Source organism: Solea solea, chromosome 1, assembly GCF_958295425.1.
Source record: "Solea solea chromosome 1, fSolSol10.1, whole genome shotgun sequence".
Lineage (NCBI taxonomy): Eukaryota > Metazoa > Chordata > Actinopteri > Pleuronectiformes > Soleidae > Solea > Solea solea.
The window spans coordinates 35008407-35130302 of record NC_081134.1 but is presented as its reverse complement, the minus strand read 5'-3'; the positions used below and the strand labels follow the sequence as shown (position 1 = coordinate 35130302).

General features: G+C 41.5%; 2 protein-coding genes across 2 annotated transcripts in view; both read right to left on the bottom strand.

Annotated features, from left to right (window-relative positions):
• Positions 1-806: 806 nt before the first annotated feature.
• plxdc2b (plexin domain containing 2b) lies at positions 807-84189 on the bottom strand. Its single transcript, XM_058638256.1, has 14 exons — positions 83731-84189; positions 47678-47907; positions 36096-36242; positions 33248-33317; positions 26439-26561; positions 21849-21967; positions 21641-21740; positions 17252-17347; positions 17042-17123; positions 12693-12753; positions 12456-12609; positions 7984-8022; positions 3718-3884; positions 807-1827 (listed from the first exon to the last, which is right to left on the bottom strand). Exons 1-14 carry the CDS (start codon positions 83822-83824, stop codon positions 1708-1710), a joined length of 1602 nt encoding a protein of 533 aa, XP_058494239.1. The 5' UTR covers positions 83825-84189; the 3' UTR covers positions 807-1707.
• An 8661-nt stretch (positions 84190-92850) lies between these two features.
• The window catches only part of malrd1 (MAM and LDL receptor class A domain containing 1), a 42127-nt gene continuing 13081 nt past the window's right edge, over positions 92851-121896 (bottom strand). Inside the window, exons 14-33 of the mRNA XM_058626715.1 lie at positions 120938-121094; positions 120717-120827; positions 118680-118893; positions 118336-118583; positions 117068-117356; positions 114202-114447; positions 112398-112555; positions 105780-105960; positions 104275-104403; positions 104016-104177; positions 102037-102194; positions 101140-101341; positions 100352-100630; positions 98588-98716; positions 97710-97776; positions 94784-94875; positions 94554-94650; positions 94406-94466; positions 93414-93515; positions 92851-93314 (exon numbers count right to left, since the gene is read on the bottom strand). Coding sequence (XP_058482698.1) covers positions 93216-93314; positions 93414-93515; positions 94406-94466; positions 94554-94650; positions 94784-94875; positions 97710-97776; positions 98588-98716; positions 100352-100630; positions 101140-101341; positions 102037-102194; positions 104016-104177; positions 104275-104403; positions 105780-105960; positions 112398-112555; positions 114202-114447; positions 117068-117356; positions 118336-118583; positions 118680-118893; positions 120717-120827; positions 120938-121094 — 3181 coding nt within the window. The 3' untranslated portion in view covers positions 92851-93215. The remainder of the gene's footprint in view (positions 93315-93413; positions 93516-94405; positions 94467-94553; positions 94651-94783; positions 94876-97709; positions 97777-98587; positions 98717-100351; positions 100631-101139; positions 101342-102036; positions 102195-104015; positions 104178-104274; positions 104404-105779; positions 105961-112397; positions 112556-114201; positions 114448-117067; positions 117357-118335; positions 118584-118679; positions 118894-120716; positions 120828-120937; positions 121095-121896) is intronic.

Genomic DNA, 121896 nt, shown 5'->3' with positions numbered 1-121896 from the left:
ACACACACACACACACACACACACAGATTCACACTCTCTAACATAAACCATTTACACTGTAGAAAATATATTCACACTCACAAGCGCCTGTCTTGCAATTTTGCATTAGTACCACATGTCAAATGAGAAAAGAAAAAGAATTGTGCATGGGGAGGGGGGGGGATGTGCAAACCCTAGTCAGGGAAAAAGAAATGGCACGGCAAATAATAACAACCAAAATGCTATAAATGACAAAATAAATCCACCGAACCACCAATATGAAAGGATAGTGTGCCCATCACCTACTCAAAAAACAACAAAAAACGATTATATTCAGGGTATCTGCAGGTATAAGGAAGCCAAAGTTAAGACGTTTTAAAGACCCTTTTCAAGGCCACTTTGATCAAATTTAAGACTTGACATTCACAAATGATGTGCGCCGGTTCTTAATAGCAGAACAATCAATACACATGCAGGGCGATTGATTTGTAGCGCCGTGTTTCTCGTTTAAAAATACACATTGAGAGTGAAGGGGATTTCCAGAATAGACTGAGACAGTGAAGTAATCTGTGCTTAATCAGAACTCACATACTCGTAATAACAGATTTATTCTCTTTATGGACTCATTTTCTGTTTTTACTCTCAATTCCTGTCTCTGTGCTTGTTTAACTTCTGTGTGTGTTCTTATAATTTAGACCGTTAATGCACATTACAAAAACTCATACATTTGCCTAATTCTTTGCAAAAAGAAAATGTACAGTAGAAATCCAGTTTACCATCTCCATGGCATTTTGAAGAGCTTTCAAAAACAAGATTTAAAAGATAATCAATGATAAGGCTTTTTAAGGACCTGCGGACACCCTGTCATATTCTCAGTGAACAAAAAATAACACCTCACACTTCATTTTCAGTAAAATTCAACCAGCCAAACATCAAAGTAATTCCACACAAAGCTCAGAGCTTTTACTCTGACGTGAGAGATCGCAGTGACAGGAGTTCAGCTCGTGTCGTATCACACGGACACTGCCGCGGCCGCCTCTGTGTGCAACAGCGAGCTGTGGGAAAAGTCAGCTAAGCCTGCTACCGTATCGAAAAGCAATACCGATGGTGTATTCAGACACACACGCGCCTAAAAACCCCGTCGAAACAACATAATGAAAGAAAAATTAAAGGAAAGACGTAAAAACCTGATGGATATACAAAGGCCTATACTGTTTAACCCCACCAACAATTAAGTGGAAATCTCTGTTCACATACTCTGTATTGTTTCTGAAAATATATATGTGGTGTAGTTCACCCTCCCTCCCTCCCTCCATCCCTCTCCTCCCCCTCCATCCCTCCTCCTCGCAGACACACCAGTAGCAGTCAAGGCAGTCAGGCTGTACAATCCCTCCATGGCAACACGACAGCTTGCTGTTCCCTCCCTCCGTCCACGGCAAGTCCTTCTTGAAAAGGTTGCCGGACAATGCGTTTGCATCAGCTTTCAGGGTTTTCTCAATTCCCCGTAACGGCGGCTGTTGTTTCCCCGATCTCATCTAGCGCTCAATGGGCTGGTACGAGAGTCTCAACGAGTCATTAGGAGTACACGGCGCTCCTGCAGATCCTGGAGGCTCCTGGAGAAAAAAAGTCCCCTGTGGAGCAGGAGAGAGGAGGTCTGGCACGGGTGGAGGAGGCAGAAGAGGAGGGTGGGGGGGGGGGCAGCAGGGATGCAGACGCTCCCCTCCTGCCTCAGCACTGCTCAGACTCGATGAAGCCCTCCTTCTCCTGGCCCACCGGCTCCACTTCAGCGTAGGCTGGGTGACCTGAGCCCCGGCGGAACTTCATGGCCGGCCACTTGCTCGGACGTCTCTGCAAAGGGAGGCAGGAGAGAACATGTGTTTGTGTGAGGATGAGGGTTATAATAAAGCTCATGGTGTCATCAAGGTTAGACGTGATGATTGAAGGTCACCTCTGTCTGTTACCTGCCACAATTAAAGTAGTAGTTCAGATTTTGAACACACCTTCAGTGCTGACTATGCCTTATGCAATGTTGCCAGAAACACACCTAATAACATCTAGATCTGCTTAAGTCAATGACATCTAAAGACTATGTTTACCTCTTTATCTCACTCTATCATCAACAGCCTTTTTTGGCTTGTAACTGAAGTTTTTAAACCTGCGCCAAAGTCCATAGAGAAAAATCAGCTTTTTTTTTTAGCTCGCAGGGACACAGGAGAGGCTGCTCTACTGCTGCTGCTGCAATGTTTGCTAAGTTTTTATCATTTAGAGAAATCAAAACAAAAGGACCTCAAAACACAGACGTTCCAAAATAAAATATTGTAACTTAGTGGTGGAGACAGCAGTGCATCAACAAGTGTTGTGTCCTGTGACGTAAAATTGAGTGAACCTTCATGTCAGAAGCTGGTTCCTGAACCTGAACTCCACTAAGGAGACAGGGTGAGACTGCAATAATGGGTTTTTACTTTTGTAATAATAAATTGGGTAAAACTCTGCAATGTTAGACACTTGAGTGTTTTCCCATGGTCATTATGTTTTCAGTGCTGTGAAAAGCAATGACAAAAAAATCTTAGTAAAGAGTGAACATTAAGCCTTTTTTCCGAAAATGGCCTTCAACAAATGCACAAATGACTCGTGTTTCAGTTGTTAACAAAAAACCAAAACACTGTTGATTTGTCCTTAAAAGCGACTAAATAAATAAAATAATCTAAATAAAAACACATAAAAACACACCCGTGAACTTTGCACAGCTTGAATTCATTGTCCGGGAGTTCACTTTAACCCCCATTAAGCCAAACGGAGTCCTGTGAAAATATTTCGGCACATTTATGATTCAGGATTTGTTGAATAAAATGCACTGAGCTGTGTCCAGACCAGAGACAACTCTCCATGTATCTGCAGTGTTTTTACACAGTCGGCCAGAGACTTCGGAGCAGACGTGTTTTCTTATTATTACACTGGAATGTCTGAACGCTGGAGAAATATGTCTCCTCGCAATTCAACAGAATTTCTGCATATTTCTGACCCTGACCATACTCTGGCAAATGAGGACTGTCTGCATTTTTAAGGAATTAGTTTTATCTTTTGAACGATTTGTATGGTCAGACTTAACAGTGAGTAACTTTTCCCCCCTCAACAAAACTGAGGATTTCATTCCCAAATGACCAAAAGCTCAAGTCTGCATTTTTTTATCATCATCATAAAGAGAATTCATCTTTTTTTTTAAACCACAAAACAGAATTCCTATCATGAATTGTTTTTCATATAGTTTTATCTGCCAAGAAACTTGTGTTTTCTTTCCACTCTGGAAATCATTAAACTGATGAAAGACATTTGGAGACAAAGACGAACATATTCGATTTCAGAGCAGATCTGATGAAGAAAGTGGACGTGACATCTATTCAAAGAAATCTGGTAGTATTACTACTTAATATTTTATTACATTTTTTCTATGTTTTGTATATAATCTATATCATTTTTAAATGTAATACTTTGGTTACATATTCTATTATTTCAATGTTATTTATTAATTCATTAATAGGATTACTTCATTTATCATTTGATTTGTTTGTGTTTAGCTATAACCATTTGAATTATATTGAATTGTTTGTACCTAATATAAGTGTTGATCTTCAAACCTCCATTATATTATATTATATTATTTCCCCCCCTCCCACAAGGTTAAGCATCCTGTGTTCATCATCATCATCATCATCATCATGTCATTTGTCAGTGTCACACCTCGATGAGGAAGAGGCTGGCAGCAGACGTGGGATGGTGGTAGATGTAGACGGTGACCAGCACACCAGCAACCATGACCAGAGTGACCAGCAGGATCCCGAGGATCAGACCGGTGTGTAGAGGGTGTGTACCAGGCTTCCTGCCCACAGCACTGTCGGCCGGCATCACTAAGACAAACAAACATAAAACGACTCGTTATAAAAAACTTTATACACAAAACACAGATGCCGTCATACAAAACTTTATGGCTGACGAGGTTAAAAGTATTGAGAAAGTATATAGAGTTTCAGTATTGACTAGAAGGAGGCACTCATTATTCATCAATTCCCTGCTGTCTCACATGAATTCCCCTTAAAAACACGACATGATTTTTAACGGAACTCAAAACATAAAGCTTTACATTTCTACAACTAATGTATGTTTGAGAGAAGTTAATTCTCATTAGAGTTGTTATATCTGAGATATAACATACGAGATGAGGCTGTATGTCGTGACTACATAATAAGCACGTCCTTCAAAAGTCAATACTTGCCTTTAAAGCATCAACTATATGCTTTGAGGGATGAAAAGAACATCATGCAAGCTGTTGGGAGTCTTTTATTTTCATCTATGGGGGCATAAAATCATGCAAAACAATGTTTTCACCTGCTTGTCAGCTAAAAAAAAACCCCCCCAAAGAAATAGCATTCATTGCACTGACACATCAATGAGGATTGGCAGGAAAGGAGTATCTTATTTCACATTGAATTATAGCAGGTTTCACACAGATCTAACGGCACACTCTCTGGCCCCCCAACAACCTCGTCGAAGCTCGTCAGCCAAGCAGCCACTCCCTTGGCTCCCTGCCTCATTGATTTCCAGCACAGACCATAACCGACTGGTAATAAAACCACGTCTGCTGAGTGTTTCTGTACGTCAGTGTAGCGTCGGCATGTGCCAAAAACGTAAAATGTTCAATATGGATGGGTGATTTATAATAATAATAGTATCAGTTGTGCACTAAAATATATATAATAGAGATACGGACTAAGTCAGTGTACATGGACATGCACTGAAAACAAGATTTTATCCACTTCTTACACAGCCTTTTCCAAAAGGAAGTGTTGCTTTGTAAACTGCTCACGTCCTTGAACCAAAGTCCATGGAGAAAATCAGGGATTTTACATCACAGCACAAAGGAGTTGTTGATTCACTTCTGCCTCCATTAGTGAATTCAGATGTGGTCATTTGTGATTTCAGTGTTTCAAATCCTTTGTTCAGTTGGACATGAGGGACACAGAGAAAAAATGCAGAAACTCTGCGTTTGTGCAGGTTAAAAATGCTGATTCTCTGTGGACTTTTGTAAGTCAATAAGATCAAAAAGATATGATAGACTTAAGCAAACATGTATTGAACCTGCTACATCCAGATGCTTTTCATCCGACTTAATTAAAAGCAATTTAGTTTTTAACAAAGCATTTTTATCACAGCAGCTTTCACCGGGTCAAGTCATGTTTGAAGCGAAACAACTTTTCCCCCCATTTCTAGTTCTGCTGGATGTGACATGCTGTTGTGACATGAACATGAAGAGACTCAATGAGAAGTCAACAGCCCAGCGGCCAAATAACCAGTGGGAAGAAAGTGGATCTCTGGAGCCGCTCAAGGAGTCAGTTTCATTTAAAGTCGACAGCGAGGCACACGGTGGGTTTGACGAAAGTCAACACAAATGAAAACGTGTCTTCGGCAAACTGCATTGGATCTGTTCTCTGCTGTTTCTGTTCTTTTTTTCGAGGACTGGGTAACTAACGGACATGCACACCTCATAGAAAATAAATATTTTAAATCTTTTATTTCTCAGCTCTGCTTTAGCGCTGCATCTATCGAATTGTTTTCTCACTGCAGTTTTAGGAAGTTAACGATAAGTGCAAAAATAAGTGTATTATAGACATGTAAATCCTCAACTGCACTAAAATCTTTGGGGTTCACTCATGCTTTAAGATTCATAATTTGTGATACTTGGAGAACTCATCACAGTATTGTGCACAATAAAATCAAATGGATTTACGTTGGTATTTATTCAGAAAATTACCAGAATATTCATCAGAATAATCAATTAGAGGGACTTTACCCCTTTATTCCACCAGCTCTGACCTTGGAAAAACTGCTGTTCTTCTACTGCAGCTGGCTCGTGGAACAGAATACAGCATATCCACATCTACTTTTCTTCCTCTGACATTTTTTTCTATGTTTTGCTTGAATTGCTCTTTTGTTTCTTTGTAGTTTTCACTTTATCACTGAAAATGAAGGTCAACCCTCAATGGTTTTCTCAAGTGTAAATACAGATTGCACACATGTATAAGTGGATATGATTAAAGCCTCTTTGTAAAAACATGCTAAAGAGTGGTGATGTTGAGTGGATGCTCTTGAGTAAAGTGGTTTGATCCTGTTGTTCTCTATCTCTGCTGCTGTAATCACAGGGCCCACAGGTGGGTAACAGCAGATTTTTTGAGGGGTGAACAAAAGTACATTTTTCCACCACTGAGCTCTGACAGGGAGAGACATGCCTCTCTCCACACCAAGTCTCAAAAGCACGCCACTTAAGCACGTATGGATGGCACTCTGGATCGTGTCAATCACAATGGCTGGCAACCCTGCAGCCATCAGACTCTTCCTCTCCTCTCAAATTTGGTTAATTTGATTCCCCCCACGACTGTCCTGCTCTGCCCTCGTGGTCCAACCCGTCATATTCCAACTCTGTGGCTTCCGACAGCATGGTGTTCCCACGAACGGGAAGAGTTCCCCAGTACCATCTTCAGGAATGTTAAACGTCATTCCAGGGTCCTCTTCCGGAGCCAGCGACAGTGTGCACAAGACTCAGGGTTAGTCTTTGGTTGGCAGCAGTGGCATACCAGTCAGCTGAACAGCTCAGCGCTTTTCTGGCTTGGACTCAGATGGTTGGAACCTGGAGGCGGACTGAAAGAGAGACCAGTGGCTGAGAATGTGAAATGAGCCTTAAAGTCCAGGAAAGCCTTGTCAACCAAGGGAGACTGGACCTTTGAGGATGTAAGGGCTGAAAGAGGTGTGGCCAAAGTGCTGCAACCCCTGAAGAATGTCTGGTAGAAGTTTGCAAAACCAAGTAACCTCTTCAGTCCCTTACGGGACTCAGGAAAAGGCCAGGACGGCTAGAAGTATCCTCCCTGTAGGTGATGCTTCTGAACTTCTGGCTGCAAAAACCCCAACATGGGTGACGTTGTGACCCTGGTCTTAAAAACGACATCTTCAACAGAAACTCATGCTTTGTGTTTTCTTCACATCTGATGGTCACAGTGCCTTTCCTTACCATTACTTTTCACCTTGAACATGATTTCCAGATACGTGTTTGATGCATGGAAAATAAAATGCATCTCATCACAGTGCCAGACACTGTTTGTGTAATGAAAGTCTAATAGAAATTGGTTTTCCAATTTCTCTCAAGCAGCGAATGAAATGATTGAGAGGCTATATTTACAAACGCTGATAGAACTGGAAATCATTTCAGTTTGAGGTGTTGTTTCCACTCCCCACATATTAGCAACTAAAACATATAACTGAAAATAGTGCAATTGGGAGGTTATTGGGCTGTAGTTTGTGGCCCTTTAAATGAAATGCCAAATAAGTTACTGTAAACATGAGATCATTGTCAGACAATACATGTTTCGCGTTTTAATTTTTGCAAGAGTGACCAGGATGAAAATTGCATGTACTTTCTCTGTAGATGTTTCACACTTTTTACCTTCCATTTCGCACTAAGCAGTTAAAGTTAAATCTTTTAACACCAAAACAACTGAAGTCTGCTACCTTCCCTAAAATTGTCTGCAGGGCCTTTATGAAAAGACAGGATACATCATTCTGGACATTTTCTGGTACTTTTCCTGCCAGCATCCGAATTGAATTTCTGTGAAATGCCAAAGTGAGATCGTTAAAATCTTTGGAAAGTTCACAGACGGGCGAGTGAGGAATGTTCCTGCTGTTGTGAATGAATCAGACCTGAATGATTACCTGAGATGCTCTTCACGTGTGAACGGTAAACTCCGGAAAACGTCTGGAATTTTCCACGCATTTTTCAAAGTTTATGTCATGAAACATTGTGGAGTGCTAGTTATTCCAGGGCTTACGATCTATGACACTGTCTGATGATTGAAGAGCAAAGCTCCAAAAAGCAAAGAGGGACGGGATTCACATGCACAAACGCACACATACACAACCATAGAAATAAGTCAGAGCAGTGAAAGACTGGTCCTTACTTACCCTGGTTGTCTCTGAGATGCAGCGCGATCTTTGTATCATCTGTGGGTGGACAAAGAAAGAAAGACATGAGACAACATTTCTTTGTATTTTTGTTTTTTGAAGCTTTGACAGAATAAATAATCCCCAAAATGAGACGACACATCTTCCTTTCAACATCAAATTAATTGTATTTAAGACTTGATAATAAAAAAAAATACTTTGAATATGATGGTTTGGCATGTATTATTCACCAAATGAACACGATTTGTTGAATAATGCGAAATATGGAAATGTAGAGTGACCCACTTGTCGGAGGACAGCAGACATTTACACCATAGGATTCATATTATGCAAATTCAGCACTTACACCACACCAGATATATTTCACTGAATGATTCATCTCAAAAGGAATTGTTTCTCTTTCTGCAGCCACATGTTTTGGGATCTAAATTAATCATTAAAGGAGATAACGGTATAGAGCAGCATTTATATCCGTTGGACCATGGTTCTTTCTATACCCGATTATTCTACATAAACACCCGTGTGCGGGTTTATGCTGCAGGTGAACATAATTAATCTAGCATGCTTAATCGTCTGTATTTAATTGCTTATATTGCCATTTAGACCAGTGTTTGAATAAATTAATGAATGAAACCTTTATTGCCCCTAAAGGCAAAAGACACATTGTTCACTGTCTGTGACTGCATGAAACAAACCATTAGAAATACAACTTTAAAACATAGCATGATGATTTCATTACAGTGCGTCAGTACAATAAAGTGTTCAAAGTGTGAGATCAGAGTCTGTTTAGCAGCTGAATGCAATGTAGGACAAATTATTATATTATATTATATATTATAGTTATTATATATACTATAAATTCTTCTTGTCTGTAGACCAGGTTCTAAAACTATAGGCCGGTACACGAGACATGATATGACGACAGGTTGATTAACATCATTTGCATCCGGTCAGTAAAGATGTTTAATACTTGTGATTTAAAATCCTTGACTTCGTAACTTTCCGGTCCAGCTGCAGGTTTGTCAGCATGAGCATGACCAGCCCAGTCTGCACTCTAACCTGACCTTTAACCCCTGCAGCGGAGGAAAGAAGTGAACGTGGAGAAGTTGAGAAAACTGATCCTCCATACGTGTGTTAACAGTCAGGAGTTTCTTTTTCCTGTGTTAGCTCCACAACAAGCATCACAGCACGACCCCTTGATCTCCTTAAAACTAAACACACTCAAAGACCAAAGCCATTTTATTCCTCCTGAAACGCCGGATTCACCGGCCAGAGCCTCCTTGTCGTGTTTTTGCCTCACAGCTGGACAGATTTCAATAAACTCACTGCATCCATCCTCATCAGCGCAAACCCAACTGCGATGGCGTGTCCTTTTATGCACAGCTCCCACAACAGAGGAGCTTTAGAGAAAAGGTCGGCTACTGCCGCACTTAGTGATGAAACTCAATTATCTTTGTGAGAATGAAGTAAAGGATAACTCGGACCTGAAGGTAGGCGGCTTTAAAAAGGCTTAATAAAAGGAAAATAATATCAACAAAATGGAAAAGTGTGGCGTAACACTGCCAATGCTGCACTCTTTGACACAAGAGTCTATTTTCTCAAGCCTTGGCATCTTAAAAAAAATAATTTTAAGACCATCCTTAAGGCTAAAGTTGTTTTGGAAAAAAAGGGGCCAGAAATTGTAAGTGAATTTAACAGTATTCATTTCATAAGAGTGGTTACAGTGCTTCACCTAAAGGCACTGGCATGAGGAAAAACACTCAGTGCACAAACTAAAAAATGAGGCACTAACCCAACAACATCATTTCTCTGCTTTGAATTCAGGAAAAGGCAAAATCTTAGGGTAAGAGTGAAATAGTTCTTAGGGAATAGGGAGCTTCAAGATGGAGTCTCACCTGAACACTGAACAAACTAGTCATGTAGTTGATCATGTTCTAGTGCACGTTTAGACCATTTATTTTAAGACATTTTAGATGAGATGCCTCCGAACTGTTATTATGCAAAACAGAGGTAGGGCTACATTGCGATAATCCAGCCAGGATGTGCAAGGCAGGCTATTTTTAGGGCACCTTTTCTAGCCCCTTCCCCAGGTGGGGTGGGCAGCGTGGATTCTGCTCAGTTGTGCTTCTGCCTCAATCCAAGAAACCAGCGACTGATCTTGCACCCACCGCCTGCTGTGCCTGTTCATGACTACGGGCTTCCAGATCTCACAATCCTGCCCCTGACGCCAGAGAACTTAATCCGGGATGTTACGGTGGATTCCCTTAAAGGAGGCCGCCTGTGCATGATTTGGTTTAACATGTGGAGGCTGATGCGCAGGCAGCCATCGGGATGGATCAGGATCCAGTGGCATGGAGTCCAAGAAAACGGGAGACTCATCCCTGCTTCAGCTTTTCATCCATCATCCTCCACCTGGTCCATCGTGGAGGTCTTCTTTGGATTGCACTTAGTCTGGAAGCTCCCCCTTAACCTTACCACCTTGGGTGACCCTGCTAGGAGCTAAAAGCGCCAGATGGCAACACTCATTGTTCATTGGGACATCCAAGAGTAAGTGCATCCAGGACGACACAAAAACTCACAACACTAATTGAGAAAAGACACTACATTTCATGCCCTTAAAGTCCTGGATCTACAAACACAAGTTGTATTATTTACTGTATGTTGGCGCACACGTACAGTACGCGTTGCTGTTAATTGAAATGCCAGGATTTAAGCGGGCGAATGATTCCCTCCTTTTCATTTTGATTCATCAGCACCCACATATGGAGCAGGTTAAGATAAACTGCCCATCATCTCTTTCCTCAAACGCCATAAAAAAGGAAAATGAGCTGAAGATGGGAACAATAAATTCAGCCAGCTTGTAACTTTCACATCTCTCCGAAGACCGAGCAAAAAACAGAAATGGAAGTAAACAAACTTTAGAGGACACCTTGGTCATTTTCCTATCCTCAGCAAAAGAATCCTGTCTGCTCTTTTTTCAAAGGGGATTTACATTAGATGATGCGGAGATTATGCGGCTGTGAGCTCTGGGTGAGTCTCCCGCTGAGGCTGCAGTGAATCATGTGCTCAATACTTTACACACTGCAATATCAAACCAACACAACTCACTTAACCTTTGCTGTGTAATGCTGTTATGAAGAGACACTCATCACTTAATGCAGGAGGGGGAGGCACACGACCTCTGACATATTAAATACTTTATCACTTCAGTAAATACTGTATCTACTGCTACAGTAACCTGTTTACAACTAATTTAAACCATGACCTTTGACGACTTTGCATTGAAAATATAACTTTCTCAACATGTCTTATTCTCATCTTGATGCTTTTGTACTTTTGAGAAAAAGGCAAACATGATCAACACACCAGTGGTGTAGAATTGAAGAGATGCCACAAAAGCATACCCACTGGTCCTTTAAATGGTACATTGATGTTATATTTATGGTAAAAACCAACCAAAACATTGTGTTCTGTAATTTTAATTTTTTTTTTATAATAAATTAATGTCACGTTTGCCTCGTATTATAATTTTCTTGAGGCAAGTTCTTCACAGCGTTTGTTTTAATGATAATAACCATGTCTCCCAGTATTTTCCATCTCTCTTTTCCTCATCCCAAAGTCCACTGATTTATTAAAACATGTCACAAATAAAATTCCATTGTTAAAAAGTATAAATAAATAAATAAAACTTTTATTAGCCTCTTATTCAGTTAGAAACATTGGTTTGGTCAAGGACTATTTTCAGCTGCAGAAAGGAACAAGTGGTTCAGTGTTTGTTTGTATTTTTAACAGCTACGACTTGACAGGGGCACACACTATAAACTTACTTTTTTTTTTTTTTAAATGGCTTCAGTATTAAGACCCAACTAAAGCTCTCAAATGGAAAAAGAAAAAAGACCTTGAGCGAGCTGGAGAGTGCAGGTAATAACACCAAACCACTTTTAGAGGACCTTAATATCTGGATTTGTCACAAGCCAGCACTTTATCTTCAAAAATGAAAATTGTCCTTCTCCTGATAGAAAAGAAAGAAAACGCTTTGTCATGTGAAAAGGAAAATCACTTTTCATGAAGCAAAGATTGATGACGAGCCAGCAGAGACAAAGATAGTGACATCACCACAGGTTTGTGTGGGCACATCGATTATGATCGATTTGTCCCAATTCAGCTGGCATTGTGTAACAGTTGGTGCATGCACGCACAGCTGCTGTGCTCTGCTCCACCGCCTGACACCTGGGATGATTTCCTTTCTTTTTTTAATCTAAAGTGGATAGCTACGGAGACGCGCTCTCCAAAAGTGTCTTGTTCAGGTTGTAAAAGAGGAAACGCGTCAATAACAATAAAGAACAGTTCCAAATGCACTTCATTTAACATCCTGCCAGCACAGAATTAGCTATTAGAGGTTAAAAGAAAGCTCTGGGCTCTGACACAATATGCACCATGGCCTTGTTCCAACTCTGTTTTTACTACTTTACCTTCAGTGGGGACACTGGTGGGAGTGTGAGAGGTGGACAGTCTGTCCCCTTCTGCAGTGGTGTCTTTGCTCCTGGATGTTGTTTTGGTGACAACAGCAGTGGTGAAGGGGTAGAGGTACGTCGTGTCAATGATGTCGCACGTATTGTCCTTGGTCTGAAACGGGACAAATGTCGTAAAGGCGGTGTAAAGTTTTTCATCATGGCTGGTCATCGTGTGTATTTGTCTTCGACGCTCACCTCATCTGGGCAACTGTTGTCCACCCAGTCTTGCCGATGGCGGTCAAAGCCACTGGAGCATCTGGGAACAGAGGTCAAAGGTGTTCAGTGTCACATTTTCATCGATTTGAGCCACTGGTAAGAGTCTGTCACCGTGTTGAGAGAGGAAATGAGGGGAGGCCAAGAAAAAGAGGCAGAGAAAGAAGACAACTGTGATACATGGAGAGCACAAAATGAAAATGTTTAAACCACAAAAGTCAGACACTCAAGAAAACCTGGAGTTGTTCTCAAATATCTGTGCCGAATGTCCTTACAGTTCACCTAATAGCTATTAATATAACTGATAAATGACTCATCGATTAAGTGCCTCTCACAATTTCTCAGAGCCCATGGTAACATTTTTAAATCACCGGCTCAAAGTTATATAATTACAACTTACAAATGTGCTGGAAAAAACTTTATTGATATTTAATTTTGTTACAATAATAGACCTTTTTCACAGCAGATATTTGTCCAAATGAAACAGTTGGACAAACACAGGTTTGAGAATGTGCACCACCTTTGCACTGTATGAAGATGTATAGGGGGTGTGTGTGTGTGTGCACGTGTAAGGAGGTCTTGAGGCCTTGGGATATGGGTGTTGTTGAGTCGACCGTGCATCATGGTCCGCCGCTTCTAACAACCTCAAAAAGGCAGAAGCTAATCAAAGCAGCAGCAGCCACTAATCCTCTGCGCTGAAAATGGATCAAAATTATAACTCACCTAATGGTGAACTCACATTTCATTCTCAGTCTGGGCCCTTTGCCAGAGAACAGTGTGCCCGTCTGGCAAGACGAGTCAGTATGCAAAGCAGTAAACACTCTCACGCTATTTTTCTGTCAAATAAAGTGCAGTTTAAAAGCTTTGGCAGTCTGTAAATGATTTCTCACTGTTGGTGGGAGACCGACGGGAAATAAAACCACCCGCGACCGAGTCCCAGTGCAGTGCAGAGGTTTAAACCCGGTGCTGCGGGGACAACATGAGACCAGCACAGACTTAGACACGCCGTGCAGACCACATTCTTCTAGTGAACATATGGTTATGCTAATGACGTCATGTGACGCAGTCCATTTTCATCTTCCTCCCGCTCTCATCATCCCATTCCTATTATTTCCTCACCAACAAATTCAGCCTCATCTGCTCAATCAGGCGAGACAGAGCTCTCCGCTTAATTCCCCATTTTCCCTGACTGGAGAGAGTGGAGGGAGAGCGAGAAAGAGACGATATTTCTGACAAGTCGGCTCCAACCTGTCGCTTTACAGGGAGATTGTAGTTTGTTTTTCTTCCTTCTTCTCAGAGGCATTCATCACTTCTACTGCACTGATTCACAGTGCTTTTAATTAGAACGCATTGAGGTGCTTCATTTGAATATAAATGAAGCCAAATCTGCCACCGAAACAGCAGAATAGATGGACCTCACGACTGGATTCCAAACCTGCTTCTTCAGTTGCCATCAATGTTTCAACGGCAACTGTCTTTCTTTGCACTTTTTGAAAGAAATCAGTGGCATATATTACTACCCCAGTACATTAGCAGATAAAAAAGAGCAGTGGGATGAAAGGCTGACAGAACGCACATCTCCAACTCCTCAGTTTGATAACTCGCGTCACAGGACACATGAAATCAGGTCACCGTTGTTAATTACATTTGATTGAAGTGAACTGCACACGCTGCTGCTACCAGTGACACGGGGGTTCCCCGCATCAAATTAACCAAATTGTGTTTTTTGTTGTTGTTTTTTTGGCTGAAATTATCTTTTAAGTTTTATTTTCTCATTTTCTTTTTTGCTTACAATGTAAATCAAATGATTCCATTGTTCTTTTTATATATACATTTTTATACAAGTTCATTTAAAGAGGCAACAGGCAACAGAGCACTGGCAAACATGAATGCTGGTCCCTAAATTGGTTTGCAGATGGAATAACGCAGTTCCTTTGTATTGTGTATCAAATAGAAAAACACAGTCGAAGAAATAAATCATTTTTAACATCATAATGACAAATTTAAGGCAAAGAATCCGACTTTAATTCAAATACTGGCTGGAAAATGATCACACAAAGAAATAACTCCCCCATGACTACATACAGGAAATAAACAGTTTACACACTGATGCTGCCATGATTATAATCCTCTAATATACTGTATATAACAGTATGAAACAGGGCAATGTAACTATCAGCTTTAAGGGGGTCAAAATATCGATTTGGTGATATCAATAATGGATATTTTAATTAATGAGAGATAAAATAAACAGTCCCTGCCATGGTTTCACTCACTACAGTCACTACTTCATGTCTCCTCACGGCGGCGCTGCTCAAATGAAATAGGGAAACTTGGGCAGAAGTTACCTGGCAGAAGAAGAGGGAGTTTATGGCGGGATAACGGCGGAGAAAGCTACGTAAGACTTTATGCACTTTGCACTTTGTTCTATTGTTGTGAATAAATAGAGAAATCCTGCACTTACTAACTTTTCACGGACCTTTTGTATTGTGATTCCCGCCCCTAATTATTTTCACAAATATTTTCAATACACAACAAAAGACAATTTAAGAAAATAAAGGATGTGGATATTTCTCCTCCGGCGGACTGATGTAACTGCGGAGCAAAAAAACGGCTCCAAAGATTTGTGAGACCATAATTATACGATTTGTCAACATAAATGATGCAGTAACAGTTTGCTGGAAGACTAAGACATATTAAAACTCAACACTCGTCTCCTTAACATCCATTAATATTCAACCAGCCACATTTGTGACGCTCGCCAGCTGTGGCTTTTTTTTTTTTTCCCCCTCCGGTAAACAAATCCCTGCCTTACATCCAAACACAGTAACGTTGGATTGAACTGGCACTTATGGCGCTGTGAAGTCTGCTGGGAAGTCTGTCATGCTTTATTAAACCTGCCTCAGCTGCACACATCAGCCCACGACAAACTCAGGGCTCTCACTTCGCTGCGATTATAATTCATTAAAGCCGATCTCTTACAATCAAGTCCGCACTTTATCATTAACCTCACAGTCAACGAGCCAGCACTGCACTTAATTAGCACATGTTTGGAGCATGTTTGCGTTTCTCCCAGAGCAAGTTGCTGAAGGACATAAAAGGCCAGGGTAACACTGAACAGTCACATATTAACACTATTAGAAAACTCATTAAAACACAAGCTTAATGAGATCACTGCTGCAGGCGTGAAGTATCTCACCACAGCGTGGCGACTGGCCCCGAGGAAAAACACTTCTTCATGTGTAGCCGCAGTGTAAATGAGTTTGTCTCCATAAAGGGAAAAACATATTTTTAGAAAAGTCCTAAATGAAGCTGCGTTAACACAAAAGATGTGAAATGTGACGTCACAAACACGCTGTAAACAAAACAAGTCACAGGACGAAGGAAATGAACGCGCTCACCCACGTCTTTTGTCGTGTGTGCACTGCAGAGTCACTTATCCCGGGAGTGAATGTTGATTAAACCCATTCCAGCTGATCAAAAACCTATTACAACTCGGGATTAAATGGGTTTTTTGACCTGTAGGAAACGGCTATCGGAGATCTCTCGAGCACATTTTCTGCAGTCGATTACATTATCCCCCGGAATAAATGACAGGTTGAAAATAAAGGAGAGGCAGCTTAATATTTGATGAATAACATGCTCATACAGAGGAAAATGAAGGCTGCTCAGTGTCACCCCTGACAAAGGAAGAAAAAATATCTACTTTTTTAAAAAAGACCAGGGATGACAGAAGAGGCGTGAATGGAGTGAAAGTTAGAATGAGCTGCTGCAGAGTCTAAATTAAGTTCACACATTAAAACCAATACATGATTATACAGAATTAATTTTCCATCCTCATACCGCATGCATGAGATGTTCTCAGACTGTCTGCACCTCTGCACGGTGTCGTTTTAATTAAAAGTGATAATAATAACCACAATAAACATTAATAAAGAGTATTTATGTTCAGTGCACAAAGTGCGTCAGGGACTTTATTCAACGTAATTAATGTAAAGTAAGTGCCAGTGTTGGAGCCCACTTTACCTCATCGTGGTTCATTACTCACACAAAACTAAACAATTCAGTTAGAGAACTGCATTTTTCATAAAACAAGTGTTTGGGGAAAATTATTAAATATCATGTTAATGTGGAGATTCATTTGATATTTTAATAAAATGACTTTCATTCACCGAACCAACGGGCGTGAGAATTAAACCATTTCATAAGTTTCTCCGAGCACATTTGTTTTCACTCCTTTTACGGCAGATTTAAAAATATACGTATATAAGTAAGGTGCAGCCCTAGTGAGGATTTGTGAGGACAAATTCAAAGTGTCCATATATCCAAACCTGCTGAGGCGGTGACACCAGCTACAGTTGAAGTTGATCTGGGAGGAGATGCAGGAGCTGCAGCTGGTGAACTGGAGACACGCTGGAGAGGGAGGAGATAAAAAAACAAAAGCAAAACAGGTCAAATTTCTGTTTGTCTCATTCATTGACTAAAATGTGAGTACTGGACAGTGTTATGGCAGCTGTTACGATAAAATAAAGTCTCCCTACTGGGCAAAGGCAGAATCTCCACAGCTGTGGAATTGGTGATCTTCGTCTTTGTCAGCTCCACGCGGTGGTACTCGTAGATCGTTCGCCTCCGCACGTCTGTATTTCGGAGAAAGGAGGAGACGGAGTGAGAGAGTGAACAGAGCATCACAAATCTTCCAGGCCCGAAGATGAAAACTAGGACAAGTGGCCCCTGAAGAGAAAGAGGAAGAGGAAGAAGAGCAGGAGGTAGAATCAGGTCATAAAGGATGCTGCCATTGCACTTTATTTCCCCCCACTCGTTGGTGCCCTGGTGTCAGCCAATGTCTTGGCAACGGACAGTAGCAATTTCCCCCGAGGGAGCCGATATCAATCGCACTCTGCTGAAAGGCTACCGTCCCAGTCATCTGTAGCAGCAAGTCATCAGCCGCGGCGAGATAAAGCGATTGATTAGATACATCACTGACTCTTATTGCATTCTGGCCCTCACGTGTGCCCGTGGAAAACCAGCTGCTTTCTTTTGCTGGCAGTGCATTTTCAGCATCCTCAGAGAAAGATTGTTAGGGTTAAGCAGGCTCAATTGTTGCATGGTATTTTAAACAGAAACTGCTCTGTGTAGAAGTACATTTGAATTCTAATGGGGTTTTTATGTGACTCTCTTATGCAGCACTTCCTGGAATAAATCAGTAAATCACTGACGTTTAACAGAACGTGCAACGTGACACTGCACCTCACATGACATTGCTAATGACACGGTCTGTTTAATCAATGACAGAGACAAGCGGAAGTCAATGCAACGCCTGTGTAACATGTACATGGACAGCACATGGTATTATACTGCTGTAACTCATATTTACAGGCTGTGACACTACACATATTAACTCTGAAGCCTGTCCAGGTGCATTCGAGTGCCGCAGGAGACGTTCACATGCTTTGCTGTGTTTCATGGGACAAGCACATGCAAATATTATGTCTTTTTTTTATTCATGACTGACTAGAATAAGCCCACGTTACTGTCCCAGTTGCTTTTGTTTTGTGTACTTAGCTGTGATGACTGGTGCTGCTAAAGTATTGCATATCGGAACCTTTACATTTTTAAAAAAATAGTTTGGGATTTGGGGACGTACAGTCACACGATAAGATAAATCACACACTCGCATCTTTCCAGTAAATACCAAGCTACAGCAGCGAGAGAGAGAGAGAGAGAGAGAGAGAAAAAGGATCAGTTTATCTTTGAATAAAGTCTGTAAACCCAGGAAATCAGCCAGGCTGGCTGTGAAGATAAAACCCGTCCACCTACAGCTCTCATACACAAATCATGGCCGGTATATTTATTCTGTATAAATGCCGAGGCGTTAAAATGACACATTGCTTTGTTACAGGAGGTCATTCTTGCTAAACTCAGACGTGGTATCGGTCACCATCGTTTCTGGGCAAGAAAGCAAATTAGAACGTGGATTAAAATGTGGAAATGACTCCTGTAAATCTACTGTAACGTTATGTTTTGTTTGCAGCTGCTGGCTGAACTGTGGTGCGTTCCCCCCCCCCCCCCCCCCCCCACATGATGGGATGCTGTTTCCTTGCAAACCTGCCCGGTTTGATTACACACTGGACAAGTGATCAAAGCAGGAGGTTTGAGCCAGTGTGGTCTATCCTCAGAATATGACCAGCCTTCCCTTCCCTCATCTCCTCCCCCTGGAGACTGACTTCCTCCTGCCTCGGGCGAAGGGATTATCAGGTGCCTAATGACACGGTGGGTGTCAGAGGAAGGTCAGTTTCTCAGCCCGAGGCTGTTGTTGTGTGAGCAGCCCCCTTACAGTGGCTGGTAGGTCGGTGGAAGGAAGCTTAAAATAAATGTGATCAATTCAAGTTCTCAGCCATAACATTAACAAAGACTAACAGGGATTTACTTACTTTACCCTGATAGAATCAAACACTAAACGATAAGTTTGAGTGTGCCACACAGGAGGGGGAGTTAATTCATATTTAAAATAAAGATCCAGTGACGCAATGTAAGCAACAAGCATGTTTTCTATGAAAAGACATGACCACACTAGCTTTTTATCTATAATGTATTCTCAGTATGCTCAGCTGTGAATAAGATGCATTTATTGAACTCTAAAACCAAAAAGAAAAGCACAGCATAACAACAACATACTCAAAACAATTAACATCTCCAGTTTGTAATCAAGATTATTAATCCAGGTACAGGCAAGGAGGCTTGCAAATGAACGAAGTGGTTTCGGTTTCAATTTAAAAATAACTGAGTGTGACTATTAATGTATAATCTAACCTTGGGAAAGTAAATAAATCTCGGGATCTTGACAAGCGATTCTATTTGACCTGTGAATTACACACCCTGGTCATGAGTCATCTCTCTAATCTCCGTGTACACTGGTCAGGTTGAGGACAGAAAGTTCCTAATGATCTTGATCTTTTAATCCAAGGCAATCCAAAAAAGTAAGGTTAAGAAAATCCAACATTTTGGCAGATGTGGTTGAGTTACAACGTTATATACTTAGATACTTTACACTTAATACTCTTCAAACATGTGAGATTAGATGGACTACTTATGAAGAACTAAGCAGCAACATCATCTTTCTTTTTGAATTAAAGTGCCTGATTCTTGTTCTTCTAAAGGTTAGTCCAGTGCTGTTCATACTTTCTCAATTAATCTGCTGGAGGCAGGATCACGAGTATAACAGTCAAGTTTTATCTCCGGCTTGTTAAACACTAATGTTTGGGATCCATTTATCGTACCTCAACTCTGCCAGAGTCTGCCAGGGATTTGATTTCGCTCTGTAGACACGTCTCTAAATATCTTGCCAAAAACATGTTGTGTACCACATCTTCATCAGGGCCCGTCTGTATTATTTGCATCACGACAATGACCAACACTTATTCATCTTATTTGTAAACATCCTTTGCTTTCTCCACAGCTTCTTGCTGAATTACTCATGGGGCTCATGAAGACCTTTGGACTGAGAAGTGCAGGGGGAAAATATTGCCCTTTGCCTCGACTTTGACATGAATCCGTGCACTTTCCAAACACGGCCTGCTGTCCGTGCAGTGAGAAAGTGGAGCCTCGTTTGTTTCAGCTCTTGCAAGAAGTTTACTTTTTTTTCTTCCTCCATACAGAGAAACCTAACCTAATAAAGAGTGTTCCTGATGAATCGAAACATTTGGACAATCCTCTCTCCCTCTCCCTCTTTCTGTATGTGATGTGTACTCTTTGGTCGAATCAGGGTTTGTTTTTTTTAAATCGATTATCAGAGCAAATTTTAAAAAAAGGTTCCGGAGGAGAACGCACGCTCCTCTGAAATGCTGTTCAAGTTCTAACATCCTCCACTGAAGGTTTCATCACTCCACATCAGAGCGGCAGCACACACTGGTTTCATCACGCTGTGTCAGAGGCTTCAAAGTGCAGCTTGCTTTATGAAGTCCAGGATGTCGATGCTAATAGGTTCAATACAAGAATCTGTTTGCCTTGTAGAAAAGAGACTGTAAAAAAGGCTTTTAGAGGAGATGGAAAACAATTATTTGCAGCTGCTGCACTAAATGATCTACAATAATTAACTCTTATAATTAAATGTTTTTACATTCAAACCAAACTCGCAAATAAATCATACATCGGCTAAAGATAAAGACGCCAAATGAAGGACAGGCTCAGGATATTAAATTTGACAAATAAATGCTACCCAGGTTCCAAGCATACACAGCCAAAGCAGTTTAAATTACTGCATAAATCACATCTGACGTCTCATTATTGCGGCAGGCTCAAAATCAGAGCCCATGAAAGACAAAGCGTCCGACTGTGGATACAAAGTTTTCAAGTGCTCCCTCTCTCTTCTCTTTCTACTTCACTCACATTTCCTTAAAAGAAAAATAATTGGCTCAAATTGCAGTCACTGGAAAGTAAAGTAGATCTGAAGCTGCGCGCACAGAGAGTGAAGTGGCGACAGCTGGGGCTAAAGCCAAAGAGACCAACTCATTTACATGGTGTCATCTTGATCTGTACACTCAGGTTCATTACTTTTTCCACCAAAGCGACTTTTTCTTCATTTTGATGATGGATGGATTTGGTGAAGCGTAACCGAGGAGAAAGATATTATGAATTCACTTCTACTGCCATCAGTTCTTCAACAACATTGCTACTGACAGGTCCCTTTATATACTTTTATTGTACAGATGATTCACTATTTATACTGTTCTGTGTGTTTATTTTAACTATTTATAGTGTGTCTTGTTCCTTGTGTTTTATTGCAAAAGTTACCAAACAAAAATGGCGTTACATGTCTGCATAATGACAATAAAGAACTCTTGAATCTTGAGTGCCAGTGACCGTTGGATTACTGTGATGAACTGATGTTGGACAGGGTGATAAAAGTTAGGACAGTGTGTTTGGGGACTCACTGGGTATCTGTTGGATCTTGTGGACCACCACAAAGGCATCAGACAGGCCCACCTTCACCGGGTGATTGACAGAGCTGATCTGCGCCACCTCAACCGGGATCTGAAATGGGAGGAAGGAAAATCAATCACTGCAACGATCTCTCTGAAAAACAAAACTGTGTCTTCAGTACACCAAATAAATATTGACATTTGATTAAATCCATTGTACCTCTTTGTATGCAAACACAATTCTTCCCGTGTTGTGCAGCGTGGCCTGGAAGGTGAAACTTCCCAGGTTGTAGTTGTCCTGTAGATGAACGTGGTCCCACTGCACCACCAGAGCAGTGCCTAGAACACATAACCACACGAGGGTCAACACATAAAAAACCACAGAGAGCCACCGTCTCCCTACAGCTCACACTTTTGATTTATTTTCTTACACCGACTCGGCTTTCGTCGTTACTGAACCACTATCACTGCTGCCTCAGCTCCAGCGTGAAATGAACCGCTGACTCGGCAAAGACGGATGTGATCGAGAGGACGTAAATGTAACAATCAAGTTTGTAAGGAAATATCTTTTTGAGGGATTATTTCCTGGTGAGGGCATCGCTGCTCCCTGTGAGCACCGATATAAAACCCATCTGCTGGGAGAAGAGGAGGAGGAGGAAATAAAAGTGAAACTTTTGACAAACGTGAATGGAGACGAGGTGGTTACTGTGAAAGATGATGACGCTGCAACAATTTACACGGCGCAGTTAAAGCCATGAAGGAACAGCGACTGCTTCTTATTGTACAGGGAAATAAGAATATTTCAATCCAAGTAACTTTAACTTACATTAAAGCAGGGCAACAACAACTCTCAGGATAATTTCACTTAAATAAAATAAGGACATATTAAAGATAGTAAAAATATAGATTATAGACTTAAGGGTGTAACAAATTTATTTGACCAAATAAACTGAATTTAAGCCCAACATTCAACCACTAAAACTAATCCTTCTGTCCAGGAAGTTTGACATATCAATCAAGAAATAATGTGCTTTACTACTTTTTTTGTCAAACATTAAATGTGAAAATTCATGATTAATAATAATACATATATTTTAACAATTAGCATTTTGGTTAAAGAGCTTTTACATACTGGTGTATTAACCATTACAGAAACATAATTAACACTGAGCAAATACACTTTGAGAAACAACACAACAGCCTCAGACATATGGAATGTTTGCGTCTCTTTTTACTACCTTTTCCTTTTCATTCTGTACATAAAGAATTTGAAAACCAAAATTTTTATCGTAACATTTTGGTCATTTGACCGAGGCTGACTGAACACTATATGAATAATGGACATAGTTTCCAGGTTAAACTGCTGCAGAAACCTTATCTCTAAATATATATATGAGTGGAAAACTCCACTGGTTGCAAGGTCAGTTTAGTCCGTAGCAAAATGATCCTGTATCTCACTTGATTTATAACATCAGTATACATTTTTGGATGATCTCAGTCGTTCAAGACGGGGTTATGTCCATTTTGTATAAATATGTCAAATAAACGATAAAGAAGGGTTTTAGTTTAGGGTTTGATTGACATGGATCTGCTGCCCCTGTCGCTCCTCACTTCTTCCCCAGCTCCACCCCCTGCTTTCAAAGATGGCGCCATGCATACTGCAAAACTCAAGGCTTACAAATGGCAGAACAGGAAGCTATGGATGATTTCACCACGGGTCTACCGATCCTCCTCATCCTTCCTTCCTTCTTGTTCCTTATTCCATTCTTCCGCATCTGAATAAAATGTAAGTGAACGGAGTTTCGAAGATGCATCTCCTTATCAGCCGAGTATTTAAAAGAGAATCGATAATGGAATGAACTTAGTCGAACACAATTTGTGGCCAAAATGCTGCTCGATTGCTCCACGTCTCGCGATCTTCAGGTGTTACTTTTAAATTTAGGGGATGTACTCAATTAGTTCCAGACTCCTGCAGCCTGCAGCTCTGCCCTCCAGACGGGCAGGGCCCCCATATTACTTTTAACATTACTTTGATTTAGTGTACAGAACCTATCAACGTGAAAGTCGACCCCCATCACCCCCCCCCCCCCCCCGCTTCAGAGTTGGACATACGGCAGCGCGCCAGGGCAATAAAGGTTTGTTAACACAACTAATCAATTTTTCCATCACATGGCCAGACCTCTGCCATCCAGAGTAAAGACGGGGATTTAGTTTGCTGCTGCCAATTTGCAGAGAACGGATGTCTGCCGTCATAAAAGGCCTGTGGTACTGGTTTCATACGGTAAAACAAGAGGTTTGACAATATATGGATATGCAGTATATGGAAGAGTTGCGGAGTAATGCGGCAAAGATTAGGGAATTTAGGAGAAAGGAGAAAGTGACAATCCAAGAGAGGATAGAGCACTAAAGTCAGGTTTCCTGACTAAAAATACAGAGTGGTCGAGGAGGCGTGGAGGGAGCACGGGCACTTCCACTTCCACTTCCGAGCTGAACACGGCATATTAACTCAAAATGAAACAAAACAAATCCTGCCCCGTTACGACGGCTCATCCCCAGAGTGCTGAATTTTAATTTGCATCGTATTCATTTTATGACTTCAGTCTGCGCTAAGAGTTATAAACATTCTTTCTACTTCTTTTTTCGAATTAATTTGCGGATTTTTGATGATTCCTGAATGAATGAAATAAAACCCTGTAGGTTTATTTCTGATGCAACAAGAGACATTTTCAGAGATATGTGAAGTGGAGGAAAGCAAAGAGGTTATATAATTTGAATAAAGCCCTTGATGTGCTAACATTTCAAGGGTGTATCCAGATAAAATCCACTTAAATTTACATTTTTGGACAGATTTGCTCACTTCCTTTGTTGCATGAAACTGTTTATACCACTTATTTTCCTACTGTGACATATTAAAACATAGTTTTCAACACAAACATCAGTATTGTAACACAGTGTAGAGAGAGAGAGACGACGTTTAAACCAAAGTAGCTGATGCTCGTGCTTCAAATGCAACCAGAGATAAAACACACAGTGAATAATGGATTAATAAATGTCTGAGTCTCTATAAAGTTAACTGCAGAGTTATGTAGTTTGTGTCAAACATATTTTACGGCCTGTAAGTGGTATTTATACCCCCGCGCTGTCACGACAACAACAGTCACATTCACAGCTCGTCAGGTGTTGAAACACTTTCACGACTCCCATCAAACTTCAGTGCAGTTTTAGGATCGCTCTATTCCAGGGCAAATCGCGTCATCTTAAATTTAGCAGACTTTAATTAACGAGAAACGAACGAGCTTCGCGCCGTCACTGTGAAGTTTCACATGTCTCCCGCCGTCTTGTTTGTGTAGTGCTGCCGCCTCATCAGACGCGGGAAGAAGGAGTGACTCTCCTTTAACAGAACAAACCGTGCAGCTCTTATTTTGTATTGGCAGGACATTAACTGACGAACAGTGTGTTGAGGAGCAGGCTGAGCCCGAGAATCGATCGGCTGCCAGTTTGGGTAAAGTCTGATGAGCTGCACAGCAGAGGGTTCACACAGTTGTGTCTGTCACTTGGAGGGATTTAGACGGGCCAGCACTAACTTGATGGATAACAACCGTCGCAGCAGCAAACAAAAAAAGCAGCAATTTAAGTTGAAATAAGGAACTTGAGTTTAGAATTCTCAGATAATTATTATGTGAAAAAGTTTGAACAATAAAACAACTGTGGATCAGTATATATATGTCGCTTCTCTCCCTCTCTGTCTCTCTCTCTGGTAAAGTTCCTCGTCTGTGCACTCGGGTTCACAAAGATAACCCGATGGATTTTCTCTACACGGTTCATCATCAGTTTCTTAGTCGGACATGTTTGAATTTAATTTCCCTCACTCTCTCGGACTAAAATAGCTGAAACACCGCGACTCATGACTTGTGCGGCTGCGCAACAGTTGCGACACACTGATCTACAGCGGGGTTATTGTTCAAACCTGTTAACATAACATATACATGCCCCGAAACGGGGCGAGATCTCTGAACCGGAGCCTTGTTAAATAACAGCTTTGTATCCACTCTATTCCCGTCATACAACCTAATGTTCAAAAACCCAAACTATCCCTTTAATATACGTAAGCAACAATCGCTATGTCGTACGATGACGTCACACAACCAAGGTAACACCTCCGACACGCCCCCTGGCAGGAAACAACGCAGTTTATCCAATACTCAACTCAAATTTATATATAGAGCACATTTAAGAAACAACCGAGGTTAACACCGAAGTGCTGCACAGAATGACGTCAGATAACAAAGTCAAATCAGTAAAAATAGAAAGTAGAAAAATAGAAAGTCAAAACACATACGAAGCAACAACAATGGGAGTCCGACTCAACCTGCGTTAAACGCCATGGAGTAATAATAGGTTTTTAAAGATGATTTAAAATGCACAAGAGTCTGGGTGCATCTCATGTGCCAGGGCAGGGCATTCCATAGACGTACTGTATATAGAAGACAACACAGAAATCAGGTAAGCTCATCTCAGTTTTCATCATACAAGATTGTAGATACTGTAGCTATTGTGCCAAAATACTAATACTATTGTGTACAGTATTAAAAACTTGTAAATACTACTTTGTTACTATGTTACTAACTGACTCCAGACGTGAAAGAAAGGCTTTTTTTAAGAAGTTGCTGTGGTGTAGCTCGACAGCCAGTTCTCTGTATTATTCAGTTTTGCTTCAGTTTTCTGTGGAGTTGAATTTTGACTTCCTGCTTGAACAGAAACAAAACGGCTGTCTGAATCCCAAAAGTGTCAGTGTGTCTTTTTTCTTTACCGTTGTCAAAGTAGATGACGGTGGAGTTTCTGGAGACGCTCGGGTCAAAGTTGGCCATGAGGGGGGCGATGTACTGCGTCGCCGTTAGCATCCGATGGACCACATCGCCCGTGTAGATGAAACCTGCAACAGAAGAAAAAGAAAATGATGCTCTGCTCTCTTTAATAGACGCTCTTGAACACCAGTACATGATTTGTGATGCATCACTTTTAGCGCTGCACACGTACGATGAGATGGATTTAGATATAAAAGCAAACATCCATATTTCTTTTACTGTTTTAATAGCTTTCCTCCCTCAATCTGATACAGTAGTCCTCCAGTCCGGCAAGGTTTAAAACTCATTAACCAACAAGGTTCACTTTTTTCTTCCTCTGAATCTGTAGGCAACAGGGATTAATTAGGATTATTATCTTCTATCAGAATCTGGAAGGTTTTAAATTACCTGATACTGACTTGAGCAGTTCAAAAATATAGGATATAATAAAGGAGTGATTTTTTTCTCTTTCTCATCTACTTGTGCACTCCTTTCCCTCATAAGTTTGTTTTTCCCCTCATCATCTTCAATCATGGATGTTAACAAGAAGCAATGACAATAAAAGCAGATTATGTTAACGCTTACAATGTATTCATCCCCTTCAACGAGGCACCAATGTACAGTATTCCTCCTCGGAGATGGACGTGCTCAGTAATCACAAACTAGAGCTGCATCATTAAGCACCCTGTTGAAGTGGCTATTAATGAAAGGAGGGGTGGGGGGTAAACGCCCACTATTCATCACCAGGCAACAGTGTCTGCATCAAGAATCTGTGCTGATGAGTTTTGCAGCTGCTCAAAGATAAACTTAGAATCATGTTTTACTCCAAACACATGCAAGGGGATGTCGGGTGTTTGATGTATGACTTTATGGAATTAGATTTGTGTCACTATTTTCAAACAACACATTTTAAAATATGGATTTAATCATTCAAAAATATTGTATTGTACCAAAATAAAGTTGGAAGCACACTGAGGAAGCTGCCTGCTGATTGGCTACTGAGTTTTGGAGCGACAACTCAATGGACCTCATTCCCCAAGTTTTCCCCGTTAACATCCGACTAATGTTAGAGACTTATAATTATAAGTTCCAGACGGACAATGACTTTTTATAGTCCTATTGTTAATATCTTTCTATATTGTACTTGGAGATGCATGTTTATTATTTATTATCTTTACTGTCTTTGCGGCTGTGACAAGGTAAACTAATAATCTTATCTTAAAGGGCACCAATTTAGTTTAAATTAGGGTTAAGACTTTAGAGTTAATGATCAAGAGTTGAAGCCGTGGGGTAAAAGATAAACATCAATCCTCCTACAGCAACTATCTGAAAGATTAAATAACACATTCTATGCCACAGATTGTTGCTTTTACACCTCATGATTATTCTAACATGAAATCTAGTGATTTTTTAGAGTTTTTTGGGGGGATTTAGATGAGTTTTCAGTGTAATTACATTACATTTAGATCGAGTAAGATGAGCTGTGCTTCTTATTTTCACCCTTTTTCACAAGTTTTCGCAAACTGGCTGCTGTCTCCAGCTTCATATTTATCTCCCCATACATGTTTCCAGGTAAAAATGTAAAACTATCCTTTTTAAATCACCATTCAAGTCCAAGACCATTCCTTCACCACGTACTGAATTTCACAATAAAATCATCAAAGTAAGAAATCATTCTTGTGAAAAAAAAAGCTGCTGAGAAAGAAAAGATGATTTTTGGAAAAAGTCTCATTGAGGCCAGGTTTATAAATCCCCCTATTTCATGTCACTGTTGCAGTATGTCTTTTCATACAGTGAGCAGGCTATAAAAACACATAAATCATTTTGGAAACTAGGCAGAGCATACCATGAAGAGAATCAATCTTCTCTCAAAGACCTCCTCGCTCAGAAATACCTCTATATAGAGCTCTGTCAGTACAAACACACACAGTCTGGTTTCCATGATTTCAGAGGACATTACATTGACTTATATTCATTTCCTGTAGACTTACTCCAACCTTAACCATAACTACTACTGGCCTAACACTTTATTTTTATTATTATTGTTCAAATTTAATAATTGTTGATGTTGTAGGGACTTGCTTTTGGTCCTCATAAGGAAGACCGGTCCCCATAATGTAAACTGTGTAAACACATTTAGCTCCTCAAAACATGAGTAATGCCTGGACACACACACACACACACACACACACACACACACACACGCACACACACACACACACACAGGAAGAGGACGAGAATCTGTGATTCTAGTTGTGTAAAAATGCTGACGACTGCTCTTCACCTGCGAGAGGAGTGAGTCTAATAAAAGATTCAGTGCTGTGAGGTTCATGTACATGGACTTCTCATGGTTGAAGTTACTTTTTTTTGTTCCTCAACACAAAATGGTTTACGTTTATTCAATTACCCGAGCTGATGCTTTAAAATCTTTATTCAGCACATTCATTTTTTATTTATTTACTTTAAACTAATCTAACACAGCACCCATCTGAGAAAAACATATCTATGTTTAGATATTCAGGTCACTTTCATACAGAAGAGTATAAGGGCCACATTTTGTGGAAGTAAAAAAAAAAAATGTAAAAAAACGCACAAATTCTGATATTAAAGTCAGAATTCTGAAATTAAAGTCGGAATTCTGAAATTAAAGTCGAAATTCTGAAGAAAGTCAGAATTCTGACGTTTATTTCCTTATCTCTCTTTTACACGTGGCCCTAATACTTTACCGTACTTTCAGAGTTGGAAGCACATGAAGAATTCATCAGTCATCGTGTTGTGTCACAGTAGGTGAATGTAAAGAGGACAGAACATAAAGACGGCAGAGTCGTTGAGTCTACTGTGGTGAACGAAGGTGCCATACACACAGTCGTGTGACGCTGTGACAACACTTTCACATCCTTTGTCTGAACACTCCATCTCATATTTCCCAAAACACTCGCCCAAGCACATTCTCTTTTTATCTCTTTGTTTTACCCACATTCGTTTTCCTCTTTTCATTTTCAAACCCGAAAAAGCTTAGAAATCCCACAACCACAAAACACACACACACACATTTGTCTGGACATGCTCACAATGGACTGTGTCAATGGCCTTTTTTTTTAAATGTCTGCTGCTGCCTCTGCTTTCCACCAGCAAATCTCCTGAACACACAATACGACACATTTGACAGTCTGAGGAAAATTAGACAACCTCTCAATACGCTAAAGAGGAAAGAGCCGTGGGGGCTTCTCATCCGAGAGGCTATTCATGCAGCATGGCGCTCAGTCCAGAGGTAATCCATTCACGGAGAGGAGGAAGGACAGGGAAGTAGAGCAATGTTTAGATTTGCTGCTTTACAACAGTGCTGGTCCGTGCATGTCCAAAAAAAACCGGCGTGGGCATTAATAGTCCTGCGAGACTAAAGCTTCACGTGATTGGACACCGTGTTTGGACAAAGTCTTTGGTCCTTCAAAGACTTTGAGCTGTGTTTAATTTACAGGATATTTTCTGTTTCTGTGTCACTGCTGCAAGTAACAACTCAAAGCTTCACAGTTGGTGGTTGTTGGGCAAAATATAATAATAAATGTATCTGAATAAATAAATGTTCTCCCCATCACATCTACGTCTCACAGGAACAGGACCTTGAATTGGGACCCAATGGCAACGTCTGTACTTAACTCTATTTGTAATTTTAAAAAAAGTTTTCAGTTAAACCAAAATAAAGAGTCTGGATGTCTGAGTCTTAATAATAATAATAAAAAAATCATATTTTATTTCTTTCACCCTGTGACTAAATCAGATTCTCCTTGAGACATTTTTTTTATATTTGATCTTCTTTGCATAATGTTTTAGTCAATCATATGTCATTTTACTGCCGTTAGATTCCTTTGTTCATTTTATTATTTTGATTTATTTTTATTCCTGCTGTGTTTGGACACTCATTGGTATTTTCAGACTCCTCACTTCAGTTTCTGTGACCATGCTTTGTATGAAAGGTGCCTGCATTTAAAGAGTAAGCAGCTTATTATAACTGCGTCACACTCGGGTCAAAGCAAACAAAGAATCTTGTCAGGTATTTAGGGTTTAACTGCAGCAACAAAAGCTGGGCATACATGGGCACCAATCAGATTTTGCATTCATCTGTATTTCAAACGCATCGTCACAACTCTGTCCCCCAAAAGTTATTTTAATGCACTACAAATTCCGCACTTTGTTGTGGAGCGGTGGTCAGTTTAACGGGGCAGCAGTTCGAACTCTAACGTGCGTCTGTGCTTTGGTTCATGCAAGAAAAACATTGGTTTCAAACAGACTGTGGGTTTAGTTACTTTTTTATAGCGAGAACAAAAGTCTCATCTTTATTGCACCGCTGACTTTTAAACATTTAACCAAGGACAGATCTGCCTCCACCTAATAAAGTCCAGTGAGTATTTTTGTCACGTAATAATTTTCTTCCAAAAACACATGTACTGTTAAATAATTAGTGGAGAAACCGAACACTTGAAAGCGTCACTCTTGTTAAATCGTGTTTAGAGGCTTAAAGAGGTGAAACTGTCCAATATTTCACCTTAAAATAGCAAAGATTGTGGAACGAAAACAGAGACTTTTCAAAGCAGACATCACTGCCTCGTGATTTATGTCCCAGCCCTTTAAGAAGTTCCTGATCCCCGGGCTGTAACCTATAGAATAAACCACAAGACGACCACAAGATGTCCTATGATGTTCTCCTTTACTGTTCTGTGTCAAACACATTGTCTTCAATATGCCCAAAAATGAGCTTATAACTAATAACTAATGATTTGATAAACATATTCAGGTGTTTTGTGATAATGTTTACACTGTGGGTGTGAAGTGTGACAGCAGGCTGTGGAAACAGCGTTCCACAGCTGGAGAGACGTCCGCACAGCTGCTGCACAGTGGTCAGATCACACATCGTCTCTCTCTCTCCGTCTCTTATGACCACAAACAACCAGTGAGTCGTGTTGACAGTCGCTGTTAACCCAGGAAATTTCACTCACTTTCTTGACATTATCCATTTATTCTCAGGAACATTTTAACGTAGTTGTCGTCTTTATTTATTGTTAGAGGCTTCTATTGCAGCTGAAGTTGAACTTTTGTGGGTAATGTTAAATAAAACAGCGACTGAAGGACTGACTGTTATGTTATACTATATCATAAGAGTATAATTGTTGTTTTAATGTATCTCACAGTTAGACAGACTTTGCGTCACGTTGTAAACCGCTCACTGCCCACATTTAAGTCCATAAAGAAAATGTAGAAATTCATAGGTTGACCTTTACATTCTGCATTTCTGCATTAAAATCTCTATTTCATCAATACATTTTGCCAGAATTGGGCAATAAAAATGTGTCGTCTTCAAAAAGCAAATGAGAAAGCGTTTCTACTTGAGTCTAATACACATGAAAACATAAGTCATTTTCAGAAATCTATCAAATTGACTTCCTACAACGAAGATTTGCAGATTTACACTATGTGAAAACAATGAATATAGAATATATATATTTGACCAGGCTGCATGCCAAAGATTGCTTAAGCATGCTTAAGATACACAAATGAATGGCTCTAACGCCACATGTCACACTCACACAGTCAAAACAGACTTGACGACAGCAACTTAAGAGGAGAAAGTGACGGTAACGTGGAGACGAGAGGAGGAGGACGAGCGACTCAGATGATCTATATTGTGCGATGGCGTATCCAAGACAAACCCCTAGAGGCCTGTGAGAAGCAGATAGCTGCTTCCTCCTCCTCAGTCTCGCGCCTCCATCTCAGTCTGAAGGAATGCAAATGTTGTGTTATCTCTCCTGCGCTGGCAGCATCTGCGTCCATCCATTCCTCGCCACCACCGTCCAGAACGATTCTAGGGCCAACTCCACTCAACGTTTGCCAGCGCTCGCTGACCAAGTAGGAAAATGAGACGGCGATGATAATAACTACAGGAGACTCTTTATTATTATTATCATTATTCCAGTGGCACTTAAACACAGCACAGAGCTTGGGGGGCGGGGGGGGGGGCAAGCTTTAGTCTTTGATGTGATAATAGCTGGTTGGGGGTGTTGTGGTTTTGCCATCAAGACTCAAGTGGAAAATTGTTCTGCACACGCTGGCAGACACGTCTGTCGAGTCACGTGTGGAACCCACACATACTGATCCCCCCCTCCACCTCCTTATCCGTATCTATCAGCACTTGGCAGTTTCCATTTCACAGCCGTTGCTCTGGTTTCTCTTCCAGTTACATGTCAAAGCTGCGGATTTTCTAGGAGTGGTTTGTTTGTTTTTTTTTTATCCACAACTCTAGCAGACTACCCCCGTGGAGGTGAGAGCGGTAAGCGATCTCGTATCGGGCTGAATGGTTGGCTGGCAGAGAGTCGCTGGTGGTTTTCTAGTGTGGTTTGTGCCAGACGAACGTTTCTCAACCCTGCGTATTCTGATTCAGTTTCCCAGGATCAACATGTGGAGAAACAAACCATTGTTTGGGTCCCTGTTCGGGGGGAATCTCTTTGTACAGTGGCCACATCACACTGACAGGTACACCACATACTGCACACACACACACACACACACACACACACACACTCACTGTTCGTCTCCTCCGTTTCATAAATGCCTCAGTACTCCAGACTCATTTCATAAATCTCACCACATTCTCCACCAAAACCCTGCAGCAATAAAAACAGCCTGTGCACGGTCTAATATGCCAGGGCACATACGGCGTATCCAATAATAACACTAATAACTACTATTCAGCGAGCCGAGTCAAAGAGCTGTGTTCACTTACCACCAGTTGCCACGGTGATTTCGCGCAGGAAATGTCCATAAAACGGGAAATCGAAGGACAGATTAACTCTCTGCGAGGGGGGGAAAAGACAGACAGATGACCTCAGTTAGAAAGACAGGAGGATCACGGATGAGACTGTTATCACTGTCAAAAAACAACAACGGCATGATTTAAGAAAGAAAACACAAGTATCAGTGTGATGTACTTCAGAGGGGAATCACTGGTCATTCGGCTCAGAAAAAAACAACTTTAGTTTTTATAATGAAGTTGGAAATTCACTTTGCAGCCGGCGGTCATTAACCCTTTAACACCGAGCGTATCACAGACGACGACGACACGTATGCTGAAGCGCACTTTGCATTACCGTAATTACCCAACAGTTTGTGCTATCGGAAAAAATTCCAGCGGTTTCTGAACGCTCAGAAGTTGCAGGGTAAATTCACCCGCGCTGCTGCAGGAAGCCGGCAAATCAGCGTCTTTGTCGCCAGAGAGGAAAGAGTTGGAAAGAAACGCCTGTGCATAGTTTCCATTTTTGACATGTTCTGGTGTCCATGTATAACTAGAATGTTTTTTTTTCTTCATTTTAAATTGTTAATACACTATTTGCAGTAAACTGTAAACAACTGCCTGATACTGAAAGTTACAAAAGCAACTTACTCACAGGACATTTTCTGGCCCTTTTATGGTTAAAATAAGCAAAAATCTACCAGACTGCCATTTTGAGGCTCAGATGTTAAAGGGTTAAAGATGCAGAACACTGGAATATGTGTGGAAAATAATACTCAACACGTCAGTTTGAAAATAAATCCAATAAATACCGGCGTCAGATATTTAAACTACGTCAGATTTTTATTACCTCCTAAAACGAGAGGACAGAAAAATGATATTGTCAACTAAAAAGTCAGGAGTTATGCATTTCTCCTACAGTTAAGACAAGATAGTTTAGGTACTTGATAGATTAGTCACCCTAAACCTTTCACTTCTATTTTGACAAATAAATTGCCCCCTTAATAAAATAGAAGGTTTGTAAACTATAATACGATGGTTTAAAAAACCCGGTGTGCAAGCGTGTTCATGCACATTACCACAAAACAGCATCTTATGTGTTCAGGATTTTGAATTTGCTCCGGTAACATTGTACCACTGTCAGAAAATGTTATGGAGATAGACAGTCCACAGTAAACACTGGGGTTTGTATACGTTATCCTAGATTATACCACGGGGAGTAATCCTGCGGGAGACCACAGTGAATCTCCCCCCGGCTGCCGAGCCAATCCAGAGCTCCACTTTTGTGCGATCCTGTGATGAAGTTGACCTCCGCGGCTGTGTTTTTCTTTTATGACCTCGCCGGCCAATCTCTTTCAGTGTCGGGGCCAAAGCTCGGGTGTGTAGCAGTGCCAGGACGGAGCACGGAGGCTTAATCCTGTTCCAGCATCCAGAGGTTTATGTAGTTTCTCAGGACTTAAACTGCCATGATAATAAACTATTTGTTTAAAGTGTTATTCCGCTGACACGGTGGACGAGTTTCAGCACAGATGGTTTTCACTTCTTCTTGCGCTACAATCCAGGCAAGATTTCCATATCTCCCCTTTGACTCGGAATTGGCAAATTCACTGATACAACTTTCCCACATGTCAAAAAAAAACTGTTTATACCAGTTTAAACACTTTAGGACCAATGGGAATGTGTCTAATCTGCATTCACTGAGCATGACTCAGATTTTATTTCATCTTGCTTCAGTTTGAGCGAGGAACTGGCGATACAAAAGAGTAACGATTGTATCTAGGGTTTCCATTTAAATGTATCACAAACTTCAGAGATAAACATATACATTTCCATCAACTTCTGTAAAGCAGATATTTGGGAAGAAGCAGTAGGTGCTTATCCTTATGTTATTTCTTTTTTGTCCTATTAGGCAAAAGACGGAACAGAAAAGTGTGGTCTCTTGCTGAGAATAGCTTGCCTCACATTGCCAGGTTCAGTCCATCATCACATGACTGAAGGTGGAGGAGCAGAATGCACAATGTGGCTCTCTATTCTATCTCCTCGCCAGCTATTGTTCACTGTGGGTGCTTTCCCCTTTTATGCTTGTTCATGTTTGTCTTCACGCTGTGACGTATGCCATAAAGTAGAGTGTTGTCGTTAAAGTGCTGACCTGCTCAGGCTTCGACAGAGGTGACCTTTCACCCTGTTGTAAGTGCACGTACCATCAAAATAATCTCGTATTTGAAGGTTGAAATCTTACATTGTGTCGCTTTAAGTGTCACTTCCACACAAAAAAAATATTTTTTTAGAGTCTGTCGAACAAAAAAAAACATTTTGTCATCCGACGGGAAGATTTGGGGGCAGAGAGTTTCTGCAGCATTCCATCACAATGCTGTTTCATTCTCAGATTATTTAGTGATTCATTATGCAACCATACTGCAAACGCATTAAAGCCTGGCTTTTAGCAGTCAAATGGAACCCCACATAGATGGAGCATTATGGTCTGTCTCCATTTAAAACATATTTAACTGTTAAATAATACATTTTTGTCACAGACACAAAAGAAACTTGGAAAAGCGAGACAGAATCTACCGGCACCGACGATGTTATGTTTTTCATGTCGTAGAACCTGTTCAAATCAGATTGAGGAGGGTAGGGTAGGCATTTTGATATACGTGTGTGCTTACATCTATGAGCAGATAAAAGTCAGTGTGGCTCCAGAGTTAGGGTTCATGAAGCTACACGCTCTTTAAATGAAAAGAAAATATTTGCCAAGACACAGAGTCCACATCAAGGCGCAAGCTTTCAAAACAACGACTAAGCTCTTGAATCCGGCACAGAGTGAAAGGACCGCCCTGCTTACCGCCGCTTGTCTGTGTGTGTTGGACAGAATGCCGTGGATCTTCACTTTCCCCTTGTCCATGTGCTCGATATTCACCCACAGGTCCTTGCTCATCGAGTCTGACGGCCCGTATGTTTTTGATGTGTAGTAGTTGTGGTCTGTGTCCTCCTGTGAAAACACAAACAAGTGTATTCAGTCGCTTGCTTCATGTATACACAGAATAAAGACTATAAACACATATTCACAGCTCAAACTGCTGTGAGCCAAAATCTAACTCGTTACAAACTGTAATTACAATTTAAACTGCTCCAAAGACAATTCTTTAACACTTGGCATGGAAAACCAGTTAAGTAAGTGGAGTATTTCTATAAGAAATTAAAGGCTAAATCAGATTAAATGACAACATATTTCATTTATAATGTGCTGTGTTTACATTTCCCCACATCCTTTCATTCAGCCATTCCCATTACAGCCCAACCAGCAGAGGAAGTGCATGGATTTAAGTCTCCTAATCAAACAATAAAAACCAAGAAGCCAATCAGCTTCTTTCACTGTTAAAACCCAGACTGCAGACTCAGCATGAGTGGACTTTTACGAGCCACGTGGGAGAGACTCGTCTACTTTTATATTTCCTGTACAGAATTGGGGAAAAAAAAAAAAACTGCTTGCGTCTTACGTCCCTCCTCGATTGTCTTCCTCTGCGTCTCTCGCGAGAGACACCTTACAGCTGTGGCTTTTATGTAAAACATTGTTAAAGTGAACGTTCCTCTGGTTAGGCAGCACACGCTGCATCAAGTCAAGGAAGCGAAACATCATGTCTGACTGTGATCTCACTAACAGGGACTCACAGCTCTGTGGATAAACTTTAACAGTGGTATTATTCTGCGTAACAGCGCTCTGGCTGCCAAAAGGCTGCAAGATGAGCATTAATTACAGCAAAAATCCTGTTTGCTTGCACTGAGAGTGAAAATCTAATACATCGACTCACTATTCAGCCAGCGATGGAAAAACAGGGAGCTCATGTTTCAGGCTTAACGGAGCCTCGGAGGGACAGATATCAAAACCCCAAATGTATTTCATGTACGTGGTGTTACTTCTGATTAATTCTGTAGGTTTAAACAAACATTGCCAGAAGCAAATCACGGCTTATAAGTGCAGACAGAACTGTCAGGGCAGCCTGAGTCAGCACATTACTTTCAGAGTATAGAAAAACAAGGGCACTTGTAAAAAAGGTGCAGACACACATGCAAGGACTTGAGGCGGCCTGCTAATCAGAACAAGATGTCTTTTGGTCTTGTGGCGACAAAGTGAGGGAGATACAGGCTCCACAGAGGTGAGAGAGGCCAGCTGGCTGCTTCTCCCCTCATGGGGTTCAGGGGAAGATGGGCAGGGCGCCATCATCCAGCTGGGTGTAGGTGGAGATGAAGCTGTGAGAGCTTTTCAAGAGCACAGCAAACAGAGCGGAGGGAGCGTGACCACAGAAACAGCCTCACACACACACACACACAAAAATAAACAAATAGATGGAGGTTCAGTGGGAGGCTGCTGTGGGAGTGTTTCTTTGAATCATGCACTGCAAAACTTGTGTCAATATGAGGCAGTAAATGGAGTGTGGTACTTGATACCAGTGTGTGAAGACGCAAACATGGTGTGAGATTAGCACGGGCTCAGTTTTTACAGGTGTTGGCAAAGGTGGAGTATGATAAAAAAAATAAAAAAAAAAGCAGATGAGGGGGAGACAGAGAATTTCAAATAAAATAGATCGAAAAAAAAACCTCCGACATTTAAATAAACACATGCATTCTTTCACTTATCCTTTAAAAACGGGTTGTTCTCAAGTCAATCCTGAGCTGACACTGGGTGAGAAGTGGACTAAAGCCCGGACAGGTCGCCAGCCTGTAGCAGGGGAAACATACTGTAAGCCTCTTTCCCACTGAAATTGACAGGTTTATGTGGGATCTGTGATACCGTGTGAACCTGCAAAAACAGGTCATTAACACCATTCCAACTGCCAGTGGTTAGTCAGAGGAAGACAACAAACTCCAAAGAGCCGTGACGAGGTATATTTTACTTCACTTGCACCATGAATCATTCAATCTATCTAGTTGAGGAAATAATACAAGATATTAAGCAGTGCCCAATGCAAGGTCGCAGACAGAAATTAAACACACAAAAAACTAATGAGTGTGTTTCCCTGGGGCGAAGGTGTTCAGTGAATGTCAGTTAAACATTGGTCAAAAACCTGTTTTAAATGGAGTAACACAAAAGACAAACCACCGTTTACACTCATTCATACCTACAATTAAGACACGCCGATAAACCAAAACCCAATCTGCACGTCTTTGGCCTGAGAGCAAACCTGCACAGAAACGGGGAAAAACATACAAACCCTAACCTGGTCACCTCAGGATTTGAAACAAACAACATTCTTGCTGTCGCACACCAGCAAACGCCTCCATGACGCTCATCGAAAAATAACATTCCAATTCAAACCGAGAATAACAGCTGTATAGTGTACTGAGCCTGAATTTGCTCACATGCACTCTGGTTTGGCATGGTGCCCACACACAGCTGTTTCCTTGGGTTTTCGTCTGCATTCATGTCATATCTGAGGCACCTTAATTTCCAATTTGCCCACTTGTAAACAGTGTAAAATGTCAACAATTAAGTAATTATGAACCTCAAATAGCTGAGTATACCGTTGAGTAATGCAATTAAATCGACGTTTACGGGATACGGTGTCAGCACTTTTTTATTATCATTATCAACCTAGCTACACTACAGACAACAGCAGCAAAACACAAACAGAATATCAAAAAAAAAACAAAAAAAACAATTAAGAAATGACTCAGTGGGCGACATTGGGAACAAAATAACTCAACGGCATATTTTTCCTCTTATGCACGCTTGCCTTACAGGGTGGAAAACATGAGGGTTATTTCAGAAAAATCAGATGAACTGAACTTCTGGTGCTGTGGCCCATTTTCTTCAAGGTTCGACTTGGTTGTATTGATTGATTACTTAAGCGATTGTTGCAAGTCATTGTTGTCTTTCTATCTTTTGCACCCTTTGAAACCAGTGTGGGCATTTGCCTCGGGCATCAACAAGGCATTTGTGATCAAACAGCTGCTTCTTGGTGGATATTTTCCTTTTTTATTGGATCATTTTCTGTAAATCTTAGATATGGTTGTGCTTGGAAATCCAACAGTTTCTGAATATTCGGTCCAGCATTGTCAACCGAGCCACATTCAGAGTCACTTAAATGACCTCTCTTCCCCATTCTGATGCTCGGTTTGACCTTCAGCAGGTCGTCTTGACCATGTCTACATGCCTAAATGCTCTGAGGTGCTGCCATGTGATTGGCTGATTGGATATTTGCGTTAACCAGTTGAACAGGTGTACCTAATAAAGTGGCTATAAAGTGTTTGAGTCAGTTTAGAGAGCCGTGTTGATCTGTAAACTACATATTCACAATAAAAAGAGGAAAATATGACGAGTTATTAAACATTGCGCTTGATATTAGAGCACCCATCTATCTTTTTATATGAAAATGTTGATATTTGAACCAGGATTTGACCATGCAGTGACCTCTGATGTGCACTGTACGTAATTTAAAATCAAGTAGAAAATAAAATTGCTTTGCAGTCAGCTAATAAAAACATTTCCCCACATTTTAAACTATTTTACTGCATTTTTAACACATACAAAATGTGTCGCTCCCTATCAGACACAGAGCGACTTCAGTGGAATAACATCACATTGACCCTCGCAGACTTTACTGAGGAGGAAATGCCTGAGCTGCACTCAAAATCTCAGAGGAGAGCAAACGAAAGATTGATGGCCACATGATGAAATGAGCGAGAAGCGGCGGAGAAATGTAACCTTGCCAGTCAGCTGCAGAAGGGAACGCTGGCCCATTTGCATCTGTCCTTCATTCATAAACTGATACACTTAAAAAGGACGACGTGGAAGATTAAAGGACGATTATGGATCACATTCTGTCTGGAAAGCACAAAAACAAACACCGGGGTTGGGAAAAACAACCCGGATTAGCTTTCATTTCTGCCCGAGTCATTTACTCCAGCTGCCAGTCACGTCAATATCGCTTTATACCGAGACGTGGATGAGACCAATGAGTCTTAATAGGAGAGAGACTCATCATTTGATTATTCTGGGTGTTTTACTTCAGGGAAAAATAAGATGTGTGTCAACGCTGCAACTGGTGAGTTACAATCTGGGAGTGACTCGCTGATGTTCCGTCAGAAAAGTACACTGAAAAGTCTAATCCTATCAATCTACTATGATTCTGTCCCCTGAGAAAATAATGGTTCATGGATGCAGAGCAGAAGAACCACTTGGGCTTTAAGTAAATGCTCCAGTGTGTTGGGATAAAGCTGACAAGCCTCGATTTTCCAAAGACGCTGCACACACGAGAGAGAGAGAGAGAGAGAAGGGAGAGAGGAGATTACACATTTGAGTGAGACTGTACTGTGTTCGGAAAAAAGCATAAAAAAGGACGGCATCACTCCTGTGTGCAGCATTTCATCAGCTGATAATGTCTGTGATCCATTACTCACTGCTCTGCTCCGCAGCTCGCCAGTTGACGGAATTAGGCGGCGAAACCAACGTGAAATGGGAATACACATCCTGGTCTGAGTGCTGCTAACAGGTACGGAAACTCTAATATGAATCAGAAGTGCAAAACACAAACATAATGGACTTGATCCAAGAAACATACCATACCACCTGCCCTGAATGAATTAGGTTTAAGAAAGAAACATGAACTAGATTTGACCCAAAAGGAAGTCAGAAGACTGCAAAACAGATGTATCGAGAAAATAATATCACCATTCATTATCCAACTTATTTATTTATTCATTTATTTCACATGAAACCAAGTGTAAGAGTATGGTTGTTTTTTCTGGCTGTAGATGTTTTTAGAAAGTAATTATCTTCTGTGGATTGACAAATCCATCAATGAGCTAATTGTTGTGAAATTAGTGCTGCCTATAAAAAGAGCAGTAACGTGTCCTAACATGTTACGAAATAATCTGTTTATGTTTCAAAGGCCAACTTATCAAAGATATTCGAAAAGTTGTGCCGTAACCTCCTGCACTAACAATAACACTATTAAACGAAATGATTTTATAAATAAATAAAAACTTCTAATGGGTGCCGCCCCCCCCGAGCTAAGAGTTCAACAATATTATTACGCCAATGATTTTTTCTAAGTTTGAAAAAACGATAAAAATACGAGTTCTGGTTTATAATTTATGCCTCTAATCTCAGTTAATGCTCAGCTAATACTCCAGCTGTGTCAGGCAGACTTTGTGCATCTGGTTGTGCTTAATAGTGATATTCATCAACGTGGAAGCAAACCAATATTCCCAAGGCCATTGTCCATCTGAACAAACGACAGCACACAAACATGTGAACTGAGAGAAACAACGTTCCTGCTGCGAGACCAAGTTTAGACGGACTGGACTCTGTATCTGAGCTGCAGTAGCAGCCTGAACAACAACAACAACAACGACGACGACATGGAGACAGTGAGCGTCTCTTTCCAAACACTTGACAAAACAGAGCCACAAAAACAAATAAAAGGAAAGAAACTCTGAAGTGCGTTAAGTGTTAAAAGTAGCACTGGGAATTAAATGAAGTGATGAAAATGAGCACGCTGTGCCGCTCGCTCCTCTCCCTCAAGAAACACACAAACAAAGGGTGAATGAAGCGAAGCATGTGACCCCCCCGGAGCCTCCACAGCTGTAAACTCTCAGAAATCTCCACATTTCCAGTAACAACTATCTCCCTTAAACCACACCACTGTCACTTCAGCATCAAAGAAAGTCTTGGACAAACACGGCGGCGGCGGCGGCAGCGGCAGCATGAGGAGGATGGAGCGGCCTCCCGAACACCAGTGTGCTGCGTGTTTTCTCTGGCAGCCTCGCATGTCTGACATTGGTTAGATGATGAAGACACTTGTAAGTGACACCATCAGATGTAGACATAATGCCAAAGGGAACATGAGGAGTTATGTGTGTGACTGGGCTCCACTCGCCGCGTTATGCAATGTGATGCAGGACTTGACAGAGCGCCGTGTACATTTTTATCACCCGAGTAGCTGCCAGGCGCAGTCGACACGCGTGTGTTTGTATGTGTTCGTTTTATTTATACTCCTCATAAAGGAGAAGGCTTGAAATGTCGCCACCCAACAGCTGGAGCGGATCCTCCTCGATGCTTTAAAGTCACAACGCAGCGCCGACTCGCTGTGGTGTGCAGGTGATATCTCACAGTGTGCGCGCGTCGACGTGGGAAATGAGATACGTGGGGTGGAGGACGACAACAAGAAACCCCCAAAGAGCTTTATGACACGACGAGACGCCGTTTATTTTATGACGACCACAAATGTGCTTAGATGCATCTGAGAAGGAAAATACAGAATAGATGTTATGACGTTTAAAGAAGACCTTGCTGCTTGAATGTGACCAGTGCAGTTAATGTAAACTGTGCTGTTTGTGTCACAGGAAATGACAAATACACACACACACACACACAGATGGAATAAAACATGACAAAAACAAAAGGAGATTGCTGGAACGGGCCGCGGATTGTCAGTTAAGTCGACAAGAAAAGTCATTTGGCCGAATAAAATTCAGGGATATCTTCAAAGTGGTCAACATGTGGTCAACCGATCACTCGACTCTGAAACCTGAATTCTTTTGAATGGCCATGAATAGTCTTCAAGAGTTTTCACTGTGAAGGCAATTCAGAGGTAAGAGTTTAAAGAGTAGCCACCAGGGGGCGACTGCTGATTAAATCCATTGGTGTATGAGCCTACTGTACATTCCACCAGATTTTTCAGATTTCTCAGTTTCAGGTTCTCTTCAATAGAACGTGATGTCAACTTTGTAAGTTAGGGACCGGTTTAGAGGGAAACGGAGGATAAAACACGACACATGTTGGTAGATACTAGTAAATACTGATGTGCCTCGAGTTACCAAATTCTTTACGTTTATTATTATGATTGTTTGGGAAATACAGATGGTGTTACGTTGCATTTTTCTGACGTTATAGTACGGTAGCGTTAAAGCGACTCTAAAAGAGTCAATTTAACTCAATATTTACTTGGTACTTTCACACTGCAAAAGGGTTAGGTTTCCTGTGTTGATGACGGCAGTGAATGATTACATCATCTTTTTTGAAGTGTAGCCAGTGATGCTCCCAAAAGTTCAATTTCACAATCGCTGTTGGCGATTCGTGTCTGGTTACCAGGGAAAAGGCCGGTTCTGTTTCAGCGACAGGACGTGCCATGAGATCATGGGCCGTAGGAATAAGGCGGATGCAACACTTCTGTGAGGAGTTTAAGTTTTCAAGGTCTTCTTCAACACAGCTTATTCATTATGTGGTAAATTACATTTTTTGGACTATAACGTGCATGGACAATGTTTGACTGACAGCTAGTGTCTTCCAGTAGCTGCAGGTCTGGGTGTATGTGTTGTGGGTGAGCTCAGAATTCAGGACCAAAAAATGCTTTTCCAAATAACTTTTTTTAAAACAACAACATACAGTAGTGGTGTGTGAAATATTGAAACTCAAGGCTTCAAAACAATGGACGACATTGTGGTGAGTTGTAAGTTAGGATAGTTGGATAGGACATGAATTAACGAATAAGGTGCAATGACATTGATTTAGTCCGATCCACTCAGAAAACCCATTATCCACGGCTCACCTCAGAGTGTTGTGCCTTTCATTACGATAATGCAAACACAATATTGCAGCTCTCACCCCGACAAGAACTCTCGCAGGACAGCCCGACTGTGTTTGACAAACTGCTGCGCACCAGATAACAAACAAGTCACAGACGTTTTTTTTTTTCTGACAACATGTCCAGACAAGCACCGACGTCAACGCGCTGAATAAAGCAGGCAGTTTGTTCAGCCCTTATTCTACCTCACAGCGACCTGAAAATACCTCACACCGAGATCATTACTCTGGGTTAACGATGCAGGGAGAGATACAGCTTCACCGTCGTTCCGGGGGCGTCGCAGAGTCTGTTGTTGACGTCACCGTTATAAACGTACATGTTGAAGTGAGATAAATCTGTTATGGTTATGGCACCAGTTAACCCGAGCAAGGCCGATCTCAAAACAAAGACAGACAGAGAGATTTCTTCATTTCTAAAAAAGAAGGGATGTGGACGTTACACTCAGGACGTTGTGCAGTGACGGACACGAGCACAACTATGGGATGGATTTATGTTAATCCTGAACGGACTGTGGTGCTCTATAGCCACATGACACGCTGTAATTATGAGACTGTAAGTTTTCTGGACAGGAAATATGGTCGCAGACAAAAGGAGGTTGTTAGGAAACAGGTGTGTTCAGACATAAATCGTGGCACCAAATAAGTCCTGGAATGTGTTCGCCATCACAGATTGGTGATATATGGCTGGGTGAAAGTGTCGAAGGGCATAGTTTGTCATTTAGAGGAAAGGCGGTTCCTCTGCTCTTTTCCCTCCTCCCTCGGTTAAAGCTTTCTCATTAAAGAAAAGACAGAATGTAAAACCATTCACCTCTGCTGCTGGAAGACTTCAGCTCAGTGTTTCTGTCTCCCCAAAAATAAAGGTTTTTCTTGTGCCGGTGGGAGGTAAAAGCGAGTGTGACCTTTTTAGGACATTTTCACACCTTCACACCCATCTTCAGGACCAGGAGTCTTCATGGGGATCAAAGCCTGGTCCTTATGAGGTTGAAGCTTATTTCTCTGGATCAGAAAAGAGTTAGGATGGCAATCCTGGCTAAGTTAAGGTTAAGCTGTTCAAATGAATGGAAGCCAATGCTGACAAGAATATCAAGAACTCCTAACAATAGCTGCACAAAAGTTTTTGTGATCTTTTTCAGGACTTTTTCCTGGTACAAACACTGAAATCTTTAGGACCAGAATCTAATTTCTGAGGAACTAGTTATGGATAAGGTTGAGGATAGGGCTTTGTTCAGGAGCTCTTTGTTCGCGCGCGTGTGAACATTGAAGTGGTGCACCTGCATCTCCATCTGGGGTGTGTGCATGTTTGTGTGTGCGTGAGTGTTTACGGTTCACGATCAGAGCTCCCACCCTCCTCGCTGCGAGACGCGACACTGTGAGCCTGAGATGATTGGAAGCCACGGGAAAAGTTAACGAGCTGTCTAAACCCCGGGCCGCCGCCATCATTTTGACTGAATGCCTCAGTGCTACGCGCCGGCCCAGGAGCCACAACAAGAGAGGTGGTTGATGCCTTTTATTTACATACACACAAACACGGGAACAGAGCAGAAGCTGTAGCTGCAACTGTAAATGTGAGAGGATGGATTCATCGGTCTCTCCAAGGTCGTGTTGACGAGGCTCCACTCACACAGAAGGTAGATGAACACATGAGGGCTGAGCGTGATGTCATATGTAATATTAATCCTGAGATCCTGAGGCTTCTCCCGGACATATTTTTCATTACTTAACACAAAGGAGATTTAGAATCGCTCCAAGGAAGTGATCAAGGAGTATTTTTAGGCACGGCTGATTTTATCAAATCATTCCATTTAGATACGAAGGTTTTATTGCTCAATTACAGTTGTTTTGCTGCACTCATCCGGACTGCCATAATAAGACTGATCTATAATCCAGGACAGCAAACTGTCTGTTAGCATTATGTTAACAAATGTCCATCCATCCATTATCTATACTGCTTATTTTTTGAGGGTCAGTGAAGCTAATCCCAGTCGGCATGAGACGAGAGGACGAATACGGGGCCAACGTATTGCAGAGGAAAAACAACCATTTCGTGTTCACATTTTTGGACCGAGGGAGGAAGCCTGAGGAAGCCTGAGGAACGTCAACGAAAGCTCACGCACACGTGGAGAGAACATGCAAGCTCTACACAGCAATGCCGAGTGGCTTCCTGATGCGAGGCACCAGAGCTAACCACTGCACCAGTGTGCCGACCCCAATCATCTGTCCCCATGGACTGAACAAAACAAATGGGACAAAGTCTTATGTTTGCAAAATGAATCCTTTAACACCAAAGCGCTCTTTGCATTACAGTAGCTGGGCGATGGTTTGTGCTATTGGAAAAATTACAATGATTTCTAAAAAGCTAAAAAGTTGCACGTCAAAGCCAATGTGTGGTTATTCCGGTAATTTTACTCGTGTTGTTTCAGGAAGCTGGAGAATCAGCATCTTTGTCGCCAGAGAGGAGAGAGTTTGAAGAACACCTGTTGTTAAAACACTATTTTAACATGCAGTGAATTGTAAATAATGCCAGATATTGAACGTCATTCTGGAAAAATGGACAAAAGCACTTACTCACAGGACATTCTCTGGTCCTTTTATGGTTAAATTAAGGAACGTGCAACCAGGCTCTTATTGGACGACACTAGCTGTCAATCACATGGTGTCCATGCATGTGTCCAAATGGGAACATGGTGGCTAAGTGCTACTTCCAAGATGCACCTTTTCAAACCATCTTTTGTTAAATACTCTGTTTCTTCTTGTTAGTCCACTTAAATATAGCAAAACAATTTGTACTAACGTTACTCTGTCACTGTATTGTCAGTTGCATGAATCTCGCTCAAACAAGTCAACATAAAAACAAGCCCAAGCTCAGGATTTTACTGATTTACGTGATCAGAAGCTGCAAAGATGACAAGAAGAAATGGAAATCTCAACGACTACATGACTTCTCTGTGGACCTGGTGGTCACTTTACAGTGGCTGTGCTGCAGCGTGTTGTAGGCCTATATTAAAAGTCTGGACTGGAACATGAATCATGTCACCAGGACTTTTAAAGGAGCATAAAATCCAAACTTTTTAAAGCCCCTGTGAAACCCACACAGTTCTTACTGGTTCAGGATCATTGGAATTATTTTCATGAATCCGTACAGACTTTGTCTTTTTAACAGAACGGGACACATGGCCTCTTTGGGGACAAATGTGACCTCACATCAGGCCCGGCAGTATAATTGTGCTCGGGTTGTAAACGGACAGAGTTATGCTGGTGGGTGAGATAGGTCTTTGGGGAATATGCAGACCTCATGTAATGGCCAGCAGCATAAGTCTAAGATCCACTCAGCTATGAAACGTGAATCACGTTGAACAAGTCGTGCATCATGGGATGGATGGCAGCAACTCAAACGGGACGACTTAAGATAGTTGTATAACTACAGATGTGGCTGATGAACTATATGGATTACATTTATGTGAAATTACTCTTAAATGAACAAACTATGAGTCACAGTAATGAGAATGAGAAATCAAGCTGCATCGCTCCTCTTCTGAAGAGATCTAATGAGGCAAAAAGCCTGTGTGGGAAGACAATAGTGTGTATGTGTTTGCCAAGTCAGCCAAATCACACAATTAAATAACAATCTCCAACAAATTGGAGAGTTAATGCTCTCCCATCATTTACAGGAACTTGCAAGTTATATGTCTTTCACAGAATGTTTGGAAGCTTCTCCACATTATACAAATGTTTCCATCATCAAATTCATCTCATACTAAGTGAGCAACCTCACCTCCATAACTGTCACACATAAATGATGATGAACGGCTTCGGTCTGTGCGAGTGGACGTGTACTGTACCTCGATCTGGGAGCTGTTGTCTCCCTCCTCTGCTGAGACCAGACCTGGGAACCCCTCAGGCTCTTCCTGCTCAGGATCCTGGTCCTGGTCCTGCTCCTGACTCGCTCTGTTAGTGTCCATGTTACGAGGTTTAGGGGGGACCCATCTCCTCCACCGGTGACTGTACAGCTTCACGTCCACTGGTGCGTCGTCGTCTCCCGCTTGTGTCTCCAGGTACGAGAAAGAAACCCCTGAGGGAAGGAAAAAATGAAGAAATCAATGCATGGTCCACAGCTAAATTACCAAGCTACAATTGAACTAATAGGTTCAATTAGGTTTAAAATGTATCTCAAATTTTATCAGAACTTTAAAGAAGGAATAAAATATGCAAATAACAGGAGATAAGCAGTCGAGTCGTGCTCAAATCTGTGTCGCCATCAAAGGATAACAAGGTGAAATTTAACGAGGTAAATAAAGAGCACCAATAGTTGTTGATATACAGTATGGTGGCATTTCATTGCTGCTTCAATTCATTATTGTAGTCATTTCAGTTTCCTGCACGAAGAACAGGAATCAGGTCACACGAACCTCCTCTCACCTGCTACATCTGCCGCATGTCTCGGTGCCAACATTTCTAGACATCCTTGTTTATTTTCTAAAACTACTACTACCCACTCATTCACATCTTCCTTCTATTGATACGGCAACATTTCCACCTCCCCCGAGCGTGAAAACTTTAATGCAATTTTTGTGTTCTGCGTTTCAGTTCGGGTGCTTTTTTTTTAATGCCCAAATCGAAAATGCACATAAAGACAGACACAACGATGAAACCACAGCACTCGTGAGATGGAGCAATATTGCCTGGTACCTTTTGAAATTGAGTTACCCCCCCCCCCCAGCATTAGCCCCAGGCTGTTGTTTTGTTTTTGTGCGAGTAAAAACACAAATGATCCTGCACAAGAGGAGAAATTGCTCCTCGCTCGGTGTGAACGCGCCATTAGTCAAAGTGGAATCTGCTACACATACTGGTGACTTGTGCAGGCATAATAACAACAACCATATGGCAGTGAGAGATTTTCACTTTCACTTAAGACACTAGTCAAAGTCACAGTGGCAGCAAGCGCTTAGGCCATTAATCTTGCGACTCTGCCTCATCATTCACAGTCTCTGCAGACTTTTCCCTCATTGCTCGCTGCCTGAAACAGATGCACATTAAGCATGACTCAGCAGCCACGACCCAAACCACCGGACCGCAGTCTCACGCGTTTCATTCCATCCCATCCCAGCGTCTGTGACGAGACGCAGCCGACAGGTGAGAAATGGCACCGAGTTAATGCAAACACCCACTTGATTAATCGAGCCTTAACCGAGCCTGTGACGGAGTGCGACATGAAGGTGTGAAAAGTGCCGTGTCATGATAAGTAATCGTTTCCCTCAAGAGCCCGTTACTTTCTGAGTGGATATGAATACTGGATCATTGTGTTCAGCTGCAGTTATTAACAGTTCCAGACAATAACGTAAGCCATAAGTGACAAAGTCGTCGTCTTAATGCTTCTTCATTACACTCTTTTACTTCTATGAAATAAGCAAATAACAGAGGATATCTGGTGAGAAGTGAGTTTCAGCTCTTTAGAATTTATATATATTTCAAATCTGATAAAGTGAACGCACACTCTAGGTTTCTTTGAAGATTTTTTCACTCTTTGAAAAGTTCCCTCTGGATTAAAAGACGCTAATATGGCAGAAAGAATAATATTCAGATGTAGAGCTGCTTCTTTATTTCTACTTTTTCCCCCCATTCTCTGCCAGCTGTTTCCCTTCTCTACACACATACGACAAAACACAAATAACAAAAGACTGCAAACCATTACACGCGGATGTAAACAATTCCGAATTTAAAACACTTACAGAGAGTGTGCTTTGGAAACTTTTTTTTTTTCTTAAATGGAGGAACACAATATCTGTTGTTGCATAACACAGACTGTAAACATCACTTTTATTTGCTTACAAGAAAACTCAACTCTGTTTACATTTGCATTTGTTTCCTTTGGTTGATTACAAAAGCCGGCCAAGTACAGCAGGTTTTATGGTTTCAGGCAGTTCTTGCATCATCCAAGTCTGTTCATTCAGCTTTTTTTAACCACTAATCACAGCATTTATGTTGGCTGACCTGATTAATGTCATTTTCAGCCACCAATGGGGAACACACTCTACAACTCTGAGAACCAGGAGTTAAGCTTATCTCATGTGTAAACACTTTTTGACTTTATGTTATCCTCCTGTGAAATGATGTGTTACACTTATATATATATATATACCCCCACCACCCATGTCATGGTTGAGGCAGCATCAAAACTGGGGGGTTAAAGAGAGAATATTGGTCCTGCTTTCACTCGCTGGTGTGAACTTTCGAGGGACACTTGATCGAGGGCAACCTTGCCCTGGTATTGTTAGACTATGGAATTAGATTTGTCTGTCTTCTGGTCCAGAAAGTCTTTCTTCCGTTTGTCTTGTGATATCCTGCAGATTTGTCTCCCTGTCTTGAAGCTCATGTGCAGCTTTACTCAGATAAGCTCCCGCTGATCCTGGCTCAATTAGTAATAAACTTCATTTTCATAGCAGTCCTTCCAATGAAAGGGTGCAGTTATGCAAATCTCTGCTTCAGGACAGTGAAAACTGCCGATTTCCTTTTTATTACTAATGTGTTGGTTCTCTTTTATGACCGAGAGGTCACTGGGTTTAAATAGCAGGGCACATTTTCCCCACTGTCTCTCTCCTCTCTCACGCTCACATTTCCTTCTCCTTGTCGTCCTCTCTTCTCCTCCTCCTCCTCCTGCTATTTCTGGGCACCCGACCAGTGGTTCTCCGAGGGAGAAAGAAGGGCAAGTAGAGAGGCTTAAGACGCTAATTCACCTACAGTGAAGGCGAACAGATTCACTTTAATCAGCAAAGGCAGAAACTACAAAGGACTGTCTGTAGGTGCAGCAAAAGAAAGACGGTCATTTTAAGTACTTTACAATTTGCAGCTCGTCGTGTTTGGAGTCTGATATGAGCCGTGAAGAGTTAGTTACTCGCCTGTAGGAAATCTGTGTGTAGTTATGAACAAACTACATAAAAGATTTTGGCAGAAAGAACCACCACCAACTTGAAGCAACATAAAAATCATAATTGCTTTCGGGAACACATTAAGTTATGGTTGTAGCCTCCACATGAACAGCTGTACACATGTGCGCTTGTTGACAAGCCGTCAAGGAGCCAGAAAATCTGAGAAGCCATACAATAATGTTTGACAAAGCAGTGTAACTATTATTCTAACGTGCTGTTATGTTTGGGCTGTGCCATCTGATAGTGGACGTTTGACAAAAAGGACACAAACTAGTGATGAGCAAAGCCGTTATTTTTCAGTTTACTGAATCATTAGAATCAGTTAAAGAGATTAGTTCAGTACTTCCTGCATGACCGGAGCACAGACGCCGTCTGACACTGACAGTCACTGACCTGAAATACTTTGTGATTTGGCTCACGATCGCCAGCTTTCAGCTGTGCTGTCGCTACATACGCCAGACTCCTCTGTAAATATTGACATTTTTAAACATTTTCTTGCAAAATTTTGCAGATTAAGGCATGTTTTCCGGGATATTTAAGTCTTTTTAACTGATCTACAGTTCGGCATTGTTGGGTTTGATTCTTGTGGCGGACGTCACGCTCATGACTCTTCAAGTGACAACACTCTCTGACCAATCAAATGTCAACGTCCCATTTCAGAATCGGCTCAGTCCGCTTGGAACCTCACCAGAGCAGGTACTACAAAAAAAGCTCCAGGTACCCGGTACTATCCCTAATGGAAAAGCACATAAAACCCAAGTTGAGCTGAGCCGTGCTACAACTGTATAATACAGGATTGAACAGGAGTCCTCTGTTTGTTATAATGTGTCGTCTCACCAGTAGATTTCTCTCAAAATAACACACTGGACCTTTAACAAGGAACAAATTTCCTCCAAAATTAACTGTTTCAAATGAGATGTCCGCCAAGCAGCAAAGCACATACTGAGTCCAAACATTTGGAATGTGGATTAATACAATTACTATGTAGATCCTAATGTGGTTTTACATCACTCATCATCACACTAGTTTCCTCAAAATACACGACGCTCCACAAGCACTTACAACCTCATCACATAAATATGCAAAATTTGGAGATTTCTAAGAAAACATATATATTGTTTGGAGATGTATAGACTTTGTGAGAATCGCTCTAACCCACGTTCCAGAGGAGAAAATCTCTCCCACTCGAACTTCCCATCAGCAGCCGTTACGCACTCTCATCCAAGAGGCATCCACACATCTATTTCCACCCTTTAAAGGACCTTTGTGAGTTCCTTAATATACGGTGGAAAGCTGGCAAACCGTGGACGCTTTAAAATACACCGTGACCACAACATAAGGGGGCTCCAGTTAATGGCTGCTCTTTTCCCAGCATCCGTCTCAGTGAGTCCGTCTTTAAAGGGAGCACAAGCACCTGCGTCTCACTTGTGCAGATTTAGGGACAGTGGTGTATCCCATTATCCAGAGGAAATTCTGGGTCTTTTGTCAAACATTTGGGAAGGCGGTGAGTCAGATACCAGAGGGACACCTAAATATACCCCCCCCCCCCAAAATGACAAGACTTTGCCTCAGAGCAACCCTGCTCCTTGCCTTTTGTGTGAAAATGAAAATCCTTCCCTCTACTTTTCTCTCAGTGCCTGTGAAAGCCCCCGCATACCTTCACCCTGACTCTGTCAAACAGCCTCGTTGGCTCCGACTCAGGCCTGTCAACACCTCTGATTCACGAACACCAGAGGGGACTATAATTTGGTTGCACCTAAAACCTTTCAAGAACCTTAAGAAGGTCATTAAAACCCCAGAATAAAAGGTGCTTTCTGCACTCCTGCTTCCATTCAGACTCGCCGATGCTGACAGGAGAGGGGGAGACCCTTCATTGCTTGAGAGTGTGTGATGTGCACAATTTTTTACAAAAAAGAAGAAAGAGAAAACATAGTTACATCCTTTCTATCACTAGTTGCCTCAATGTAGGTTCTACAACACCATCTTGAGCCTGATAATCCAGTCGCCGATGAGTTTGGCGAGTCTCTGCTCATCGCCCCAAACTGGCACATGATTGACAGTCGCTAAGTGTGAAATATTCAGAGATGTGACCTCCTGACGCCTCCCCAGTGCATTCAAGATGTCAACCTCATTTCTAGCTGAATATTTTATCTGAGTCAGGGATCAAAAGTTCATTGGAACAGCAGCTCAACAGAGAGAAAACATGGGAAAAAAGAGAACCACAGGCAACGCCGCTTCAACAAAAGCTCAGCGAACAACCTGCAGAGACGTGAAAGTAACTGAAATTAAACCCGGTTTCACACAGTCACACAAAATGCATGACCTACCTTTCCTCCTGACTCTTTATTACAGCAAAGATTAATTATAGTTTTTCCACACAGTCACCCTTTTTAAGAATCTAGGAAGAAAAAGACGATGATCAACTCATTCCAAGCTACAGTGTCTTATATCTTACGTTTATGTTTTGAGATAAACTCGCATGAAGAGGTCAGAGAGGGTGAGGCAATGAGACTGGACCATGCATTTCATTCACTGAGTTTAACTCGTTGCAGTAAAACTTTGAACAAAACAAGAAATAAATAAAACACAATTCGACTTAAAAATATAGGCGATGGAGACCAAGAACGGCGGATAATTGATATAACAAAGAGTAAGTAGTAACTAGTAATTTCTTAAAGGGTGCCTACGAGTTTTGCTTTTAATCTTTTTAATTTCTCAATTTATGTTTTGTGTTTAAAAACATGCAAGGTACAAGGAATTTTCTTGATAACAAATGTCAACCATTTGTGCATATTTTATATTTAGCACGACAATGAAAAAGGTGTTCTAAATCAACCAAAGCATAATTCAATTACGACAAAGTCAACATGACCAGATGTGTAATGAGCAGGATTATGTTGGACACAGTCCACTCTCAAGCCTCGCGGTCTAGTTTCACTTTATGGCTCGTCACAAGTTGAATTATGCGCAGGGTCACCTCCGAACAAGAGCACTGGCAACAAACTGAGGCTGGAAAAAAACCGGACGAACCCTTGACAGAGTGTGACGCTGAAACAGGGCGACACCGGCAGAATCCCCAAGATATTCATTTTAACTGATGAGTTAATAAAGCCAGAGTCATGGCTGCTGTCACTTGATCTTCTGTCAAAACAAGCTGAGAGATCACATACAGCAATTGACCTGCGTTTAATTTTAAAATGGAATTGTCTATTTAAACTACACAGCATGTTTGATACAAGTCACAGCATCAGATGTTCTGCTGCCTGTGCATAAATCAGACTCCACACAGACGTCTGTCTTGAAACTATTATGCTGAGCCAAGTGTGTTTTTCTAACCTGCTATTGCTTGTTTTTATCCTCTCTTAAAAACTGCAGCCTGTCATTAAACAAGCACATAAAGCTGAGGAGCTGACGGGCAAGAGAAAGTTATTCGCAGGTCAGCCGGAGAGGCGGCACCTGCAAAAAAAAAAACAGCACTCTGTACAAATGTGACGCAACGGAGAATTTAATTACAGTAGATTAAACTGGAGATGCGACTAAATCTCAGATAATCATCACATGAGAGAAGTTAAGACTTGAAATGAAATGGATTGAGTGGAGTTGGCAGGACGACGACACATGTGCGCATGGGGGAAAAGGCACACAGAAGGCTCCTGAAATGCACTTCCAAGCAAAACTCCTCCAGAGTGACACAGCAAGGGTTCGCTCTGCCAGTCGCTAATGCTCCATTACTCGGGGAAATTTGTTTTGCCAACAATTAGTCGCATTTTCAAAGTCAAAGCACTACAACACAAACATCCCCCGAGGTTCAGATTAGAGTGCAGATAGAGATCTATGTGGGGGGACTGAAAGACAATAACCTGCCTACTGAAGAAAGAACACATCACGGATATTATATTGCCCTGTCTACGAATGATGTGATGCCTCACTAAAGTCATTTGTTTGGACCTGGAGCCGAGTGAAGGCTTCATTTTGGAGAGAAACAAAAGCACAAACACGCTTTGGATAACAATTATGGTGATTTAAACCGACTTTTTCACCCTCATTTACCGATGTGCTTATCACGGCCCGACACAATAAACTGTATCCGAACCATTCCTGGAGACACCTCAGTGAGAAAACAAAGAACAAATGAATCTCTAACCTTTGAAGTTAACAAACACCGCGCAGTGAGAAATTGCCCACTCTTGCATATCAAATTACCAAAAGGAGGAAGGTGTGAAAGGAAGACTATAAATAAAAGCCAATGTCTGAACTCTCAAAGCGTTAATTATGTCTGTAGAGCATGAAAGGTGGTGGTGGTGGTGGTGGTGGTGGGGGGGGGGGGATAATGTAGTGCTCAGAGAGAACAGGTGTCAAGATGTTTGAGGACGGAGGCTGGAGGGCTTAGATTAGGAGATCCAGTGATCAAGGCTTTAACCCTCACAGGCCTAATTGTTATCTAAAGTGGGGCTTTGTAGAAAATCGCTGATTTCCTCTTTTGAGTCTCTGATCAAATTGCGTCTAAATAACCCTGGACACAATATCCAAGTGGAATAAGCCACAAAGCAGGCAGCAACACGGCCGAGCACACAATATCAAACCTCAAAACACAGGGTTTAAAGAGCTGCAGTTAACCATCACGAGGTCTGCTGTCACCGCCGCGGCTTTCTTTATGTAATTGGTGGTTGTGTCTACTCTGCTGTTGGTCAGCGCATGAAATATATACACTTATGCTTTGAGGGGGGAAAAAAGAAAGACGGGAGCAGAGGGCTGCAGGCATTCAGGAGACAGCAGGATTTGAAAGAAAAAGAGCACTTCCTGAGTTATAGAGGCGTTCAGGAATTCAGGATCCCCGTCAGGCAGTGTCTCCACTCATATTTCACCAGACTGAGTGATTGACTATGAAGAACTGCTGCTGGCACTTCTTCCATTTTAAGTTCGCCAATGAGAAGTGTGGCTCCAGAGCCCCAAGGTCTTGTCTTGAGTTGCTCTGCCACAGGGGAGTCTGCGGCCGGGCAGGAAATGTATCACCACACTTACTGGACTTCATGTGACACATTATTTCTCCTCCCTTCAGTGCAGACCATTACCTGTGGTAACATTACATGTTTTCAGCAGCTGTAGCTATGGACACAGACAAAAAAAAAAAAACCCACCTCAGCATCTTTCACTCACCCTAAATCTGTCCATGAAAACACCAAGTCCATCCTTTCACTCTTCCCACAGTTCGCTTAGTGGTTGTTAAACAGCCATTAAAATTGGAAGTGGTCACAGCTGCAGCGGTGAAGAGACGCGGATAAGTAGGACAAAAGGTTGCACTTTAATTGTGATACGCCACATCACCAACGACAGCCTCACCTTTATCCCGCAGGTTCACTCCTCGGCCGTGTTTCAAGAGGGAAGATCTCAAATCTGACACTTACTCGACATAATAATCACTCTCTTTCTCCACTTCAACCCAGAACACTCCACACTTTGAAGTCTCCATCTCACTGATTTATGTGCATCTTGTATTTGCAGGATGTTCTTTGGCCACATCTGGGACGAATAATATACTGCAGGAAAACTGAAGGAGCAAGGATGAATTCATTTGAGCTCCATCACTGCGCCTCCAAAAAGGTTTCATCACTTGGGAAAATCATACAAATTGAGCATTTTATCAAAGTCAGGCTCCTCGTGCATCTTTTCAACATGTTTGATTTTGAAATATTTCCACAGAGATATTATAGAGCAGCTGAAACCACTTTTCCACAGGTCCAAGCCCTTATCACTGCAGACATCTTGACTTGTCAGGAGGAGCACAGGTGCAACTTATAACATTAACAATGTCCGCTCTGCTCAGACATCCCAGTCCAACATGACGGGCCATTCATTTTATTACCAACACCTGTTTTCTCCACAGGGGAAATAGTCAAAACACCTACGTATGAAAAGCCAAAAACATGGTGCTTCCCGGTAGAGCTCAATATTTGCGAACAGTTAAGCTTTAGTTGAATATTTACAGTGTTATAGATGGAGCATTATCATATTAGATACCGTCAAAACATCATAAATAAGAATTGGTTTCTCATGCTTCTTTCACACAGACCAAATAGATGCAGGTTCAGGCAATCAGTTAAAATTCTTTGTATGATAAAACACTTCTGCATTAAAATCTTAAAACCATGAGACTAATGATATTTGTTTTGAGAAGTGCATTAAGATTAGATTAACTCTTTCCAACACAATTTAAATCCATACAAATCAGAGCTGCTGCAATGTTTTACAGAGGATTTGGCTTTGAAAATTACCATAAATAACATACTTTTAAAGGCTCTAAATCCGTGTTTGTGATGTTTCCCTGCTACCAACACACCTCATTCAAATGACTGGCTTGTCATCAAGCGCTGCAAAAGCCCGATAACGACAGGACAGTGGGTCCCCCCCAGGACCAGGATTGAGAAACACTGCACTACATCCTCCTCTGTGCTCAATTAAATGCCAAACACCTGCTGCTGGTCCTGCCAATATTTCACAATAAAAGCCTTGTTGGAAAAAAAAGGACAGATTGAGGGAACAGAAATACTAGAGAGCTTTTACTTTGAAAAGGGAAACAGGACATAGTGTGTTTGGGACACATGTGACAGCTGATTGTTGTATGGCATATGCAATTTAAAAATTACAAAATGACTTTGAAAAAAAAGGAGGATCAATCACTTAATCAGGAAGTGAGCCAAAGCTCTCTTATCGGCACAATCTTAACGCTGTGGCCTGTCAAGGGAGGATCCTTCCCCTCACCCCATGTCACCTTGAATTGGCTACAGCGCCAGTTAGATGATAGATGGAGCAAAGATAATGTCACACACAAATAACAGTCAAATATTTATTCTCAATGCCACAATTTCAATGCCAAATCACATCCACGACTAAAAAAACAAATCCTGCAGTTAAATTATCGTCGGTTAAAACATACAAATCAGCGCGGGCGCTTTAGGCTAATGGCTCACTCCATTTTTGTCACTCTAAACGGAACCAATCTGCGAGGTGACTCTGAGACCAACGGCGTGTGCATGTGTAGGAAATAGTGTGGCTGTGCCAGGCAGCTCCGCTTTGACCGAAGATTGATTTCCTGTATATTCATGTATTCATTCAAGTGTGTAGAGAGACTTGTGTATATGTGTGTGTGTGATGTCACGTGTGCTGCAGGAGGAGATTGATTGACTGGGCGTCAGTGTGAGTGCATTAACCATGTTTCTTGCACTTTCCTTCAGGTCGAGGGCTTCAGGCGAGGCCAAACAAGGCCCTTGAGCCCGTCCTCGTCCACCGTGTTCATCCATCAGCTTCAAAGCCTCTCAGCCCCGCCCTCTTCCTCCTCGTCCTCCTCGCTGCCAAACCTCCCCACATTCACATGTTCTCCAAGTTGAACTTTATGTAAACAGGCACAGACAGGTTCAACCTTTTGCCAAGTGGACCCTGCCATCTCCTACAGTTCGAATACAAGAGTCAGCTGTCCAAGGAGTCACATGATAAGACTTCCTGATCGAAATCTATCAGAAATATTGACAAAACTCTCCGTTATTGTAGCAGAATTCACTATTATTTCTAAGTACGTTTCAATTGCCGACATTAATCATCCCACATTCTGTCAGTGACTGTATTTTGCCTTCTCCTTCCCGAGCACAGTCTGATCCCACGTGACAAATTTGACCAACAACACGTACTGTGGTCGTCAAAGTGCACGTTTGTCAATAGAGCCGCACTATGAGCAGCCATTATATCCACTTATGAAATCCCGTGGCCAATTTGCTCAAGCCATAAATGCTTAACATGTGAGTGATTCGTGCCATGTAAATAAAAATAAATGCTCTACACATGCTCCTCTCTCGGAGATTTGGAGAAAGTCCCAGTGAGCAGATGTAAACGTATAATCCAGATTCCTAATGACTGCCATAAAATGTGGGAAAAGGCATAAGAAGCTCCTTCAGAACTCCAATCCCCAAACCTTTTGCCTCCAAGCGTTCACACCCACCAGCCTCCCATTAACAAAAAGACTCAATATACCAACAAACAGGAGCACTGGCATCCCACAGACACACGTCACACTCTATTCTTCTGCTGGACACACACACAGCAGAGAGAAATAGAGACAAACTGATAGAGACGACCATTCTCCAGGCCTATAACTGCCAAAGCCATTCCAACACATTTCATATATCTGTCGACAAACTGTGAGCCGCCTCGCAGCCACACCGAGTCCATAATTGCTTCAACCTCTTCCCATTGGGCTGTACAGACTAGCCACTCACAGGAAATCAATATTAAATATTGTTTACAACACCATAACCCCTCCCCGCCCCCCCCGTCCTCACCGGGAGTTGTGCTGTGCAGAAAATGAGAGCAACAGAGCAGCGAGTCGCTGAGCAGATGGTTGATTCCCTCCCAAAAAAATCCCATTACGGAGGGAATTGTGCATGTAGGAAAGTATCTTGTTAAGCTCTCAAACTTCCATTCAATATAAAAATGAAGACAGTTTCATTGTCAATGGAATAACAGGATTTCTTTGTTTACTTCCTGTGGGAGTTTTCAAATTATACAGATTGAGGAGACGAGAGAAAGAACAGTTTTTCCCACTTGTCAAAAACATGACTGCTGAATTAAATATGCAATTCATCTGTTTTTTTCCCCCCCTTTTCTTTTGCCCTTGCATTCAACCCGGTAATTGGAACGGCAACAGAAATGACACTGGTGAGTGCTAAATGTTCTGCACACCTGCACAATCTCAGGAACCATTTGGCTTTTTAACTTCTCTGCGCAGTGGGTCGGAGTCAGAGACGATTCTTTCCAGGAATAATTATCTTCAGTGTAATTTTCACATTGCCGTCGCAGTGATGAGATGGCTAACTATCTCATTAAAATTTCGGCGGATTTTATTATAATTCGCTCACAGGCAAAGACGGAAATAAAGTTGGAAAGCAGAGGCAGACAGATCGCACGGTAACGTGGGGAAAGAGTTTATTAGTAAGGTCACTTGAGTGGAAATGGAATGGCGGAATGGTGGTTCATCACTCCCAGTTACAATCCCTTGACAGGTGTGGTGAACAGCTGCACGGCCTGTAGCTGCAGAGCACGCTGTTAACGCGAGTGCAGGTGGAAGGGAAAAGAAAGAAAGAGGGAAATACTGAACATGAAATCTGAACGTTAACGACAGGAAATAGCTGTGAAATCGGTTTAGCCCAGTGAGCTGAATAAATCCATACCCATAGTGTGGCTGTCAATGTCTACAGCTGATCAACTGATCTTCAAGTGGATTATTTAACAATATGTATTGGGAATAGATTAATCTTCGTCCTGCTACATTTACTTTGGACATATCCTATTGAAATTGGTAAAGTCATATTTCATGGATTCTCCACATCACGTATATATAGGGGATAAAGTATATATAGTATAGTGTGGAGGCTCAGCCCACGGAGAATAAAACACCTCTGATCTAGAGCGACTGAGCCTGGAAACATACAGGTTTCATACACACAGATTCCCAGCTTACCTTCTGCCGTGGCAGCCTATGCAACAAGAGAGGGTCAGGAGGTGAAAGCTGCTAATGAGGATGGAGATGTAGGAAGGAGGAGGAGGAGGAGGAGGAGGAGGCCAACATGCTGCTGTGGGAGAGCCGACAAGTACAAGATGCAACTGAGATTGACAGCAAACACAAATATGGAGCCGTCTGTGTATATTCCAGCCATTAATATTTAACAATGTGTGTGGCAATACAATATATGGTATTATTTTTACATATATTAATATTATTATTAAAAATGCAAACCAGCTCATAAGACTTTGGCCACAGGCCAGGAGAAGCCAGATTAAAAATAAAGTGACTTACAGTATCTGTTATTTCTGCGTCCTCCAACTGAACTCAGCAAATAAATCCAGATGGGTCACAGCAGAACCTGCTTCAGTTATGACAGGAATCATCGGATTTCTTCTGTGTCTTGTTTCCCACACAGTGCAAATATTCCTGGCTGCCACAACTTGGTCACTTTACTTTGCAGTTAATCCAAAACACTAAATCAAACTTTTCCCCTAATTGTTCCATTCTTACTTCCTACAGCATTTCAGTCCTCCTTCCTCCTCCTTTCCTCTCTCTTTTTTTTCTACCTCACAGGTGTCTGATTAATCACCTCCCTTCCCCTTCACTTCCTGCTCAGGTGGAAAAAAGGGTGTTTTTCTCCTTCTTGTCACACAGTAAATGAATCATTATCGATAGTTCAGTCTGGAAGACGACTCTCTTGTTTGCTTTGGTCGCAGCCTTTGTGACTGTCCTGTATTTACCGGCCACTACAGTAAGAGAAAATTAATCTTAAACTTACCTAAATCAAACCACTACTAGCACACTCTGGGCAGGTAGTGTACTCAGGCAAAAGAAAACTGAATGTCCATGCTGGGTTATTGAGGTTTTGATGGTTTATTTAGTCCAATAAAGCAAACAAATAAATCCATTGTATCTTCTGCTCTGGTAAAAAAAACCCATTTGTCTGCCACCCAGGTGCACTCAAGTGTCATGATCTGTCACTTCCGTTAAGTATCTTGTTTTGTTTCTCCCTTCATGTTCCATGTCTTGTCTTCCTGTTTTATTTTGAAATCACTCACCCTTGTCTCTGTTTCAGGTTCCTGTCTACCCCGCCCCCTTCCTTATCTGCGTGCACCTGATTCCTGATTGTGTCTACCACACCTGCATCCTATCACTCCCTAATCAAGCCCTGCTTATATTCCCCCCTGTGTCTTGTCTCGTCGCCAGTTCGTTGTAGGTCATAGCTCACGTTCCAGCCCTCTTGTTTCACAGCCATAGTTTAGTCTTCTCGTGTTTTTGACCTTGCCTTTTTGCCTGACGTTTTTGTACCTCTGCCTGATCTCTTTGACCTCTCGTGTACCGAACCTCTGCCTGGATTAAACTTGTTCACTGATTAAATCGTGTCCAGAATCCTGCATTTGAGTCCACTGTTCTGCTTTGCCATAGTTCACAACATCAAGTCTCCTAGCAGCTTCCTGCCTTTATACTTACGAGTGTCCACTAGTGCGTCTAACCAACACTTTGCAATAAAGATAAACTATTAAAAAAACTAGCAATATTATCAAAAACATATCAAAAAAGCTTTCATAAACAAACTATGCTATTAACTACTGAAATGACCACCAAGAAGAAGACTTAAAGACTTAATCATAACTTGATAGAATAAAAAAATACTTTTTTTTTAATACTGAAATCATTTTATTTCTAATTGAAAGTCCTCCCTCACAGCGTCCGCTTAGACAAACACCACTGATGACTCGTGTTTTTTCCCAGTCCCAGGTGAGGTGACATTACCTGCTGCTACTTGTCTTCACACCCGCAGGCTCAAACACTCACCGGACAGCAGCTCATGTCCATCACCTCCCTCGTCAGACCCATGCGTGTGCCGACATGTATATTTCAATGTTCTGCGTCTGTCTGTCTGTGTCTGTGCACCATCAGTTTCTCTCATAAATAAACCTATAGATCTAGTTCAGACATAGTTCTGACCCCTGTGGAGGACACGGGAGAAATTTGTGCATGTCAGTACTGATGGCACCATTTGTCTTAAACAGCAAAGCATGGCTGCGCTGAGTCTTTAATAGAAACAGACAGTTCAGTGCTCTCTGACAATGCAAATGTCCTGGAATATCCTTCTCCTGTTTCTCCTGAGGTGAAGATGGAGCGAAGAGGAGAGCGAAGTTGTTATTTTGTGGAGAGTGAAAAATGCACCTCTGCCATCTCAAATAAAAAACTGTCAGGACAAATTGTCATAATTGTCCCTGGAGGGAACTACACTAACACTGCCTGTGTTTTTGGCTCAGATTCAGAAAGGGAGTCTCAGTCTCACACCTGTACAATACAGATACAGATACATCCAGCGCAGGAATAGATTTACATCATAACATCAAAAGAGAGAAGGTCATTACAAAAAGGAGGACACAGATCGGCCAAGACAAACCATGGAGCTTCTCCTGTTGCATGAAAAGTTCAACTTTGTAAATATGCAGGACTCCTGAACCTATGAACTTATTTAAAAGGTATTCAAAGCCAGGCACAGACCACAATATATAAAAATGAATGTTGCCTTCCAATTTAAAATGTGAAATGGGGGGTAGGACAACAGTTCCAGTTACCAGAGAGAACTTTGTTTGGATAGAACTCTATGGGAAAATGAGCTTCTACCAATTCTCACTTGATTTACAAAGTCGGCAAACGTTCTCCTGAAGAGTTAACGCTCTCAATCATTAGTTTCAGGTCTTCAATAGAACATGATGTCAAATATGTAAATTCTGACAATATTTAGAGCTGAAATAGATGATAGATCATTTCAATAAGACTGGATGCCAGTGATTGACGGCTAGTTCTGTGGAATAGGTACGTGATCGCTGGTGATGTCTGAATCTCTGTTTGTAAAAACTGTTGTGAAACAGGACAGAGACCTGCAATAGCCGTAATCCAGAATAATAATTTACTTCAGACACATTATACTGGAAACAGACAGCTCTTATCTGACTCCAAAGAAAAGTTGACACTTAACCTTCTAAAATAAAAGATGACAAATTTGACATTGAAGAAACTGCAGTTGTGCATGTTAGGAAATTTGCAGTGAAGTTGCCCAATCTGGACCTTTTATGGCAGAATTAAGCTCCAAACCATGTCTGGCGTTGAAAATCTCTCTGTTTTAGGACTTTCATGTGTGACAAGTATGCTTCAACCCCCGCCTCTCTCCCCATGCCATTCCTCTGGGCAGCCTGCCATCTGCAGTGGGGCCCATGTTCTGCCTCTTTGAGCTGCATTGATCAAACTTAAAGCATCTGCAGCCCCGGCAGAGCCTTCTTGGTTTTATCCTCCAAACATCTAGAAGTGGGAGCTCTTCTCATGAGGTTTAGTTGCTCCACAGAAGACAAACTCTAAGGCAAAGGCTTATAGACAAATCCCCGGGGCTTAAAACTCATGAATAAATCATGAAAACTCCCTTAACGCATCACATGAAACGTTCAATTCGGGAACAGGTGAGAAACCAATCTTGCATTCTGCTTTAGCGGTTGTGGGATGATGAGAATGTGTCAACAAAGGTGTGAAAGAAAAAAAGAAAGAGGCCTGAGTTTAATGTGCCAATGTTTGGTTGCGATGAAGGAGGAAAACAGCAGATGGGGACCATTCAGAGACAAAGCACAGGAGGGAAGGCCAAGCTGAGTCACTGTCGCAGCTATACTGTATATCTGACTTCACACCACCTTTCTCTACAGACTGCTTAGGCAATAGTAGTCACGTTTCCCCCCAAAATCTGAATCAGTTTGACCTTAAAGGGAAATGAAGACAATGATGCTATGTTATAATGTTGAGAAAATGAAGGACACAAGCTAAACCATCTTAGTACTGTGGAGGTCCGATGCAGCCGTTGGTCGAATCTATCACAGCCACAGTGATAAGTGGGAGGTAATGATGGCCATTAGTGCAGCTAATGTAACCACCTTTTATCTCTTTCTTAAATGGCTCATTCTGGCCTTGGGAAGAGATGACAACGTTTGTTTGACAAGGAAACTAATGACAACATTAACATGTCATTACACCGGCTGGCACTGAGACAATAGATCAACTAGACTTTTCTTTGGGCCTTGACCAAATGTAGGAATAATATTTGGCGGACAGTAAAATGATATTACCTTTCTCTGATTGATTTCTCTCACGCGATGATTAAAAACTATTGATCAGAAAATGCAACATTGCAAAGAAATAGTATTTTAGAGTCGGGGTGTGCCGGTTCCTGAGGAGTAAACCTCCGGTGAACGCCACTTTATCTGTTACAGATTTCATCAAACTCAAAGGCAAAGCAAATCCAACAAACCCTCGGAGGAAATGTAGAGACACAGAGGTTAGACAGAGTCATTTCCCTGCATCCTACTCTCAGTAGGCCATTGTAAGTGTCAACAACACCATCAGGTACAGGTACATTGCCCTCAGCAGCACGTGACTATAGCATGGTGTAAAACTTCATAATGACGCCACTGGCTCCTTTACAAAGTCCTTAAAGACTGTATGGTCGTGTGTTGGGCCGTTGTTCCCTCTAATCAGTCTGCTGTGCTGTGTTTATGACCCTGGGTCACCGCCCCAGACACAGACCTGTAGAATCACATCAGCGACAGTCGGTGAAGTGCAGAAAATGACCTTGACGTCGCCCTGAAATACATTCAGACGATCTGCTCTTTGTCTCGTACCTTAATTTCACTGACACACGCCTTTATGAGCACAAAACCCACACATGGATCATGTTACTGGGGTTTTTTTTCTTTCCCTCTCAGGGAGTTGACAGACAGACAACACTCATGTAAAGGCCATCCACATAATTTACGACACGCACCGCCAACACACTCAAGCACTGTGCGCTGTGAAAGAGGCTGCAGCTTACATGAAAGAGATAAGGAAAACTATTATTTCAAGCGGGCGGATTTGTGTGTTTAGCACGTAAGCGCAACAACTTTTTTAGTATCTAAGTTCTCAAGTGAAATCCATGTCTGTAAAACAGCGATCTCAAAGTCAAATGACCTGGGGGACAAATGAGCGTCTTGTCTGGTCAGGAGAGGGGCCGGTCAAGGGAAAACAAAGTCCAACTGTTTAGGAAAAACTCTGATATCCCATCATGATATTGCAATAATGATATTTCACAAGTATTCTTGATGTGAAACAATATGTAGTTCACAATAAAAAAAAAAACATTTAAGATGCAAAATTATTCTGTAAATAATAATAATAAAAAAGACAGAAATAACAATTTAGTTTGAGACCAAGTTTGAGACCACTGCTGCACAAAAACATCACATTGCTGTTTAGATATTTCACACAAAAACGTATGTTGAGGCAAATCCATTGACTTTTTATTCTATCCATCCTTGCAGCAAACACACTGTAAGACAATGTTGGCAGTGGTTGCACATCAGACAACACTGTTGTGAAGGGCACGGGCCAATTTCTGGTGTTTAGCTTTTGAGGGGTCACCAGAGAGCTGGAATTACAGTAATTCCAGCTTTGGGTGAGAGGCCGGGTTCACCCTGTCACAGGGCAAACACTGAGAAACAGCCATTAACACTCACATTCTGACATACTGTATGTGCTATTCAGAGTCTCAAATTAAACTAACTCTAATCTACAAAACATCTACAGGCAAATACTAGTAAAACTAGAACAATCAAACCTACAACTCTCTTGATATGAGGAACCAGTCCTGACCACCACCAACCCGACATTCAGTCATAATCACAGAAACGTCTGACCCGAATGAAAAATGGTTTAATTTCCCCACTTCTCTGGACAGACCGGCAGTTTTATTTGCTGGTAGGAAATTTTCTTCAAAGACACTCCAGCTCGGCTCCACCCAGACTTCTTCTATTCAGTCTCCATGCCACCCTTTCGACAACCTATTTGACTACACAGCTGAACCTTTCCAGAGCTCAGAGAGTGGTCTGAGATGTGAATAACAAAAAAAACCCATCACATCTGCTGGAAAGAAACGAGAGAATAGCAGAAACAAAGTCTGCTCTTTCCAAAGCTGCGTAATGTAAACTGATCCATTTTCTTAAAATACACGTGAACGTGTTGTGTTTGCCGTTAGTGTCGGAGAAAATAAGTGAGCGGCATGAAAGAGGGAAAACAGCGTCAAAGTCAAGGAGGTGAGGGAACATTGCTGACGCATGAAAAGCAGCGCTAAGCTCATGATAGGAATCTTCTCGCTGCTGGAGTTTGGACTTTGGACCTTTCAGAGAGAAACTTGCGCTGTTTCTGTAATGCTATATATTTAGAGTCCATATGTTCCCACCAGATGACCTTTTAAAGATCACCGCCATGAAGTGGTGATATCATAAAAGTCGCTGTGCTGCGTCTGTACTTTCATTGCTCACAGATTCCACCCCCGTCTGCTGCTGAAACCCAGGCTGGGAATCTACTTGGTGGCTGAAGGCAGATGATGTCCAGCTGTTTGACCCCCACGGTCCTTGACATCAGATGTTGATCTCCTTCTCTCCACAGCTTGCAGTCAATATTCCCACTCCAAACTCTCTCCACGTCCTCCTCCTTTCATTGTCCTCTCTTTCCAAGGCCAAACTTGTCCCCCCCCCCCCAGCACAGATGTGCGGTCCCATGTGCGTTTCTCATCTGTCGTTTCCATCCATTCCTTTAAATCCCTGGACTTTTTACCGAGCAGAAATGGGAACTGAAACAGCTTACGGAAAATGATGTTTTGTCAACCAGAAAGTGCAAAATGTGCCGCAGCATCTGATGAATTTTCCAGAAAGTCTTATTATGATTTTAAGAGCGACCGAATCCTCAAAGAAATGCACCCAGTGTCATAAACACACACTATTTGACGGATTCATTACTGCTACAATTTGTACAATTGCCGCCAGTACGATCAGGTTCCGTGTCGTGATGCCAGTCCATAGAGACAGACATCCTGACAGACGGGGGGGGGGGGGGGGGGGGGTCAAATTATCATCGTCAATCACGCCGTGATCCCCTTCAGCACTGGCAGTGAGCAGGACAGCTGCGGTGTCATGGTGACGGGCACTTTCATTACCTTCCTGTCCGTGTGATAGTAGCCTCATAACAACTTGGATGTGTTGCCTGTCATGTCTAGACAGGAGCCTGTCACTGCAAATCTGCCACAAGACCCAAAAAAAAAACCCCCGGGGGGCTAACGCACCGAAATCCCCTATGTCAGTGATTTACCTGCCAGCAAATACTGTATGTTAGACAGCGACGCGACCTGAGGGGCTCCAGCGTGGAGACACAACACCGAAGAATGCAAAACAAACTTTTCCTCCATTTCCACGAGCAAAACACTGCAGGGATGACTCACATTTCAGGTCCCGTTTTAAGAGTCCAAACCCTGTTCCTCAGCTCATCATTGTGGTTTATAGTAAAGTATCAAAGTGCCAGATGTTTAATAAGGTGATTGGAGGCAGATGTTTGGATTTCAGGAGTCAGAGGAGAGCGAACCAAAACTCCTACATTCCACCTCCGACTGCTCAGAAGCGAAAAAGGCGATAACATCGTGTCCTCTAACAGCAAGTGGACAAACAAACAGAGCAGTTACTGCAGTTTCACATCTGAAACCACAAGGTTGTTTTTTTTTCTCAAATGGCAAAACATGTTTTTTGCTTCTTTAGCTTCCAAGAGTGTGAGTCAGAGACAGCTGACAAACAAACCTGTGCTGTAACTGTCACCTACTAACTCGTGTTTAACTGCTGTATTGATGGATAAAGGCGGCACCGGCCAACATTTGAACTGGTGGCTATTTCATTTCGTTGGATACAAGACACTTATAATAAGAAATGGAATTAATGATGTCTGCTTGACTGTTTTAAGGATGACTCAGAAACCTCTGATTTGCATGAAAAGCCGGGTCATTAGACGAAAGTAGAACCCATTAAGAGTTTGGAGTGGACCTGATTCAGGGGGTGACAGTTGATTTTTGATGAGTCTACTAATTTCTTGTAATAATACAGAGACATTTCCTTGTTCAGCAGGTTTTCCAAACATATGCAGAGGGAGAGACAGACAGACCGACAGGGGAAGACTCTCCATCGATCTTTACCAGTTTAAAAACAACACCCCTCAGCATTTCTGAGTCACTGACATTCTGCTGAAAGCGAAGATTTCTTCCTGTTATGTTTTGAACGTCTGCCCTTGTAAATGCCGCGAGGAAAACAGAATTACCGCCGTGCGGTCTTGTGCCTCCACCGACCAGTCAGGTTATAAGAAATATGGTCCCAATCTCCCCTGTTGTTTTTGAGTTATGATGCTGAGTAATGGGCAAAACAAGTGTTTTTGACATGTGAAGTGGAAACTTCCGTCTTAACTTCATTATTTTGTCCTATTAGACAAATGTCTACGAATCCTTAAGCAAGTTTGACAACCAGATTCAGTTAAGCCTGCCTCCCCCCTCCGCACGAGGATTTTCAAATCGTGGGAGACCACAGGCTCGAGGAACTTTGCAACCGATTCTCAACGTTTTAATCCTGAGAACGCACAGACGAGACGATCCCGTCGAGACGCAGGACCACACACTTGGCGTTTAATCGAGTGATTTCATGGAGGAGATTTGGTATCTCACAGAAACTCCCGCGATTTAACACGACTTCAGAATATAAGCAGACTGCCGGTGGCGTCATTTAATTGCTGTTGTGTGTGTGTGTGCACAGAAGACGGAATCAACTTGGCTTGTACAAGTTACAGCTCTAAACAAAAGTATGTAACATCTGTTTCCTGCTCAACTCAATTGGTGATCACACCCAAACGCGTCAATATCAAACATGTTATGATTTAATGATCAGGAAGACTCTGATGTGCCCAATCGTGTCTGTTAACCCCCTGACACTACAGGATAATCAGAAGGCACCCGGGATTGACGGAAGGACCAGATCGGGACCGAAATCTGGCCAATTATCCTCTTGTGTGGGACAGGCTTTAAGTCATGTGATTTCACGTTATTGAGGATGGGAGTGACAACCTGAACACAGACGCCTCCGGTCACTGCTGCCGCATAAAAGCAGGCAACACCTCTGTGAAGGCCCTGCTGGTTTACTGCATTTCTTTCTTCCCTCCCTGACCCCAGCAGAAATGTTTCTTCTCTGTTTGTCAGAATTTTGATCCAACACTCCAAACATTGTGAAGCTTTTAAGCTGTCCCATTAACGTTAAACAAAGCTTTCTCAATCATCATTTCCTTACCAGTGAATGTGTGAAACAGGCATCCACTCCTGGGTCAAATGACTCATTTGCATTCATGTGAAGCAAGATCCGGATGAAAGACTCTTCAAAAATATGTTTTTCTCTCAAATCTATTTGTCTCCAGTGGGACTACGTCACCAGCTTTGACTAAAAAGTCTCTGTTGCGGCTTGTAAGTCTGAAATATAGTGTTGGAAGTTCATGTGCCCATTCAAACATTGGTTTGAAACCTGTGTCTATATTTGCCTAGTAATGAGGACATTTGTTCAGGAAATACTATATTTGGCCACAGTGTTAATACTGTATATTTGACTCCTGCTATCACAATCTAATGTTGTTCCTCTCACAACATGCACATAAGTTGAGCGGACCTTATCCTTGGTTACAGCAATTCCCACTATACCGGATGTGGACAACCGTTTCCTAAGCATGTTAAATCCAAGTAAACACAGACAACACGGAGCTTCCCAAAGTGTGGCAAGAGTTTCGAGACAGTTCTTGACCTGTCTGCACAAAGTCTTCAGCTCAACCTCATGCGGGCTGAGTCAGACTCTGAACCTTGTTCCAGCCTGTGCAACAACACACAGCTCTCTCACTTTAGTGAAGTCAGTGTCAGTTAAACTGCACTCACTGCAGTGTTAATGTCTACTTATTGTCCCGTATCACTGGACAACTGATGGATGGATGGGGACTAAATATCAAATAACACTAAGCCCGGATCATCTAACTCAACCACCAACACCTTTAAGAGCTGAATTCACTTTCACTGTGACCAAAGATTGGTTCTTTTTACATGGAAATCACCCTTTTTAAAGAGCTATTGATTGTTTTTTAACAAAAACGCAATTCAGCATTTTACTGGCTTTGAATGCAAATAAGGGTGGTCGCCTTATTTCTGGCTTTTCTCTAAATTTCTGCATTATCTAAATCACTGTGGGGGAAAAGTGTCAGCGAAGTGCTGCAGGTTATTCATTGCTGTACTTTTCCTGTATTTATTATTGTGATTATTGATTACAGTGTGAGAGCCAAACTGTTGCTCTGAGTTAAAAAAAAAAAAAAAAGGGAAAGCTTTAATCTACAAACTATAAATTGGGGATGTCACCTTTGTTACTTATGCCCCTAAACTTCGGAACAAACTACCCTTAGATATCAGGGAAGCCAGCTCACTAGATATTTTTAAAAGAAGACTTATCTTTTTACTCTAGCCTTCAGCGAGCTCCTTTTCATTCCACCCTGTGTTGTGTTTTATTTGCAACAGGGTTTTTAACCTCTTGACTTCACAGCCTTTTCCTGCTTTATTCCACCCTGTGTTGTATTTTGCTGTTTTATTTGTATCTTTTGTTTTATTTCAAAGTTAAAACAGTTTTTTTTTTTACTTTTTGACTTTTGACTTTTCCTTTTCATTCCACCCTGTGTTGTTTTATTGTTGTGTTTGCTTTTTAAATTTTAATTTTTAATTTTGAGCTGCAACCCTTTGTATGAAAGGTGCTATACAAATAAAGTGTATTATTTTTATTATTATTATTATTATTGTTGTGCAAAGTTTGTATGAAAGGTGCTATACAAATAAAGTTTATTATTATTATTATTGTTGTTGTGCAAAGTCCTTCTAGAAAAGTGTGGGTTGTTACGGGGCGACTATCCACCCACATTAGGTCACAGTAAATTTATTTGAATATGAGCTTGTGCAGAACTTTTATCTACTATTTTCCACTTCCACAAGTTATAACAATGCCATTCTGTTTTGCTGCGACGTTGGTGTCAAGGGAACGCTTTAGTGATTTTAGTGTATTGATTCCTATCCTTTTCTCCAGGCAAACGTGTTCAGTGTGGTATTGATTTCTTCACTGTTCGTCAGCTTGAGCAGGTGAAAGACCGGTGACGCAACTTAACTCAGAATGGAAGAAACAGCTCGAGACTGTTTATTTTCTACCGAGCTCACATATATTGAACACTGAGGCAGGAACAGAAATGAGAACACAGAACAGTGTGTGGGGGAAAATGAGAAACAGGAAACTGTACGGCAGAAGCAGCGATAGGGCAGAACACACGATAAAGCACAGAGGATCTTTTTTCCTCCTCCACCACCCTGAGCAGACTGGCTTCTGTTCACAGCTGCAGATTAGCGTGACCTCCAGTTTAAATTAAAAACACATCCTCAGTCCTCATTTGTTCTGGGTCAGTCTGGGCCAACATGGAGCAGCGCCGGCAGCAGGGCAACGATCATTAGAGCTCGGTCGCGAATCACACGTGACGTGGGCACGTTAGGAGGGGGAAATGGGAAATGAGCAGCGGGGGATCCTGAGTGCAGCCAGGTACAGTCAGACTCGTCATTCACTACTTTAAACTTTCAGAACTTTTCACAACAATAAAGAAGGATGGAGGTCATACAGTTCACCTGTTTGAATAGATTCCCAAACAATGGCAAAAGTTTTAAAGTTTCATTTTTGACATCACCTGACCTTCAACTTTATCCCAAATGAACACATAATACACGATCAATGGCACCTCCTGATGACCTGTCGCTGTTCAATAACACACACACAAATATAAGCACACATGCAAAATCACGCGCGTGCACTCATGAACACGGTCAGTGTTCAGAGCCAGTACTGACGCTGACCTTTCAATAAACCCTCCACTTCGTCTGCTAATTGCTTGCAGGGATGATGATGATGAGCAAACAATAAAATGCAGTATTTTCCCCTCATCTTCAAATCTGATGATTTGATGTGAGCTCATCCTCTGAAACCACAGAGGAAATAAAACATCCCACAGAATCTCCGCATGTGGCTCTACATCTGCTACAGACCCCGGAGCGGGGGTAAAATTCACTGTACTTTCAAGACAATACTGGCTTTTCACCACTTTTAACTCATTTCCATCTCCCATATATGCATTCTTCTTGGATGATGTTCCACTGCTTTTGTTGTGTTCACTTAAGAAAGCGATCATTTCCCACTCTCGTGCACACGCGGTGCATCTAATGCCTCTAAGCCCCAAAAAATATGCAGCAAATGTGAACGCAGCAGCTCTGCTCCGACCAAATCAAATATCAGGATATTGAATGACCTTTCAAATTAGCACGCAATTCACGACGTGTCACAGACACCAGCATTTGTAGCAGACAGGAAATGATAGTTAATTGATAGGTGCCTTAAAAAGCAGCGTGTCGTCCAGCCACATGGGGCAGGCTCGCTGCAGGAAAAGGACATCAACTAAATCATTTATATTCATCCTGTCACATTTTCAGTTTTTACTCCTCGTTGATAGATTGGATTTTTTGGAGCATATCCAGTATTTCTTTTTTTTTGGGGGGGGAAGAATTCTTTTCTCCATTCATATTTGACCCCCCATTCAATATGATCTATGAAGCGGCTCTTTCATTTCATCAGGCTGAAAACAAAGCACAGGGTGAACAGGATTGCATCACCGATGTCATCTGACGACCCAGCAGCCTTTAATTTACGACTAAGATAAACGTGGAACGCCGGCGAGTTCCAGATGTGGTGACGTGTGGTGCATTGGCACCTTCGCCGCTTCCAGTGTCTATGAGAACAGGCGCGTTCAGGTAAATGGGAAGACGGCCAGACATTTAATCCATAACTGAACCTGCTCTACGTGAGACACTTCTCTTAGTGTCTGTGAGACGGCATTGCAATGACAAAGAACCTCCATGCACACAGCACAGACAGTGCAGAACTCTGTAGACTGCGTATAAAAAAGGTGGACACACTTGTCTCCCAGTTGAAGTTAACCAGGAAGTAAGGATATAATGAATAGCCTCCGGGGGCTATTTCAATCAAAGTTGTAATAGAAGTCTGTGGGAAAATGAGTGTAATTCTCACTTGATTTATCACATCAGTTAACATTTTCCTGAGGAGTAAATGGTTTCAATCGATAGTTTGAGGTCTTCTTCAAAAGAAAATGAAGTCAATTTAAAAAAATAATGTTCCCATTTAAGGGGAAATAGACAATAAAGTGGAAACTAGTGTGATCGTCTGCTCACCTTCATATGCAAACTTGAAAAGCCTCAAAGCAGGAGTTCAGATTCTTATGGATGACATCAACACAACAACATTAAACATCCCTCATATTACGTACAAGTCCATACGAGTAAAAACAGGAGAGTGCAGAACACCCTGAACTTTAGAGGCAGCATATTTGCTATATTCAGTACAGAACAGAGGTTCAATAACAACACAAAAATATCTACAAAACAAGAAAGTGCAATAAGATTTAAAAAAAACTATTCTACAAAATTCTCGAAGCCAAAAAAAAGAGTCCGTTCTGAATGGTGTTTTTCTGAGAATTTGAGAAAACATGTGTTTTGTTTTGAATCACAGGGCCTCCACACTTCTATATCACAATAACAATAATAACACAAGCAGTCGTATCCGATGCTCTCAGCAGCAGCTTGTTTTCACATTGTTCACTCACTCCCACTCCACCACTCTATGCGACGAGTGACTGACGCATTAATTGCCTCTGTGCACTGGTATGATTAACATATTCACAAATAAGCCACTCACACTAATTTACCTGCCATCGAGGGGCACATTTCTGGGGCGGGGGGAGACAAAGGCCTTTAAATCGCAGTCAGCGGACACTTTGCCGCGTGGTTAGCTCTCATCTCGACAGCACCAGACAACAGAGCTTACTGTATAAACACCTGTCACAAACACAGAGGATTCCCCTCACAACAGCGGGTATTAATCACTTCCTTTTGACAAAAAAAAAAAGAACATAATCTGACATTTTACAGGTGGTGAGAGTAGAATGGAATATATTTCTTACACAAAGCACGAGAGAGAGTTGAGCGAGTACTTCACGAGGAAGGAAGGAGCCGGGAACACAGTGACATTCAGGTGATTCAGGTATGCTGCCTAATGTCTGGAGACGAGACAATAAGTAAGAGCAGGACTTTATCGAGAGCCATGCACCGTGGGCAAAAGTGATGAAATGGTTTCTCCTACAGTGACAGGAACAAAATATGAATACAAAACCTATTTAGACCTAGTTCATTACAGCAAACTTTTAGACTTTTCAGTGTACTGCAAACAAAGCCAAACCACAAGAGTTGATCTATTATGCCCATTACATTGATATGCAGTTGCCTCCTGGATCATAACATGAGTCTCCCCCCCCCACACACACACACCCCACTCCAGGACCTCGCCCTAACTTCTTGCCAGCCTGTACAAGAAAACACAATTAAGTCTCACAGGCAATACACAATATTCCACTGGATTAAGACCTGGGAGAGTCTTGTTACCTGGGCAGAGCATGGGAACCGCTACCAGTCTCCTCACTTTCCCGTGACTCAAATACAGTGCAGGCACACAAAGGCGGCAGCTACTCTTTGCAATTCATCACCAGAGAGGCTCAAAGCGAGCCTTTGTTCCCGGGCTCTGTGCAGAGCTCTGGGAGAAACTTTTAAGCCAGTAAACATTGGCAAAGTGGCAGAAACCTGAACACCTGGCACAATGGAACCTCATTTACCAAAACCACTTGTTGGTTTTCTTCTTTTTTTTTGTTTAGCTCACATTTTGTTCAATCAAGCATGTTTGATCAAGTCAAAACAGGACAGGGATGAGTAGGAGTGCAACGAGTATAAATGTGTTGCCAACTGGCCTCCTGTTTACAGCTTCATAGTCAGTGGGGTGGACAACTGGGAGACGAGCAGAACAAGCTCCTCCACAACTGCTCCAAACATAAAATCTGACTCTGACCTCCAGAAACCTCTATCGGTTTGTGGGAAGAGTCATTTATCCTCCCATTCCTGGCAGCTCTGATTCCTTTCGGGCCAAGCGATGAACAGTAAAGCCGAGCACATCCAAACGGGAGGCCTTACAAGAACTGTTGTGAAGCTTCATGACTCAGTCAAGAAAGGATTAGCCAGAACAAGGAGAAGAACAATGCTGACCAGTCTCTGACACACATACTGTGACGAAGAAAATCCAAACGCCCTGAGGCTAAAGCGCTGACGGATCCGATTCAGGGTGGATTTCTGTGGCATTAAATGCTTTGAGGCGTTAAAGCGGTGCAACTCACATACAAACATTTTGTAGGCACTTCTTTGTCGTTTGACTCATACGCCAACCTGTTTGTCTGCAGCCGCCTCGCTTTACTGGAGCATTGCACACAAATCACTTCCTGTGTTGCAACACAAATCACTTCCTGTGTTGCAACACAAATCACTTCCTGTGTTGCAGCACAACAATTTTGCCAGGCGACACAAGACTGAAACATAACCATACTGAGAAACACAAGAGTCAGGTGGAGAACTCTTCTGACAATGGTTGGAAAGTAACAGTCTTTTGTTTCTTTTTAAAAGTCACACACTACAGCTTTAACCCTTTAACACCGAGTGCATCGCAGACGACTTTGCATTACCGCAATTACGCAACTGTTTCTGAAAGGTGAGAAGTTGTGACATGTCGTGTGGTTATTACCGTAATTGCACTCGCCCTGTTGTAGGAAGCGGGAGAATCAGCGTCTTTCGTCACCAGAGAGGAGAGTTGGAAAAACGCCTGTACATAAGTTTCCATTTTTGGCCTGTTTTTGCACATTGAGACAAAGACTCAAACAAAGGTTACTTTAAATACGTTTTATACTGTTCAAATTTCAAATTTAACATGCAGTAAAAGAAACTTTTAAATTGTTAATACACTATTTTAACATGCAGTAAACTGTAAATAACTGCCAGATATTGAAAGTTCATCTGAAAAATGGGCAAAAGCACTTATTCACAGGACATCTTCTGGCCTTTTTATGGTTAAAATAATCAAAAAAGTCCAGACATTTTGAGGCTTAGGTGTAAAAGGGTTAAGACAGTCAACCCACCCAAGAATAATGCACATGACATGAACTTGGACCAGTTTTCACCACCCGATGCAGCTGCATCTACCTTTGTAAATGCATTAGTGAAGACAACTTTGATGCTGTTATCAAAGTCACAATGAATTCTCTGCCTTCCCACACAGAAATACACTTGTGGCCGGAAACCCTTTTTTCATTTTCACCCTCAAAATGCCCCGGCCCTTCAGTGTGTGTCAGCCCGTGAAAAGCGGCTGCCGCGGGCACACTTGTTCTTTGTCAGGATGAGTTTGTGGGGTAAAGAGACTTCTGGATAAAAGATGTGGAGACACTTTCCAGGCAGAGTAACAAAGTCAGCACTGTTGGACTCAAAAACGAGGAAAACACATCACAGTCTGCAAGGGTTCAGTTGGCACAGCTCAAAACACTGTGCAGTGTAGCGGCCTGACGGCATAATCATGTTGCGCCAGGCATGTTTAATTTAGACAGGGCAGCAATAAAAAAAAAAAACAACAACTGTAAAGCATGTAATAAAAGTGTAATTGATGGCTTTGGTAGTGAGCATGCTGTTAACATGATAAAAACACCAATAAATACATCAATCTGAACTGAAGCGAAAATTAAATTGCTCCCACTTACATAAATGAAGGTGCTTTTCACTTGGCTAACATAAGGATGTGTGCATTACATTGTTCAAGCTTTCAGAATTGACCGGTCGGCTGTTAGGCAGTAGGATTGGGGTCTGGATGTTTGACAAGGGTTGGTCATTCACACGTTACTGTAATGTTTGTTAAAGCTGCTGAGATGCAAATTTTTTTTTGCAAATTTCTTTGCAGAAAGAAGACCCCGGTTGGAACATGGGTCTTTCTGCATGGAGTTTGCATGTTCTCCCCGTGTGTGCATGGGTTTTCTCTGGTTCTCTGGCTTCCTCCCACAGTCCAAAAACATGCAATTTAGGAGACCATACCATATGCGGCTCTAAATTGACTGTAGGAGTGAGAGAATATATACTGATATATGTATATATAGATATATATATTAAAATTAAAATTAAAAAATCCTTGTCAAGAACGCAGCACGATACAAGTCACAGAATTCAACAACACAGACACAACTATCATATACAACAATTTGAATTCAGAGTCACATCCACCAAGGGAGTTTTCCTCTCAATTCCTCAAAATTGACTTCACCTCCCCCACAGAGATCAGGTCTGACAGTTTCAGATCCGCCTTCAAACAAAGCCCTTTAACGAACACATTGATCCTCCATTCATCCGCTCCATTTCGGTGCCGTCAAAAATTCAGAAATAAGAGGGTGAGTGCGAGCAGGAAAGCAACTGTATTGTCACAGACAGTTGGAGGCAGACACTGACGCAGACCATGAGAGAGAGAGAAAACTTTCACACACAGTTGCACATGTAGATGAAGGCATGTAGCAGCACGCTGTAAACTCCATGACTGACACTTGTTTTTGTGGGACAAAGCCAAGCCGACCGCTCCTGCTGAGCGAGATATGGAGCCTGCTGCAGGGTGGAACGACTGGATCATGTGCGGGTGGCACCGTATCAACGCTCAGGCCTGGAACATCCAGCTCCATCGTCTCTCCGCCACGATAACAAAGCGTGCAAACACTTTAGTGTGCTTTAAAAACAGAGCCACTTCTTTAAGTGTTTTTTTCTGTGAGTGCATCTTTGGCAGGGCATGAAGAAGCAGCGGCAACCACACACAATGTTTACACCAGTGTTTACAGCTATCATCTCTGGGCACGGTATCTGTAGTGTAACTCTTAGTTTGGGCCACTAACCACTAGGACTGTATACTGGCAAGAAGAATCAACTGATATTACACATAGGGGTGTCGATTTGGTGACATGTCGTCGTACTTCCTCAGGAGTAAGTAACATACTATCGTGATATGTAGGGATACTGTGAGCAGGTCAGTTTCTTTTACCCCAAAATAGCATATTTTTAGTCTATATTTGAAATAAATAAATAAACAAAATCACAAATCAAATTAGCAAAAGTCTGATTAGATCAACAAGAAATAAGCAAATGTAGTAGGCGAGACCTTATCCTTAACTGTATCATAATGGAATCCCTGGACTATTACAGTTTCAAAATCATTGATAGCCCTTTTAATCTATGCTAGGCACTCAGCACACTTTCCACTGTCAAAACTCTGTTGTTACGCTACAGTAATTATCTTCTCCTGCACTGTGGGGTCATTCAGCGTGGCAGGGGAATTGAAAACTTGCTCTGCCTCCTCCCTCGGCTTGTTATCCTCTCAGACAACTCGGCCCCCCCCCCCACTCACACACACCCATACATAAAAAGCCTTTTATTTATGTCACTCTCCAGCTGATGATCTAGCGTCTCCTCTGGTAGCATCCATCAGCGAAGGGGAGCAGGAGGAGCGGATAACAGCCTGACATTGACGCTGCAGTCAACAGGAAGCTTTGTAAAGGGATGTTTGTCATGAATGGAAAGGGCTTGTCATGATTCACTGCACCGCCAACGTACACATCTGTATTGTTACACATCAAGGCTGATGTGCAATAGGCCTTTTCAAACTTGCCTGATGAACAAGATCCGTGGTTTTGCCATTGACACAATCCTCCAGTTACTAAACAAACTCCGTATTTGAAGCTTCAAGATTTGTAATTTGACCAATGCTTTGAAAGTCAGTGCAACCATAAATTCACAGCTGACACCTCCAACCAAGTACATATTGGATGGTTCTAGTCTAGCTGTAAAACACACTGGTGTTCACTCATATGTGACATGCTTCATGGACTGTTTTCCTCTAAACGGGAACATCCATCCATCCATGCATCCATCTTCTACCGCTTTGTCCTCCACATGAGGGTCACAGGGGGGGAATGCTGGTGTCAGTAACAGCTGACGTAAAGTGAAGGGCGAGGTATTCCCTGGACAGGTTGCCAGTCCATCACAGGGCCACATAGAGACAAACAACCAGTCACTCTCACACCTACAGGCGATTTAGTGTTCAATTTGCCTAATTGACAAATCTGCATGTTTTTGGACTGTGGGAGGTACCCAGAGAAAAGTCATGCACACACACACCATTTTGCTGCAAAAACAAATTGCACAGAGTAGGAAAATCCAGGAAGTGATTTTTGCAACCTCAAAAGATGCTGCACCAACTGGAAGTGAAGGAGCTTTTGGACCACATGAAAGACAATGAGCAAGAGCTAAAGAGGAGCTTAAGCTGCACCGAGTTTCATTAACTAGTGGCCCCTTTGCTCTTTGTCTCTGAGCCTATTGAACTCCAGCCTTCTCATGCCATCAGCCTGAGCTTCTTCTCAAAGTAAAAGGGGGTGGGAGCTCAGGGACAAGGGCCAGGCGTGACTAATGCAGGAGCCTGGTGCTGCTGTTGCATGCTGGTGCAGGGCTATGACCCCGCCTCTCTGCCCCTCTGCCTCTGCAATGTGCGGCCCAAACTTACTGCACAATAATCCCAGTCGCCGCCACAGCTACAGCCACCCATCCTTGTCTCCTACCCTCCTCCTCCTCCTCAATCCACCCCACCCCCCGTCATCTATTCATGGCAGCTTCTTTCAGCAGGTCATTCAGATGGCCAATAAAGAGGCTACCTCATTCTGTCTGCTCAGAAATGTGCAATGTCAGAAAGAGAAGGCAGGGCGGGGGGGGGGGGGGGGGGGATTCCAAGAAGGCTTACAATCTCTTCACTAAAGTAGACTGAGCTGCTCCTCCCACTTGGGTGAAGCAAGTTCTCGGAAGGTGGTTTATGTTGGGAATTGTTCCATCATCAACAAATCGGGAAATCTGTGTTTCCAATAAACCGGGTGGAGTTTCGGTTTAAGCAAAGCAGAGTTAAGCAGAGGGGGTTAGAGACAAGGCTGGGCTCAGGTTAAAGCTGCAGTAGGCAGGATCACTGGAAAAAGTTGATCGCCACATCATTAAAATACGTTTTGGGATTGTGTTTTTTCTGACTTGAGACTCTCTCTGTTTCATCATCAACAGATGATTATTTCCCTCTCTAAAACTCTGCCGATACTGACACAATTTACTGCGTTTATATGTTTTTAGACTCTTTCTTTATTTAGGTTTCTTTGAAGAGAAGGCAGTCATTGCCAATGCCGGGGGCAGCAATCTTTCAACCTAAGGTAGACACGTGTGCACAGCACTAGGAATGACTTGACTTCACTATCGATGACACAACATCGATTGTCTACTGATACCAAAATCTGTCCAATATAGTCAACTTAGCTGTTCATACATTTGTGTGAACGCATTTACCACGTAAGCAGCAATTTCAAAAACATAGAGTAGAAAACTCTACATTTTCTTAAGTGCAGAAGAGACTTTAAGCCGCTGGATTTATGTGTCCCGTGATTTACTGTATGTTTCCATTGTATTTTGACAGATTTTGGTTTTATTGACACGTCAGCTTTTCCACTCCAGTCAAGCTAAAAAATAAAAACTGTTGTTGTCATCTTTTTTCGCATAGTTAGCGAGTACAAATCAAAATGTGCATGAAAACAATTTATTGGGGACATGGAAAATATGACTTCAATCTCAGTCAGAGGAGAATTAGAGAAGGGGAAGTGGGACTAAACTGATTGAATTTGTTCTGCTTGCTTTTGGCATTTGAGCAAATACAGGTATCATTTGAAACCACATCCCAAACACGTCTAGCTATTGGAAGCCATCTCCAGTCATAAATACGAACATCTTTGAGCTCTAATCTGCATGCTTCTCTGACGCTCAGACTCCTATGTTCCTCTGAGAGTGTATCAGAGGCAGCCACTGGCAGTATGATGGATGAGGAGTGGCACCCTGGAGCTGGAGATGTCCATATCGCTGCTGCCCCGTGAGCTGGTTAACCCCCTCAACTCCCCCGAGTCTGCAAACACAACTCGGAGCATCCACAACAAACGGAATTCCACACACGACCTCAGTCTTAGCACATTAACAGCCCGCAGCGCAGGCTTTTAAACCAGACCACATCATTAGACAAGGCAAGACTTTCTCTCTCACGCTGCTGCTCTCATGCGTTCCAGCTAACGTCCCCTGTCTTTGATTCAGAAACTCTCCAGACTCCAGTGAACATCTCCTATTGCCCTCAGAGAAGAGAAACACCAGAGTGCAAATTAACCCCAGTCTCAGTTTTGTGCCACTGTTGAATGTATCAGTGGGTGAACATCAGCGCCACAGACGGAGAGCTTAAAGGATGCACTAAGCTATGCACTCACAGGATGTTGTGTAATTTTGCCCAGATGTGCACCACAGATCCTCTAACTCATAAATGCAAGGAGGGGAAATGAATGCTACCACCAGCTCTACTGTAACTGCTGAGACACTGTGAGACATCCTGGGTGCTTATTATAGTAGAGCATTATACAGTTATGCGGTACTGTATCTCCCAGTGGAGACATGTAGACAGTGGAGGTGTCCACCTGCACTCTATTAATACATCTATAAAAGAACAGGGGGTGCTCCTTAAAGCATCACAAGAGTGGAGGTCACTCCATATGACAAGGGAAGCACCCCACCCAGATGACTAAAAATACTGTCCTAGATACAGAAGGAGTGGAGTTTAACTGCAGCTCATGCAAGAGACTGAGCAAACAAGCAGCAGCTACAGTACAGAGGGAAAATGTTCTTTTTGCTCATAGGTGTTGCTATTTCTGAGTTTTCCTCACCCTCTAGCCTGGAAAACGAGCTGTTGTTTTCCGGCACATTTGGAGTGCGAAAACACACACTCCAGATTGTGCAAAAGGACAACAGGCTGTTGTTTTCTGCGCTGATGTCAAATGAGCCAGAGCGCAGCACGACCCGGCAGACCGATGTAATTCATAAATAACACTGGGTGAGACTGTGCTAAGTGCGTGCGTTTGCATGTGTGTCTGTGTGCAAGCGGTCACACTCGGCCGAGAGCATCTCTCTCTCTCTCTCTCTCAGACTGAGCCTTATACATTCCTGTGGTCTCACACACACACACACACACACACACACACACACACACACACACACACACACACACACACACACACGCGTGCACATAAAACACACAGGATTAATTTACAGTTGCTGACAGTGGACAAAACACTTCTCCAAACACTATCTGATATGAGATGAATATTAGCTGCCAGCAATAAATGCCTGCATGAGTGTGTGTGTGTGTGTCCATGTGACTAGATGTGAGATCAAAGTGTGACCTGAGGTGAACACACTGTGGCTTTACATTAGGGATATTGTTCACACTGTACTGTTTGTCCTTCAGTGTGGACCACATCTCATTATTAAGGAGATCATATATAAAAAGTGGATGTAGACTTCTGGTTTGACAGGCGGCCAAGCCGCAGGTAACAATATAATGAATAGCCACTGGAGGGCGACTCTGCTGGGTTCAAGTCCGCTTGAATGGAAGTCTGCTTCCTACAAACGCTTAAATTCTGCTGCAGATACATTTGAAAACCTCAGGGCTGTGTTTTAGTCTGGACCAGCAAAGACCTTTGTAAACGATGATTCCACTTCCTGTTTAGTTCTGATCAGCCACAACTTGGCCTTTGCTGATTCATCACGAAGAAATCAACTCAACCGCCAAACAAACAATTCTCCTTTTTTCTCCTACTGGAACAAGCAGTGATACTTTGTGTTTGTCTGTCTTCTGATTGGCTAACAAGACTTTGCAGTTACAGCTATGTCGCCACCTGTTGACTGGCAGGATTTTGACAGCACTTAATCGTGTTTTTTGCGTTTTCACGTGGACAAAGATGTTTTTGAGAACTTGGCATGTGTGGACAGGGTTATTTTTTAAATATTAAGATGAAGGAGGAAAACCAAAACTTCCCGAAGGGTTAATGGTCTCCATTGCTCATTTAGAGAAAAAGAGAGGATGACGTCCGTCAGCGTGGACGTAAGTCTGTCTGGTTGCATGTGACATCTGTGGATTTCTGGTCACAAAACCCACAAATCATAAATCTCAAAGTTTCAAAATGGGAGTTCAAATTCTTTTGAATCACAACCAGTTGCCACTTGGGACATCCTGAGGGACTACATGAGCATGATGGACTGTCCCTGCACCTGCACTGGTTCCTCTGTGGTCTCTATCCCCAGATCTGCTGAACTTTTAGCCAGAAGACACAGACACATAAAAAAAGACAGTTCGGGAAGTAGTTTTCTGCACATTGTGTCTCAGCCTGAGGGAGATGAACGAGCAACTCCTTACCCTTAATTGTAATGAGAATATGTTAAAGGGAAAACAAAGTGTTTGATTCCTGACAGAAAAAACATGGGTCATGACAGCCTATTGTCTAATGGCTCCTATGGAAAATCATCATTAAAGCACGCGCACACACACACACACACACACACACACACAAAGCTCAGCTCAGGTTGAAGGTTCGAGGTGCAGCTTCTTCTTACCGTTAGTGTCTGAGACCTCGGCTCGGATGTTCCTCACACACTGCAAAACTACAACAACTCCAACGAGAAGCTCGAGCGTCCTCACACGCGCCATATCCCAAGTTCGGTGTGCAGACGTTCTCCTCCGTGCTCCGGTTCCCCAGCGAGAGAAGCCGCGTCCGCGTCTCTCTCTTCGTGCACCAACACTTGGATCGCGACTCTCGGAAAACCTGCCTGCGCTGCACGGAGCTGCCCGTGTGTTCCGGCGAGTGTCAATCTGCGCGCTCCTGCAGCCAACAGCTCCAAAAATGACCACAAATGTATAATTACAGGCGGGGGGAAGAAGAAGTTGAGCACTTAGTACATCATCCCACACTGACCGGAGGTGCAGCCGGTGTGTGTGTGAGCGAGTGAGTGAGTGAGTGCGCGCTCCTGGAGAAGACAGTGCGCTCCCTCCGTCATCAGCTCCTCGGAGCCAATGGCTCTTCCTCTGTTTGATGTGAACAGAAGAGCTGGAGCGTTTCTGCAGCTGCCGGAGACACACACACACACACACAGTTTACTCTCCTGTGTGTGTGTGACACTGTTTTATCTATCTATCTATCTATCTATCTATCTATCTATCTATCTATCTATCTATCTATCCCTTTGTTGTCCCACTTCACCTCAGTTGTGCAGTCAGGTGAGCTGTGAGAGCGCCCTCTGCAGGGGTGGTTTGTTGACACGAGCTTTACATCCACAATCAATCATTTGCTTCCAATTTTTGGCACGTTTCCATTTTAATGTTTATTAAAATATGCATTGTCCCTTTCCTTGAATAAATAAATAAATAAATAGAAATATATGGGGAGGGCTGTGCAAGAACATACTGTGTGGTTTTAGTCAAACATTATAAGAAATGTGATGTCAACAAACAAAATAATGTAGATAAAAATTCTATGTTAGACCCACTGAAGAACACATTCTTCCTATACATTAAATTCCAAAAAGAACAACAGATACAGAGGATGTATGTAAACCCATCCACTCACAGGTGGCACCTCTGAAACGCAAGTAAAATATAAGATTTTGGAAAGTATAAACGATCAAATCAAAAAATATTTTAAGGTCTTACGCGTGTCCTTACATTTTCCTCCTTTTTTGTATTAGTTTGTGCTCATTCTGCACAGGAAGGATAACTTGGACCACATGCTTGTTCCAATTAAGATACTCGCGGTGGGAACTCAGGAGCTGCACCACAGCCATGGAAAAACTTCATGTAGAGAGGAAACTCTTGCATAAAGAACCCTTTTATAGTTGACTTGGCGTTGTGTGCATGCATATTGAACATTTGAAGTCGTTTTGGAGGCTTGGTGGATTTTCAAAGTTGTTTTTTTTAGGGGTTTAAATGCAACAAAAGTCTTAACAATCAAAATTTTTTTTTTTATGCATTATTATTTCTGTGGATCAACCTGGGACATTTGCTCTTACTGATAACGTGGCTGCTGATGGGGACAGAAGGAAAAAGACCACAAAAAGCTCACAAAGAATAAAAAAAACTCAAGTCTACAATGTGTTAAAAAAAACGTTTCATACTTGCCGTTAAAAAGCATTTTCTAACTGACTGGGAACTGAAGTGTGTCAACCACTCACTCCAGAGGGGGGTTTGTTTTGCACTTACATCATATGATTTGCTCTACATCCAGTAAATATGTCTCTTTTTCTTCATTAACCCTTTGTCAATATATAATAATAGATTCTAAAGGTTTTAAAACCATGTTGTTTGTCTTTAAAAAGCTCCATGGCGTGTTGCTATTATCACAAATAAATATCTATATCCAAACCAGATAAAGGCTGCTAAGTGCACTGCAGCCATTTAATCCATAAAGCATTTCCCAGTGACATCATGCGATCCCGTGTAAGGATGAGACGTGATTTACCCTCTGAAAACGTGGCCACAGAGGCTGGAAAGTGTTCCTGATTCCTTCATCCACTCACACGCACACTCGCTTCTCTCGCCCCAGCGAGTCTTTCCAACCGTTTAATCATCACAGCAGTCAAGACTCAGCGAGTCTCCATACGCTCTCCTGCTCTAATCACCTTTGTACCGCTGAAGGAGGCTGAGCGTATGGCGTGCTCCAGTTGCAGGCGGAAGTCAGAATTTCCAAGTTCCTAGTTGAAAGTTTCAACCGGAACGCCCACTCAGGAAAGTCTGAGCATTTTAAGACGTCCACTTTTACTGTTAATTGCACTTTTGTTGGATTTATTTACACATTTCATCCATGCTATTTGTATGTGCAAAATACCATGTAGGGCAGGGGTGTCAAATGTACAGCCCGCAAGCCAGAAAACGCCCGCCAGTGGGTCCAATCCGGCCCCCGGGGTGGATTTGTTCCGGATACCTGTAAATGGTTAATTTAGGCATAATATTGTTGAAATTGCACTTATTTTTCTCAACAAATTTCAGGTTGTTCATAATATGTTTTGTGAAAAGATAATTAAATGTAAAACAAGGAAAAAAATGTTGTTGTTCAAAGGGTTATTATGCTATTATTTTACACGTCCACTTCAGCTCAAATCATGCTGTATGTGGCCCCTGAACCCAATGAGTTTGACAGCCTTGATGTAGAGTGGTATTTCTAACAATGGTGACCCCTACTTAAGTGTGTGTACATGTTTTTTCTTACTTCTTAACTGGACCAAGGTCAGGTGGAGGTCACGTCACTCCCACTTCTCAGCTGACACTCTGAAAACCTCATCCATCCTCTTTTACTCTGCTTCCTAAACCAGTGTTTCTCAATCCTGGCATCCGCGTGTCAGGTGTGTTGGAGCAGGGGAAACATCTAAAACATGGAGGTGCAGTTGGTTCCTGAGGACCAGGATTGAAAAACATTGCTTCGCCCACTTTCCCCCGCGTGACGTGTCTCTTCACAGATGTCCTCGAGCTTTTGCTTGGCCGGGGGAACACACCACGCTCGCTCTCCCTGGGGTGACCTTAAGGAGCCTGGAGACATCTGTGACCAAATTAACGAAATGAAATGGGAGGTTTCCAGCAGCGACACCAGGTCTGAGGGTGGTGGCGAGTGTAAATTTTCCAGAGTGCTCATGTCTGGAGTGTGGCTCGCTGCTCGAGCTGCAGAGCTGCAGAGCTGCTTGTCACCACAGCATTTATGATGCTTGGCCCCTCAATCAAACGAGAACAAAGACGCCGTGTGGCAGTCAGACACTGCTAACACTGGGGAGAACAAGCTCAGCTCTGTGTCCGTCTTTCCATTAGAACACCGCCAATTATTAGCTTTTCCATCCCATGATAATTATATTAACAAGGCCTGAAAGCACATAATGATTTAGCTTTGCTTTGAGAGGAAAGTGGAAAAAACTTTTATTTTTTTGCTCCATTTCACAACTTTAATAAGGTTTTCAGTTTTGAATATTTTTCAGGTGAATTGAGTTTGAATCAGTGTTTGTGAAGATTAATTCACTTTCCTCGTGTTGTGTCACCTCTCCAATGAATCCAGGAGCTCGTAGACGGAGTGTTTTTAAATACAACCACACCTGAGCAGCTCGGGCATCGCGCCATGCTCCCGTCACGTGGAGGTTAACGTGATTATTGAGTTGCTGACTTGTAAAAAGCGTTCACACAAACATCCAAGTCGTAAACACAGAAATCTGAGAAAAAGTCTCAGAAAGTCATAATTCTTTTTTTTTTGGAGCTCATACGTGTGACTTAAATCAACGCGAGGAGCCAAAAAGGCCTCATTAAATGCAATCAAATCCAGATTTTGTGAACACGATCAGAGATTTTAACAGTGAATTTACATCTGTCCCCATCGTCCAAAATGCAGACTGAGCTGTTGTGACTCACTTGAACTGGGTCACAAAAATATACTGGTAATGGCAAAAAAAATCTCCTCTGACTATGTTATCCCACAGGAAAATGTGTCACAGCAACATTTACATTTACACTTTAGTGTGGACCAATGCAGGTGAAGAGAAGGTCAAGAGAAATATTTGCGGGACAAAGAAACAACAGGCAGTCGCGTTGGAGCAGATGCTGAAGAAGATCATGAGCATGGACATAAAGCATGTGCGCTGTGTAGAAACTTTTTTTTTTTTAAATAAAGCTTCATTCAAATTCATGCAATGTATACAATCACAGCAACAGAGACAGAATGCCAGGGTGACTAAGGAGAGGTGAGTTTATGACTTATCCACACTGTACTTTAACATGTGCACTATGAACTTGAGTATGCTGTGATCAAGCTGCTGTTATGTGTTCTGTTCCATTTTAATGTTATCTATGTAGATAAGTTTTTTTTTACCATTAGCTTACTCCTATGTGGTTTGTTCTACTTAATGTTATGTTTTTTTATTCTTTTATCATGTCTTTTTTAGTCTATTCTCTTTTGTGTCTTTCTGTGGTACTGTAGAGGCTGAGTGTAAAATACTTTTTTATGCACGTAAATGACAATAAAGAAATTGTTTTCCCAAAATAGCGTACTGTTGTGTACACGAAAACGCAAAGGTAGCTTTTGGGACCCATTTACAAAAGAATAGCATTTCAGGGCTCCCTTGACACAGTTTCCGTGTGGATGAAACAACGATAAGATCCATTTTTTTAACAGATTCACCTCAAACTTGTTTTCCTGTGGACAGCCTCTTTGGTTTTTATGGCTCTCATCTCTATTGTGCTGTGGTTCACTCCCATCAGAGTCTCAGCAAACACGTCCCACTCTGCACCAAACAGGAGACAAAGGTAATGACCAGATGGAGGACAGTTTTCCTCAGGGGTTTGTTCACAATGACTCCTGAGAAAAAACTAAAATGACAGTGAATACTGGACTTGTCTCAAAATTAATAATTATGTGGCTCCATAACTGCGACACCGTCCCTCATATGCAGATGACAATATCCCAGTGTTGTTTTTCTTACAGCATTATTTCTGCAATAAAGTCACAGTTTCAACATATTTATGATCCGCTCGTTGTCTGTCGCAGTCGTGCACCACCTGCTGCCTCCATAAACACCAGGAGATTCAGCTGTTCAATCTTAGATTAATACAGAAGACGCATGGAGGATATACTGTATATTACCACCTATTGGCTTCAATCTACCAACTCCTGCAATTAGGCTCAAGGGAAATACACAACACACTACATACTGTATAGTAATAATTATTCTCTTAAATTAGAGGTTAACAGTTGAAGACACATTAAGAATGCATGATCATGTACTATATTGATCATTTTCCCTTGAGTAACTAGTGGTATTTCCAAACCACAGCAAAATACAGTAATATGCATTATGTAAAACCTTATTTGTGTATCCAATGAAGCAAACAATAAACTAGGGATGGGACGATACCACGTTTTTGTGTCCGATCCTGATATCACAAACTTGATATTAGTCCTATAGAGTCATTTTAGACCATTTATGAACTATGAAGCTGTTAACATAATTATTTCCGCTGAGTCATTGAAAAGACATGATTCTCCAACTGCGTAACAAATAGCCCAAACATGACTCAGCTTAAGTGCTTTTGCTGATTTTTATTTACATGTTTACAGTCTGTGCAAAGTGAAGCGTGAGTGTGGTTTTCGGACGGTATCAGATTTTAATTTCTATCCGTCCAATATCTGATCCAGTCATTTTGATCACACTCTGATTCCGATCCCTACAATAATGTGTCAGATGGGACAAGTCAATATTTATGGCTCATCAGAATTGGAAATACTTGGTTGTACAAGGTGAAAAACACATTTCACAATGTCCATGAAGTCGTAACACACCGTTACTAAGCAACACTTAAGGTGTAGATAAAAGTTTTACAACCTAATTCCGTAAGAGATTTAATCAAGAAACAGCCCGGTGGTGTCTTCTCCCCTCAGGCCTGTAAAGAGACAGAGACTCTCGAAATTATACTGAAGTCAGTCAAGACCGTCATTAGTCTAAAGGAGCGGTTTTCATTCCAGGAGCAACACAGTACACAAACAAAACAGTGACCTTTAGATGGGCTGGGCTCTGTGATAGCAAAACCGAGGCAACAATAGCTGCCGAGAGAAAAGCTGACTAACGTTGCTTTATCAACAACACGGGGGGACAAAGGCTGGTGGGTGCGCACCTGCTTCTATGGTGTGCACAATAACACGACACAAATAACGAAGCTGCGAGAGAGAGCCGGACGTTCAATCAGTGGACCAACATGTGAGGGTGCTGCGAGTGTGATGAGGCAGCGTATGGTGCCACAATGAATGCTGGGAAAGCTTTTTGTGTTGCTAGGTCAAACAAGCGGACGCCGTGAAAAGGCTGAGCTGGTGTTTTGTGGTGATTCCGAGCTGCAGTTGTTATTAATGTTTATAGAAGAGCACAACAGCGGTCAGCAGAAATATTATCCCTTTGAATGGTGAGAATAAATGAGAGCTAGGGCTGCTTCAGTAATTGATAAATAAATGAATTATTGCTATGTTGTGCTTCGTTTTACTCTCTGTAATATTTTCATTTGTTGTTTTCTGATGTTATTTGTTCTGTTAAATAAGGATTTGTTCCGTATTTGAAAGATAAAACACAAGATGTAACGGTAAAATGGCGACAGGAGGATAATGCTCAGAAAGTAAATGTATTCATTTTGAATCTCATATTTGGTTGATAGAACGTTACATACATAGAAACACTATTGTAAAACAGCAAAACTGCATCTTTTACTCAACCCCCGTTCCTTAATTTCTTATCAGGAAGTTGGCAACCTGACCCTGTACTCTCAGTATGTTTACCAAGTAAATAAACGTTAATAATAATATAAGAAAAGTTATTGTGACATAATGCATATACACTCTACTTAATCACAAAAGCGCACGAGCATACCCCTCATCATAGCAAAATCTGGGGAGATAGTAAATCAAATAAAGAGGTGGAAAAATATTTATTTTCCGCTCCTTCATGAGCAGAGTAGCAGCTACAGGTGTATTGAAAGGCTGGCTGAATAATTAACTCACATTTATTGGGCTGAAAACCAAAAAGATAGTTGTCACAAGTTTATTTTGTTTCTTTCCTGTTCACATTACACTCATTATGAGTGCGTTATAAGTTTGTTAGTGTCCTCGACAGCATTGTCAAAAGTTACACATTTCTAATGAATAGTTTGTGTCAAAACTGATGCTAAGAAAATCCATTTAGACCAAATACTGTACGCTTTTGGATTTCTGGGGCGGGGAAGTGTTTCAGAGGAAAAGGCAGTGTAGCTAATATAAGGCAAGGACACAAAAAATAAATAAATACAATATAGAGTGGAGCAGTTCAAAGCCTAAAATTGATCCAGGGGCCCTATGATAAATCTCTGACCCAGAATCCTCCTACAGACTCAGCAAAGACTCTACAGTGATGGAGGACAAGACTAAGCAGCAGTGACACTGGAGACTGTGGTCATCCAGTCTAAAAATTAAACATTCATAGTTTGAATCTGAACCAATGTGAAAGGACGGGGGAGTGTTTCAGTGCGTTTTAGAACAGTCAGAGGCACGAAGCAACAGATTTACCTGTCATTTATTGTAAATGGGACAGAGACCACATTGATTTTGGAATCACAGCCCGGACTCCATCGTAAGGCTGCAAGTATAGAAAGTGAGCCAACACAAAAAGAAGCTTTAAAAATAAGAAAATAGCAATGTGTTCGTTACCACTGAGAGAATCCGTCATTAATGTCCGTAATGACATGAACAGACGTAGAATGACTAAGCCCGTATTCCAGTAACTTCACAAGAAATATGCTCATAATTGACCATGTTGATTTAACTAAAGATACACGTTTGAAGTGTGGTTTTATGAGCCATTGACATATATCAACGCTGACATCCAGTGCGCCGTCATTTCCAGCCTGATACAATGATGCTAAACTTCACTAAAAACGTCGCTGCCAGTAGGCAGCCACTAACTAAAAGGCTCATCCAAATATTTTAAGAACATGCCTGCTGCCATATTTAGCCGTTAGACGGCCTTATCAGACTGGAAAGTGAAGTTTGTGTCAGTGTGTACTAACTACTCCCTACTCACACCAAAGTACATAGAGAAAATCAGTGATTTTACAACTCCACAGACAGGAGTAGTTAATGGATGTGTTATTTTGTGACTTTGGTGTTTTCAATTTTAAGTTAGTATTTATCTAAATTTGATCATTTTACTAACAAAGGCTGCAATAACTCTAAAAGTCGTGTGTCCTCATGAGCTAAAATCACAGATTTTCTCTATGGACTTTGAGTGGTATACAAAAAAGATGAGATTAAGTGATAATAAACTATGACGTTATCATAGACTAACGCAGGTATACTGTAGATATTATTTGGCAAGTGGCTAAAATCTGCTTCTTGTGAGGGACAAGACCACCATGATTGGCTGGTGCACACAGCGAAGTCGGCATCGACTATAAGTTAGGACCTCATACAAATACACTTTAAAAAAAGCCAGACCTATATGCTGTCTATATGAAAGCATGCTCTCTTATAGACACTAGACCTGGCCATGTAAATCCTCATGGAGTGTGTAAAGACACAGCTGAAAAGAGCCATGACTGAACAATCACTAAATATCACCTAGTGCTTTAACTGTGCTGTTTATGACCCTTCTCCTCTGGGCTTGTTGACACACAGGATGCTGACTCGTGACATATTTTTTTAATTTTCAAATAAAACAGGGTTGTAATTTTTTTTTTTTTGCTTGCACTTGTGAGGATTAAAGCAGCTAATGAAGTCCGGACTAATTACTTCTGAAAGTGCTGAGGCCTGGCCTTGCAGAGACCACTATCTTACGCCACACCTTGTTTCTACAGCGTCTCAGACGGACAAACTACACAGACTAGATTTCAGGATTAAGAATCCCCTATTTAATATAATCTGCAGTCCCAGCATTAGATGTCACTAATTCTTACACACGGAACTCGTAAATGTCTGTATGAATGGATTTTATAAACTTAGCCAGAGTCAGACGTTTCCCTTATTTTAAGCTAAGCTAAGCAAACTGGCCGAGTCCCTCGACAGTGTGATTAATCCTCTCTTTGCACTTTCATGAAGATCAAGAATGAGCACATTTTCCAGAATGGTTGATTAATGTATTTAAGGTTTTATACAGTGTTTGCAGTTGTTGTTGAAAAAAGCTCCTGCAGTTTAATCCCTGTGGCTGTTCCAATGTTTTAATACCAATAGATTACATTCAGAAAGCATAGGCTTTCCTAGAGCTGTGTTCATACATCTTCTAGCTTTTATTCAAACACATATTAACATATCGTGTGGGAAACACGTAGAACATTAAAATGATTTCGCTGTAAATGGCGTCTTACCAAAGGTCAGGTAGGGTTATGGGATTGATCGGATGGACGGATGAGAACTGACTTTCAAACTCCTTCTTTGCAAAATATTGGAATTCTTTGCGTGGTTATCCTCTACATGGCGTCTCAGCAAGTCCGGACAAACTCATTAAGTATTTGCACACTCAGTCCGACCCGAACCTGCTGCAGTGTCAATACGTGAAGTCCATTGTTTTTATGCATCAGAGCTTTTGTGCTCAGTGCGATTAGCGTCAGTGGGGTAATTGTACAGTGGGTTGGAGAAGGACAGATTGGCGCCTTTCCAGGTTGAACCCTGCAGTGGAGTAATAGACAGAGAAACATGCGTCATGTCACTGACCTCTGCGCAGATAATGAGAGTCAAGGCTGTAAAGGCCGAGCGGAGACACCTCACCTCCACCTCTCTCCTCCAGGGGTAGACACTGATGGAGAGCCCCTGACCAGCACTCTTCCTGGGGTGAACTCTGGGACAACCAACTTGTCCTTCATCCAGTGACTAAACGGAAAGACAATCATGCAGATAAAAGCGCACAATCGAAATCAAACCGTTCCGTTATGTGTATATAATTACATATTTAACCTTCATTATACATTTGCTCCTCTTTCCACTGCTCGCTGAAACAGTTTACACCTACACTTCTCTATTTATAGCTGAGCTGAGACTGGCGAAGCAAATATGTACACACATGCAGATGAAGACACAGACCATAGTTAAATACATACACATCTGTTGTGTGTGTGTAACATATCACTTGTATATAATCTGATTCTATTTGACAGCTTTAGCAACATATATATTTACAGTTTGATGGGAGCAAATACTGTGTTTGAGTGAATGAGCTCAGTGAATGTGGAGTTTCAGCTTACTTTTTTTTCTTGATCCACATTAATTCCAGAGAAATTAATAGAAAAATGCCCTTTATCTCTTAATGCTGTGGCTATTGATTTAGAAAGTCTGCCTGAATCCACCTTTTTCATTGCATGAAAAATGTAATAACCTTACCCCTGACACACCTCATTCAATAAATATGGTGCAAATTGTTTCAATATTTTTTGCATAATCCTGGTGATCGTTTTTTGCACGTTCACATAAAATGCAGGACATTTTTACATCATTGTTTTTGCACTTAAAACTACAACTTGTGTTCTAATTGTCAGTGCGTTGACCTTACCTGCTGCGTGTATGAATGCAACACGCACAGATTAACCACCAGATCGATAGTCCTACATCAAAAATATAATCTAGCAGAAAGGCTGGGTGATCTGCGTTTGACCTTCTCTAATGATAAATCCACTTATTGAATTGAACAAATGCGATTTGTATAACTGACAAAACTTAACATCGTTCAAACAGAATTAGCTGATGATTGATTCCTGTGCACTGACCTCTGCTCTCCAGTCAAACGCCAGGTTATCCATCATCCTGTTGTCCATCTGGTCAGATGTTCTGCAGAGCCAGCAAACAGTCCCATCATCTTCCTCATCGTCATCATCCTCGGCAACAACACTTTCATATTTTTTGGCCGTCACTTACCTGAATAAGCTTTTTTTCTTGCATAAAGCCAGAGAGCAGACGGCGACGCCAATGACGAGCAGCAGCAGTCCAATGGCGATGCCAACGTACACGGCGTCTAAACAGAGGAGGAGGTACATTTAATCCTGCCTTCGATAAACTGCAGAGGCACTGGGTGTTATGCAAGGGAACAGGGGATAAATCCAGGTGAGACAGTTTAATGGAGACTAGAGGGTGTGTTTCTTTATCACCCAGCTGTGTGTCCTGTGGTTCAGGTGTCGAGGTGGAGAGAGATGGCTTCTCTCGCACATGGCAGCGGTTTCCCGTCCACCCTGGATCACACCTGCAGTCAGACGAGGAAAAGAAGGTTTGACATTTATATGGACACATTATTTTCGGCAGTGTTTTATTTGGTGCAAAGTGCCCTGGTGAGTAAAACGTTCATATCAAGTTAAACTGTAAAAATAAAAATGCACCAATTAAAGCTTTTTTTTGTCATCAAATTCCCACAAAACTTTGAGCTTAATAAGCTACACATTGTGAAACTAAATAAATGTTTTTGTTTTCATGCCATGTAATAGATAATAATATCAGCATTTTCTTTTAAGAGCAAGAACAAAACAAATGATAAAAGTGAAACAAAATAAAATACATATAAAGAAAAGAGATAAATCTTGAGCATATAAATTCTCTCTCAACACAACAACAACACTATCTTGACAAATTGTCTGCGGGACATTCAGCACAGAAACGCGGACTAATTACAAATAGTTTGGAGCGTTCTGGTGAATCTGCATCTCTTGGAAGGAAAGCGAGTTCCTTTTCTCCCAAACGAAAACTGTGCTCCAATTCAACATCTGTTCAGTATCAGCTTGATTTTTGAGCAACATTGACCTTCTAATGGGAAACACACCGCTCCCAGAAAAGCCACACTGTATCATTATGATTCAGAGGGGGTCAGGGTACATATTGTGTGACAGCCTGGCCGCGGCAGCGAGACGTCCCTGGCCTTTTTCCCCGGAGGATCCTGCTCAGAGCATGAGTGGAGGGACGTGATGCAAATACCGATTCCCTCACTGGCCTTGGGTTCTGCTACAGCAGGGCTGTTATCAATGCTGGAACAGCTACAGGAGTTCCATACCACACCGCACTGTGAATGACGGTGGTGAAGACCTATTACATAATGAGGAGGCAGTGGCGGTGGTGCTGCCGCTGTACTGGGGGAATGTCAGACAGGCGAATAAATGGCGAGGCAGATCCGAGGCTGAATGAGAGAAGGAGAGCAGCATTTCTGTGAAGAGCTGCCATAATAAACACATCTTTGCATTCTGTTAACCCAACGCGTTTTTGCCTGTTTGCAGAATTTGCAATAATGTCACACAATGTGACAAAATGAGACCACATGCAAAAATAAATTTTTTAGTCTAAACTGAGGCATCAGAGAAGTCAGATTTATTATTTACTGCTTTGTGTATGAGAGTGGGCCATATGGTGGTGCAGCAGAGGCTTTCACTGCATACTCTGGCTTCCTCCCACAGTACAAAGACATGCAGATTGAGGATTAGGTTGATTAGACAGTCCTAACTGACCGTAGGTGTGACTGTGAGAGTGAATGTCTGTATGAGTCTAAAATAATAATGCACTGATGGTTTTTTGAGTATACAACCAGTTGAATGTATGACTTACTGTCTAAATTAAAACAGGATGATTATAACATTAGAAGCAGGTCTTTGCTACAGAGGAGGCAATATTGGACGAACTATATAGATTTTGAATTTTTATGATAATTGATGGCCATCACAGGTTCTCCAACATGATTGCAAGGGAAGGATGAGGTGATATTCACCCATATTCATGCTTATTCCCCAATACATGTTGCTCTATTTTACACATTATGCATTCAAATCTTACACATGCAGATGTTAAAATCAAAAACCAGCAGATGAATATTATATATTAAGACCCAGCAGCATCAAAAGTTCTATATGAAGCCAAGAAGAGTGCTGAGAGCACATACTTTCATCCACACTTAATTACCTGTTCATAATTTTAGCTTTCAATAAAATGTCTGTAAATTTAAAAAAAAGAAATAAAAAGAAAACACCACATTATTTGTATCATTACCCTTACTTTGACCATGCCCCGCCCTGTCAAATTTCAAGAAAATTGGTTTAGCACTTTCTGCATAATCCTGCTAAGAGAGAGAGACATAAAGCATCCAAACGTAACCTCCTTAGCACAGATAGTAAACTGCTGATGTGTCACAGCAGCGAACTGTGACAGAAATAAAGAGAGAATTATTTGCCATGATATTATAGGCCGTAAAAAGTTATTTAAATGCAAAGTGGCCCATGACAGATACTTGAAGAGAAAATATTAGGCTTTACAGCGGGCACTTTTACTCTGACAGGTGTAACAGCGGATGTTTTCCCTGACAGCATAAAGACTGTGAGGCAGTCGTCAGACGACGAGAACTTTCCTATTAATGTCTGAAATTGAAATGAGCCCACTGCCCTGTTCACGGGGACGTTATTATCCTGTTTCTCCAAGAATTAATCTCAATGTTTGTATCTCGTTCTGCTGCAAAAATCTGTTTGGTATGAAGAATTGAACTTGAAAACACAAGACTGCACAATTCTGCAGTTCACTAGCGTATAATGATATTAACAGATACAGTGGCAAGTCTCATTATTGCATTCATACTTTCATAATGAAAGATCTCAGTGCTGCAGACATTCCCGGGCTGCTCATGCAGACAACGAGATTCATGAGCTTCCTGAAAAACCTCCAACGGAGCTCACTGTTCGTCTGGAAGCTGTGTTTTGAAGGGCAGACAGGGGATTCTATGCCAACCTCTTAGCATATTAATCTCATACAGGGTTTTGGTTTTTTTTTTTTTGTGGTCAACACACTGAGGCTGTTGATATCAGGAGTCGTTTAAATATTGACCCGGAGAATCCATCAGAGATTCCCAGGAAACACCGCACTGGTGGATAAATGAAGGCAGAACCTCCCTGGTGAAGCTGTGGGGGATAAGCAGATTCCCACATGCTTCATGGAGCGTGGCTTTTCCAAGGAAAGAAACAAAACTGATGGGATTTCCATGTTTTAAGTTGCACAAAGAGAGATTTAAAAAACATAAAATTTGTGAAAAAAGGGTTTGTGTGTGTAACTCACGTGCATACAGGCCCGTGTCTCTGCATATGGCATGAGCCGTGATCCAGGCAGTACATCAGAGGACAATCTGCAAATCACACAAAAGAAACTGACCTTTGTATAATGATATATTTACTCCCCCCCCAGAAACAGAAGTATATTAAGCAAGTTGCTGCTTTGACAAAACAAAATGAATTCAGTGAATCGTGTTGCCAAGGGAGACTGTGCACTGTTCGGTTCCATCCATTAAACGGTGCAGATAGTATTTGTGTGTCCATTGAACCACAAAACATCTACTTCCTGCCTGTACATCTGCTGTCACACAACTGTGCCTCTATGATTTATGTGAAATGCTCCAGTTTGTTTAGCTCTTGATAAAGTTACTTTGGCTTGGTGGTGAAATGGAGGTTTGTTCTTGGTCCTGAAAATGCAGGAAAGCTGGTGAGGGATTTAATAGATTTTGGCAGCATGCAGTAACCTGTGAGGTGTAATTCGAAGGCTAAACAGTCAGACTTGAAAATGTCCTGAGAGTCACACTGCTTTGACGCAGCCTTGAACGTGGCTTTGGCAACACTTCAGTCAGAAATGACCTGGGACTCACAAGAGTAGAATATATATAGAAAAGAACAGCTTGTAATAATTAAGATTCAGAATTCATGAATGAAAAAAACACTTAATTATGTAAACCACAAGTTTAAGACATGCCAGTCCGTCACCAACCTCAAAGATATGTGTTAAATCACTGGCAAATGATTTAGGTTTAAGGTAAAAAGGAAATAAAAAGGAAATCCCACTGTGTGTCTGTTCCATATCTCCAAGGTCAAATAATTATACAGTATAATAGAGTAGTAAAAAAAAAAGAAAGTTTAAAAGAAAGTGTAAAGTGAAAAATATGTTACCATGGCAGCTGGACTCATCAGAGTGAAAGGGGAGACAGTCTGTGGAGTGGTCACAGCGCTTCTGAAGTGGGATACAACCAGGTGGACCTTGTTCACACACCAGTTCTCCCAGCTCACACTGCAGCAGAGCTGGAGGACACGAAACACAAGAAGCAGATTTTGAATTGATCACTATAAGAAGATAAAGATTTTAAAGCTCCTTTGACACTTTGACCTTAATCTGTGAGCTAATGTGTGTATGCTTTCCTTATTTATCCCACTGGATAATGTGATATGCATTAAAAAGCTCATAAATGAAAGATTTTAGGCAAATTAAAAAATGATTTTGTTAATTTCTGTCTGTCAATGCAGTTTTAAAAACCTGACCAGAATGATTGAAATACACTTAAATAATGAAAGTGAAAACATTTATAGTCATGCTAAAAATTTTTAATTCTAAACAGACCTAAGGGGTAAGAGATGGGTAGAAGCATTTAGTGCCTAATAATACCTATTTATATACCAGATTGAAAAATAAAGTATAGGGGAACAAAACAAAACAAAAGGTTTAATATGATCCCATTAAATAAATCAATAATAACTCTGCTGAGTCAAGTGGGTCGGCTGTCAGGAACATTTATATAAACCATTTATTTTCCTGAACGTACAATGAAAAAAGTTAAAAAGTGAAATTTGTTATATAAGTTAACTATATAAGTTAACTGAGTTAAATAACTCAGTGACCAACATGTTTGATAGACTTCACCTGAATCTTACAAAAAAGGCCTTTGGAAACAATTGACTACGTCTTGTGTTCAGTGTTAAAGTGTTCAGTAAATTATGCCAACAAACAGAAGAGTAAAAAAGTGAAGCAACAACAATAAATGAGCATCGTCACTGAACAAATGAGCTGCTTTTAGCAAAACAGCTCTCTTCACCGGTGATGGAGAGCGCCTTTGACACCGCAGCTGCTCTGCACAGTGCTTTACGTCCTCATTAAAAGCATATTAAAAAGGAGCCATAAGCACAGAAAACGTCATACTGTTATAATTTCATGCAAATAATAGGCTAATGGGAGACAGGCTTTATGAATAATGCTTCTGAAGCTTTATGTATAACAGGTTGTACAATATAATCCGCAGTGAAAGTACCATCTGTATGAATGGTGATGAGTTCACATAACAAACTAGAATTTAATGGAGAAATTATTGCGTGGAGGAAAAGTGATCAACTGCCTGTAAGGCACTGCAGTCCTATTGAATTACATGAAGGAAACAATCAGAGATTAAAAGTGCCATATGTGTCTTTTATATAATTTATTGTTTGTTGATAAAAGCTGCAGTCCGGAACGTTCTGTCTTTTTGTTGTTGATTATTCTGCCTCTGTTTGGTCTCCGTGAACAGCTTAACAGTTTGACGCTATTTGTATGCTGTGTCCATCTGAAAGTGGGCTCTGTCAAGCAAAACCAAACCTGCCTGAGGGAGTGTTTGTGTGTGTATACAGCAGCAGTGCAGGGGCAGGCGGGGACAACAAGTTTTACTCCAGTCGAACTGTTGAACGAGGTTTTTATTTGAGCAGTAGAATTCACTTCTGAAACTTCTGAAACTGTCTTGCTTTACCAGCGTAAAATTGATGTTGCCTCCATCTGTCCTGACAGAAAACAAATAACCTCCTATGTGCAGCGCAGGACTGTTGCCGTGCGACACAAGATCTAAACGCTTGTGAGAGTCGTGCGGAGATGATAGACTTAATCAGCATTGTGTGAACAAAATCCAACACACTCACGGCAGCTATACTCATCCTCTCCATCAGGGCAGTCGGGGACTCTGTCACAGCGCAGTATGGAGGGAAGGCAGAGGGAGTTGGAACACTGATAATACCCAGTTGGACAGCTGTCTTGAGGGGGAAGAGTACCGGGCCCCAAGGTCGGACATTGCTCTTCGTCAGATCGATCAGCGCAGTCAGGTTCTCCGTCACACCGCCAGCTTTCTGGGATGCACTGAAAGGAGTATGCACACTGGAACTGGTCCACTCCACAGGTGAGAGGCTGAGGAGTTACTGGACCTGGTGGGACATTTCACAGAAACAACTGCTTTTTTCACTGAATTCAGTTCAAATGCAGCGAAAAAAAAACATCTGCGTACGTGATGAAATAAGAGAGGTATGCTAATTGTGAGTTCAGAGGTCAACTTTGAACGTGGGGATGAAATATACAAGAAACAATACAGTATTATAAATGTAATTGCTTTCCCCCCCATATTGCCCTCTACATGGTCCCTCAACGCTGGCACGGACCCCACTGTGAATTTATGTGGACCTGCAGGGCAACAGGCTCCATTAACTCACTACACGCTTCACAAGGGTCTAAGGGTTTATATGGAAGGAGAGGAAAAGAGAATGGTTGCTGGAAAATGTGGAGAAAAGAGGAAATGAGAGAAGGTGAAAAGTGAGGGCGGAAAGAAAACAACATGAAAAATGAGCAGTGTGTTGCCAGGGCTGGCGATGAGGAATAAGTAGAGAATATAATTGCAAGTGCAACAGAAAAGAAAACCACAGAGAGAAAGAAGCTTTACCTCCGACCGTACACTCTGCGGTGTAGGAGACGTCATCCAGGGCGATGTCTGTCCACATGTCTCCGCCCACTTCTGCCTGGAAGGTCACTTTAAAAGGTGCGGGGTTGGACAGGATGACATTAGCATACTTCCACTGGTTGCCATGGTTTCCAGTGGTTGCCCACATCAACAGACTGGTACCACTAGGTCCTGAAGTATAGACCTATAGAGAACAATGGGTACTTCAGGTCAAATACTTCCATATTAACTTGATAGGCACAACTTTTACCATGTAATAATTGTCACTGCAACCACTGAGACAATGTCATAATTTATTTATGTAAAGGTAGCACACTAATTTAATAATTTATTGTTTTAAATAGATGATGTTATGATCTGCTTTATACTGCTTTTGTGTCATTTAATCTACAATAGGAATAAGACCATATTTGTAAAGATAAAATCTTACTTTGCACAGTAACTGAAGATCTGTATAAACTGTATCATTCAACTGCATTTTAATGTAAGTGAATCACATAAATACTGTGGGCATTTTCACTTAAATCACCCTTTTAAGCATCTTGTCAATGACTATTACGACTAGTTTTTTTGCACACATCTTCTTAAAACAGTTGCTTATTGTTTGTTGTGTTGAAATCAACCCAGGTAACAAAGACTCCTAAGAAAGACAAAAAGTGACAGATATAGTTTGATAGATTATTTCCTGACAGGGAAAGAACGTTTTGTTATTTCCTGAGAGATTCAGGTGATTGACAGAGGCTTCAGTAAAACAGGACAGACATTCCAAATCAAGCCACACAACAAGGAAAGACAACACTTTGATTCCTGAAAGAATAAACAAAATAAAAACAAAAAGACTTTGAATTATTTATGGAAATGTGTCTCAGATTAGATCACCTTCAGCGTTCCCATCCTGTCTGAGCCGTGCATGAAGAACCAGAAGCGCAGGTGACACAGACCGATGCTGGCAGGAAACGGATGCCTGGTCGTCACCCTGGCAACGTCGCCCTCCCTCTGAGTGGCTGAGTGTATGTAGAGAAATTTCCCTCCTCCACCTTCAGAGATAAATACAGTATAGGTCACTTAAATAACAATAACTCACTGTCCAGAGAAAGCAAAATCCTGCTCAACCATACAATCGCAGTTTTACCGCAAGAAAGAAATTCAATAACGTCTGTCTGTTGTTTCCAATATACATAATATTTTGACAGTTTTTTGTGCTGTTGTTAAAATAGTGTAGCCCAAAGCCAAACATTTCAAAGAGCTTCTTCAGCTCAGCTATGGCTCAAAGATGAGACGGCATCTGTGCGATGCCAGAACAAAGTTAGGGTTTTCCACATGAGTTAAAGGAGATTGGAAGCCAATGCAATCCAGAGCACAGAGCAAGCTCCAAACCAGAACACCGGATTCTTCGTCTGGCTCAAAAAAAAATGAAAACCAAAAAGTGGTGTAGAAATGATTCTCCAAGGATCACAAAGGCACACAAATCATGCTCCATCATTCAGAGTCACCTGATAATGTCAATGCATGATATCCTCAGAGTCATGATTGTGTGTGTGTGTTTTACAGATGGCTGAGTTTACTGATCTCCATCACAGTGAGATCAATCATTTCTTCAATGGCTCAGCATCCAGTGTCCTACCTCAGAACAACTCATCAATAATTTGGGCAAAAGTGCTGTCATGCTCCTTTCCAAACATGATCTAATAAACACTGCAACTAATAATATTAATATTCACATACAATAAATCAAATACTTAATCTACACAATTTGCCTCAGCGGTTAAGCATTGAAAGCCATTTATTTTACAACCAAATATACCAGAAAAAGAGGCAACAAATGATTAATGGATGATCAAATATTTTCTCTGCAACGTTTGCATCATTGCTTTCGCATTGTTATAGGGAAACTAACATTGTGGAATGTTTTTTTCTTTTCCCTCAAATGCACTCAAAATCTGAAATCTCATGTTCTTATATTTTATGTACCAAGTAAGATGGAAGATGATCTATAAAAGTGCATACAAATGAATGTTGCATCGCCTTGCATAGATGAGGCCAGTCTTAATAGTCATATACGAGATAAATTATTCAACAGAAAGAAGGAAAATAACGTTTTCGATTAAATAAAAACACCATTGCCGTAAAGCTGAGTCCGTCTTGGCGTGACACTGATGAGCGATGTATTATCGTTAATCCTGCCTTCACACTAATGTCAGAAACTCTTATTTCCCAGTTGTCAGGTTGTAATTTCAAGAGGCAGTGCACTGAAAGCTGAAAAACAATGAGGATGTCAGGATGCACAGGCTGTTTTTAAATATGAGAAATGTGTTTTTGGAAGACATTATTAATCTGTCACTAAGAAACAAGGCAGAGAGCAAGCACAGAAAATCACTGTCAGTTTAAATATACAGCTTTGTGTCTGCTGGTTCTCTTATTCTGATGTAGAGGTAACAAAATGTAACTATGCCAGCTCACTTTACTGTCAAAGTTAACTAGTTAACATTGTTAGCTTTGCTGTGCAGCCATAGACACTGGTGGGTTGTTGACAGGTGTATTTATGGTGTTGTTTTAATGCCGTGATGGGAACACTTTTACAGGATTGGGCTCAAATGCACCAACGTAAATAATCCGCACACAAGCCACAAAAAACAAAGCACAGAGGAGCTCAGATCACAACACACTCAGAGGGATTGTGAGTTTATTCTCTGCTCAGGATGCCATTACTCACTGCATAGCTTGTAGTGACAGTAACAGCTTTGGAAACCACTGCCATATGATGATGATGATGATGATTAGAACATCAGATTAGTAGGGGATTATATAGTTATTTGAGGATATGAAAAGTTAAGGATTATAGGAGATTGGGCACTGACCGGGGCTGTGGTCAGTGTGCGGTCCAGCTCCCGGTGTCTCTGTCTGGTGATCTATCCTCCAGTCAAAGTCATCATCAGGGTCCTGAAAGAGCTGACAGGTTTCCTCCCACTGGTTTGCATCCATGTTGAAATTACAGCCACCTGGAGAGTCGCCTCCAAGGTCTACACATGAGACAGACAGAGGGGAAGAGCGTGATGGATGTGTGTGGTAAAAAAAATGTAACAGTGCCAAGGAAATGTATTTACTCTCTCTACTCACCACAATCCATCTCATCGGATTCATCAGCACAGTCTGGCTTATTGTCGCACACCAGGTGGGATTCGATGCAATCGCCACTGTGACACACAAAGTCTGTGACTGCAGGACAGATGACTGGCACCACAGAGTCTGAAATATGAACACAGAGCAACATCAGAAGGGGACACAGATATATTTTAAAATGAATCTAAGGTGAGAGAAAATGCAGGGAACAACTGTTTCTTATTAAAACACAGACTTCCTCTTCTCTGCACCATGGGGCATGACACAGTAAACAAAAGTGGACAACAACCTGTCATGGAAATCACAGCCTCCTTCCTCCAGCTCTGCCTTGTTTGACCCACAAGGAATAGACAAACCACACATACAACTTTGTGTGCGTATGTGTGTGTGTGTGTGTATATCTGTATTTCAAAGGCAGAGACATGTAACGACTGGAATGAGGAAAGAGTTGGACATCACTGCAGGAGGTCAGCAGGGTTAATACCATCATAGGCTGAGTTGGAAACCCATTAGGCACACATTATTTGATAGTGCAGTTGTGTGCGAGACAAATTTGGTTTTGGACAGACAGTTTGTCTACTTGTCAGTCCCCGTACACGCCTCTCAGTCTGTTTTGATTTATGTCTCAGTTTGTGTGTAGGACAGTATTTATGTCTCCGTATGTTTGTGTTTATATCCGTGTCTCAGACAGAGCCTTGGCGGAGGAAACATCCAGCCTTGTGCCAGGTCACGTGTAATGTGAAACATCTGTCTTATACATAAAACATCAAATGATGATTGACAGCCACTGTCATCGCGCAGTCAACCAACCATTCAATCCCTCTCTCTCCCAGTCTTTGTCTGAATTTATACTTCGCCCCCTAAACTATCAGATAGAAAGGTCATAAAATAATGTCATAGTATAATTATGATTATAATCTCACTCAGACAATAGTTGTACAAAATAGGGACAGAGGAAAACCATATAGGTTTAATGTTTTGCAATTAGGCCACATTTACCACTAACTTTTCAGGTGCTTATTTAAGCTTTTCTGTGATTTATAGACTAGATTAAAGGATAATTGGTTTATTTTCAAGACTTTAAAAAGTTAGATATGAGCTGGCACGACAGTAAAATGAGTTAAGGACAGCCTCTAAAAGTGTTATTGTTTCTCAAAAGTTTAGTAGATAAGTCATTGTTCTTTTTAAATTAAAGAGGCAGTAAGAAGGACACAAGCCTCCCTGCACAAAGTGACTTTAATATGCAGTGGTGTGCTGAATAGCTCACTGACTGGCTGACTGATTACTTTGACAGGAGCTGATATTCTGGCTTAAAAACAAACCTTTCCACTTCAGTGATTCATGTTGGAACAATGAATCTGCGCTACAGTACTTGCATTTTAAACCCCTGAATCAAAAGCCATGGAACTGCACAGAAACAGAGGCATAAGCTAATTTAGTGGCCAACAATTCAATTCAATTCAGGTTTTTTTTTTCTTACTGTTGATACACATGTCACCTACTTGGGGCACAGTCTATGAACTCCAGGTCGTCCAGAGCAGTTCCTCCGCTCACGTCCATTGCACGAATGCCCTCAAATATCACTTCAAAGTTCCTCAGCTTCCTCAGAGGGACCTCAGCTCGGTTCCACTTATTCCCCTGGTGCCCCGTTTTATTCCACACTTCCAACAAATCATTGTCCGTCTGTGGAAAAGAGAGAAAAATCAACAACATATCATCTTGCAGTGGCACAATCTCACATACTGGTTACGGCACAGCAGTGAATGTCATCTGTAAAATTGTTTCAAAGAGGCTCAGAGTGGATTTAAAGGAGGGATAAATTAACTCTAGACAGACTGCTGCTGGTTTGAAACAGTCCATTTAACTCTCTTTAGCATAACATTATAGTTATATAGTTATAGTTATAGAGTTCCTCTACCTGAAGTCCTGCTATTCAGACTTCCCTTGATTTACAGTATGTCTCTCATGGCAGATATGCAAATATAAAAAGACAGAAGAGTGTGAAGTCCTCCGTTTGTCCTCTGTCTTTTCCAATTATCTCACGGGTGGTTCTTAACTGAATAACGTGAATACAGTAGATGCAGCATATGAAAGGGACACAGTTTTGACTCAATAATATGAGGAACAGCACAGAATATATAATAAAGGGAGAGAATATTGAGATTGTAAGAAACCGAGAAACAATAAAAAAGCACTAAACACAAGTAAATAATGGAAAATCTGCTTCTCAGCACCACTTACTGTATATCAGGAAAAAGCACAATGCAAAGGGTAAACAAAAAGACCAAATTCAAAACAACTAATTAGCCTTTCTCACAGCAGCCATCTTAACATTACCCCACTGGAAATGTCAGCGTGATTCAATTCCAGCTCACATTTAGCAAATGGCTTTAGAGAATCAACAGCATGCCCATCAGACGCACTGAGACAGTGAATCCGGTCAGTATTGAACTGAATGTTAGCATTTTCCACTTGCTTTACCCAAACAAACAAACACCATCTGCAATCGGAACCAGAACTTAGGGCCGATTCCATTCCAACTGGGAAGAGAATTCAAAGTATTGTGTTGGTGTATTCTGTATTCTGTATTCTTTCAGTGTAAAGCCAAACCAAGTGTCTTGTGCTTCTGTAAGCAAACTGGCAGTGAGATATTGGTCAACTGAGAGGAGTTAAAATGGATTGGAGATACACAAACACACACACACACACACACACACACACACACACACACACACGCAATCTTGTCTCTCACTTGCGGTGATTGGAGGATTGTTAAAATCCACTTCAGTTTCAGGTCAATACACAAAACTGCTGCCTGTTTAAACCAGTGAGTGTTTAATTGTGGAAAGTATAGATTTTGCTCCAGATCCTCTCGGAGTTCTAATATAAGCCTTTTTCACAGCAGACATGTTGACAGGAGCAAGATAAGGTGGAGGTGATATTCAATGTTCTATTCACTGGTCCCTATAATTAAAGTCATTATTTACTCCTGTGTTTCTGTGGTGACATATAAAATTGCAGTCATTCAGACTTCCTTTTAAAATGGGAAAAGTTCATTTCACCTAAAATGACTACATTGGAAAAAGTAAATAGTGTGTTTGCATGTGGGTTTTTTTGTGCTGATTGTGCTGTAAGTGTCTCCCTGAGACATGGACATTTGCTCTCAGTTGACAAACAGCAGAGAAACAAGGAAAAGAGATATAAGCCACTTATAGAAAACTAACCTAAGGCAGCCTTTTCTGACTGGAGACATATTTTAATCTGTTCACTCTCATAAACCAAATTCCATTAAAAAAAAGAAAAAGCTCACAAGGAGCTGCGTGTCTGCTGCTGCATGGTTTGGTAAGTTTGTGAGAGTGAAGGATTTCAAACACAAAATAAATAAGTCACAAAATAACACATTTGAACTTGAACAATTCCTGTGTGCCTTGTAAAATTTAAAATGTTCGATTTTCCTCTATGAACTTTGGTGTGGAGAGTGAGCTGCTTACAAAGTTCGGTTCAGACTCCAAAAACTTACACTAGCTTCTGGGAATATAAAAAGTATTTATTTCTAAGTGTAAGTTTATTGTCCTCTATTAAAAGATTCAATCAATTAATCTTTCTGGACATTGCAGGTGAACAGTAGACTGTACTGGAGGCACTGCTGATGTAGTGACTGCGGTGAAAAGAGAAATGTCCTGATGTGTTAAAAATCAGAGGACAAGCAATGTCACATTCTACTCTGCAGGTTGAAAGCCTATTAACAAGCATCCTTGCATGAGGCGTGCGCAAGCTGTCTCCTCCGCTTATGCCTATGGAGCGCCGGCTTAAAATAATCTTGTTACTGTGAGGGTAGAGCATTGATTAATAGGCAGCATTGTACTCCGATTTATCCAGATTTATGTCACAGAGTAAAAGCTCAAAGGCCTTAAAGTGACTGACAAGTGTATGATACCAGCGAGGTGAAGCTCAATCTTGAAGTCAGTGTGGTCCGTCAGTAATGGCATTTGTTCGATCGGTTTGAAGATTCATTCCCTGAACTCGCGGTCAGGGCAATGCAGCAGCAAATGCCGTTTGTTCAAAGTGAAAAGTGGCGAGGCATTTGCATAATTGAATTTTATTATCCCTAGCTGACAGTCAAAAGGCCTGAAAAGAACAAAAGAGGTTGTAATCACAATAAAAAAGCTTATTTCATTGAATTTTTTGATTCCCGGAATGTCTTAACCATTCACTAAATGTTCCACTAAGATGAAATCCAATTTGTATTCATGGATTTTTTCATTTTATGGAACCACTGGCAGCTTTTTTTTTTTTTCTGTCCACTTACCCTAAATTCATATTGCAGCCACTTTTTTCTACCAAGTCTCAAGTTCTTTAAATAGTATCACAACATTAACCACATATCAGCCTTTTGTTTTCTTGACAGGGCTGCACTATAGATTAAGAATATGTTCAAATGATTATCCCTGTCATGCTATATTTTACTTTGGCAGAACATCATCTCTTTGACTCAGGTGCAGTTGCTCGCCATAATGGCAGACCACATTTGAACCCACTGCAGCATTCGTAACTATATAAACGAGTAAATGGCAGAGTGTACAGGCAGCTTATCTCAATCACTGTAACACTATGGTTATTCAAAATACATCTGTCAGCAAGTACGGTGAACAAACTGCCTACTCGCACAAAATGAAATATTAAATATGTATGATGTTTGCTTTTCCGAGACAAGTGATTTAAACTGTTGCAAAAGAACACGGAAATACAATATGTTATTGTACATGTGGAAATGGGTTTCATACACACTTTTATCAAGTGTTCATATTCGTAATCGAAAAAACTGTATATTAAGAGGAATTTTTTTTTCACTTCAGGCTGAGAGCTACAAGATTGATGCTCATATCAGTGCAGTTAATTTAGTTACGAAGCTGGAGGTTGTGGCCAAGTAAGTAATTTGCACCATACATAGTATTTATAATTAATATATTATAATAATACATCTTCTACGGCTTTATCCTCCACATGAGGGTCGCGGGGGGCGCTGTGCCAATCTCAGCCGACATAGGGCGATAGGCGGGGACCACCCATCGCCAGTCAATCACAGGGCCACATATAGAGACAAACAACAACCCACTCTCACACTCAGACCTACGGTGAATTGAGAGTGTCCAATTTACCAGTCCCCATATTGCATGTTTTTGGACTGTGGGAAGAAGCCGGAGACCCCGTTTCAAAAACTCAGGTTTCAAATCTCAAGGCACACACAACAGGAGTTTGTATTTGAAACAAGAAGAGAGCTTTTCATTTTTATATTCAGTGTATGTCAAAAAACAATCTAGATTTGAGGTGGTATATTAACTAATCCAATATGAAACATCTCTGCACTTATTCGGCTATGTTAGATTCACGATAACTCCACAAGAAATGGCACCAAAACGTGCAAACGGCAGAAACTGCTTGCAGACGCATTACTCTACGTGTAGTAGCTTTGACTTTTGAAAACTGATTTATTCAGATCAGTTCTCATCAGGTTTATTCCAGGTGAGTGTGCTGCAGAGTGCAGTTATCAGTGTGATGAGTGTGACAGACAGGCCTGTTGAGCCCCAGGTGAACTTCTCGGGGGGGAAATCAGTTGCCTGGTAAATATAATCCCCTCTCGCTCTCTCTTTAGCATCAATATCATAATAAATCCCTTTGTTCTTCAATCAACCTCCAAAGATGACTCACACTGTTTACATAATTAGGCTTTCAGAGGGAGTGGTTGTGCCCGTGCAAAGTTGTGTTTGCATTTATGAAGCTGTTTTGCAACATCTGTTGCATTGAGCACTAATCTAAATTATGAGTGCTATTGTCTTTGTACATTTCAGGCCATACATGCACTCGCATAACTTAGGTGTGATATGGGATTATAGGGACATGAGGCTGAGATCCTGCCTCTTACACCTCACCACAAAAACACAGACACTTCACCCAGTGTCTAGAATCATCAGGATCACCTCTGAACTCCCCACCCTCTGTCTCCATGTCCGTGTAAATTTAAAAGGCCAAATTTTACATTAACCATCCATGAGTGAACGTGTGAAATGGTCCACAAACATTCATCATCTCCTCCTTCTTAGAGAGTCCCATAATCAATCAAACAGCCAGCTGGGCTGGGCGGGAAAACACTGCAGATTGATGTTCAGCCTGCACCAGGCTTTAATGTGCAATCAATAGAATGGTAGGTTGGTGGAGTATTTGTGCAATATTTAAATCCCTAACAACACCAATAAATACATCATGCACAGGTGTCAGACTAATATATATGAGAGAATAATAATAAGGGAGACGCAGTAGTGGTGAAAGCTCATTATGGCAATAGTCAATATGTTTAGTTTTTCATCACGATTGCAAAATAAGTCCAAACGTAAAGATAACCTCCTAATAAAAGTGAGTCATGAATATAAAATTTCACTGGTAGGCAAAACTAGCCTCAAGTAAGTGAGGACATTTTTTTTGTTTTTAACCAATGAAATATTTGTTACCAGAGGAAATCTACTCAAAATAAACCCTGCTGAACCCATATTCATAGTCAAACTATCTGTGTTAACAAGAATAAAGGTTTTAGACAATAATTGATTATGTTTTGAATCACTGGCAGACCTTTAATCTCCTGAACAACATGAGGTCAGGACAGAGGTTGCTGCAGCGTGTACCATCCTCAGTGGAATGATATGCAAATCTTTACGAGGCAGGGTGCAACTTGCTGTTTAAGGAAAAAAACAAAGCAGTTTGTAGAATTTAAATAACTCGCTGACCTGATTTGCACACAAGGACACACTAACATGCGAGAATGTGACACAGATTTGAATCCACATTCACGCCTCTGAACGATTCTGAATTAAATGGAGTTGAGAGTAAACAGAGAACTGACAGAAGGTAGCTGAACAGTAATGGCAGAAGAGCAGCCAGCAAAAATCTGAATCCCAAAAAGTCAACGGTGCATGTTTGAAACAAGATGGCTTAAAGCTGCAGTGCATGAATTTAGTTGATTTTTGGTTTGATTTTGATGTTATCATCATGCCTCTGTTTAGTCTTTGTGAATAGAAAAGACGAAGCACTATTTGTGTGATGCGTCCTTCGTCTGAAAACAGGTTCTGTCAAGCAAAACTACCAGACCTGAGGGAGCGTTTCTGTGTATGTACCAACTGCGCACGAGCAGGTGGGGGCAAGAAGGGCTTATCCTGTGAAACTGCTGAAAAACTGCTGAATTGTTCTGCTTTTTAAAACAGTACAGTTCACTTCTTAAAGTTTTTTTCTCTGTGTTGTCAGTCATTGTTTGCCACCGTTGCTTTACTTGCTCTATGTTGCTTTTGCTTCCCCCTGTCTTGATATAAAATAAATCGCTTCCTGTGTGCAGCCCAGTAAAGTCGCTGGGTAACAGGAGATCTAAACACTGCTATGATGAGATAGATAGAGAGTCATGTCAAGCTGGTGCGCTTCATCAGCGTTCTGTGATGTCAGCTGACGACAGTTTGATTATAACAGACATGTGTTCATATTTATGTTACATACTACAGTTTTAACACCTATTCTGATTGTATGTCGCTGTCTTTATGTTATTTTATCTTATTTCTTGTCTTGTGTAATGCTTTGTCCTGTAAAGCCGTTTGATTCAAATCCTGTTGTTTTTAACGTGCTACATAAATAAACATGTCTTGACTTTACTCACAAGCAAGATCAAGCCATAACATTTGGTAGCTTGTGTACACTGGTCAGCCACAAACCAGTGACTAGCTGCAATGCAGTGGCTGATGAGTTTTTTACCAGATGGTGGGGAGGAGCTGCTCTGGGCCGAAGGTTCATGATCCTCATCACTCAGCTCCTCATCAGCATCAAACAGATGCTCGATATATCAAACACTGGTGGAGAGACTGACAGCTCAAACTTTCTTTTTATCAGATCACCGAGACCACAAGAGAGTAACGCCAATACGACGCAACTACTGTCTGCATTATTTATGTGTAACCATGGTAGCCATGCTAGATGAATGGCTGAGGGTCGACCATAGTTCATTTAATAAAGCATCATGGGCAAACCTCAGATAGATTCATAATTCTTTATCTTCATCCTTTAAACATGCTCTCTCAGTGGTTTACCTTGATCAGCAGTCGGATGGTGCCTGATGCCTTGTGGGAAATGTAGTACCAGAAAGCAAGCTTGCAGACGGCACTAGACTCCTTCCAAATGGAGCTTCGGATGTGAGCTTTATCACCTTTGAGTCCCACTGGTGTAGCTTCCAGATAGACGAAATGACCTGTGGAGATAAAGACACGATGTGATTGAGGGAAAGGGCAACACTGAGGGAGAGGGTGAGATTGATGTGTACGATTAAGCTCCCGAAGCCAGTGACAAATTAAACCGGTGTGGTGGAAGAGTGAGGGTCAGAGGTCATAGAGTCATCTCAGACATGTCTCCTAACCCAGGTTTGTGACCCAGAGAGTTTGTATGTTCTCCCCTTGTGAGAATGCATGTGTGTTTTCTCCAGGTTCTTCCGTTTTCTCTTACATCGGACACTCTAAATTGACTGTCAGTGTGAGTGTGAGACTAAATGGTTGTTCGTCTCTGTGTGTTGGCCCTGTGACAGACTGGCGACCTTTCCATGTTGTCCCCCGCCTTTCAGCTGGGATTAGCTCCAGCAGCCCTGTGACCATCATGTGGAGGTTAAAGTGATATCCAATGAGTGAAAGAATGTCTCCTTACTTGTGCAACTGCCTTATGACACTGTGGAGACGGCTTGGGAAAATGGCTGAATACAAAGACAATTAAAATGATTAACTTATCAGTCAGTGCGTTTACATGACGTTAGAAAAAAGCAAATGACTGTGTTAGTGTGACTTAAAATGCATGTTACTGACATTGAAATTGTACTAAATTTAAATTCTCAAAATCCAACAAACACACCCAGATATTGCAAATGGGAGTTAATCAATACTGCATGTTCAGTTGGACTAAAGTTGACCTTGACCCTCTGTGCCTGTGCCACAGTTCCCAGTTCCCTGATGAGGAGTTTATGAATGAGCCAGCTCCGAGAATTAAATATTTTAAGGTTCACGAATAGTAGGAATACTCATAGTATGCCTCATTGTCCAGCTATAACTGTAGCTTGACTGATAAAAGTATAGATTTTAGAAATATAAAACTGTTTTTCAGCAACAACCAATACATGTATTTCCATTCAGTAATTATTGTATGTTAGAAGCCAAGTCTATCATTTCCCACTCTTGATTTAAGTTTCCTTAATATGCAAAAGGAAATAAACATCAAACAAGGCTTACATGTAATATGTTATGGCTTTTGATTTAATCTAATTCACATTAGCCTCACTGAAGCAGAGCTGCATTGTGTTCCTGCTTCTGCAAACGGATCATTTCCTGCCATTGCTGTTTTACATTAGACAAAATGAATTGGCAAAAAAATAGAGTGCCTTATTATTGTGATTGGACTGTGCATTTGGCAGCGGAGGAAAAAAAAAGAAAAAGATTTCTTAAGTGAGATGAATAGGAAGAAGCAGAAACAATGAGCTGATTGACGAACCGTAGGCAACAAGGATGACTACATTTCCCTTTCCTGCTGCTGTGTGGGAAACCACTTGCACCAGGTTCAACATATACACATAATGGCTTTAATTATTATTGATTAATATTGTATTTAACATTAATTTGTTTGGCGCCTCTGTGAACAATAAGTGCTTGCTTTTCAGTTGTATTTCTGACTACGTAGCTGTTTAGGCATAAAAAAATGATTTTACCATACTCACTAAAGGCTCATCTGCCATACATGACACATTTAAGTGGGTAATTAAGTGCATGAATTAATAATTGTGGAGCTCCACAACAGCTCAGTTTTATTCCCTGGTTGTACAAACTACCCACAATTAAAAGTGCACTTTTGATTGCATACCGTTTTCATCCATTAACGTGTGGTCATATGGAGGCCGTATGCTTTGGACCGATCCAGTCCCGAGCGTCCAATCGAAATTATCCGCCAGGGAGCTCTTCCAGCCACAGCGACCATTCTCAAAGGAGCAGGAAGTCCCACAGTCCTTTTCATCGGTACCATCGCCACAGTCCTCTGCAAAGTCACAACTCTGCCCTGCAGTGAAACATTGGCCATTTTCACACTGCAGGAAGCCTGAAGGACAAGAGCCTGGAAAAAAAAAAAGAAAGACACAGCCATAAAATATCAATCAGACCATTTGTGGCTTGGTCTGTCACTGTGTCTGTCAGGACGAGGTGGATTGATGTTGTGGCTGGTGGCAAACGTGCCGACACTTTTTAGTAAGTGAAGAGGGAAAGGACTCCAGGGATTCATATCAAAGGAGGAGTTTAAGAAATACACAATTTACAACTTATTCACAGATTAATAAAATGTTGAACATGAAATTAATATGAAAATATAGATTCTGATTACACACATTTCTACATTTCAGGGTGATATAACGCATGATTACCATTTATCTTATCTTAAGAAATGCAGGTAGGTGGTAGTATTTGTAACTCCTTGACCGTTTAAACACTGTTTCCTCTTGTTTCGAATAACTTGACCTGCATAGTATCTGAAAGACATCTAACTAACATGAAAGCAAATAAATCTGCTTCATCTAATGTCAAGCTATCGTTAATGATATACTGTTGAGACCAGCTCAGTATTAACTTTAGAGCAAAGGAAGGCAACTCAGGAGAGTAAAGTCCATCTCCATGCAGCATCCGGGTCTCTATAAGAAGCTTAGAAAGACAAAAGAACATGCAGCTTTCAGCCCTAATCAGTGTATCGAAGGGTATTGGTGCTGGAAGGAGATGGAATCTGCTTCTTTTCGGTGCCAGGCATTCCAGCAGGGCCAGTGTTAGAGAGGTACATGAGGCGTAATAAAGAGGGGTGGTCCCTGTAATTAAAGAAGGGAAAGGGGTATACATCCCTCCTAAACCTTTGTTTCTCTTCAGAGGCACAGGACCAGAAGCAATGTGCCCCAACAAAGGCACATAGAAAGCCAGGAAGCCACGACTCCCAACTGTGAAACCAAGGCAGCTCCCTGCCAACTGCTCACTGTGGCGCACACAGATGAAGCTGAAGTGAACGTTTGAAGCTAAAAATATACAGTGTCACTTTTCCAAAAGCAGCCTCATGTAGCTCTTAAGGACTCATTAATTTGTTCTCATTGTTTCATATACATAACTTGTGTATGTTGGGCTTCAATTGTGCATAATGTAACCCTCCCCCCCTAGAAATCCATTCCTGATGTACACAAGCTGGTCAGTCACCCTGAACATCACAGTGCCCTCTAGTGATCAAATTACAACAATTGTACAGTAAAAAGAAAAATCTCATTATGAATATTTGTGGAAATTCTGAGGGCTAAGTTTGGTTTTGAGGGTTTACAACATTAACAAATGTGTTTATTATTAATATGTCATTTCTGCCACTAGGAGTCTCTCAATCGGAACAATAACAAAATACCTATTTTTGATGACATTTTACTGTTTCGTTTTTTAAATTAAAAACACTACTCTCATACGTGTTAGATATTCTAATGTGGACATGTGATATATTATAAATATAACATCTTTAATGGGATCCAAAGACACTGTTTAAATGTACTTTATGCAGAATCATCACCTTGAAACATGCCCAAAAAGTAATGGCTACATAGTAGTTTGAGTACATGAGAAAACCTGTTTCAGTGGTCTGTGGTGTAATTGCTCCTCATCATAAACCATCCACGTATCCTCTAAAACCTCCAGAGTATTAGTACAGGCAACAGAAGAGAATGAGAATAAGATGATAAGTGTAATTAACAGCACTAACACGAAGGTATCATCAGCATTCAGCCTTGCGTTAGATCTCGGTGAGACCGCAAATCTGCAGAGCTCCTCAGTGACTCATTAATTCTCCCGCTCCCTAAGAATAAATTCTCTGAAAGCACAAATACAGACAGAGGCAGTCACACAATGAGACAGTGGACCAAGTTAATGGCAAGAGGCGTTTGTGAGGAAAATGATGTACATCATGCTGCCGATCAAGACAAACTAATTCAGCTCATAATGACAGGGAGCAGGAGCCACAGAGTTTCTCATCCCTTCAGATGAAAAATGCACTCTTTTCTCCAGCATCCAATTTTAAGAGACAGTCAGGAAATGGCTCAGTTATAACTGCAATAACTAGAACATTAGTTTAGAAACAGTTAACACCACTCTCATACTGTATCTCGACAAAACGCCAGCTGAAACCTGATGCTATGATAAAGCTGGTCAGCGGTTAATACATGTGCCCAAATATTTTAAGAATCTAACCTTAATATCATAGATATTTACTTTTTTATCACATATTCAATTAAACAGTAAAATCCAGATAACTAGACGTTTTATGTTCACAGATTGACGTTAAAGGTCATTGCTAATACTTACAGACATAAAAGAGCATTAAAGGGTAGAGCACAACTAACGCAGTCAAAGCTCTTTGAAATAATCGAATAAAAGCTGGGGAAAAAAAAGATTTTCCTCTCCTATCTGGATGAATAGTGGTGAGAATGTTATTCATTTAACTATGTGAATATAAACAAAAGAAGCTAATTAAACTGGTGACTTGATGAAAAGCAAAGTATTGAAGAGAGAGAAGGTTAGTGGTAATGTGTAAGGTGATAATAACTGTGCTGGGATCAATGCAAATACTTCCGGCGGCTCAGAGTTAATCACAATACGTTCTTCAGTCCATAAAATATAGGAAACACCTTCATAAGATGAATATACTGTCTACTGAGATGAGTGTATACCTGCAGGAGTTGCAGGAGTGTTTTCCTCAAATCCAGCAGAGGAGGTAAGCAGACATCCAGGAGAGAACGTGATGTCATCCAAGCAGACGTCACCCTTCGAGCTGTGGCCCACTTTGCCCTCAAACGTGACCTGGAAGTCTGTGGTGTGGCTCAGAGGGATTTCCCTCATCTGCCAGTAGTTGCCCTGGTCTCCCGTCAGGTTCAGTAGAAGATGGAGATTCCCTTCAGTTTTCCTGAAGACGCTGAGCGTCCCGATGCCGTCGCCGGACATGTGAATGTAGAAACGCATCTGAACAAAGGACAGAAAGTGAGAAAGTTATTCTTACAGTGATACTGGGTTACTTTTTAGCCACATTGCGATATAAAATATGTCCCTTCTATTTTCTATTACATGAACTATTTTACATTTTCATTTATTGTTAATCACTTGATGGATGCACTTCTTTTCTATTCTGCCCTTGTCCTGAGAGAGAGTTTATCTCCATTATGCAGCACAGTGATGCGTCTTCACGTTGCTCATGTACAACACCCTTCATCTCAGTAGAAAGACTTTGTGTCCTTCTCCACTTCTCTACTACCCCCACAGCCCTTCCTCCCCTTTAATTGGTGCCCCTTTTTTTTTTTTGCTGACTGCATGATTGATTGACAGGTTAGGGGTGTGATAAGACAGACATGAGGCACAGAGCAAACAGAGCAGTCAATCAAGAGAGCCTTCCCTGTGGAGCATCAGGCTGACGGCTAGGAGGACACACGCACACAAGCGTGCGCCCGCACACACCGACACTGACACAATGAACATTAACATATCAACTTCCCAGTGTCTTTTCAGGGCACATCTCTTATATGAATTCTGTCAACATTTGAAACCAATACAAAGAAAGACATTAAAAATCCATTTAAGTATGTGTATATATACTGTAGTTCAGCATAAATCATCATCACCTTTGTAAGATCTAATTGTTTTTTTTAATTTAGGTCATACTTTAACATTAATTTCTCACTGTTTCCTAAAGGATGGATTTTGAGAAAAAGCCACTTTATTAGGTGTCTTTTGTACCTAATAAAGTGGCTGGGGAGTGTTTCTTCCTAGTTACAGCCGCTCTTTAGCTCTTACCTTCGGATACAGGTCGGAATCACTTAAAAAAAATATGTATCAAACTGGATAAATGTGTAGTTAGCAAAAACAAAATCATATATTATGTTAACCTGTAAACTTTATAGGTGCTACCCGGAAGATTTTATTACCTCTGACCGTCACTTAATCTCACCTTGCACTGTGAGCTCCTGTGGCTTAGCATGGGTCCAGATATACGGGCTATGTGTCCGACTGAGTGTGGAAAAGAGCTTTCAAGGTAGAGGTAGTGCCCTGAGGGGTCTCTTAGGGTGTGGTCACTGGACGGCCCGGTGCCAACTGTCGGAGTGCTGCCCGCTTTGATGAGCCAGTCAAAGTCATCCCCTCGACTCTGGCGCCAGGAACAAAGATCAAATTCAAAACTGCAGCGTCCACTAAAGCCCTCTGCAAGACAGCGATAAAAATTAAGAAATCACATCAGGCCTCTACTTGATGGAGAATTTAATCTCTCAGCACTGCGACTACAACAGGGGCCCTTACTGCAGATGTAGGGGTCCTCATCAGAGTTGTCCCCGCAGTGGTTAATGAAGTCACAAAGGTCGTCCTGAGGGATGCAGTGGCCGTTTGCACAGGCGTACTGCTCAGGTGTACACGGCTGATCTGAAGTAAGTGGAGGGGAACAGTGCAGGAAGCTGACGTCATCTATCACCACATCTCCCATGTAACTGATGCCTCGCTTAGCTCTGAAAACCACCTGATGAAGGACGAGAAACCTGTAATCAACTCCTAGTCCGGTCTGTCATGTACACATAATCAGATTATTAGACAGCAGGGTTGATGTTTAACATAATCAGACTCCAAACACACTTCTTTTCCCAATCAGTCATGATCGTCTGGGTCTTAAGGCAGACAGCTGAGGAGAAATCGAATCACCTGAACAGACTTGGGTTCTCTGACTGCTGAGGTTATTCCTGGTCATTAGGAACACACACACACACACACACACAGTGCAGGGATTGCAACTCCGATTACTGTCACACACCAAGTTAAGACTCATTAAACTGGATTAGACTCAATCAATCCATTCTTGATTATCAGGTCTGCCTGTCCAATTTAGTCTGCCATGTTTAAAATTAGGCCAATTAAACTGCTGAGCACAGCCATCGGAGAGGCTGTGCTTCAGTAGAACCTGAATGTCACTCTGAATCATGTGTGTTATTGTGATTATGACACTACTGACTCCAGGGAATACACATCATGACAAATATGCTTCTCACATTTAAATAAACTATAAAAGGTCAATCATTTGGGTTAGTGGAGAACTTGTCACAGAGAGTCCTGTGTAACGTGAATAATGTGGCTGATTATGTGGCAAAGAGAGTCGCATGAAAGAATGCTATTGTCTGATGAAAATATACCATTTTCCAGCCTCGATAATGAGTTGGATTTTTTTATGTTACTCATGCTACCCTTCCTTTTTTAATTAATAATTATTTATTTATGATGATTCCGCTGCCAGGAAAAAGCAATACATTGGTTTCCTGATAATCAGGGGTGTCACAGCATCTTCCATCATTTTTTAATTATCTTTCCTGATAAACTCATTTTGGGCTATTTCAATGGACAATGGACATTTTTTTAATTTTGGGTAGCAAGACACCTCTGAACTGTGGGCCACACACATTATGCCCTAGAATAAAATCATACTGAACAATACAGAAGATGTATGAAGATATGAATGATTTGTGTTGAGGGACTAACACTGTGTGGGTTCATTTTAGAAGAAGGCAATGCAGTAGGGTATGTATATGTATGTGTATTTTAGTTAATTCCTAGGGAAAAACTTATTTCTGGAGTAAATTTTGCAGATAAAAGCATCCATTTGTAACATTGCAATGTCATACACAAATGCAGATACATGACTTAAGTCCAGGTTAAAAAAGCTTGAAGGGTAAAGAAAACCAAAGGCAGCAACACAACAAAATAATCCAAAACAAAAGATATAAAGGAAAAGTCAAAGACTTACAAGAAAGATCAAAAACTCACAGGGTGATCACAAGGAAGAAAAAGAGACAATCTGGCGGCGAGTAACAGGAAACAAGAAACAGGTGTAAGCGATGTAACACAGATGAACGTAATCAACTAACGAGAAAGAGAATCAGGAAGTAAGAGAAAGGCGAACAAGTGTGAATACAAAATAAAACAGGAAGTTAAGCCAAGAAAATACGAACCTACACAATAAGACTCCATTAGCTTCAGGACAAAAACAAAACTCGGGAAAATGAAAGTTCACATAATAAATAAAATATCAGATAAATCAAAGTAATAAATCCCCGGGTCATGAAACATTTGGCTTCCAAACAATTTCAACAGAAAAGAAAACACTAAATCCTATGAAGATACGAAGCGTTATAAAAATCATTTATAATGAATTGATCATTAGTCTCTCTAATGGTTATTTGTTCATTTGAGAGAGCAGATGTTTGACTTCATATAGATACACATTAGTAAAGAGGGTGTGGCGTTGGAGCAAAATTAATTCTAAGTATTCCTAAAGAACAAAAATAATTTACAGACCTGGAAGTTGTTTGATAACCCCAGAAAAACCTCTCCTCGTCTCCATTTGTTGCCTTGGTTACCAGTCTGAGACCAGACCTCATGAGTGACATTTCCGTGCATTAGCAGCACCTGTAGGTAGTGGGGGAAAAAAGTCATGAATATAATGACTCACTTCTGATGAGACACGAGAGTGAAGTGACTGTGATTCTCCCGTACGAGCATACGGCTGCTCTCCTCACCTGCAGTGAGCCCACAGTGAATCCACTCATGTGGTACCAGAAGATGAGTGTGCAATGAGGCCCAGTGGAGGAGATGATGGGAGTGAGAAGGTCAGCGGTTTGACCATAGCCACCATTTGAACTGTCTGCATACATGTACCAACCCTCAGGACTGCCTCTATCACAGGAACGATATGAAAAACTGCATCACTATATGCGATGTGAGTCATGGTTTAAGAGGATTAAAACATGTCATTAGCTTGATTGGCTTTTATAAATATTCTTCCACATGAACATTCCTATTTCAAGAAGCCTGCGAGCATCTGTTTTTATTTAATTCACAGAGCCGGTGTAGCTTTGCTTGGGTTGAATAAGACACAGCCTCTTCCCTCTCCATTTCACTCAGCTCTTATCGATCAATAGCCAATCCTGGCTGCTGTAGGACTGAGGAAGAAGGAGTTGCGGCCAAATGGAGAGGTTATGAAAGAAGATAAAGTCTGCAATTCTGGCAGAGGGAAGATATTTGCTGAACTGTGGTGGTCAAAGTGCACCGCCATTTTCTGCTCTCACCATCCAGCTAATAAAAGAGAGATAAGAACAATCAGGTAACTGTCAATCCGCTGTAAATGGGCCTGACACAGAATGTCAGAATCACACACCATTCTTTTCTTGTGTCTTTGCTTTTAGTGAAATAAAAAAAACAAAATGCATATTAGACACTAATTATAATGAATCTTGAATTCAGCTTCTGCATTTATAATCGCTTTTGGGAAAGTGAGATACGTGCTATGATTTAAGATAATCCAATTTAATCTCATTGTTATGAACCAAGTTATTAAGCTCCATCCATCTCTAGTCATCTATCCATCTGTGTTGTTCACCCAATCACCAGTCTGAAGCCTCAAAGCAACAGTTCAGGTTGTATGAGGTGTTGAAAAATCACCGTAATGCACACACTTTAGTTTCCAGTTGAACAAGGC

Excerpts from the sequence above, each read along its gene's own strand:
- plxdc2b (XM_058638256.1), bottom strand. The coding sequence starts at position 83,824 with ATGGCGCGTGTGAGGACGCTCGAGCTTCTCGTTGGAGTTGTTGTAGTT. Across the intron at positions 3,885-7,983 it reads GCATCTCAGAGACAACCAGG|TGATGCCGGCCGACAGTGCT; the intron begins GTAAGTAAGGAC and ends TGTTTGTCTTAG. Across the intron at positions 1,828-3,717 it reads CCAGCCTCTTCCTCATCGAG|AGACGTCCGAGCAAGTGGCC; the intron begins GTGTGACACTGA and ends CTCCCTTTGCAG.